Source organism: Girardinichthys multiradiatus, chromosome X (assembly GCF_021462225.1).
Source record: "Girardinichthys multiradiatus isolate DD_20200921_A chromosome X, DD_fGirMul_XY1, whole genome shotgun sequence".
Lineage (NCBI taxonomy): Eukaryota > Metazoa > Chordata > Actinopteri > Cyprinodontiformes > Goodeidae > Girardinichthys > Girardinichthys multiradiatus.
The window spans coordinates 21049742-21189466 of NC_061817.1; the positions used below are offsets into that span (position 1 = coordinate 21049742).

General features: G+C 40.5%; 4 protein-coding genes and 1 long non-coding RNA gene across 10 annotated transcripts; 1 reads left to right on the forward strand and 4 right to left on the reverse strand.

Annotated features, from left to right (window-relative positions):
• Positions 1-2700: 2700 nt before the first annotated feature.
• On the reverse strand, positions 2701-13506 carry gaa (alpha glucosidase). 2 transcript variants are annotated; one of them, XM_047357196.1, is made up of 19 exons: positions 12587-13506; positions 10325-10476; positions 10032-10197; positions 9746-9842; positions 9138-9257; positions 8927-9045; positions 8423-8554; positions 8090-8200; positions 7882-7995; positions 7697-7781; positions 6617-6734; positions 6329-6462; positions 6018-6169; positions 5773-5921; positions 5533-5674; positions 4409-4507; positions 3932-4096; positions 3155-3307; positions 2701-3031 (listed from the first exon to the last, which is right to left on the reverse strand). In XM_047357196.1, the coding sequence occupies exons 1-19, from the start codon at positions 13115-13117 to the stop codon at positions 2966-2968; spliced, it is 2805 nt and encodes a 934-aa protein (XP_047213152.1). In that variant the 5' UTR covers positions 13118-13506; the 3' UTR covers positions 2701-2965. The 2 variants fall into 2 exon arrangements, with proteins under 2 accessions (XP_047213152.1, XP_047213153.1); XM_047357197.1 differs by having other exon boundaries at positions 9746-9797; positions 12587-13499.
• Positions 13507-14815: 1309 nt separating this feature from the next.
• LOC124862975 (sterile alpha motif domain-containing protein 9-like) lies at positions 14816-26367 on the reverse strand. 2 transcript variants are annotated; one of them, XM_047357195.1, is made up of 4 exons: positions 26223-26367; positions 26090-26133; positions 22878-22942; positions 14816-19908 (listed from the first exon to the last, which is right to left on the reverse strand). In XM_047357195.1, exons 3-4 carry the CDS (start codon positions 22879-22881, stop codon positions 15308-15310), a joined length of 4605 nt encoding a protein of 1534 aa, XP_047213151.1. In that variant the 5' UTR covers positions 22882-22942; positions 26090-26133; positions 26223-26367; the 3' UTR covers positions 14816-15307. The 2 variants fall into 2 exon arrangements, with proteins under 2 accessions (XP_047213151.1, XP_047213150.1); XM_047357194.1 differs by having other exon boundaries at positions 14816-19911.
• A 1494-nt stretch (positions 26368-27861) lies between these two features.
• On the reverse strand, positions 27862-51840 carry LOC124862166 (serine/threonine-protein kinase/endoribonuclease IRE1-like). 2 transcript variants are annotated; one of them, XM_047355981.1, is made up of 22 exons: positions 51623-51840; positions 45986-46106; positions 43935-43968; positions 43061-43133; positions 42788-42860; positions 40845-40967; positions 40428-40529; positions 40086-40347; positions 38904-38982; positions 38481-38640; positions 36772-36887; positions 36497-36679; positions 36034-36298; positions 35861-35951; positions 35584-35773; positions 34319-34418; positions 34035-34234; positions 33770-33917; positions 33469-33596; positions 32918-33041; positions 29185-29276; positions 27862-29095 (listed from the first exon to the last, which is right to left on the reverse strand). In XM_047355981.1, exons 1-22 carry the CDS (start codon positions 51698-51700, stop codon positions 28610-28612), a joined length of 3228 nt encoding a protein of 1075 aa, XP_047211937.1. In that variant the 5' UTR covers positions 51701-51840; the 3' UTR covers positions 27862-28609. The 2 variants fall into 2 exon arrangements, with proteins under 2 accessions (XP_047211937.1, XP_047211938.1); XM_047355982.1 differs by having other exon boundaries at positions 29185-29252; positions 51623-51838.
• A 162-nt stretch (positions 51841-52002) lies between these two features.
• LOC124862167 lies at positions 52003-52708 on the forward strand. The gene is made up of 3 exons (XR_007036879.1): positions 52003-52228; positions 52452-52485; positions 52596-52708. It is a non-coding gene; the product is annotated as an uncharacterized LOC124862167 (long non-coding RNA).
• Positions 52709-53642: 934 nt separating this feature from the next.
• Positions 53643-121321, reverse strand: LOC124862164 (testis-expressed protein 2-like). Of its 3 annotated transcripts, XM_047355980.1 has the most exons (16): positions 121173-121321; positions 106555-106656; positions 105283-105793; positions 93493-93575; positions 90314-90510; positions 79922-81674; positions 74439-74639; positions 70673-71036; positions 69772-70061; positions 67436-67579; positions 67203-67302; positions 60551-60671; positions 59783-59905; positions 59279-59488; positions 58189-58309; positions 53643-57670 (listed from the first exon to the last, which is right to left on the reverse strand). In XM_047355980.1, exons 6-16 carry the CDS (start codon positions 81650-81652, stop codon positions 57524-57526), a joined length of 3552 nt encoding a protein of 1183 aa, XP_047211936.1. In that variant the 5' UTR covers positions 81653-81674; positions 90314-90510; positions 93493-93575; positions 105283-105793; positions 106555-106656; positions 121173-121321; the 3' UTR covers positions 53643-57523. The 3 variants fall into 3 exon arrangements, with proteins under 3 accessions (XP_047211936.1, XP_047211934.1, XP_047211935.1); XM_047355978.1 differs by lacking the exons at positions 105283-105793; positions 106555-106656; positions 121173-121321 and adding an exon at positions 95955-96541; XM_047355979.1 differs by lacking the exons at positions 90314-90510; positions 105283-105793; positions 106555-106656; positions 121173-121321 and adding an exon at positions 95955-96540.
• Positions 121322-139725: the final 18404 nt, after the last annotated feature.

A 139725-nucleotide genomic window follows, 5' to 3' on the forward strand; every position in this document is an offset into this window, starting at 1 on the left:
ATGGGAGGCAGAATAAACAGGATACATTGGTTTTAAATATACTGGAAATAAATATCTGAAAAGTGTGGAGTATTTGTATTCATCCACCTTGACTCTCATACCCTTAAATTAAAAAAAACAATTCATTCACACTTCACCTAGTTAGTAAATAGAGTCCCCCTGGGTGTAATTTAATCAGTATAAATCCAGCTGTTCTGTGAAGATCTCATAGGTTTGTTAGAGAGAATTAGTAAACAAACAGTATCAAGAAAACCAAGGAACACATTGACAGAGCTAAACTTATGCAATCCTGAAAGCAGAACCTCATTAGTCTTCAAAGGACATGAGACTGGGGCATGGGTTCACCTTCCAGCAGGAAAATAACCACAAACATGCAGCCAGAACAAGTAAGGAGTAGCTTAGATCCAACACCTATTCATGTGTCATGTTCACATGCTGTCAATACAATCTGACTGAGCCTCAGCTTTTTCTTTACAGAACTGACATAAAATTAAGTCTCTATGTGTGGAAAGTTGGTACAAACATGCCCCCAAACACTTGCAACCATAACAACTTCTACAAAGTATAGACTCAGGAGGAGCCGAACACAAATGCATGCTACACTTATCAGATTTCTGAAAAAAACTTTGAACCCATGTATAATTTTCTTTCCACTGCTCAGCTATGCACCAAGTTGTGTTCTATCATATAAAGTCCCTATAAGATATATTGAAGATGGTGGATGTCACGTGATAAAATCAAAAAAGACTGGAGGGGTGTGAATATTTTTTCAAGATTGATTAATTTATTTGTCATCACCCAAATGTTTATTCATGACAAAAAAATGTGAATTCTAACACAACACAAATTTTTTTAAATAATTAAAAACTCCTCAGATTTGCCCCCCTGTGCATTTATTGGCACTCCAGTGAAATATGTATACAGAGCCCTAAAAAATATATAATAAAAAAAAATATCATTATTTCACACAGAATTTTTTTTTTTAATTCAACCTTTTAATTTGAACACATCCTATGTAAAAAATATTTATGCACAATATTTATTTTTATTACAAAATACAAGTCACACATTACTCAATACTCTCTGGGCTCCCTAACAATTCCTATAAATCATAACTTTCATTTGCTTTATTATATTACACATGTTGGCATGTTTATTTTTTCCCAGGGTCTAAAAATGACATGACCCATTCTCTTTGCTGCTCTTTAAAATGGGAAAAACAATAAAAACATGTTGTTCAAACAAGGTGGGCTAATGCTTTGGGAGAATAGCTACTCACCAGTTGTACCGTCAGAACAACCGGACTGTGAGAAACAAGGTTGGACAAGGAACCAAGTTTATACCAGGAAAAAGCTTTTCCTGTCCTTCCAATACAAACAAAATAGTGTGTGGATTCCTGAATAGTATTGAAACCTTGACTGGAAAAGTGTGCATTGGTCAGAAGAGATTAAGATTGGCAGCACACCGCAGACCGGTCAGTCCTAAAACAAAGGAAGAATATATAAAAAGGCTCCTTTTATCCACAAATACACTGCCTGGCCAAAAAAAAAAGTCGTCACCTGGATTTAACTACGCAAATAGGTACGAGCCTCCGATTGGATAATTACTGCATGGGCAATTTTGTTTCAGCTGGCAACAAGTTATTTAACCCCAACTGGTGCAATGAGTTACTTCTCATTTCTTAAACAACCATGTGGAAAGACACATCCCGTGGTCATGCAAAAGATGTCAGTCTGTTTCAGAAGGGTCAAATCATTGGCATGCATCAAGCAGAGAAAACATCTAAGGAGATTGCAGAAACTACCAAAACTGGGTTACGAAGTGCCCATTGCATTATTGAAAACTGGAAGGATAGTGGGGACCCATCATCTTCGAGGAAGAAATGTGGCCGGAAAAAAATCCTGAATGATCGTGATTGGCGATCACTTAAACGTTTGGTGAAATCAAATCGAAGAAAAAAACAACAGTAGAACTCCGGGCTACAGTATGTTTAATAGTGAAAGTAAGAGCATTTCTGCACTCACAAGGCGAAGGGAACTCAAGGGATTGGGACTGAACAGCTGTAAAGCCTTAAGAAAACCTCTAATCAGTGAGGCTAACTGGAAAAAAAGGCTTCAGTTTGCTAGGGAGCATAAAGATTGGACTCTGGACCAATAGAAGAAGGTCATATGGTCTGATGAGTCCAGATTTACCCTGTTCCAGAGTGATGGAGGCATCAGGGTAAGAAGAGAGGCAGGAGAAGCGATTCACCCATCATGCCTAGTACCTACTGTACAAGCCTGTGGGGGCAGTGCTATGTTCTGGGGTTGCTGCAGGTGGTCAGGTCTGGGTTCAGCAACAGCATGTGTTGAAAGAGCTCAGCTGACTACCTGAATATACTGAATGACCAGGTTATTCCATCAATGGATTTTTTCGTCCCTGATGGCACGGGCATATTCCAAGATGACAATGCCAGGATTCATCGGGCTCGAATTGTGAAAGAGTGGTTCAGGGAGCATGAGACATCATTCTCACACATGGATTGGCCACCACAGAGACCTAAACCCGCTTGAGAATCTTTGGGATGTGCTGGAGAAGGCTTTGTGCAGCGGTCAGACTCATCATCATCAATGCAAGATCTTGGTGAAAAATTAATGCAACACTGGGTGGAAACAAATTTTGTGACATTGTAGAAGCTTATCGAAACAATGCCACAGCAAATGCATGATGTAATCAAAGCTAAAGGCGGTCCAACGAAATATTAGAGCGTGTGACCTTTTTTTTGGTGGCAACTTTTTTTTTGGCCAGGCAGGTATGGTGGAGAATCTGTGATGCTGTGATGCTGTGAGCCTGTTCATGGCATCACAAACTATTTAAAAATACCAAGAGATAAAAAAAAAAATAATCCAGTGGATTCTTCCAAAAAAAGTGAAAATGGGTTTTCATTGGGTAAAGAGGGTAAAGAATATAATATAAATCCAGTGCATCATGGAAACCACTGGACTGTAAATGTGTTTGACATGGGTAACGCCAGACTAGTCACTGTCAGAACCTACAAGAAGAGACACAAAGATAAATTCAGTTCAGTGTGCAACATGATGGACAGGAAGCCATTAATATGTTGCAGTAATTCAAACGCATCAAAGCAAACATTCCTGACTAAGCCCGGACTCACCTTTATGTCAGCCTGATATGTAAAGTCACTGACTTTCTCTCCATTTGCCACGACATAAAGAGGCGGTGAACTCACTCCAAACACCCGAAGGCCTCCCAGCAGCAGACTGGCCAAGGCCCCACTCAGGTTCAGAGGGTCACTAACTATCTGTGACTAAGTCAAAGTAAGGATAATTAAACACATTTGTATTTTATTGGGAATTTTATTGATAAACCAAAGTAGAGCATAATTGAAAAGTGGAAGGAAATGATACATGGTTGTCTTTGTGTTCTCTTAACAAACACAAATCTGAAAAGTGCGGCATACATTTGTATTCAGAAGAAAGCCTTTGCTGAAGGAAAGCCAACAAGTCCTCTTTAGTTTTCTACAAGACGTATAGGGGACACAGCAAAATCTGGTCAGATGAGACCATAACTAAATCTTTTTCCTTTCATGCAAAACCCTGTTTTACCCATCCCTGTGGTAAAACATGGTGGTGGCAGCCTCATGCTGTGGGTATGTTTTCCTTCAGCAGGAACGGGGGAGTTGGCTAGAGTTGATTAGAAGATGAATGGATCAAAAAACAGGACACTGGAAGAAAAACCTGCTAGGTCGCAAAAGACTTGGAACTTTGAATAATCCATGAATCATTTTCCTTCCACATGACCATCACGCACCACTTTGTGTTGGTCTATCACATAAAATCCTACTATAATACACTCAAGGTTGTGGTTGAAATGCGACAAAATGTGGGGAGGTTGAAGCCGTGTGAATACTCTTGCTAAACATCGCACCTACCTGTCCAGCAGTGAAAGTAACATAACAATAATTGCGTGTTTCAAAAGTCCTGAGACCATGCCCGTCATCCCAGAACAAGTCCCCCCAAGCCCTGCCACTGGTGGATAGCGCCACCGTCAGGAAAAAAGGGTTTCCACGTGAAGCTGCAGTGGTCAAAGCAGGCTCCTTCACAGGAAACAAAACAGGATGATGCGGCATTTTAAAACACATTTTTTTACTTGTATTTATGTAGGATGATATGACACAATCAAATACAACATTTGACCAACGACACCATCAAACTAATGAACGTAGCATAAATAATCTCCAACCAAGGAGCTGTACAGCTTATCAAGCAAATCCTGTACAGCAATAATTGGACTACAGTAAACTTAAATATCTTAGTGAACAAATGATCACCTTATCCATGACACAGAGACAAAAACTAAAATAAACCCCAAGATTCATTCTCATAAATTCTGCAGAACCGACACCCACCTGCTGGGGGATGATGTGCCCCGCCCTCACATGAACGTTGATTGTTTCCAGAGGGGCAGGTAGCTGAAAGTACTGACCGTTACTGTGGAATGGCTGACCCTTCAGAAAGCAAAGAGATGTAAATAGAATAGTACGGTTATTATACTCCCTAACGTTTCACATTTTGTCATATTATAACCACAAACATCAGTATAATTGATTTAGATTTTATGTGATTGTAGTACTGCATAATTGTGACGTTTTTACATTTTTTTACAAATAAAAATTTGAAAACTGTGCATTTGTATTCATCCCCGAGTCAATAGTATGTAGAACCACCTTTCATTCTTCTTTCCAAAATAACTCAAGATCAGTCTGATTGGATAGAGAGCATCTGTGAAAAGCATTTTTAGTTAAGTATTATTTATTATGAATTAGGTCTAGACTTTGACTGGACCGTTCTAAGACGTGAATTTACTTTGATCTAACCCATTACATAGTAGCTCTGGTTGAATGTTTAGTCGTCCTGCAGGAGGATGAACTTTCCGTCTAGCCTCAAGATTTTGCAAAGTCCAGCAGGTTTAATGTGGGTCTCATTTTAGCAGAGCACCTTCTTCCATAGGTTTGCTGTGTCCCCTGCATGACTTGGGACAAACTGCAAACAGTGTTTCTCTTTGCTATTTTTCAACAAGTGCTTTCTTTTTACCACTGTTCTATAATGGCCAGATCGGTGGAGGGCACAAATATTAGTTGTTCTTCCAACAAATTATCTGAGTAGATAATCTCTGCAGCTCCTCCAGAGTTACCATAGGCCTCTTGGCTTATACTTTGGTAAATGCTCTCCTTGAGGCCTTTACAGAACAGCTGGATTCATACTGAGATTTAAGACACAAAAGTGTCCTCTGTTTACAAATTAGTGAGTTCGGAACCAAATTGGTTGCACTAGCCTTTATGAAAGGGTTCTAGATTAAGGGAGCCGAGTACAAAATCATGCCACACTTATCAGATTTTCTTATCTGTAAAAAGATTTCTAAAAGAAAATGCATTGAAGTTTGTGGTTGTAATGTCCAAGGGGATTGAACACTTTTGCAGGTGACTGTCTTTGTTGCCGTAGTAGACGGTAATGAACCTGTGTGGCCCCTCACATTATGCAGGTGGTACCAAGTGCCAGCTGGCAGGTAGATTCTCAGTTCTACCGCCGCTTGCTCTAAAACCGGACTGATGAGAAGTGAACTCCCCCACAGGAACTGTTGGTCTAGGGTCAGACAGTTAGGGTCGGTGGGAAACCTGAGAGTTACAAAAACACAGAGAGAAAATAAAAAAATGGTTGAGATATTTTAGTTAAATGTGACATTAAAAGGACAGAAGAAGAAGAAAGTACATACTCCATGAAGAGGGGCCTAGCAACAGTGTCAGCAGATGTGTGCGCATGATGGAAGAGTGTATAGAGGAACGGGAGAAGGGAGTAGCGAAGGTTCAACGCACTCCGCATGGCTGCTTGGGCCTTCTGCCCAAATACATACGGCTCTTGAGGCTGAGGGACGAGGGACAAGGGAAAACAGGGTTACATCTTCTCATGATACGAAACAAATATTCCAGACCCATGATTACAGATGCAACAAAGTCTCACAGCGTTGGGCTTGTCATTGTGGTTCCTCATCAATGGATAAAAGGCACCAAGCTGCATCCATCGCACACACAACTCCTCTGTGGTGTTGCCTTCGAAGCCGCAGATGTCCGCTCCCACCAGGGGCACTCCAAACAGGCTGAACTGCAGCACCGCTGTGTAAAAATAGTACAGAAGCTCTCTGTAAGACTTTAAACTCCTGGATGTTAAGCAATGTTTAGCAAAAGTTTGGATGCCTCAATTAATTGAGACCCTTATTGAAATTTCCACAAAAACGCACCGTTGTGACCTTTTGACACTTGGCATTTACTCACCAGCGATGGAGAACCGAAGCTGTTCCCAGTCACTCCTCACATCTCCTGTCCACACTGCAGAAAAACGCCCAATGCCAGGGAAAGAGGATCGAGACAAAACAAAGGGTCTCCTCCCCTGAATCTTCATGAGAGCACTAAGCAGGAAAATGTAGTAAACAAGATAAACATGCAACAAAAGAAATAACTAAATCTGCATGCAGTATGAAGAGTGACTTTTGTGGTAGTTTTTATCTCCCTATTCTTACATTGGTGTTATAATACCTTATTCACATGGTTGCATGGTCTGACCTGTGCGTTGCATAAGCTTCAGTCAATCCGTACAGATTGTGCAGGTTGTAATGACTGGACAGCTTCTGCTGTGCCGACATACAGATGGTTCCTGAGTTTAACTGGCCGCCAACCACCCCTGTTTGCGTGATATTTAGAGAAAAACACACTAAAGATTTGTAACAGTAGTCTAAGTGATAAAAACGTAGTATTTTATTGGGATTCTGTTAAGGTGGAACATTTTTACTGATAAAAATCTGAAAACCATGGCATGTCTTTGTATTCATCCCCACTTACTCTGATAACACCAAACAAAATCAAATGCAACAAGCTCTCTTTACAAGTCACCTAAATAGCGAACAGAGTCACAGTGTGTTCAATTTCAACTTAGTATTAACGCAGCTATGAAACAGTGAAACATGGTGGTGGCAGCATCATGATGTGGGGATTCTTTCATATCACTTGTTAAAAGAAAGCTCCAAAGGTAAGCTAGGTGGAGGGGCAGAACAAACATGTGGAAGAAGGTACCCTGGTCAGATGAGACCGTAATTGATATTTACATGCAAAAATTTTATGTTTGGCGGAAAATAATACACATGGCGAAACATGGTGGAGGCAACCTCATGATGTGGGGATGCTTTTCTTCAGCAGGGACAAGTAAGATGGTCGGAGTTGAAAAACAAATGGAGCTAAAAACAATTCTAGAAGAAAGCCTGTTGAAAGCAGGACAAGGAAAAAAACTCTTGTAATGGTTGTTTAATGATGCTTTCAATCATGCCCGACTGAGCTTGAACTGTTTTGCAAAAGATGAATGGGCAAAGGACTTGCAGCTGTAATTGCAGCAGAAGGTAACTCTACAAAGCATCGACCCAGAGGGTTTTAAAAACAAACGCGCACCACATTTGTCAGATTTCTTTTATTGAAAGTTATCTTCTCTCTTCCAATTCATAATCATGGATTACTTTGTGTTGGTGTAAAAAAACTAAAATCCCATTAAAATACATTATGTGACAAACTACATATATGTTCAAGGAGTGTTAATACTTTTACATGGGCATTGTAGTTGGAAAATTGCAAACCAGTGATATGTAACACACTTACTGGGCGTGTATGGTGGTTTCTCAAGCTCATTGTCGGGGCAGCCCTCCACTGATCCCTGGACGAAACTGGATGGTTCATTCATATCCTGTCATTATTTTAGAGATTTTAGCCTGCAGGTACACAACTCTGTCTTTTAAATATAAACCAATGGTCTATTTTGTATGCTTCTTTGTTTGTGTACTCACAATCCACACACCATCTACAGGAACTTTGGAATAAAAGATTCTGATGCAGTCCTCCCACCACTGCCTGGCCTCAGGGTTGGTGAAGTCAGGAAATGCTGTCGGGCCGGGCCAAACCTGTGTGCACCGGACAAAACCCCGCTGAAATGAAGATAAATGAAGAGCTAAATAGTATAGTATCTCCAAATAATGACCTAAAGAAGGATCTAACCTTCCCTATCAGAATGTGCCCAGTTGCATTTTTAAGAAATACATCTCGTTTCACACCGTCTTCAAAAGGAGGGTATGTTCCAGGGGGGCTGGTGCTGCTAATGCCTGGGTCCTAAGGCAGAACAAACCAAGATAAAACACTGGAGTTACACTGTAAAAGAGTTTTGCTGCCATCTACTGGATGAGTTGATCAATGACTACTTTTACTCTTATTTAATTGAGCATGCTGTGGGAAAAGAATGTTTCAAGATCTTGCTTTTTGGGTTTCCTTTTTGAGTTCTAATGAAAGGAAATCTCTGATAATTAAACATGTCATATTTCAAAGATATCTTACCAGAATGAGGATGTACTTCATGCCTTTCTTATGAAACTCCTGCACCATCTCTGGAAGGTCACCAAATCGCATCGGGTCAAAGGTAAACACCCTTCGCTTGTCTGCATAGTCTAAGTCATTCCACTGTACATCCTGGTGGTAAATTACATTAAATACTCTTAATAACAAGTGAAATAATTATACTTTAGATCTTTACTCACTCTGATTATGGTAGAACTGATCCTGCTTTTATAAATATGAATATACTTAAATTACTGGGCCTTTTGCAATATTTGCAGACCTTATTTGTAAAGTTCTTTAATAAGTTCCTGTGAAATAAAATCAAAAGATTCCAGATCGCTTCCCTCTGTACACAGTTCACAGTTACTGATGTAATTAAGGATGTAACATATTACTAAACTCAGACATGCGTACTTTTATCAGTTTGTAATCAAATAAAGAATCAAAATGTGCAAAAGACTGAGTATATTTTGCCTTTACACAATTGCTATTGGTTTGATTTACCATGGGAAAGTTTGCACTGTGCATGCGTTGTGCAACCATGCGAGTTGCATTACTAGTCACATAACCCCAGCGACAAAGATGAAAGCCCAGTGACCAATAAGGAGGCATCATGGGATACCCTGGAAATAGAAAATCGTTATTCATGCATGTTTGTACGTCTCTTACTATTTGGATATTTGTTACTGAAGCTCAATAACAGCTAAAGACATACCAATGACCTGGAGGTACTGTCGTATCACACTTTGAGGGTCAGGGCCCAAAAAAATGTACAGATCCAGGATTCCACCAGTGGACACCCAGGTGAGAGCTGGAGTTGGCTGCAGCATCACTTCTACATAGACATTTAAAAAGAGAAATGAGTACATTGTTGTAAATAAGCGCTATATAAAGAAATAAACTGAAACTATCTCTGTAGTTATGATGCCATAGGCAGCATCATTCACTTTTCAGATTTGTATCTGTGAAGAAATTTAAACCAGTTATTCTTTTCCTCTCACTTCAGAATCATGCACAGCTTTATCTTGGGCTATCAATTTAACTTACTGATAAAATAACTTGGAGATGTTGATTGCAACATGAAAAAATGTTAAAACAGTTCAAGGGGTAGCAATGCCTTTTATGCACTGTACAATAACGTGTTTATTATCCAAGAGGGGAATTATATGGAGGGTTTAGCACCAGTCAAATGGGACATTATCAGCACAAAATTGCATATAAGAGGACAAACCATGAAAACAGGTTGAGGCATATGTTTCTGTAAAATAATCCATTGGAGCAAATACTGTTAGAGGCAGTGTGCTTAGGGAAATAAAGTGGTACCGATTGCATTGCTGTTGAGAAGGAAAGCTCCATGTGCAAAGCCGTTCTCTTCCTGCACCATATAAAATGGATGGGAGCCATAGAGGTTAGCGTCAGCCTGCAGTGAAATACAGTTTTATATATATATATATATATATAAAAAAAAAAATATATATATACACACAGCAGGAAGCAGGGTAAGAAGACAGGCATGCATATAAAGAATCCAGTCTCAATGTTGCCGATAACGTTGCTAATATTTGGCAACCTACTTGTCGGGTCGGCGCAGTCACTTCAACAGACTCACATGTGGGGCCATGTCTCTGTTCCAAAGAGTCAGTGATGTCCAGTTCAGGTCCAGGACGAGAGGCGTGTAATGCTCTCCAAGGCCAGACACCAGGGAGGAGGCCAGTGTGGTGGACAGCTGCAGGTACTGGTCAGCAAACAGCAAGGGAGCAACTGTGGTGTTCATCCTAAACTCAAACAAACAAACAACCAATCTTTTTATCAATTTGCACCAAAAAGGGCAGCAGACTAGAAAGGCTGGACAGAGATGACAATGATGACTATAAAGGGATTAAAAAAGACAGAGTTACATACAGGACCCTTCCATTGGACTTGCGTTGCACTACGAAACCGAAGGGATCATGCTGGTATTCTGTGGTGTAGAGGACATCCTGGGTATACGCTTCTGTCTGAGGAGTGCCACCTGGGAGGGGGACTTCATACCGCTGAGAGGAGGGGTCCTTTACCTTCAGAGAAAACTTATGTCACTCAAAACCAAAAACAACCACCAACACATCTAGATGCATGAATGTGAAGGATCAAATGTCCTGAAGAAATACATGTAAGTAGAGTTTGTAAAATATTCTGTCTTGGAAGAGGCATTTATACTCTTGAACATTTTCACTTTTTCATCAAGTAACAACCACAAACTTCACTGTAATGTTTGGTCACTTCATTTGACTCACCATCACAAAGTACAAGGGTTGGACAATGAAACTGAAACACCTGGTTTTAGACCACAATAATTTATTAGTATGATGTAGGGTCTCCTTTTGCAGCCAATACAGCGTCAATTCGTATTGGGAATGACATATACAAGTCCTGCACAGTGGTCAGAGGGATTTTAAGCCATTCTTCTTGCAGGATAGTGGCCAGGTCACTACGTGATACTGGTGGAGGAAAACGTTTCCTGACTCGCTCCTCCAAAACACCCCAAAGTGGCTCAATAATATTTAGATCTGGTGACTGTGCAGGCCATGGGAGATGTTCAACTTCACTTTCATGTTCATTAAACCAATCTTTCACCAGTCTTGCTGTGTGTATTGGTGCATTGTCATCCTGATACACGGCACCACCTTCAGGATACAATGTTTGAACCATTGGATGCACATGGTCCTCAAGAATGGTTCGGTAGTCCTTGGCAGTGACGCGCCCATCTAGCACAAGTATTGGGCCAAGGGAATGCCATGATATGGCAGCCCAAACCATCACTGATCCACCCCCATGCTTCACTCTGGGCATGCAACAGTCTGGATGGTACGCTTCTTTGGGGCTTCTCCACACCGTAACTCTCCTGGATGTGGGGAAAACAGTAAAGGTGGACTCATCAGAGAACAATATATGTTTCACATTGTCCACAGCCCAAGATTTGCGCTCCTTGCACCATTGAAACCGATGTTTGTCATTGGCATGAGTGACCAAAGGTTTGGCTATAGCAGCCCGGTCGTGTATATTGACCCTGTGGAGCTCCCGACGGACAGTTCTGGTGGAAACAGGAGAGTTGAGGTGCACATTTAATTCTGTCATGATTTGGGCAGCCGTGGTTTTATGTTTTTTGGATACAATCCGGGTTATCACCCGAACATCCCTTTCAGACAACTTCCTCTTGCGTCCACAGTTAATCCTGTTGGATGTGGTTCGTCCTTCTTGGTGGTATGCTGACATTACCCTGGATACCGTGGCTCTTGATACATCACAAAGACTTGCTGTCTTGGTCACAGATGCGCCAGCAAGACGTGCGCCAACAATTTGTCCTCTTTTGAACTCTGGTATGTCATCCATAATGTTGTGTGCATTTCTATATTTTGAGCAAAACTGTGCTTTTACCCTGCTAATTGAACCTTCACACTCTGCTCTTACTGGTGCAATGAGCAATCAATGAAGACTGGCTACCAGGCTGGTCCAATTTAGCCATGAAACCTCCCACACTAAAATGACAGGTGTTTCAGTTTCAATGAAATTTGCATGGTTTTCAACATTTTTTATAAATGAAAAATCTGACAAAAGTGGCATGCATTTGTAAATAGACCCGTTAACTCTGACACCCCTAAATAAAACCAGTGCCAGTGTTTTCTGAAATTAAATACTCAACCTGAGTCCATCTGTGTGTAATTTAATCTCTCAAAAAAACACAACAGCTGTTTGGCGAAGGCTGAATATGAAAAATGAACTTAAGTCAAAAAACGTTTACCAGTAATTACGGTAAAAATTGAATCTAAAAATATTTGCTCAGGAAGACTGAAAACAAATGCACGTCAAACTTTAAATATTTTCAACACTATGCACCATTTTCCTCCCACATTGCAATAATGCAGCACATTGTGTTGCTCCATCACATAAAATCTCTGTGAAATACATTGATGTTTGTAGGTGTAATGTGAATGTATGGGCTATTTAATCAAACAACTAAATTCTGTAAATTATATTCCATTACTGGAGAAAAAAATGACATAAACTACTACAAAAGAGTGCAAGAAAGCATAGAAGCAAAGAAATGAGAAAGCTGGTTTGGTGAAGAAATTCTACACAACATTAATTGTTAAGAGTTGCATTCATTTTTTTATTTGAAATACTCACAACAATGTGAAAGCAACTTGAAGACTCCTCTATGACTTCCAGGCTCAGAGTAGAAATATCTTTGGGAAGATAGGATGGGGTGACCCGGGTCAGGGTGGCAATTTGACCCCTCCTACTGGGGGTGAGGGGTCCCATGGTATAGCCTGGGTACAGAGCAGGGTAGAAGCACCAGGGTGGTCCTGCAGATCTGGGCAGAGGAGCATAGCAGCACCCCCTCTCCTCACACTCCTCCTGGCTCAGCAGCCTGTCCCTGCCACAGTCAAACCGACTCTCCGGAGCCGTGGTGCATTCAGTTTGTCTGGAATTCCCAGAACTTTGGAGGCTTTCTGGGTGGATGTCATTCTTTGAAATACTCTTTGGTACGCCAGGATAATAATAACCAGTCTTTTTATGTGCTATAACCTCATTATGATCGTAATGAACTGACCAAACGAGTCTGCCTTCATTGCTGAACAAAAGGTCCCTGTGTAAACACACTAGCAAAGAAAGAGAAAGGAGCACGGTGACAGTTAACTTAGACAAAATACCCATCCTACAAAAACAGACCCATAGAAACTCCTGTTTAGCGAACCCTGTTATGTCGAAGCTATAAATGCTAACTTAGAAAATACGAGTCGTCTCGTCCAGTAAAATGTCGGCGTAAAAGCGAATAAAATGAAACTGGTAACAAAAGCAAACCACTACAGCAAATTAATCTGTACCGACGTTACAGCTAAAAGAAGAAACAGTTGGCGTCAGAAAGGATAAAAATACTAAGGCAAGCGTGATGGGACAAACAAGCTCAAACTCCCAATACTTATTGGTAAAATAGCGAAAACAAGGAGCCCCCCTACCAACCCAAATAAATTAATGATTTTCAACTGTTTCATATAAATACAGAAAAAATAAAGACGGAATTTATCCACCTGTCAGTGGATCAACAGCTTCCTGACGGACCGACAGCAGCAGGTGAGACTGGGGAGCATCTTCTCCCGATCCAGATCAATAAGTACTGGTGCCCCCCAGGGGTGTGTTCTATCCCCACTCCTCTTCTCCCTGTACACAAATGACTGCACCTCATCGGACTCGTCTGTGAAACTCCTTAAGTTTGCAGACGACACCACTGTCATTGGACAGATCCAGGATGGTGATGAGTCTGCATACAGACAGCAGGTGGATCGGCTGGTACGCTGGTGCGGTCAGAACTACCTTGAACTGAACCCACTCAAGACTGTGGAAATGGTGGTGGACTTTTAGAGAACACCACCCCCATACACCCCCCTCACCATCCTCAACAACACTGTATCGGCCGTGGACCACTTCAGGTTCTTAGGAACCACCATCTCTGAGGACCCGAGATGGTCTTCACACATAGACACTGTTCGAAAGAAGGCCCAGCAGAGACTGTACTTCCTGAGGCAACTCAAGAAGTTCAACCTTCCACAGGAGCTGCTGGTCATCTTCTACACTGCCATCATTCAGTCTGTCCTGTCTTCATCCATCTCAGTGTGGTTTGGATCATCCACAAAACAGGACAGGTCCAGACTGCAACAAATAATCAGGACTGCAGAGAGAATAATCAGAGCTGACCTTCCCTCCATCCAGGACTTATACAGGTCTAGGGTCAGGAAAAGAGCTGCTAAAATCTCTGCCGACCCCACACACCCTGCACATAAACTGTTTAGAGTTTTACCTTTAGGCCGCCGCTACACAGCACTGTTTACTAAAACCAGCCGCCACAGAGACAGTTTCTTCCCCCAGTCTGTTTCACACTTATTTACACTGAATCTCAAGAGAGTGATCAGACCCCTGGCTCGGACCCAGTTGAGCAAGGACTCTTGCTGGTTCTTGTTCTTATATACACATAACCTTGTCAATAGAACTATTTGACAAAAGTAGGTTTCACATTCAAAGCTTCACTCTATTGAATAGAAGCTAAGGAATTAGCATCAATCATTAACATTAGAACAAAAATGTTATTCAAATAAGGTTATCCATTATTGAAAGACTGATAAATACTGACAGGAATTCAGACAAGGCTTCATTTGAGCTCAACACATAACACTACAAGAACTTTATAGAAAAGATTAAAGATGAATGTCACTTTATGTCTTTAGCATTACAAGAAAATAGTAAATGTTTTTCTAACATTTTAATGATTGACAAGTCTACCTCACAAACATTAATTCAACTGTGAAATGATTTAATTTGTGTTGAATTTAATAAACTGATGGATTCCAGATGACAAAATTTTAGTTAAAAAGAACATTTTTATTACATGGAAATATATGTTATACATAGGCATTTTAACAACATGGATCTTTACAGCCTCCAATGTTTCCTTGATTAAAAAAAAAAAAAAACACAATTTAATATGAAACTAAGCCAAGGCCCACTAACTGGTTTGCAGATTTCCTTTAGCAAAATTAGGTCTTTCAAAGTTTCTGTAAAGCATATTGGATTTTTTAAATTCTACCATGGAAAGCATTGTTCTTCAGCTCACAAACACATTATTGATATATTAAAATGACAAAACAGCAGACAATAGTTGGTCAACATTTTCTATGAAATTTTATATATTTTAAACACATTGAGAAATAGAAAAAAGAACAAATAGCGCAAAATGTGAATATTAAATAATCTTACCACTTAAACAACAATGCAGTTCTCAATTAATAGCATTATCTGAGGTTGTTTTGTGGGATTAGCTTTTTCTAAAACAATACTTATGTGATTGTCAAACTATTTTTTGACAAGAATGTTGCATGCAACAGGACCTCTAAAGGTGAAACCCAGGTAGAAGGTGATGTTTTCATTCCCATGAGGCACTGAAGGCACAAAAAGTGGCAGGATATTAAACTTCTTTTTCTGGGGACCCTCAAGGTACACCACCCTATCCTCAGTCCATCCAGACACACGTTTCAGCATGCTGGCAATCTCAGGACTTTTCCATGCCTCACCGCTGAACCACTTCAGGCGCTTCTCAGAGACTGAGAACCACTTTGTCGTTTTGTCAAACTTTCTCTTGTGGACAAATTTGTCCAGCCCATTCCCGTTTCCCAGGAAAAAATGGGTGTAGATCCTTCTTTTCCGCTGAGGAATATCTTTCATCTTTGTCCAGTAGTCTTTTTCAAGGTGCTCAACAGCTGACTGCACAATTTCATATTTGCTTTCTCTCTCTTGGTTTGTATCATGATCCTCGGGCCAGAAAAGTATGGTAAGCAAGAACAAGGCACTTGGCAAACATTTCCTTTTATCCGAAGGAAACTGGCGACAAAGAGCCTGTAGCTCTTTCAGAGGATCTGCCTTCTGTGGCTGAGGGGACAGGCAGTTTAAGGAAATATGTGCTGCTATGTAATTTACAATATCCATTTGAGTAAATTTGGCCTTCAATGGGTTGGTAGGGTAGAAAGTGAGGATATGCTCCAAACGGCGTACTGCATCCTTTTGGTCAGATAGTTTGGAGAGTATGGATATTATGTTCCCTCCACCAAGATGATAGATTATCATGCGTTTTTTAAAAGGAGTAAGTTTGTTTTCGAGTGTCTGGCCTTTTTGCAGAAGCACAACAGAATCTGCTTCACTAAAGTACTTTCCATACTCAGCAGATTTCTTTGCCAGCCATGTGAGTGGATGACTTATTTTTTCCTCAGGACTTTCAGATGTCTCCTCTTCGTCTCCAATATCTGTCTGGAAGTAGCTGAGGTCTTCTGAAATCCATTCAAGGGCATCTTGCATGGTCTGGTGAAGGTTCTTCAAACGGTCATGAAACGGCTCCCAGGCACGGTCGAGTTCCTCTGGGATGTAGTCTGTTAGCAGGTACTTCATACATTCTGCGTGGCCGTTGGTTCGGTTTGCAAACACTTGAAGTGAAGAGATTAGTTTGAGAAGGCTGCATCCAACCTCGACCTCAGCAAAAAACCCAGAGCTGTTAACATTTTCCATGTCTGCACTGGCTGCCCTCTCACATTCTTGAAAGCAATCAAGGGCTTTCAGAGCGGTCTCCACAGCATCCATTGTATTTTGGGCAGTCTTCAGTGTGCTCTCATTTTCCATTGCTTTGCATTTTGCTTGAAACCATTTTCTGTACACCTGCCCTTTTGTGTCTAGTATGTACGAGTCATTGGGCCGCTTCTTGGCTGCTGTCTCTGCCCAGTGTTTTGCCTCTTCAAACTTCTCGTAGGTGTAATGAAGACGAGCAAGCTGCTGTGCAAAGAACGGATCTTGATGAAAACGCTCAAATGCTTCCTTTAACAGCTCAATTGCTTCGTTGGGGTTTTCCTCATTGTTACATACATGCTCAATAAGGGGAGAGAAGAAACTGTCATATTTATCACCTTTACTTATTCTGGATCGCCTTAGGAAGAGCTGTCTCAAAAATGACAAATACTCCTCTCTTCCAAATCGGTGCTCAAAAAGCACATTCTCGCAGAGAAAATTCATTGCCAATCTGCTTTGGGTCTGTTTGCCTCCAAGAAGTTGTTGCAGAATTTCCTTTGCCACAAGGGGGTGGATGATCCTGATTGATTCAATGTGTGTCTTTTCGTCTCTAAGGTGCAGGAAGACCAGCTTAGCCTGATCACTGAGTAAACTCTCAAACGCATGCTGGCGGAACCTCTCCAAGTGGACCGTCAAAGCGAGTAAAGCTTCACAATGAGACTGAGAGATAAAAGAGTTTTGAACATACGTGTTCAGCAAAGCAACGTAATGAATCAGGCGAGTCACGATGGATTTTTGGTCAATATCCTGGAGTAAGTGTTTCACAAAGTCTTGAATGTAATCTTGGGAGAATCCTTCACTCATCAAAACAAATGTTAAAATAAACTGAGGTGCAAAGCGTTCCTCGAGAGCTTGCCGTTTTCCAGCGAACTTTCTCTTCTCTTGATCGGACAGCTTGTGGGTTACAGACACGTTCTGTAACGGAGACTCTTTGCATCTCTTCTCTGGATCATGGGAACGTCTGCAGTTTAACAAAATGAAACAAAGGGTTCCGTACTGGATTCGTTTGATGTTTACAGCAACCTCCAGTTCATTCCTCAGATCACCTAGATATTCCTTGTCTGTGTCTTCAAGAAGGAGCAGCACTGGGAGGCACTTCTGGGGATCTTTTTCTTCATATTCTCTTAACTCTACGGCATGTTGAGCAACAAGAGAGGTTGGGTAAGGCTTTACAACTGCACATCTCAGATCCTTCCTGTAGTGCCACAACACCTGTCTTGCCACAGTACTTCCACCACTTCCTGGGTGATGGTAAATGTTTATACAGTTTACTGGAGTCTGATCGATATTGTATTTCAAAGCATCATTAAGAAGTCGGGACGTCTCATGGTATGCATCTCTTTCAATTACCTCTTCGACATATTTGTGCTCAGCGAGCCAGAAATTGAGCCAGGTGACTCTCCCGCCTCGGTAAAACTGTCGTTCAATGTTTTCTTTCTCCTCGTTGATGAATTCTTTGGTGCTTTCATCACAGTGGTTCACGGTGAGAATTTCCAGAGAGTACATTTGTTCTTCTATCTGTGTTTCAAGAAGACATGTCCCTTTCACAAAGACTGGCAGGTGTTTCCTGACATGTGCTTTGACGGGTTGTACGTGCTGCAGGGTTGCATTAATGTGACTCATCTTCATCCCAACAATGCTCGAATTGTTAACAGCTTCTTTTCCACAGGAGCCCTCTGCAAAGCTTTGCCACTTCTGGTAGTTTGTCTCTGATTCACAGATGCAGATTATGTCCTCATGACCTTCCATGTCTGTGAAAAACTCATAAAAGGTGTGCAGGAGTGGCTTCTCTACAGGAGAGGTTAGCAGAAAAATTACTTGAAATGTCCCTTCTGGGAGGATTTGTTTGCAGATCAGAGACACAGATTCCCGCAGGAAAGTCATTTTCATCTTAATCCAGGTCATTTCATCACATGATGTTTCATTCCCTTTGAAATCAGAGCGGCCATTGCAAAATATCCAGCTAGTCTGCTCGAACAGATGCAGGTGGTTTGTGAATTCCTTTATGCTCATACCAGCAGGCAGCCTGTAGCTCTGTAGAAAATGCATGTTTGCAGTATGGTGCTCAAGGTACTTACAGCACAGACCTGATATCTTTGAATCTGGATCAAAGTCAAAGACACAGAACACATTCATGTTGAGTAGCCAGTCGATGTTACTGAGGTCGTTGGATTTGAATTTGTTTGTGACTAGTATGAACCATTTGTCCTTTGCAATGAATTTCTTTCCATTGGTCAGGAGCATTGTGAGCTTTCTTCCAAGATCTTGGCAGATCTCTGGAGCAATGAGGAACTGTTTTTTCTCTGCTTCATCTCTTTGAGCATCACGATCCTTGACTCTCTGGTAGAAATCTCCCACGTCTTTGTCACTAACTGATTCAGTCTTCGAGCCAACTCTTCGTACAATCACTTCTTTCTCAAACTCTAATTTGTTAGTTGCCTCTTTGAAATTTGGCAGACGCACTGCATACACCTTATTCTTTACAATGCTTAATAAAGGCACAATGTCTACCTCCACCACATACCTCTTTTCTGTACTTTCTCGATCCATAACCTCAATGAACCTTGGTGGCCGCACACACTGGAGTACCTGATCCTTGTCAGAGCGGAAGCTTCTTTCACTGAGGTCCAAAGAGTCTACATAAATGTCCTTTTCTTTTACAGGGATCCCAATTATCTCACCATGAACATATCCTTCATTCTCCTTGCTGTCCATCACACCAAAGTGTATTGTGCCATTTGATCTGACATTCATGCAACCGATTGCAAATTTAAAAACTTCCCTGGCGAACTTTGCTTGGAGTCTTGTGCGGTCCAGTGTAGCAGCTAATGCAAAAGACTTATATTCATGGCAAGGAGATGTCAAATTGAAAGCCCCTGATTCAGGTTGGAGCACTCTGTGCTTTACATAGATAAAATCAATCCCTTCTTCATCAAACGGTCTTGGTTTGCAGTCCTCCTTTGAAGACGACCCACATTCTTTCCAAACAGCTTGTCTCTCTTTAGAAGCGTCTTTGTCTCTCACAGTAACTTCAGAACTTTCCTCTGTTGTTTGAAGACCTTTAACTGATTTCTTTTGCTTCAACTCAGAGCTTTTGCCAGTAGTGGGCTGTTTGTTCCTCTGAGAATTAAGCATTGAGTCTCTTTCTTGAATAATCAAATGAGCAGGCCCTGATTTCATGCAAATCTGTGTTTTTAAAAAGTCCTCAGTCAGTGCAAGGAGTGTTCGTCCATCTACTTCCTCTTCATGAAGCTTCTTTATGTACTGCTCCTTCACTCCAATTGAGCTTAGCCAGGCACTTACATCAATCTCAGTCCAGTTTATAGGTGACTTTTCAAGGTGTTCTGCTAAAAAAGAGAGACAAAAAAATTATAAAGTTGGACTTTTTATTGAAATCAGAAAACAAAGTTCATTTTTTGGTAACAGATTTACTTTTGGAAATATTGTCACTAGGTTATTTTATAGATATTTTTTATTTACTTTCTACAAATTCAGAAGTTTGCATAAGATTACTATGCCTTTAAACATTATGCATGTACACACGGAAACACAAAACTTTAGGTTACTTTCGTAACCCCGGTTCTCTGAGTAGCATGAGTGAGTGTCTCACATTGGGAACGAACTCGGCGTGACTTCATCAGAAGCTCATATTACATTACGCCAGACAGGATTAGCTGCAAATAACTCTGTCATAGTCAGAGATGGCAGTGTCCCTCCCTCTATTTATAGGGCTGTCGCTGCACTGACAGTTTATTCAAAAACTTTCACCTCTTCCTTGCAAAATCGGAGCAAGGAGGGTTACTTTGAGGCTTTGAGGTCACTGAGCTTTGAGGGCAGAGGTTTCTGCTGTGCAGTTTGCACTGTTGGTAGTCTTGGGATCCTGAAGGTGGGAGAAAAGCAAGCTGCTGTGTGGACAAATGTCTGGCACTTGGGGTGCGGGGCCGTGGTCCCAGCGACAAACGTACACCTGGGGAGACAGCTTCAAGACTTCATCATCCCTTTTCTTCTCCTCCAACGTTTTTTGCATCGAGGAGACCACTGCTCAGAACAGCCTGAGGTGTGACAGGGGTGTCCAGGAGGACCTCCTTCTTTTTAGTGGAAAGCGCGGTGAATTTTAGTCACCTGGCTCTCTCCTCCAGAACCATGAGTCCCATGGTTCTGCCCAGAGCCTGGATCAATAATTGATGGAGGTGAGGGCAGTAATCAATTATGATGCACACTTCATCCAATAACGAAGCGTCTGCTGAGGTGGTTATCTGCTTCTTGGGTTCTGCCTGATAAGCCATCAGCAGCAAGACGTTCAGACCACGGACTGAGGGCACTGCTGCTCCGTAAGATTTAACCCCCAGGCCAGACTGAAAACGGTCCGCTTTAGACACTGATATGGAGGTCTTCCAGTGTAGGTGCGCTGTGCCCGCCGGCTCAACTGGAGGCATCTGGCGGAGACCGCACTTTTCCATCCCGTCACAATCCAGCACAGAACTGCCAGACACCGAGGGCTTCTCCTTAAAGGGCTTGTTGCGCCAGGAGACAGGCAGTTCTTCCAGTAGCTCCGAGAAAAACGGCATGAGTTGTCTGCCTGTTTTCCGTGATCTGGGCAGCTTCTCTCTGTCGAAATGGGAACAGACTACTTCCGGTTCGACCTCAGGCCACTGGATGTTTAGCTATGCAGCAGTGCGTTTGCACACGTTATGCAGATCGAAATCCAGTTCAGACGAGAATAAGCTTTCATGACTGGATTGGTTCTCACCCAAGGAAGCGGGTTTTCCAACCCGAACCGAGGGCGGAGATGGATCACAATCCTCATCATTATTCGAAAAGGGCAGCTCCAACTCCAAGTCAGAGAGCTTTTCGTCTTCCGACATCAGGAAATCCAGCAGGCTGGTTGTGGGAACGTGCTCGGACATTTCAGGTGGCAGTGGCTCCACGGGGTCAAGGATTTCTCCCCAACTTGGCCTGGCTTCTGCATCTGTCTGTCAAAGAAACCACTTCGTCAGCTGGTTCCTGTACGTATGCTGTAGAAGCCATCACTGGGTCGCAGCTGGACCAGACGAGCGACGGAGCACGTTGAGGGAGCCAGCTTTCATTGAAGACTTGACAGTCTCCATGTTTCTGGGAGATTCGGCTTTGAGGCTACGAAAACAAGCTGGTGACAGCTAAGCTAACCAGGCGTGGCTAGGTTTGGGGCAGCGTTGCAGCTTCCCCGTCAGTAGCTTGTACAGCAGGAGTATTGCTACTCTGAGATGGCCAATGTGCAACCGCAACACGGTAAGATGACCCCTTTGGTGAATGGGTCTTGGGGCCCAAAGCGTCCAGTGACCGAGCTTGTGCACGTATCTATGGACAGTTTAGCTAGGCTTCAAGAGAGAGACAGTACCTATGAGAGAGCTGGTTGGATCTTCTGCTCGTAGCGAGAAGATATTTTTGACAAAATACCTTTGCGGATACACTTTAGTTTGTCTCTGTGTGGACAGGGCCTCAGGAGGCAAAATGTGGCAAATCAACTACAGAACAAAAACTAAAGGCCTTGTATAGATCCTGGCTGAAGCTGGTAAAAGAGTGTTACAATGCACAGGGAAAAAGAGTCCTTTACTGACTATGGGCAGAGCTGAAGAGGCTGAAAGGTCATTAAGAGAGGAAGAAGCCATGTCTCCAAAGACATCCTAAAACGCCAGATTGCAGTTTGCCAATGCACTCAGGGACACAGATTTTAGTTTTTTGACACATATCCTGTGGTCTGATGAAACTAAAATTGAGATGTTTGGTCACAATGATCATTGATGCATTTTAAAGAAAGGAGGAAGCTTGGTGTAATAAAAACACCATCCTAACTGGTACACTATACAAAATAGAATCATGAGGAAAGAACATTTTGTGGAAATATTGAATGAATATCTCAAGATAGCCAGGAGGTCAAAGCTTGGGCACAACAGAGCTTCCAAAAAAAAACAACAACAATAACCTATGCATCACACCAAACTACTTTCAAACATGGCTTAAGGACAACTAAGTCAAAGTTTTGGCGTGGCCATCACAAAGTGCTGCTCTCAGTCCCATAGAAAATGTGTGGGCAGACCTTTGAGGTGTGTGTGTCAGCAAGAAAGCAGACAAACACCTGTTCTATTAGGAGGAATGGGGGAAAAATCTAACATTTTGCAAAAATAAATAATTTTGTTAATGTTGACTGACCTAAAACAGGAGATGTTTAGTCTAATTTAAAGCCAAACAGTGAGAACAAATGGTTATAGGTCTTTTTAAACACTGTATGTATATATTTGGTTTCAGCTGTATATCGTGTGTACATATAACCTACCCATGATTCTGTTTCTCCTTCTTTTACTTCCTCAGTTTTCACATGTATTTCTCATCACCTCCACCCTGCAAAAGAAAACAAAATATTACAGCATAATTTAGCTATTAGCTCTCTGTAGGCTCATTTAAATTGCCAAACTACAAGTTACTTTCGTTCTTATTCTATGAAAGACAAACTAGGAGCAAAGGGTTTCCCAATGCATTGGCCAAAGGTTGATTTACCAATATACGGAAATTCACAAATATAACTTATCATTACGATGGATAGTGAAGTTTACATGATGTGCAAGATACATTCACCGGCCACTTTATTAGGGACACCTGTCCAACTGCTAGTTAATGCAAATTTCTAATCAGCTAATCACATCGCACATATTTCAGAAACTGCTGATCTACTAGGATTTTCACGCACTACCATCTCTAGGGTTTACAGAGAATGTTCCGAAAAAGAGAAAATATCCAGTGAGCGGCAATTCTGTGGGCGCACATGCCTTGTTGATGCCAGAGGAGAATGGCCAGACTGGTTCGAGCTGGTAGAAAGGCAACAGTAACTCAAATAACCACTTGTTACAACCTGTAACTCTGGCATATAAAGAGCAAATGTTTCCAAATTCACAAGAGTTGTCCATGATGAGAGGAATAAACACAGCGAAGGACTTGTTGAAAAAAGAATTTGTTCCCATGTTATAGAGGGGGAACTGATTATTTCAGCTGTTTGAAATATTCTGTTCCCCCCTATAATTCAGGCAAATAAAGAGTAAATGTGTCCACATTAACAAGAATAGTTGTGTATGATGTGAGGAATGACCCACTCAAAATATAAGGTGATTGGTTAATCCCTGTCCCATGGGGCAACAAAACATTACGAGGTGTGAGCGTCAGGCTGGAATACTGTGTTCCTCTATGATGTTCCTATAAATATTTTCCCCTCTTTTTAAAAGAGAGGAAATATGTTCTCATACATGACAGGGACAGTATGTTTAATATAGGAATATGTAAAGTACTTAAATAATACTAGAGCGGATTATTTTAAATAAAACAACATCAGATATACCATTATCAAAGCAGTAAAATGTCTTTTATAAATCCAGTATTTTGTCATATTTTACATTAGAACGCAATTTACCAGAAAAATAAGCTACACTCTCATCTATTCAGGAAGCCAACAGAGTGAGCATCCATTGTTTTATATCAGTAATAAAAAAGTAGAAATAAACACGACATGTTGGAAAACAGTGTTTGGTGCCTGACTGATGACTGTCAGGTTAAAGTGAACATGACACAAGTTGGAAAAGACAAACAACACGAAACTGTGCAAAAACAACCTCACAAGACCAGGTTCATTTTGTATTTATTTATTTTTTCTAGGAGCTGTTGATTAAAAATTAAGTAACAACATTGACATGAATACGTATTCTGTTCGGGGGAACAGAATATTTCAGGGGACCAGAATTTCGCACAACACCGGATTTAATACAATCCAACCTGATTTGCTTTGTCAGAAACTCCAGAAGACTCAGGTGGAGGCCTCAACAATCTCCTGGATCAAAGACTACCTGACATACAGACCACAGTTTGTGAGACTGAAGGGTTGTGAGTCTAACCAGGTAGTCAGCAGCACAGGAGCACCACAGGGGACTGTACTCTCACCATTCCTTTTCACTCTGTACACCTCAGACTTCCAGTACAAGAAAGACTCCTGTCATCTGCAGAAATACTCGGATGATTCTGCAGTCGTGGGGTGGATCAGAGATGGACAAGAAGCTGAGTACAGGAAGGTGGTGGACCTCTCTGTGGCATGGTGTGGAAACAATCATCTTATCTTGAATGTGAATAAAACAAAGGAGATGATTGTAGATTTTAAGAGAAACAGGAATAAGTCAAAAACTATTTCCATCATGGGAGAAAAAGTGGAGGTGGTGGAGGAGTATAAATATCTCGGTGTTCACCTGGACAACAGACTAGAGTGGAGATGCAACTGTGAAGCCATCTACAAGAAGGGACAGAGCAGACTGTACTTCTTGAGGAAGCTTAGTTCCTTTGGTGTTTGAAGCAAGATGCTGCATATCTTCTATAAGTCTGTTGTGGAGAGTGTGATCTCTTCTACCATCATCTGCTGGGGAAGCAGCATCAGAGCCAGGAACTTAAAAAAGCTCAACAAGCTGATAAAAAAGGCTGGCTCTGTTCTGGGGACTCCTCTGGAACCTCTGGAGATCATTGTGGAAAGAAGGATTCTTCATAAAATGAAGAACATTATGGAGAACCCTGAGCATCCTCTTTATGAAACTGTCCTACAACAACAGAGTGTCTTCAGTCAGAGGCTTCTTTAGATCTGCTGTAAGACGGAGCGCTACAGGAGATCCTTCCTGCCCACAGCCATCAGCATCTACAACGGCTCTTTGAGGAAACCTTCATAATATGAGCTATAACAACATTTAATTTCCCTTTGGGATTAATAAAGTATTTTTGAATTGAATTAAATTGAATCTAATAGCCGGGTTTCAGTCACGTGATTTTGATGACGTGCGAAGAGGGCGCGATTTCAGTTAAAAAAAAACTTTTTATAGTTTTTTACATCTTTCACCTTTATGAATGACAACCATTGGCACTCGATAATAATGCTTTTCCTTTCTTCTGCTGGAGCGATTGGAGCAGCCGTAAACGGCACAAAACATGGGCGTGTTTACAGATGGCAAATCTGACTTCACTTCCTGCCCTCCATCTGCATTCCGCGCTCTCGCGGCATAGCTATGTGACGTCACGTGCAATACGTGCTAACCAGACGTCACCGTTATGTTTTTTAATAACAACACTTAGACCGCAGGACTTCAATGTCCCTTTACGAGCTTCATAATTATTAGGTTGAGGAGGGAATTGTTTTATAAACATAGATCCACATGACTTTATTTCCACAAATAAATGAAATCATTATTTTAAAACTGCATTTAGTATTTACACAGGCTATCTATGTCTGATAACACTTGTTTTTGTGAAATATCTGCTGGACAACAAACAAAAAGATGCAATCCCAAAAATAACGAATAATATTTGTTCACAACAATTTTCCTTCTGGAAACCAGGAAACTGAGCACTGAACACAAAGTACTGATTCATGTCGCTGAAAAATATGCTGTCAGTCTAATTATATTATAACCATTACTTCAGACAGATCACAAAATCAGATCAAATTTCTCTAAATTTTGAAGTACTCACTTTAGATTGGCAGCCGTGATGCGCATGAAGTCGCTGGTTTAAGGCTGCAAGACAGACATGGAGGATGATTATAGGAACGGTGAGAGACTCAGAAGGTTAGTTATCGAGAATGAATGGCAAACGAGTTTCTTACATTGGATGAAAACCGAGGAAAAAAAAAAAAGTTTGATTCCTTTCTCTCCATTAGGTGGGACTTATTTTTTCAGCCTGTCTGCGAGCTGCAGGCTGCGGTGAGCAGCGCCCACTGCGCATGATCCGAACCTGCCCCCTTAAGTTTCGCTTCTGTGGAAACTTTTAGGGTTGGACATGTGCTATGATAGGATATTAAACTTCAGTTTATAACAGGGCGAGGGCAAATCTGGAGCAAATACTAAAAGGAAGAAGAAACGAACAATGACCCACTTTTCATATTGGAATGCTGGCAAACGTCATTCGAGTTTTCCTCCCTTCAAAGAGCCCAACATGGTAGTTTCGATAATATATCATTCTTGCACTGTCCATTCACAAAGAGTAAAGTTAGGTACTGTATGGGTTCTATCCTGTCTGTGCATTTCATTCCAAAAGCAACAAGCAGCTCCAAACAATGGTTCTTATTTAGCAATTGTAGGTTAATTCTGAGGGGGAACTGCATTAAGAGTATTTTAGTCTATAATCGTCAAACTGACAGGTTTAAATTCAGATTGATGCATAGGTCCTGGGTATTGTGTGTATTTGGCAGCAGAGAGAACATACCAGGCCTTGCAAAAAGATTCATAACCCATTTCACATTTTACCCCATACCACTCACAAACTTCAATGTTTTTATCATGATTTAATGTCACTGACCAACAAAAAGAAGTGGAAAGAAAATAATCCATGCTCTTTAAACTGCAATAGTAATTGCCATGCAATCCCCCTTCCAGTCGCTTTTACATATTGGGCCCCACACGGGTAGGACCCAGACTTGCCCATATGGGACTGTCCACAGGTTGGATGATAGCCCCATAATAATTGCCTGTATGGGTTAGATGTAGCGAAACACTGGGTAAAAACTGGGACCTATATGGGCACTGTAGCAAGACCAATGTAGGGTTACTAGCTATTTCAACCTAGAAAGACTCAAAGAGAAGACAGGGAGGCAATTAGAAACGTTTATTAGTGAATGTTTATTTCTGTGGCACTCGGACCCCAGTAAAAGACCTGAATGCTGAGAATGACATGCACTTGAATGAACATCATAGGGTTAGATTTAGAGATGTCTTCCGATACGATCCTGGTGGTGGAGTGGAGGCCTGAGGAGATTTGGAAACAGTTTGGAAGCCAAATGGTGGATATGGGGTGGAAGAGGGTCAAAGTTCAGCTGCAGAACGAAGGGATCCATGGATGAAGATCTTTTAAAGCGGAGCCTTAAAGGATGATTTGCCGGGAGAAATGCAGACTTGACGCTGATTGGTGGAGCAGAGCCGCATGGAGGAGTAATGAGACGAAGCTGGAGGTGATGGTGAGTCTTCCATGTTGAATTTTTGTTTAAACTCCATTATTACTAAATAGGTTAATTTAGTTGACACACATGGATCGCAAACAAGAACTGCAGTCTGAGTCCTTTGCAAAACAGCTCAAACTAAATAAAAAAAAGATGGAGATTATCTGTGGACAGCATTTCTCTTTGTAGCTTTGTTATAGTTATTGGCAGAAACCAGACAAACACATTTTTTATGTTTTTGTTATTCCTGTCTATCCGTCTGGTCCACTACGATGTGTGCTTCAGATGCAAAATGAACCAACAAGATAAATACGAGTAGAAAACAATAAAGAATTTAATATGTGCAAGTCATCAACATCACTATGACACTAAAAAAAAAAGTCACACAATAATATTTTCTGGCTTTACTTCTCAACATCAAGATGAGAATTAACTCATTTCCTGGATTCAGATACTTTGGAACAGTCTGAGTCTGCAACACAGATTAGATTCTAGCAGCATTAAGTGGAATCAAGCACATGAAGCATAGTCTGTTTAATGATCTGTACCCACACAGCACAGTGATGGGGTTTTAGACATATAAAAAAGGCACTCGGGCCATATTAAGAGATTTATAACCCAAACTTTCAATCTTTCTGTACAAAATTACACATACAGCATCTGCAGTAAACACACAACATTGCACAATAAAACTACCCAATTGTTCAACAACATTTGCAGACATTCCCCACAACAATGAGCAGAGAGCTTTTGGACACATTTTTTTGCACTGTGTAATAAAGTAAACTTAAAAAGCCATTTACTTTGCTCAGTCCAGCTACAAAATATTCAACAACACATTGTAGACAGCTGGACGTCTGAGCAGAGGCGATAAATGGACCAACCTGAATCCAGAGCAGCAGAAGGCACTTTTGTTTGCGGTCCAGCTGTTGCACTTGGAGGTGATTCCAGGCACTGCAGGCCTGGTCCTCACGGTGGCACAGCAGCAAACCCTTGAATGTTCTTTACTGTTTAAGATAAAGCTCCCATATCTGTTGTGGGTCCACCTCAGCTTCGGCTCAGTCGGCACTGGTTTTGTTGTCCAGGGTAGTGAGTATGTCAGGCCTGAGAGGAACCGTAAGACATTGTGATATGTTTTCACAGAGGAAGTCAGGCGCTGTGGGGAGTCCGACAACTTGTGGGTGATCCGTGTGAATGGAAAAGTCTGAAGGTGCTGGTTGCTCTCTGGATGAGGGCACCAACTGCACAGACTGTGACATTTGTGACACCTCCTGTGGTTGTAAGGTTGGTAGTGATGCAAGATTTGGCAGGGGTTGAATGCATGGCTCAGAGAGTCTCTGCAACCCCTGGGTCTGTGTTTTTTGCAGCTGTTCTGCAGTGGGGTAGTAAGGCAGGAAAGGTCTCTCAGGTGCACAGGTCCTCATGGCCAAATAGGTGTGCATCAGCAGGTGAGGAAAGCGGGACGTGAAGTACGAGACAAAGTCGTCAGGGATGGAGCCGAGGGTCTCCTGCACCTCAGCAGGCAACTCCCGGTAATGATGTTTCTGTTGAGACAAGATCAATCAGGAATCTACAGCAGGGGAGGAGTGCAATTTTCTTTGAAAATTTTAATCATGCAACAACTGACTCTCACCTTGTTTCTCATTGCACGCAGAAGGTCCCGGACTGATCCACCCTTATAGGAGCGAAATTTCCGCAGATCTATCAGAGGGAGAACAATCAAACCCACCGAATATGTGAAAAAATAAATCTATTATGGAAACAGAATTTGTAAAATAAAAAAATTCCAGAAATCATGGAGATGCATATTTTATTATGAGTGAAACTTTTTCATTCATTCATTTCTGGTCTGACACGTAAAATAGCTACAGTGAGTCAGTACTGACTCCATCAACCTAAAGACGTACATCATGGCTGCACAAAATATCATGAAATTACCGTCATCGTATATTAGTGTGTGCAATATTCATATCACAAAGGACTGTTTAGAGTGCAATAATTGTTGGCGAACATATTACAAGTGGTATGAACTTACATTTTTCATACTAATGTAATATTTAGCCAGTTGGACAGAGTCTCAGGGCAGCAGATGCTAACACCAGACACAAAAACATCACCCAGAATGCTAAAGGTCACAGATGAGGACGAGAGGAAAGAAGGTATAAGCCATTTATTGTGACTCTTTATCATATTATTTAGCAATATCATTGCCACAGCAACATTTTCTAATATTGTGCAGCGCTGATGTACATTTAATTTTATAATTTCAGTTAATTACTATGGTTATGGTAAATGCAAAAGATCTAAAAACTTCAGTTAAAATGCCAAGTTTGGGATGTAAAAAAATTTGACCTTTATCAATCTTTTCAAAAGCTTTCCCACCCTTAATTTGACATAACAGTAGTCAACTGAAAAACAAATCTGTTGTGAGGTAAATGTAAAAAATAAAAGTTTGCACTTAAATTAAAGCTTTGTTGAAGCAACTTTTAAATCAATTTCAATAATAAGTTTTCTTGAGTTCACACCTGCGTTCGACTGCAGTAGCTCTAACTAACAAAATAAATAAATAAATAAAGTTTTGCTATCCTAGTAGGATTTTTCTAGACATTTCCTTAATTTGCAACGTTATTTAAAGCTATAGTTTGCAAAAGGAGAACAAAAGATCAAAACTGTACAAAGGTATCAATTAGGGGAAGAAGGGGTACAGAAAATTGCACAGGATTCTTCAACATAAGGACAGTGACATTACTAAAGTTGGATGTTTCCTCAAAATTGATGAAAAGACAAGGAAACTGGTCATCGAGGCTGCAAATCGACAGACTACAAAACAAAATGTCCTGCAGGACTTTTTTCTTTAAAACCAATTAGAGCTGCACAATATATTCAAACGCATTGGTCAGCGGTCATCAAATTATCAGTGTGTTCAATATTGCAGGTGTAAAGTACTGCTTGCAAGCAATATTTGGTAGGAGATAATATAGCTCACATGCCATGCATTTATGCTCTGCATATTGCTAATATATTTGACCACTTTGATAACCTAACGGCCTTTCATGCTCACAGCCAGTGTACATTTTCAATTCAATTCAATTCAAAGATACTTTATTGATCCCCGAGGGGAAATTAGAATTCCAGTACAACCCATCCAAACATACATCATGACACAAGACAAAGGGGGGACGGGTCACCGAGGCTTTGCTGCCCACTCACAGGCGCTGCCCTTGCTAGATGAGAAAAGAGGTCACATTAGGTAAGTAGAGGGGAAAAAAATCATATTTCACACTTTATCCTTAGCAGGATACAGTTTAAGATTGCAAAAAAACCTCAGCACAAAGAAGCAACAAGTTTACAAAACAACATCATGCCGGGAACGGTGAAGGTGGTGTGAGGAGTGCATATGTTTATCTTGAGCATGTGTGTGTGTGCAAGTGAGTGTGTGCAAGTAAGTCCATGAAGCATTGTCACAGAGGCCATTGTCCTTGATGGTTCGTTGGAATGTTCATCAACCGGCCACAAAGTTCTGATCAGGTCCACAGATGTCCTCAGGGAAGGGAGGGGGCAGAGGGAGCAGAGCGTCATGTTTACATAACTTCCAGGAGAAGTTGAAGATAGCCAGCCATCAAGGCCGTGCAGGGGAGCCAGATTCAGAAAAATAATAATTATTTGGGTTAGGCTGACTCTTAATTTTCCGTCAGCCTTGAGAGTCTCGCTGGTGCTTCTCAAAGGCGAATCCAAATAGACAAATTCCTGGTCTTTCTGCCAGATCCGAGCGAACAACTTTCTCCCAAGATTTATCCCATTTCACCCCTGAGTCCAGGAACCGCAACCTGCCTGCGATCCTGTGTAAGGATCACATCCAGTCTGCGATTCAGCTCACGTAACATCTCAGTCTGAGTGCTGATCGCTCTGAAGATCCCATCACACATGCCAGGCAGCCTTACAATGGCCAGAACAGCTGCTGACATTCTCCGAATTTCTCGATATGCCAGGTAACCGCTGACTCCAAAAAGCAGAAATCCGGAGAAAAATGTCCTGTCCGGGCAAGTGGGCTCTCCCGACCCCTGTCTTCTCGTCGAGAAAATTTGATCAATTGCATTGAGAGACCAGCTGACCAAATCCATATTTTGGAAGAATTTGGAAGATGTGCAAAAACAGGCTCCAAAATGACAAGACACAGAGCTGAAGCAGGGCAGATATGGGAGGGGTGCGGGAGACAGAGAAAAAGCGTCCACCTCCACCGAGAGCAGGAAATAAGACATAAGTGGCTGAAATACTGAAGCTCACAGACGGTGGAAAAATGTGGGTTAATCAAAATCGCTCTAGCTGTTGCAATGTTCAACAATAGTAAACCAAAACAATACCATACCAACAACATCAGTTTCTGCATGAAAAATGACCCCAAGCATGCATCCAAATGAGAAGTGTCTGTATATGTATATATATATATATGTATGTGTATGTATATATATATATGTATGTGTATATATATATATATATATATATTATATATATATATATATATATATATAATATATATATATATTTATATATATATAATATATATATATATATATATACACACATACATATATATATATACATACACATATATATATATATATATAAATATATATATAATATATATAAATATATATATATATATAATATATATATATATATATATATATATATATATATATATACACATACATATATATATATACATACACATACATATATATATATATACATATATATATATATATATATATATATATAAATATATATATATATAATATATATAAATATATATATATATAATATATATATATATATATATATATATATATATATACATATACATATATATATGGTATATATTTCTCCCCCAAATGACTCTGCACGGGATCTATGGCACATTAAAAGGTAGAAAAAAGTTTGAAATGAATGATTTAAAACAGTCCAGTTTTTTTCCCGAAAGTTTAGTTTGCTTCTGATATCCTAGGTAAATGATAAACATATAACACAGTCTGGATTGGTTATATTTGGCTCTTTTTATGACCTTAACGTAAAATAATGGTTCCGCAACATTTCTTTTATTCATTATTGAAACTATTATCTAGGTTGTGATCCTCAGCATTTGGCACTGCAGGCAGGAAGCAGCCTACTTTACACAGACATCTTCCTGTGACAGGAAACATTTAGTTCGTTGGTGAGAGCAAATCAAAGGACTAAAACATCTAAAGTGAAACAGTACCACATTTAAGAGAATAAGGTGCCAAACAACACCACAACAAACAAGACAAAGTGTTTAGAAGACGCTAAACTGTGGCACAGCTTGCACCTTTCAGCCAGCCTCATCATACCTGTCTGCAATGGCACTGTGATGTGCTCTCTCCAGTCGCCCTTGACAACGGCCCTCCCTCCTCTCTCCAGCTGCCTCACGATTGGTCCGTCCAGCGGTTCCTTTTCTATTCTGTCACTCACATCCTGCAAAAACAGATCCACATTGCATGATTTCGATCTGCAGCAATAAAAAAAAAAAGCTAAATAAAAGCATTTAATGGGTCTATCTCGGTGTGCAGTGCTCTAATTTAAAACATAATTTCTTTCTAAAGAAATAGCAAAACTGCCCATAACCAATGAATACACGTGCAGACACATCAATAGTTCTACATTAAATAGCATATATAAGTTGTGTTTGCCTTTTACAAAACTTTGAAAAATTCTTTGCCAGCATTAAGCATAAAAATAACAACAAACTACCATGAAAGCAATTCCTTTTACATAAAGCCCATCTAGAACAGTACAGTCAGTCTAGATAGTATTAAAACCTGTTGCTGTCTCTCTGCACAGAGTTTGCAGGTATGCAGAACTCTGGTATTAAAGATGTCCAGCATGTGAAAGGAGCCCAAACCTGGAAGAACTGCAACTCCTTCTCCAGACTCCAGAAGAAAGGATGTTTGAGGACACTTTCAGCTGAAGGTCTTTTCTGGGGATCCATGCTCAACATCTGTTCTATGAGATCTCTGGCAACAAGGTTTCCTGAGAAGGAAAAAAAACAAAAAAAAACACACCCCACAAAGTCTTGAGTAATTTGTGAGAAGAGCAGAAATAGGTCTGCTCTGCACATTTCTTTGTTGCATCCTGTGGCACTGATGAAAGAATGACCAACCATATCAAGCTAAAAACATTCTCTAATCAGGCATAATTCTCACCGTGTTTGTCACTTTGCAGATAGTCAAGGCTGTATCCACCCAGCAGGATGTTGGCTTGCCTCTGTAGAGACTTGCCGAAGGGGTGACTTCCCTGAGACACCACGTAGTAGAAGATACAACCGGCAGAGAAGATATCCACCGCGTAGGTCTACAAGGAACACATTGGAAGAGAGACACCACCATGATTTCAAAAGGAAGTACAAACAGCAACTATTTGAGTAGTACTCCTGCCAAATGAGATAAAGGGCAACTATCCCTGACTTACCGGGTTGTCCTTGAAGTCCTCACTGAGAACCTCTGGAGCAATCCAACCCTCGGTCCCTGGAACCCCAGACCTCCTACTGAAGCTGTGACGTCCCACCGCCAGCTTCTTACACAAACCGAAGTCTGAAATCATTGCCCGGACTCGGCCGTGTGCGTTCGGCATGGACACCAGAATGTTGTGGGGCTTCAGGTCACGGTGGACTAGAGGGACACAGAAAATTATATTTCAACAATAACCGAAGACAAGGAGGCAGTAAAAGCGTTTGATATTTTAGTGATGCGTACCTATTTTGAGAGAGTGCAGATGGGCTAATCCTGACATGGTCTGCTGCAGAAGCACGACTGGCTCAAGTCCATGACGGTGGAAATCCTTTTTCTCTACATACTGGCAAGAGAAAAGTAAACAGTGTTAATAAAATAAAACATTCAGCAGAGCAAACACAATGCCTGGAAGTTCTTTCTTCAGGGTGATAAGATAATATAACAAAAATCGACATGGATTTATAAAAACAAGACTTTGGGGGAAAAGTTTGAAATTATTATTTTTTTTTCTATGATTTATTCGGGTCGGGACACGTGATATTTGGAAAAAATGTCCCTTGGCAAGTTTCAAAGAAGCCACACTTTTGGTTGGTTCCTCTCCCCGGCATGGACTGGGCCACACATTTTCAATATGGTTGAGGTCAGGGTCACTCTAGAAGCTTAACATTAGCCAACTTTGTCCATTGCAAAATATGAATTCTGATGAGTTTTGGGGATAATTGTCCTGTTGGAACACACAGCTGTATGAAGTTTTAAACAATCTGTCCCAAACTATTAAACCATCATATAGAAGGATAATAACAGCAACAGACTGTTTTCAAGAAATGGAAAAACTATGTAAAAACCAGCAAGGATGTAAACACTTATTGAGTTTATTGGGAGCAGTGATGGTTATAAAAGACCAACGGCTGCTGGGAGGAAGGATCTATGATAATGCTCCTTTGTGCACCTAGGATGCAGCCGTCTGTCACTGAAAGGGAAATTGTTTAGAACGTTCAGAAACATCCCAGCAACCATCGAGGCTCAAGTCCATCATAAACTGACAGCTGCTAGAACTGTCCGGAGTGAAGTGAGTTTAACAACAACCATGGACTGGGAGGATGCTGACCTAGAAACAACAATATCTAAGTCAATGTTCCAAATCAAGCTTCATAACAACTTAAGGACTGCTGTGACGGTATCATGCCGTAGGACCATTTTGTTCAGCGTTTGAACACACTATTCATTTCAATGTTCCATAATTTACCAAGATCAAATCTCAAATTATTTTTCCAGACATTTGAGTACAAAAATAACCTAAGTGGGTTTTCTTATTCGTATATTCTACAAATAATGACGCCAGCAGTGACCAGAATTCTGTGGGAAACCTTCAGGTCCAGGAGCTTTGCCGTTGAACACACTTTTGAGGGCCTTTTGGTGTTCAGTTGTTGTTAAAGACAAGTCTTAAACCATTTTCTGAAGAAAAATTTTACTCAAAAAAAAAAGCTTCTTAATAATTGATTAATTACCTCCTGAAGAATGGCAGCACACAGCTCTATGGCGATGTACTGGAACTGACGATCCCGCTCGGTGCAGAAGTAACGGATAACATTTGGATGCTCGTCAGATTCTCGGAGCAGCTGCACTTCTCGGTCTGCAAAGCTGAAGCACTCTGGGAGGATTCTCTTTACCGCCACTGGACGGTTGTCAAACTGCCCCCTTTTGGAGAAAAAGCACAAATGCAAAACTGTGATATGAGAGGATTAGTGAAATTTAAGCAGAGGCTGCCATGACTGATTCACTTACTTGTAAACAATAGTCCCCTCAGCACCATGGCCCAGGACCTGTTTGGGATGGAAGGTTATGTTGCCAACTCTGACCGTTGTGAAGTCTTCCTCTGATAAAAACACATCACACCCAGTGAAAACTAGGCTAAAATAAATCAACCTATGAACGAACACTGAATTTAACAGCCTTACCTCCATCTTCGTGTTCATATGTAGAGCTCCCCACCTCAGACACAGACAAGTTGGAGTGGTTGGAGGCACGGGGGGTGACGTTAGGGCTGCTGTGGTCTGAGCAGTCGAAGCGAGTGCGAATCACCTCCAAGAAATCGCTATCTGAAGCCAAACCTAAGCCCACTTCTGCAGGGGAGAAGGGCTGCTGCCTCTGGAGCAACTCCAGCCTCTCCTCCATCTGTCTCTGGAACTCCTGGTGCTGAAGCTGCTGCTGTTTGTGAACACTCTGTGGTAGGAAAGGAAAAAAAACAAAAACAATGACAAAATATGTTTCTGAACGTTTTTTTAGCATGCCGTTTCCACTTTAAACTCCTAATCTCATGGTTAATGCTGGACAGGGTTTGCAGCTATTAGATGTTGTTATGCTGTAATTGTGCTATATAACTAAATCTGATACATTAAAATAGGTCATAGTATTTCTTACCTTGGGATAGATGATAACAAAAGCCACCCAGCCGGCCAGCAGGAAAGTGGAGAAGATGATGGTGGCCATGTCTTTGAGCATGGAATCCACGGGGGCCTCCGAGCGCACCGTGTGGCTGCTGGTTCCCGGTTCCTGGATGGAGGTTGAAGGTTGCCCATCGTCCATGCCGCTGTCATTGACCTTCTACAGCAAGAAATCAGAGGAGCAAGAAAAATGTTAAAGAGAAAATGTGCACAGAGGGTTAGGATGTTTCCCTCACACGAGACGACACGGACCTCCTCTCCTTTTTTGTCCATAGTAGGTGGGATGACGTTGCCTTGGTTACGAGGGAAGTTTTCCGGGAACGTTTCCAGAATCTTGGTGTGAGCCTCGGGGGGTGTTTCATGATGACCTGAAAAACAGCACAAAAAACGTTTCAAACAAAAGGAATTCAAGTCGAAAGTATCCAAAACACCAACGGTAATATTGTAAAGGAGACATTCTGCCATTTTTCAGATGGTTCTATAAAAACACGGAGACAATAAAACCACTCCTAAAACTGGTTTCTTCATAAAGAAATGCATTGTTATGGTTGAAAAGGAGCTGAGTCAGCACCCCTCTCCGCAGCTCCGTTATACATTAGAAGAATATATGCATTTAGAGTAGCCTTAATGCTCACATAAATGATCTCTTAAGTTCTTGTGTTCCTCGGCTGCAGTTAAAAACCCTATGCTTTGAACGGTCAGCAACATGGATGCAGCCTGTAATATAATATAAAGACAACTTGTAAAACACTAGATGCAGCCAGACGAGGGATGGTTACTGGTATCATGGTATGCCATAGTTCTAACAAGTTCTGGTTTTAAAGTCATTCAAATTCTCCTTCATACCGCTCCTTTGGTTTTAGAATCCTTCTAATAAGATGACAGAGAAAGCCTCAGAGTGATGCTCCTTCAACACATGTTGCTGCACACCGTCAGCCGGCTGGCTGAAAGAAAGCTCCTATACTTTCCCACCTCTTACAAGGACGACAGATTTAACCATGTACAATGCATCCCGTCACGAAAAAACAGGCAGTCTTGTTGAGGCATCTAAAGGAGTCCCATTCATTACTGGCACAAGCATTTCAAAACTGCAGCTGTCAACCTCCGAGCAGCAAGTCTGTGAATCGACCGAATGCAGAATTCACCCAAGCAGACAGCCCAACTAACTGACCAGCTAATATTAGCTTGTTGTACTTAGGTTGCTCTAATAGGAACATTAAAGAAGCACTTGAATAACTTACTTTTCTAGACTTCTACATGTAGCGTTTGTTCAATACTATGTATAAAAAAAACATAAATATAATTTTAACTATGATATTCATATATATATCAGTAGGAAAAACTGCTGCTTTTCTGTTTAAAATAAAAACAATTAGATCTTGGAATACATTTCAGATTTGTGAAATTTTGTGTCAATAAAGTGAAAATGTGGAATTTAATGTGAGGTAATTATATCGGCTCATGCCTAGTTACAATCCAATGTTGATTTCTTCACAGTTAAGCTAAATCTCTTTGGCTTAATTTGCATTTTAGACAGTAAAAAGAGATAAAAATCAAACAAAATTATATATTTTCCTAATAACAGAGCCAAAGCCAAGCAGACATTAGACACTACAATTCTGTGAGTGGATGATAAGTTGGAAGACAGACTTCTTATTTAAAATTTTTTAAATAAATGAAACAGAGCATTGGTAAAGAACGATTACTGCCAAAAACGTTCCGCTTATATTAACCAAAAAAAAAAAAGTCACAAAATATCTGTAATTCCACCAGTCACCCAGTAGATGGCAGGCCACATTTAACTGAAAGCATGGAAACTTCCAGGTTCTCTGGTTACGAGTGCCAACATTAAAACTTATTTAGGAAAGTGCATTTTTTTTAAACCTACTATCTTTCTCACAGCACCCGGATAAATAGTTAAAATAAAGATTCTAATGGTTGTGATTTGTTTTGTGTAGTACCGATGAGAAGCAGATAGTTCCTCATAAAGTTGATCCGGTTTCGCTCTCGGAGGCCAGCGTTGAACTTCACACTTGTGCTGGGTGTGATGACACACTCCTTATCCTCCTCCGTCTCCTGGCTATCGGGGCCCTCCAACAGGGGGAAGGTGCTTCCACGAGGCTAAAGACAACACTCTGTTATCAGACCCCTCATGAGTTTATATAAGGGACTCTCTAGGAACAGCAGGCTATTATTTCAAACAATCAAGTCTTCAAGGTTTATTAACCACAAAAACATATTTAAAAAAAAACTGTGGCAGAGTTAAAACCAATTTAATAAAAACATATAAAGACTGATTAAAAAACCTTGAAACAAGGCTGTGCTGTTCACAAGATTAAATGTTACACTCCGTTTACTATGGTTTATATGCAGATTGTTCTCACCACCACTGTGACTCCATCATGTACCAGAGAGGGCGATGCGTACAGGCTTGTAGAGTATTTGCCCACATATAAAGTGGCCCTGGAAAGAACAGAAACGCTGCAGTCGGTTAAACTCGTTATTTCAACGTGCTTGATGCTAAACTGAGCCGTGACAAAGATAAAATCTCGCCAAGCCAAATAAGGCTAGAACATTCACAGAAGACCAAGTTGTCCTGGCTTTGCTTTTCAGCAGCAGCAGCTGTGGAGCTTTACTTTACATTTACTGTAAATCCCTCATATATCCAGGCAAAACAAGTGCATTACAAAATTCACTTTATCAAGATGTGATTCAAGACAAACTGCAAGTGCTTCTAAATTAGTATATTAAGTTACTATTGTGGATTAACTACATATTGCAAGCTTTTATTTCAGTTCATTTTGAGGATTATGGCTAATAGCTAAAGACAATGAACATAACATTTTTCAGAAAATTTAAACGTGAACATAAGTCAAATAAAAAAAGGAATTTTATTACAGAAATGTCAACCTATATGTCCATGTACTGTAAGGTATCTGAACTCAGTGCTTGATCAGGGCTCTTTTTGCATAGATAGTGAGCACAAGCACCTAAAAAAAACAAAAAACAGGGATTCTTTGCCCCTCCACTCTTCCTCCAAGCTCTGGGAGCTTAATTTCCACAGTAACGTTCCTCCAGCCAAACTCCACATGTTGCTTAACAATCCTCTTAAGGCTGTGGTTATGCCTGTTACTTGTACAAATTTTGACCACACTTCTTCCTTCCACTTAACTTTCCATTAATTTACTTATTACACGGCTCTGAATGGTCAGCTAATTTTGCTGCTTATCCGCCTTGAGTAGGGTTTCACTGACTGTTGGGTACACATCTGTGAAGTCAGCAGTGTGATTGTGTACATCATAACGCAACATTTCTGTATTAAAAATATATTTTTAACCGGTTTAAACATTAATCAGCAATATTAATCAAAACAAACACATGAAATATACCCTCCGTGTGAAAGAGTCCATCTCTAAATATATATTCTCGAAATAAATGAAGTTTCCATGATGATGAGTATTGACATGCACATGTAAACCTACACACACAATGAATAAATATTTTTCCAGTGTTTTAGTGCTTATGGCTACATAAAAAAGGAAAGAAATTGGAGGTAAATTACTTACATGAATTTATTTTTGGGCTTCTTCTCCTTTGGAAACGGATATTTCCACCGAGTTATCCTTCCAACCTCTCCGGACATGAAAGTGAGGTACCGCAGCGTCTCCACGGCCAAGTTAGTGTGGGGAACTTTACGAAGACCCTCGCGCTGCCAGATGTACATCGCCACCACCGGGGAATTGTAGTTCTGCATCCACTGAACGTCTCCCGTCTCGCTGTCCACAGTCACCACGAGGCCATCGCCGTTGGACACAAAATGAGCCATTTCTTTGGAAGGAATAAAGAGATGCAATTAACATGCGCAGCGTGTTGGAAAGTGAAAGGCCGTGCTTGTGTAGGAATCTTACTGTATTTGAGGTCATCGTCAGGGAGGGTGGAGGCATAGTCGGAATAGGTGGCATTCCAGCGCAGCTCTCTGTTCTTGGTGTCGTACATGGTGATGGTATACTCTAACAAGGACAGAAACATGCCTGGTTATTTAAGCAGCACACATGGCAGCGTCTCAGTGTCAGTTTCATTAGATAAGTGCAAAGCTAAATTGTGTTACATTCCCTTTAAAAATAACAATGGCCAACAACATCAAATGTGAGCTTTCAGGAGAAAAACAACCTTAAGGAGCAGATAGTTAGGTAATCGGCTGCAGAAACGACCATCGAATAAAAAAAACCCGTATAAACAGTCTGAGGCGTTTGTTGTTGAACTGGGTTAAATCGTTAGTGAAACTATGCTGGTTAGAAAAACAGCTGAGCTTGTTTTGTTTTTACCCGTGCGTCCCAGATAGAGAAGGGATGAGGACGGACAGAGCATCTCAGCGAACGAGGACGTCAAAGTCTCCTGTTTTTCACCTGTTAGCAAATCCACCACATACCACAGGTCCTGCTTTTTACCTGCAGGAGAGCAAACAGACAAACACACAGAGGAAACTGATTACTTCAGCTGTAAATTTTATGTGGTAGACCAACAAAGTTGCACATAACTGTAATTTTAAATGAAATACAGTTTGGTGAGAGAACATCAGAGAACTAACAGCATCATGAATGCCAAAGAACATAGCAGACAGGTCCTAGAGAAAGCTGTGGAGCAGTTTAAAGCAGGGTTAGATTAGAGAACAATTTCCTGAGAACTGAACACCTCATGGACTGATGTTCAGTCCATCATCTGGAACAATAAACACTACGGTACCACAGCAAAAACACCAAGACATGCACTGAAATGAGTAGACCAAGCAAGGATAGCATTCATCTCAGAAGAAGTGAGGAGGCCCATGGTCCACAGCTCAGGTGGGAGAAACTGAAGACAAGACAACCATTAATCATGTACTCCACAAACCTGGTCTTTATAGAAGATTAGCAAGAAGAAGGTAATGTTAAAAGAAAGCCATAAGATTCTTGCATTTATAGTTTCCCACAAGGCATGTAGGTGAAACAGCAAACAAGGAAAGAAGGTGATTTTTGGCCTACAGGCAAAATGTTATATCTGAAGACCCTTCCCACAGTGAAACATGGTGGCAGCATCATGCTGTGGGATGTTTTTCTTCAGCGGGCATAGGGAAGCTGGTGAAAGTTAATAGTAAGATGGATAGCAGGAAAAAACCTGCTCCTGGCTGCAAAACTGCAAAACACTTCAAACCAATTTTCTGCTTACAGCAAATGAAAAAAACAACATTTAAGATTAGAATATCACATCAGATTGTTGTAAAAAAAAAAAAAAAACACCTTATACAGAAAAGTATGTTTACTACCTGGTTAAAAGTTATTTTCAAAGAGTACTTTAAAATCTGACAAACGGGCCTCATCGGAGCCCATATTCTAATTCACTCTACAGCCAGGGGTACAGAGGAAGGGTTTAGATCACAGCAATGTCATGTGTTAGAATGGCCCAGTCAAAGTCCAATCTTAAAAGAAACCCTGCATCAAGTTTGACCGAGCTCGATATCTTTTGCAAAAAAGAATGGGCAAATATTTCATGATTTCAAGAGACTGTAGAGACAAATCCAAAAGACTTGTTTGTGCAACAGCAGCAAAATGTGTTTCTACATAGTATTGACTCAAGTACAGCATGCCTTGTAAAACCACTGTGTTGGTCCAGTAGCATAAAATCTAAATAAAACACTGGAGTTTGTGGTTCTAACGTTACAAAATGTGAAAATGTTGAAGACGTATAACTACTTGTGCAAAGCCAAGTTTTCAGGTTTCTTCTAATATCAGCAAAGCGGTTAAACTGACTAAATGAGGCACTTTGTACAAGCCCAGTTATGTAAAACAACTTGTTACAGTTTGTCAATGGGTTTTATCACACTATAGTAAAATAACTACTCCTTGACATTTTTGCATCCGTATCTTTTACTGCATTTTGACAAAATGTGAAGTCACACACACAGTATTCAACCAACCAGCAACGGTTTGAATCCGAATAGCAAACAGCCTTAGCTGAGAAAAATAAATGCCCGACTGATGACGACAGTGAGGAGGCCAATGTGACCAGCTTCTGTTCAAACAATGGCAGATCAACGTTCCTGCGCTGGCAGGTATAAAATCAAAAGAGCTGAGGCTACGACAGCAGATTCACTGGAACCAGAAGACAATGTGGTGCATTCTGCTGAAACCAGATAACGCCTTCAGAGAAGGTGATAAACATGGGCAGGATCTACAAATGTGTGTGCATGTTGGAAGCTGTGACCACAATGCATTTGATGAATGAGTCTTACCCATGTAAAGGATTCCATCAGAGCTGCGACATGGTGAGGCCTGGACCAACTCTGGGATGGTGAAAGGTAATTTCTGTTCAAGCAGAAACACTCAGATAAAGCTCATCGTTTTAAGGGACAATAACAAAATATAAGAACATGTAGTACAAACCACCACAGCTGCAAATTCATAATGAGAAAGCATGACTATTTTTCTATAGAACAGGGAACTGAGAGGCGGTTCTCACCAAACATAGAAGATTAAAATGTTTTGATAAACGTATTTCCTCTTACTGTGAGGCCTTCGTTGTTCTTTCCACCCAGAGAGTATAGACTGCCATCGTTGGGGTCCGGCAGAAACGCTGGTCTGGTGACAAAGATAAAGGTGGCAGGTTCGTTCTCCAGACAATAGGTCAAGCTCAACATGTTGTAATTATTATTTGCATATGCTGCCTTTTGTTACACACAGATAAGATACATCAGAATACAGACCCTTGCAAATGTATTTTATGAAACCTTTCCACATTTTTGTAACTTTACGACCTTAAACTTCAATGAATTTTACTGCTGTGACAGACCCACACAAAGTGGAGTGGAAGGAAAACGATTTTGTGTTAAACTCTTAAACATTTAAAAAGGGACTTTGTAGACACATTCTCAAGCTCCGTCAGATTAGACAAAGAGGGTCTGCAAACATCAAGTCCTGCCAGAGATTCACAATTGCATGTTTAGTCTGGGTGTCCTGTTGGAAGGTGAACCCCCACCAAGTTTTTCTCAGCCTTAGAGTTTCTTCAACTGCATTTAGCTCCATCCATCTTCCCTGTCCCTGCTGAAGAAAGCCATCCTCAGATCACCATAAAGCCACCACCATGTTTCACTTTTAAACTCCTGAGGCTTTCACAGAACAACTAGTTTTATGCAAAGTATAAAGAGTGCATCTGTGTGTAATCTAATCTAATCTAATCTAAACAGATTACTTTTAAAGGAATTGATTTTATTTAGGAGATTCAGTAAAGAGGGACGAATAAAGATGTTGGCTAACTTAAAACATTTTATTTTGTATCTTATGTGACAAACTGTGCAAAATGGGATCAAGTTTGAGGGGTGTGGACCCTTTTGCAAAGCTCTGTGTGTGTGCAACAAAAGAAAAAGTAACTCAGATACGTACTCGGCTACATGAGTGGGGACCTGAAGAACTGGATCTGAGGAGACAAAAGGAGACAAAGATGATAGTCAGGACTGACGGGAATATCATCTGGCAGAGGGAAAACATGTCTAGTGGCAGTTGAGTAAGAGAGGGCGACATGAGCACTGGAGACGTTGGGCTGCCGAGGACCCAAAGTCCAAATGAGCATGCATGCCCCAGTGGCAAACATGAAGGGCAAACAGATAAGTCAGTGAACAGCTTTCTGTGAGTAAATCAAACATGACACACCAGCACTGGGAACAAGAATAACAATCATTCAATGTGATCACAATATCAAATATCTATCTAACAGACTCACTGCAGTTGTGCTATATTCCAGTTTAAATGCATTGAATAATATCTGGTTAAAAGTGGGCTAAAAGCAGACTTGCTTTGCAAAAATAAACTGTTTTCTACTGTGTTACTGGATAGAAGTGTTCAGTACATTGTTTTCTATCTTTTAACGGCAAACCAGTCAAACCCTAAACCCGAGGCGTCTGTTGCAAAAAGACAAACGTACAACTCCCACCAGTGTGAACAAACTGGGTGTGGACCAGGTGGAGCTGAGGTGTCAACAACGGCACAGTTAGGTGTGGGATAATCCAAAGATGGTAAATGACAATTTTATTCAGTAAACATTGGTCTTAAGCAAATGTAATTGAATAGGACGTCAAGTAAACAAGCTGGTTTTTATATTTATGGCTGAAACATAAATACATGTTTGCAAACTAAAGGAGGGAGAGAAGCAAACAGCACCATGACAGGTGTGATATTAAATCATGCTGTTCAGTATTGACAAAGGTGGAAGATTTCTGCTCCCTTCTCATTGTGCCCGACTGCAAATGCAACAGGTGTGTGCAAAGCCTGGTAAAATCTATATTCAGTGGCTGTTCCAGGAAGACAGATGATGCGGAGGAGGTAGCCTCTGCCTCACAATCGGAGATTTGGTTATTGACTGGACCCGGGCAAGATTAGCAGGCAAAAATTGAATTTTTATTATCCTGCCTGAAACAAAAAAGAAATCCACAAAAAAATGTTTGTACTCCTTATCTAATGCAATTCCAGAGCATGCAGAGCCTTAACGTGGTAACCATGGTGCAAGGCGTGAGTTCAGGCGACACTACAGTGAAGCTGCTGTCACCGGTCCACTCAGACCTTGATTAAAGGCAGCATTTCCCCCTTTCTCTGTTAATAATTATTCACTTTTCATGGCTAAGACAACCTGAATGAGCACCTTGTTCTAGTGTGGTCTAAAAACAGGGCCTAACTACACAATACAAATATAGTTAATAAATATATGGAAAAAGGCTGGAGAAGTACTTTTTAAGAAAGAAAAATGATTAGACACAAAGACATGTTTGCTTTTAAGATTAGAACACCTTAATCGCACTGACAAGACCATATATATAATCCTGCGTGTGATACCAATTATAATATTTATAGCAGATGGAAAGGTTCAGGTGTGGCCATGCTTTTCTTTTCAGGAAACACTCAGAAAACTTTAGCTGCAAAGCAGACAAGCTAAATGCAATACAACCCAAAGAATCTTGGAGAACTGGCTCGCAGTTTTGTGCGACAAGCATAAACCCTACAATTTACACACTGCTCAAATAGGCTAAAGCTGATTATAGATTTTTTTTTTTTTTTTTGAAAAAGCAGTTTGTGATCTGCAAGATCTTTATTTGTGAAAACAACAAACATAGAAGGGGGATTCTTAATGTTTCCCCCCCCCAAAAAACTTAAAATGTCATCTAGTTTTTGTAAATTGAACATCCTCCATTATCTTGTAATATTAACACATTATTACATTCTAATAATCTTGATATGGTAGAGATGTGACCTCTAATTTACTCAATTTCTCCAAAGTCAAAGCTTCATTGCTTTATTCTAATAAGGCCTGCATATTCCCAGAACCAAACAGGGATCCATGGGGCACTGGGACAACATTAGTATGTCATGTTTGATATACGGTATCAAAAACAAGGAAAACAGCCAACAAACACCTTAACTTGACACCAGTCCTCTCCTCTTACCTTCTTTCAGAGTCCATTTAATGGAGCCGGATTTCTTGCTAACAGCATGCAGGTTTCCATCCAGCGTGGACACAAAGAGCAAGCTTTCAGGAAGGGCGACCGTGCTGGCACGGCAAAACCCCTACGAAAACAAAAACCGTTCAAATAAATATACAATCACGCAATTCAGCAAAAACACACTGACAGCATGTCTGGTTCATAACCAGCGATGTGTTTGTGCATGCATCCTTTTTAAACTCCCAAGTTAGGTTAGAACATGTGCATCAGCATTAAGGCAATGGATGATTAGTCCGTAATCGCTCCGGTATTATTTGGCCACACACACACACACACACACACACACACACACACACACACACACACACACACACACACACACACAAAATGTTGAAATAATCACAAGCAACCTGGCAGAGGATAACAGCTGATCAACTGAATTGTTGCTTGATTTAAAGCGAGAACTATAACAAAGGGTGGGAATGAAGAGGAAAACTGAGCATGAGGCTAAGCCCATTTCATCTCCGTTTAATCTTTGGATCATGGTTCGGTAGAAAATGTGGTAGAACTGAGAAGGCTCAGGACGTAACACAAAAAAACCCTGAGCAAGCACTTATTGCACAGAATATTATACCTTATTACCATTTAACACTAGGTGGTCCACTAGCTGATATTAGCTAGGTGAGGCCTGCATAACAGACAGACCCCTATAGGCTTTTGAACTGTAGTTAGAAACAATGTTACCTTATCTATGAATGGGGCTCCTTTAGTTTTCACAACATGGCTGTGTGTTTTCACCGCTGGAAATATTTAAGCAGCAATATTTGGCAATTCGCAGCAGCAGGTGGGGGAGGGGCAGTGCTCTATACAGAAAACTGCAGTCAGCCCTGCACTTTCTCCATCATCTCATCAAAAGTACTTAAAACTGTAGAAACAGTATGACTGAAAGGTTTTTTTTTGTGGTTTTGGTACTGCATGTTTACCAGGATGCTGATAACTGATCTAGGCCTAAAACTGAAACGTATTTTCTAACACAACAACTCCTCTGCCACAGGAAATCTTAGCAGCAGAAGCTGTGCTCATTTCCCTGGTAAACCACAGCAGTATTGATCAGGGGCATGGAGTAATACCTCATAAAATCCCCCTGGAGATCTGCAAATAGCTTCCACATATGTAGGAGCTTCACCTTTTAAAAAGTATTAACAAACTCCTCAGAGAAATTAGGCAGCCTGAAGAAAATACCCATGGGGTTAAGGAGCTAAAATACTTCCAAGCTTGAAAAAAAAAATAATAGAGGAGCAAGGTTTCTAACACTCTGCGTCTGCAGCTTTACTGTTCATGCATACTAGTATGATATAGATGGCGGGTAGGTACCTGAAGAGTAAGAGCTACATTCCTGCCATCTAGTATATCTTGTAAAGTTGGTTTTGCCTTTTGAAATTAATCTAGCCAAGGACAATGTGAGAGGAGCTCCTCAACTTTAGCACACACAGCTGAATAGTGGGCCGGCAGCCCATATGGGCATTCCTCTGTCCAATCTACGCCTACTCAGATACAGGGGACACAGGAGCTCACGAGGCACCACGGAGAAGGCCTGGTCATTAACCAGTCGTTTGGTTTAGGGGCGTAGGAGCAGGGATGCGTCCCTGTTATTTCGTCAGGCTATCTGCTCAGGTAGCCTGCAGACACTCTGCTCTTAGCTTGCCAACTGTAGTTTTAAAATGTAATGTAATAAAAGTGATGAGTGGAGGGCCTTTAGTTTTCACACCATGACCACATGTCTTTCTCTCAACCAGAAACATTTCCAAGTCACAGAGTTTGTCTTTCTTGTAGGCCAGGGCAAAGTGTAGGAGCCTTTTCTTAGACAGCTGATTAGCAGTGTGCAGCAACAGCTGGGAGAAGGCCAGAACAGTGTTACCACGCAGCTGGAGAAAACTCTGGTCACTCCAACAATTTATCCTGCATCTCATTAAAAACAGCTTTAAAATATAAGAACCGTTTTAAAGCCTCTGTAGCAGATGGCTACTCCAGTCAACGGTTCGGTTCGAGAAATATGACTCCTCACCAACCCCCTAGCATTCAACAAGCTCCATCAGCCTTTTTCATGTTCAAAGACGTTCTTTTTTTTAATCCTTGATTTAGCTACATCAGCCCTTTATGCACGTGGGATGAAGAACACGTGGAACCACCAGCGCAGTATATATCTCAGCGTGTCCACCCACCGTGAAACAGCCCGCCCCTCCACTGTAAACAGCGTCCGTGACCAGTCGCAGACACCCCGCAAAGTTTTTCACCGCACTCTTCTGAAACTTCTCACACCCAAATGAACAGAAACCAAGGCAAAACATCAACTGAGAGTTTCTCATCATCTGCAGAGAGAAATGATATCCTTCCACACTGGCTCAAGGATCTCTCTCTGTGCTCTCACAAATCCTTTTATCAGCATGCGTGTCAACATTGCACCTGCAACTGTTCCCACTGCTGCTTCAGACTCAAGCTTGTTGGCAAAAAAAAATGTATCGTAACTAATCTGTTTTAACCCCCAACAGCTCTCTTGGTTTCACAAACAAATACCTCCCCAACCATCTGCTGGCCCGTCTAGTTTTGCATGGATGCCGACATTTAACAGCGGATGAATATGTTAAAGTGTTGCGCTTCAGGGACATCTGTTTCACAGTTTCGCTGCTCAGAATGGATGTGATTTACAAAAGCTTAATTAAAGCAACGGTTGAAATAATGCACACCCTTCCATTTCCTCATTCTGTGCGTTTCACAGAAAAAGCATTGCATAATAAGGGTTGCAAAAGACTGCAGAACTGGGTACCACCAAACTCTTTTTCCTGGATCTAATTTTTCTTTGGTTTTTCTTACCCTTTTGGCACCGGGGGCAGCTTAAAAGGGACTTCAATGCTGGTGCAGCGGTCAGTAATGGGTCACTGTGCCTCAGAGCCTGCTGCACGGCAAACCAAGCTGCTTAGAACTGGCGGCTTTCTCTTCAGGTTTCAGCAAACACTTTAAAAGAGTCCGGGGTGTACACAAAAAAAAAAAAAGCCATGTGGTTCCACGTATGGACCGGCACTAACAAAAACACGAGGTTAAAAAGTGTAGAAACAAAGCAATCACCTTGTTTGCTGCATTCAGCAATTTCTGCAGCTTGTCTGGGTGCAGAAAAACCCAACACAGGAACCAAGAAAAAGAACATTATCACACATTTGTCTGAATCTACATGCAAGATATTTTTTCCCCTCAGGGCTGCGCAACAATTAAAACGGAGTGAGGATGTGACATTGCTTCTAAAGTGATAATGCACTCAAGGTTGCATGGATCAACTGCAGGGTTTTGCTACAGAGAGAGGAGTGCCACGTGTTGGCAGGCTCAGTTAAAGCATAGCCGGTCCATTGTTGTGATAAGGTACAAATGTGACTGCTTTTTCTTTCGAAATAAAGTTAAAAAAAAGATGTAAAATTGACCACTGCATAGTTTCAAGAAATGGCATAAACAGACTGAGTTTATGATGGCCATCAGCTGCTAAAGGAAGTTTGTGCAAGCATAAAGGAGGACATAAAATGTGTTAATAATAGCGATCACTGCTAACAGACATTTAGTCACAGACGTGTCATTCTTTTAAAGCAAAACTGTCTGCTCTTAGAAATGTGTCAGCTGTGAACAGGCGTGAACATACAGATGTAAAGAGCTTTTCATCTGTAGACATCCCATGCCTTTTCTCCCACTTACATCCCTTTAAACTCTATCGCTGGCCTATCATTTGTTGCCCCCATTACACCTGCAAACTCTAATAGGCTAAGAGAGGAACCTGAGACATGACAAGGGATTATAAAGCCACTTTAAGCTGCGTCTTAGTTAAGGTGGTGTTGTGTAGCAGTGAAGGGCCTTGGTCTCCAGGCTTTTAAGGTTTTGGCTCAGTTTGAACACATTTATTGCTTTTGATCAAGATTAAATCCAAGACACCCAATTCAAGCCACCCAAAACTAAGTTGTTACTGTACTTCACAGAATGTATACCCAATAAGATATTATTTTGATTTGCATGGACTTATGGATGTTTTTGTAACAACTGGACACGGGTCTGTTGCAAGTTATGGATACAGTCCTTGTAAAATGAATGTATAAACTCCATCAAGGTTTAAAAGTATAAATGACCTGGCCCTAAATGATTTAGATCTGACCAAGTGTAGTGTAGTGTAGAGAAATACACAAGACATATTCCACCAAGTCATTGTTTACTAAACACTCTCCTAAATGTACAAGTTATGTATAGGTCAAAAAATATATACGTTTAAAAAGATATGGAAAACCCTACGATTTAAGTGTGTTCTCAAGGTCTCATCCTTAGAAAATGTGCTTTAAAACCCTAACATAATTAGAACCTTTTGAAATTACAAAAACTTCAAAGATATGTATTTAGACCTTAAACTTGAGATGCACCGATTAGGCTTTTCTTGGCCAATACCGATTTTCCATTAACTTTGAGATCTAATCTGCTGATTTTATTTTTTCCAAAGGATATAAAAGATAAATTATTTGCTGTTGTTATTAGACAGAGGCAGAAGATTTGAATCCAAGAAAAAAAAATTAAGAACTTTGGTATCTTTAACTCTACCCCGACATAGACAGCAAAATTAATTAAAATAATCTCACTTTTGGCTGCAATAGCATCATATATGTGTCTTCTTTGTAACAAGTATCCCTCAAAAACAGTGAAACATCCCTCAGGTAAATTGCTGTTATTTCTGCACACATGTGACAAGTTAGCGAATTCAATTGTCGATTTAATGTTGAACTAATCAAGCCATTGAAACATTACATAGGATTCACTACATGAAGAATGACATTTTGGGAATTAAAATGACCTAACTGTAACTGTATCCAAGTCTAGGGGTCAGCTTTTGATATCCGCTGTTTGTATTAGTTGAGGGCCATCGCATCCAGTGATATTGAAACTATAGTCAAAAATCTGTAAACAAAACCTTGTCTCTGTTATCAGAAGAAACCTCAAACGTTTTGACCTTGACTGTCTATTTCCACTATAAATTGACATGATGCTTAGCTATCTAAGCTGAACTGGGTTTGTTTTTTGAGTCACTGCTATCTGATAGGGTAGACATTAAGGGTGATGGTGGAAAATAAACATTGAGACAGCGAGAATAATGTGGGTAGATCACAACACTCAGTCACATCACAGCTACATATCTTGCTAACATCATGCACCCTTAGTAACAGCTACATTATTATTGTTATTGAAAGGTAAACGTCTGAAATTTCAACAGTTAACCAACAGTGCCAGATATCTAAAAGTTTACATATAGTTTCTTGTCATTTCCTGAAACTAGACTCATAAAAAAACAAATGTATCTACGCAGGTTTTAAAAGTGTCAAATAAATGGATTTTAGCCCCTAAAACTGATAAAAAAGGATACTTCAGCGAGATAGCTAACGTTCGTGTTTCGATAACCGCACTAATGTCAACACGCAGCATATGGACAGAATTTCAGCGTCATGTAAGGACAAATAATGCTATTAAAACGCCTCAAAGTAATAAAATAAGCCCACCAGAACCGTGTGTTCTGCGTGTTCTGTACCAGATAATCATAACACAATGATATCCAGTTAGCTCGCTTACCTTTAGCTGGGGACCAGCGCAGGAAAGCAAGGCTAAAATGCAGCACAGTAGAGCCTGTTTGCTCCCTGGCCAGTCCATGTTAGACTCGGGTCTCAGACCTCGACAGACTAGCTGGGTGGTCCGGGCGGGCTGATCGCTACATAGAAAACTCGGTTCGGGCTGCCACAGCGAGAGGTGGTTCAAATGTTTTAATCGAGCCAGCGGCAGCCGCAGCGGTACAGACGTTTCTTCCTGAAATTAACACTGCGGAGGTTGGACTTTTGGATTCATATCCTCAGGAGTGAAGGAGGGAGGGACGCACGGAGGCCTCTGGGCCAATGAAAACACGCCTCCACACACGGATGTGCTATAAAACAGCACCATTTACATCCGGATCCATTTTACTCCAAGAGAGCGCACGCTCTTACTGCCACCTACTCTATCAATTTAAGCGTAAAGTCTGTAAAAACTAGGATTAAACATGCCAGTTGAGGGGTTTGCATTCATATTGGATATTAAAACTGATATAACCTGAGTGCAAGCTTGAACAAATTACATGTGCGCACTTTGAAAATGGGTTCGAGCAGCTCACGTGGCAGCAGCGTGGGTAGGCCGTGAAAAATGAAGGTAAGGATTTTCTAGGTGATATCAACATGCTTTACCAGAAACAGACTGGTTGATTGTATATAACTGGGGGAAAACTATTGTTAAGATCATGAGTGATGAGATTTCTGCGTGTTAGACTTCTGATATGTTAATGAAGTCAACTTTAACATCTGACGTGACTACTACTGAAAAACTGTATTGTTAAAATAATTTGAACCACTCAAGGTAATCTGTTCTCTTGCAGGAGCTGCACCCACATGGATTTCAAGAATAACATGGTAAATGATGCATATATAACTCGTGAATCATAACTAATCTGTGGTTTGACTGTAGATCTGATATGATGATTTGACTTTGTTTTGTCCCTAACTTTTTATTTTTCTTATAGGTTGTGGTTCTTCAAAAGGAGGAGGGTGACTGGCCTTGAATTGAAACAAGTTTTCATTGTTGCTTATTAATTCATCATGTGTGTTCATTATAAAATAAACATTCCTACAGCTACATTTGTGTGAATTTGATTTCATTCAACCTATTTTTGCACTTTTTGAACTGGAATGGCCCCTCTCTTAGCCAGTTCCACAGCTCAAAATAAGTGCTAGATTAAAGAAAGTCTTGTCATAACTGGAGTTTCTTGGCTATTTTTATACTAAGATGCTCTTTTAAAGCAAGACACAATGTAAATGTTGGAATAGTCTGTACAAGTTGGATAGAAACTTGATTGGCCTGATTGGGTTGGCGAAGTAAATCGGAGTTTTAGATAAGCACTCTATTTTATGAACAATCAGGAGTCTTAATTGCCAGGAAAGATTGCTAGTAAATGAGGCTTATTGGCAGAAATTAAAATTTTATTTCCACTCACCAAGGAGCAAGCCTCAAAGCTTTTACTTTTGATAAGCTTAAAATAAGATTTATCTTTTTTTATATATATATTTACCCCAGTTTGCAGACTTCAAGTCTAAACCTGCAGCAGTAAACAAGTTATCTGTAGTGGATGTGAGACTGTACAGCAGCAGTCAAAGTTTATATCAACACATTGAGCTATAGAGTAATTTGGGGTTTTATATAGTTTAAACGGTTTTTCCTTGGTGTAGTAATGCAGTAAATAACTACAATGGTTTTTAAAAAGCAGTTGTAGCACAGGTTTGACTTTGTTGCGGTGTTTTTCTCTAAACCACAGTCAAAATTATACTTGCAGACTTGAGTATATCAATGAATGTCCCCAATAAATAAAATGCCCTCATGCATTTTCAATGTACAAGCTTTTGGCATAATTGTGGCAACTATTCACATAGTTGCGCTGCTCAACCAAAACACACATTTGATCTTATGCTAAGTTTTTAAAGAGAACTGATTTAAATATATTTACTCACCTTGTCAAACCTCACTTTGTGTCCACATGAATCTTTCTTTGCCAAAACCAAGAAGTTGTACACAGTTTTCAAGTAAATAGTTTTTTATTGATCCACAATAAACAGAACAGTAACATTTTTGAAATATCACCGAACAGAATAGCCTGATATCTTCATCACTGTGCGAATGAACAGCAAAGAAAAGTGGAAAAAAAAAACAGGCATGTCTTTAATAGACAACGATGGCACAAGAACAGTTCAATAACCGATGCGGGAAACGAGGTGGCTCATTATGAAGGAGGAATGTTTGATTATCTCAAAGGCACTTTCTGCCTCATACGCTAGCCAACGCACACCTATCTGAACATAAAAAAATACACAAAGTCACCTCTGAAGCAGTCAGGAAAAGTTCCCGTGGTTTCTAGGTTATTGGTGGCGCTGGTCTTTAACACGAACAACAGAACAGCAAATAAATAATTGAACAAAACTGCATTCTTCAGCTGTATGACCGCAGACAACATTAAATAATATGGCTAATATCCAGGATGTTGCTTATTTAAATAAAACTAGATTTTTTTTTAAACCTACAAAGTCCAGGTCTGGGTGTTATTGAGTTTGAGGTTTCCTGCTGCACAGAAAGAGTCTGATTCATCCTCATTTCCAGCTGCAGTTGTTAAAACACAGGCTCTGCGTCACTTCAATGAGAGCAGAAAGGTTTCAACAGATTGCTTTAATTGTCACCTATATTCCCTTTGGCAGTACAAAAAGGAAATTATTACTTTGAGTCAACTCTGGGTGTAGCTTGAAACATGTTCAGAAACATGTTTTCAATGAATGAACATTTCCTGGGAGAGCCAAGGAGCTCCTGTTATTTATACATTCAGGATACCAACAGAGGTTGAGCCACTTCATTTCATACAGCCAGTCTGTATACCTCACGGTACAAAGCACACATGTATGACAGCATGGTGGCCATGATGGATGTTAATGGGCTGCTATGAAACCATTTATGAACCATTGGTTAGTTTGCATATATGCACCAGGCAGCAATGTGATTGGGCGACAAAAGGTGATGTAGGGAAAGTGCACTGGATCTAAAAATTATACACATCCCTGTTGTTTGTGATGTAAACAAATGATAAATATTTTTCAAGCTTTTTCCACCTTTAATGTGACGTTTATCATATGCTATACCAAAAACAAATTGATAAGTAAAAAAGTACAATAACCTGGTTGCATAGGTGTGCACACCCTGAAACTAATACTACGTTGATGCAGCTTTTGATTTAACTGTAGCATTCAGTCTCATTTATGGGAGGCATTCAACACAACACATCCTCAATTGGTAACATTTGCTATCTCTACCTTGCAAAAGTTCTCAAAATGCATCAGATTGTGAGGACACATCTAGTCCACAGCCATTTTCAGGTGAGCCCACAGAATTCCTGTCAGATTTACACTCTGGCTTCCCCAAAACCTATATTTACATCTGGTGAAGTCATTGCTTTGTTGTTTTGGATGTATATTTTGCACTCACTATGATGCTGAAAAATAAAATCCCACCTTCAGCTTTCTAGCAGACTTGAGGTTTTGGGTCAAGAATGACTGGTCTGTGAAACGTTTAATGATTTCATCCCACAACAAAGGTGACAACAAAAGCAATTTAATCTGAAGAAGAGTAACTCCAGACTATAATGCTGCCACCACCATGCATCACTGTGGGCATGCAGTTAATTTGTTTATGTGGTGTTTTTTTTTGCCAACACACGCCTTTTGGAATCGAGGCCCAAAATTTAATTTGGGTTTCATCAGACCACAACACATGCTCCTAAAAGGATTTTGGTGTTTTTAGTCAAGGCTGGTTATTGTTGGAAGAAACTCCTTCCATTCCTTCATCTTAGTTCATATGGAGGATGCAACCAGTACTGGGCAGGAACTCCTGCTGCTGCTTTAATCATATTAATTATAATAAACCTTAGATGCGTACTAAAGAAGACTAAACGCTGTATTTAAATCATAATGTGCCACAACAAAGTATTATGTTAAGAGTTACACACTTTTGCAATCAGGTTGTTGCACCTTTTTTATTTTTTACATTTTGCCTCTCAGAAAATGTGACGGCTTTTCAGTTGAATTGTGCAGGATTAATGTTACATAAAAGGTGACATATTTTTTATATGACAAACTTTTTTTTGTGCACTTTCGAGATCGACTGGATGCTTGATAGGTGATGGGCTTTTAGCACATGGATCACCAAACTGGGATTTGGTTGTTTTTTTTAACCCTCGGTCTCCATCAATGGCCACAGTTCTAACTAATCCTCATAACAGCAACAATAAGACACTTTCAGCAACTTCACAGACAAAGCTAACACTTTCCAACTATCATGTCAGGCACAGCAACACATCACAGGTATTATGGTTCCTCTTGCTGACTCAGCATGGCTGTTTGTTGAGTTACAGTGCCCTCCAGACGTAGTGGTAAGGATGTAAAAAGCCATTTAATAATTTTATGTTTTATTGCATTATCACAATATCACTCTAAAGTAAAAAGCTGCAGTTAATTTAAGCACATTTGTGGTGTGGTGTGGGGCAAAATAAGTGTCTCTAGGTAAACTAATGTCCAGCTCTGCTGTTAATAAAGTGCACAACCTATTTTAGCCTATAGGACATGACTTGGTCTTCACCTAAAGCTTTTAACAAGTTTAGAGCATAGCTAAAGAAGGGTCTTTGAAGTTTCATTTTGAAAAATCTCTTTAGATTGTTGGAGTCCTAGGTCCACTCTTATGTTCTCTTGCCCTCGGCTCCACCTCAGGCCTCCAGTAGGACTTAGGTCTGGGATCATTATCTTGCTGAAAGACCCAATGAAAGGCTCAGTAACAACCGATTATCAGTTTTCTGGGAGATATACCAGAGTTTTATAGAAAATCTATTTCCAGTTTCAAGGACCTTTGGAAGAGAAACTGGCCCACAGCATTACTTTTCCTCCCCCTTGCTTAACGGTGGATATGAGGTGCCTTACCAGATTTGTTTCCTTTGTTTATGCCAAACCCACCTGGAGTGAAAAAGAAAAGCATTCTTCAGACATCTAAATGGCGTCTCATGGCTGTTACAGAGCCTTGGTGACCCCAACATGCCACTATTTGTTGCAGTTTTCTAACAACTTTAGAGATTTTTTTTTACCTCTCCCACAATCCTGCTTACGGTGGTCAAGATCTTATTGCTATTTTCTTGTAGCCAGTTATGAAGATCAACACATACCTGTCCTACATAAAAGTCGTGTTTTCTTGTCTTTCCCATTTTGAAAAGTGGTTAAAATACATAGACCTCTTTTGTGTCATATTTATATCACAGGAAAACCAGAACTCTTGGAGTCTTCACTAAATGTTTGTAAATACTTATCAACTTAAATAATTATAATATAACACAAAACATTTTTAACTTGCTTTTTTTAAAGGAAGTGTCATTAACTGAAGCACCAGTGATTCTGTGGGATTTTTTCAGCCACACCAAATAAATGCACTCAAATTAAGGGTTGGATTTTTCTGAATGTTTTTATTGTAAGATTATATAACTGTAGTAATGATTAAATTTATTTTAATGCTTTTTGCTCAGTTTACGAGATTCCTTTACGCCAGTAATTGTGGAGGTTGCTGTATTTTATCTTGACCCATGTCCCGCGTTTCATCAGAATGAACCAATATAGGATGTCAGATAAATATAAGAAAAAGTAAAATCTGAGTCACATTTCTCTTTCATCCTTCTGCTTTGATTGACTTATAAAAAAGAGAGAGTTTACCACCTTGCTTGTATGTTCCAGATTTTTGGATGCTACTGACACAATGGAACAGAAATACAGAGAAAATGACCATAGACCTGGCTGGGGCTGCGGCTGCAGATGTTTTGGGCGTCTTCTTGTATTGCCGTGTCATAAAATGCCCTCCGTCGCACATTTTCAACAGCACCTCTCACACATCGGAGCCCTCGGACTCTTCCGGCCATGAATCCTTCAAGGCATCATTTGTCACAGTCAAGTTGGCATTTGAGCGCATATCCATGGCAGAGTGCATTATGGGTAGCCATATGTCATCCATGTTTGGCATTACAAATATTTTCTGCAGGAGAAAAAAAATAGTTTGCAAAATTGTTCGTAATAAAATATATTTTTGAACATGAATCAGATAAAAACGAACAGAAACATTAATCTGTTCCCAATCTTCTTTTTTTGCATTTAAAACGCAATACGTACTAAAAGTTTGTTTTAGTTGAAAACCAAATGTATACACTCATATGCAACTGACAGCCATGTACAGCACAGTGCTACTATATTTTGCTAGAGCCCTGATTGAAGGGAATAGTATATAATAACAGCCCTGGAGGGGTAAATGTAGGCATGTGGTGGATCTATAAGAGACCCTTTGCAGTTTGCATTCACACATCAGGCATATCATTAATTTGCTTACGACTACTAGTAAAGACAGACACACACAGAGCTTTTAATGCTTTTATATATGCATAGCCACAAATTAATCCTCACCTAAATCCTTATCATGTACATCTCAGGTGTCACTCTCTTTGTCCATGTGAAGTAAAAATCTGGCCTCTTAGGTTTGGAAAAATGAGTTTTGATTACCTGGAACTCCTGATTCAACTTCTTCTCGATCCACTCTGTTACATGAACTAGAGTGACCTCCCTCTCACCCAGTTTGGGTCGTGCTTTCAGCTCCAGATGGGGAGGACTCCGGAAACCGTACCTAAAGATCAAGAGGACATATTTTTCTTGCCACAAGCCGTTAACAAAACATTTAGGTTGTGAGACCTCTGGCTGCTAACACAAGATGTAGTTTTCAACATTACAAAGAGATATACAAATGAGATTTTCCATTCAATGTTTAGCCTCTTATAAGCAAACTGAATCGCAGTGCTTCATAAAAGTATTCATATCCATTTCACTTTGTCACACTTTTTTACAGTGAAATGAAAAGCATTTCAAAACTGCTATAGGGAAGAACCTCTGCTCCAGCCTCTTACAGGTTTTCTTCCAATACAGTCCAGTATTTGGCTCCACTTATCTTCTTATCAACTCTTACCAGTCTTCCTGTACCTACTGAAGTAATAGATGCCCACAGGATGATGCAGCCACCACCATGTTTCATTGTGGGGATGGTGTGTACAGGGAGTTGTGCACAGATTTGTGGATAGATTGTCCCAACTAAGCTGCTTCTGTGATTAATGATCATTGATAATGGCCTATCACAAAAAATCCACTTAAGTTTATCACAATAATGTGACTAAATGTGCAAAGGCTCAAGGGGTATGAATCATTTTACAAGCCAATTTTGTACAACAAAAAACATAACAGAAAGACTGAAGAAAAACAGAACATGAAGGAGTGATTGTTATAACATATTATGATCTTATTAGGCAATAGAATCACAAGTCCCATAGATACAGTTGTTTTTTTATTCAGGTTTTTCTTACAATGCTTTTGCTGCACATTTTACAAAAGTAATAGCATGAGTAGCACACTGTTTGGATTTAAATGAACAAAGCATGCTTTTCTCTTTAATTTCTTATATAAGTTTATTAAATGAGATTTATATTTTGTGAATGTATGCCTGTCTACAGGTGTCCAGCAGAGGGCGCAGTATTACGTTGTTAAGCACGTACTCCTGTCTATTTATGCTCACAAAACCTGTTTTTTGGTGTGCTCCTGAACATACCATATCCTGTCCGTAGGGGGAGGTGGTATGTTGACAGCCAGCGTCCCCTTGCACTCCTGCACCTCCACGGTGAGCAGGATGGGCGTGTTAGACACCTCCTCCATCTTCTTTTTGATAAACTCTGTCTCGGTTGCCTTTTGGAAGTACTTGGACTTGGCGATCTTGTCCACAAAGCGCATGATCTTGCTGGGTCTGTGGCCTCCTACGTAGCTACAAGAGCAGAGGATGGAAACGGAGAACGGGGGTGGGGGGGGGGGGGGGGGGGGGGGGGGGGGGGAGGAGTGAGTCAGGTTCATCATTTATTCATAACAGCATCTCCTGCTACTCAGCACCCACAATGGTAATAGGAAGGGGAGTGGGTGATACACTAAATCAGCAGTCAGCCTTCAAACTTGTGGGGCTGAGTGGGTGGATGGACCTGGAGTGCTTTAAAACATCACCATTTATTTGAATTTGACAAGTTTTGCTTCAAATTAGTGTGCATGCAAAAAGACGCTCACTCACCCCTCTGATGCAGGCAGATTAGGTTTGTCACTGAGCAGTTCAGGGGGATCCTCCTCATCTGATGAGCCAGCACTGGATGACTCCTCATCACTGTCGGCCAGACAGTACGTCCGTGGCCTGGGCCTGTCGCAGGAACACAAACATACAGTGACTGTTTGAAGGTCAGGCCATGATAGCTTGGCACAGAACACTTTTCTGTTTAATGAACTGCACCTAAAATGAATCCCAGGAGCTAAAACTCCACCGATCTAATATAAAATCCAAAATGTCAAGTGCCAAAAAAAAAAAAAAAAAAAAAAAACATATTCTTTGGTTGACAGAGAGGCAGTTGTAGGCATCCATTCCCAAACTCACCATTTATTGGACAAATCCATAGGTGTAGGCATCCAAAAGAGGGGATTAGTGTAAAAAGAGAGAAGGAGGAGGAGGAGGAGGAGGAGGAGGAGGAGGAGGAAGAGTCAACACAAAAAGGGTAGGAATGGTGAAAAACACACAACAGCTAATATGACCCTACGAGCAGATCTACAGAGTTAGCATCCAGTTCACAGATAGTTTAAATGTTTTATTTTTGGCCTCATCACTGATCATGGGTTATGCAACAGTAAAACAAAAACATGAACACTGTGTCTTGTGAAAGTATGCATCACTACTGTAATGTATTTTTTGTGACGCAAAAGAACAAGGATGCGTGGTTTAAAAAAGTGTGGTATGCATTAAAAAAAACAACAACAAACAAACAAATGTACTAAATGCAAGTAAAACTCTCACCATTCTTTCCCATGCTCTCCCAGACCTTCGCCTTCTTTTCCCAGGCGGACCAGGTTCAACTTGGTTTCTAGTGTCATAAGGAAGGAGCCTGTATAGGAGACTTCCAGATCAAACCAAAGACCTGGAAAGAGAGCAAGGGAAGATACGGAAACTATTTAGTCTTTGTCATTTGCAGAAAGCTTTACTGTTGTTGCTTATTAACATAAAAGAGACTCTTCTATTAGATGTGTAAATGGTGTGAGGCCCCTAATAGATGTAGCAGGAGGATGGCCTATCTTCTTGCAAACACTGAAAAGGCCAGCACCATGGCATTATGTCATCACAATTATCATTAGGTGGGGGGATAATGATTTATGTTTCAATACCCCTGCTGCTTGCTCAATAAGTCCTAATTTCTGCAGCGGATAATTAATTTATTTTCCTTAGCTCATCTTACAGTTTTTTGTTTTTTCTCAGTTTGGTACTAAATACTGTTTTTGTGTGAGTGATAATGGAGACTAAACAGAGGAAAGGTTTTATAACCAGGGTTAAATTGAATTTTCATGAGATCCCTCTTGCAATCGGCATTGTAAATATTGTAATTAGTGTGGAAATTAGGCTAAAATGCAAGCAAGTCGCCTAATTCCATCAGGGATTACATTGTCAGCACTTATGTAGCTTTTCTTTAACTGAGCTCAACAAAGCCTGAATAATTTTAACATGCGGACAAACCTTTACTAATAATGCTGTGTGCACTGATACTTCAAACTCCATTTATTACTTATCTCTGTGGCTAAGGGTGGCAGGAGGAGTCAGCATTTCAGTAAAGGATCATGGGGATCCAAGATGTGTAGTTTAAGTATTGTGGCTGTATAGTGCACAGCACACAAACAGCCAGGACTGCAGAGGAGGCAGGATGTCTTAATTCAGTGAGATGAAAAGTAATCAAAAGAACAATCCTAAAAGTTGAGAAAAACACAGCATATCTACACTGCTTTGTAAAAGTATTCATACTACCTAAACTTTTCCACATTTTGTCACGTTACAATCACACATTTCAATGTGTTTTATGTGGCAGACCAACACAAAGGAGTGCACAATTAAAAATCTGAAACTTGTGGAATGAGGATGTTTTTAGCCCCGTTTACTCTGATTCCTCTGAATATAACCTAGAGGAACCAATTGAACTCAGATTAGTTAATAAAGGATAACTCAGCGTAAATCAAGCTGTTCTGTGACGGCTCCAAGGTTTGTTAGATAATGTTAGCAAACAAACAGCATCATAATGTTGGGACCCAGCCATGGATTTCAACATTAAACTCCGGTATGAACTCTTCTGGAACTTTCAAAATAAAGTGCATTAACCTTCTTCACACAGCCAGGAAACGGGATTACTGCGGACTTCCTGTGACATCACTGGCCAAATAAAAGCACCCCCTTTTCAATGGTCCGCCCTCTTCCACTGTTCCTCTTTGCGGGACCGGGATCGGAGAGGCAGCGCGCTAATGTCTCTTTGCTGGTAAAAAGACATAACTCTTCAACTGGATCCAAGAGTGTCATAAGATCACGTGATCATATGCACCAGTTAAGTACGAGTGAATAACTGTTTGTGTACCCAGTATTCATTCATAAAAAGGGGAAATTAAGGTATAAGCATTGCTTGACTTTCTCTCTGAAGCCTGCAGAAGCAAACAGTGTTCCAGAGAAGCCCCTGCAGAGACGCGGTCTCCCAGTCTGGAAGGAAGACAGCAGAGACCGCATCACCTTCATCATGTTAAGGGTTTCACTTTTTCTTTTTTTCTTTTTGTAAGTGAAAAAAAAAAAGGTTTAATAACAAAAACTCACACTCAGCAGGAGGCAGGAACAAAACAAACGGGCAGGCAAGACAGGCATGGCATGATAAAAAAAAAACAAGACTTGGTTAGAGAACTAGACATGAGAGCTAGACATGAGCATGAGAGTGAAAGATGTTTCCGTGAAGACAAACGGAGCAGGTGTGTATATATGGAGTGAAAACCAGGTGGAGCAAGGGGACAGATTAACTTGGACAGGTGAGCCGAATAAACTTAATTGACAGACAGAACAAAACGTGGCTGCGGCAAAAACAGAGACTGTAATAAACAAACTAGAAAAACATGAAGCTAAAGCATAACCAGATCCGAAAACCAAACTTGACAAAACATGAACAAGACGGCAAAACTAAAGCATGACCAGGAAAATAACAGAAGCATGATTCAAAATCTAAGAAGAATAATAACAAAAGAACGAGTCAAAACCTTAACTGTGAAAAACATAAGAAGAAACCAAAAACCAAATAACCATACATCATGACATAAGAGTAGTGTCTAATCACTAGTTCTCCCAAAGAAAGGTGAAAAAGTAATGCTAAAATCACAAATATTCCTAAAGAACGGAGTAGGATTGTAACACTTAGAGCATAGTGTTATCATAAGTCACAGGTTGAATGATCGACTGGTGCACCCATTTTACAATCAAATGTTTCCAATATATGTATAGTCAAATATACATATATAGCTGGACATACATTTGTTGGATGTTGTTGCTTTTAGCAACATTCTCATAACTTTGTTGTTGTTTCGTAGTGTCTGCCAGAATGATGGAATTAAACTCCATTATGAATTCAGCAAATGTGGAGATGCAAAAGGTTGTTGTCGCTGATCTTATCCGTTTGTCTCCAGATGAGCGGGATGCTTTAAATCAGTTTGACCTTGCTGCATGTGATAAACAGATTCAAGAATTACTTGACCTAATTGAAAATCCAACTAGAGATGCTCTGATTTCAGATGTTGTTGGTAGGCTTACCTTGTTGTATCAGCAGAAATCACAACTGGAAGCTAAAAGATATTTTCAGTTACAGACTGACCATCAGATGACTCTTCAAAGGGAGAATGCTGCAAAGCTTGAGCTCTCAAAAGCTGAGGAGAGGATGGAGAAAGCTGAAGCAAAGTTAGTGGACCTGAAGGCAGATGAGCTCAAGAAAGCTTCATCCCAAAGGGAGGAACAGGCCCCCACCTTTCAGGTACCTGATTTTCATTTTCACTCACAGCAGCCACAGCAGGGGACAGACTCAGACAGCAGGCATCCAGCACCTAGGTCAGAGTCTCCCCTTCCTAAATTTAGTCCAAGTGTTCAACTTACTTCCAAAAGACTTTAACAGAAGTGTTGGAAGTCAGATGGTCTCCGGTGGTGTCCTGCCAAATCCCATTGCAGTGAACAACCACCAAGATGACCAAGTGCCGGACTCAGCGTGCACAAGTGGTCCAATTCGGTGTGAGGAGCACCCTTCTGGCCTGATCGGCACCCCTCTCCCTTCTGACTCTGTGTCGACCCCAGGGGCCAGGAGAGACACACATGGTTCTCAGGTGACTCAATCCAACTTGACCCACCACTTGCACAAGTCCATTCATTAGAAAGCTCTCATTTAAATCATGAGAAAACTCGTTTTCTTCCCCAGAGGTTAGATCATGATCTTCCACCATTTCATGAACCTAACCAGCTTGAGTTCTCAGATGGACGTGGACGTGGTCCATCTTGGGAGCATGGTGTCCGTTTCAAACAGCTTGAATCCCTTGCTAAGGACATAGAAGTTTTTGATTCAGGTAGCCAGGAGTCAAATATTGATGCTTACCTGCTTGAGGTTGAACATTGTCTTCTTGACTTGCGTTTTCCTTCTGATCATGAGAAACTGAGACTTATTTGGAAAACAACAGCTAAGAGTGTTCATGTGTTCATAAAAACTCTTCCTCCAGAAATTAGTGACAGCTATCCAGCTCTCTGCCAGGCTCTTAGAGAGGAGTACTATGTTAACAGAGATGAAGCCGCTGCCGCTATGAATGCTTTGGCAGTTTTGCAAAACGACGATGAACCTCCAAGAGAATATTTCCACCGTTTGAAGACAGCTTATTTTCAGGGATGTTATGCTCCAGGTCTTGAAGAAGACCATACTTTTAAGTCTTTGTTTCTTCACAACCTCCACGTTAGCGTGCAGTATGATGTGACCATGCATTGCATAACAGAGAATCTCTCCATGCAGGAGATTCGTAGATATGCTCAGCTTGGGTGGGAAACACGTGTTCGTTCAGACAGAGCAGGAAAAGACAAAGTTAGAGTGTTAAACATTCAAACTGAGAACAGGCCTAAGAAGAAGTGTAAAGTAACTCCCCAAGTGATGCAACAGAACCAGGGGGGTGGTAGCTAGCGTCAGCCAAAAGACAAGCAGCCAGTTAAAAGACAAACACTTTTTCACAGTGCAACATCAAACTGTAAGGTTGGTGGTAAAGAGTAGAGCCACTCACAAAGATGTCATCACAAAGGAGGAGTTTGAGATGATCTGCAGGTGTGTTATAACTGAGGTAACGGCGTTCCTAAAAGACATGGCAAGCCGTTGCAGTCCAGAATCAACCCTTTAAAATCTATCAAACAAGATATGAAGATGGTAAATAATTTCCAACACCGTAACTTTTTTTTTCTTTTTTCTCCTCTTTAAAACATTTTATTAGTGCTAGTCTCTGCCCAAGCCTGCTTCACTCCTGTCCAAACATTAACCTCTGAACCAAAATGAACTGTTGAACTCTACCTACCTACAGGACCCCAGTGACTCTTTTCACATGGCTGAGGACGGATTGTTAGCCCCAACGACTGTGGACTTCATCCCATTCTTCGGAACTAAAAGGGGGGATGTTGGGACCAAGCCATGGATTTCAACATTAAACTCCAGTACGAACTCTTCTGGAACTTTTCAAAATAAAGTGCATTAACCTTCTTCACACAGCCAGGAAACCGGATAACTGCGGACTTCCTGTGACATCACCGGCCAAATAAAAGCACCCCCTTTTCAATGGTCCGCCCTCTTCCATTGTTCCTCTTTGCGGGACCGGGATCGGAGAGGCAGCGCGCTAATGTCTCTTTGCTGGCAAAAAGACATAACTCTTCAATTGGATCCAAGAGTGTCATAAGATCACGTGATCATATGCACCAGTTAAGTACGAGTGAATAACTGTTTGTGTACCCAGTATTCATTCATAAAAAGGGGAAATTAAGGTATAAGCATTGCCTGACTTTCTCTCTGAGGCCTGCAGAAGCAAACGGCGTTCCAGAGAAGCCCCTGCAGAGATGCGGTCTCCCAGTCTGGAAGGAAGACAGCACAGACCGCATCACCGTGTTAATGTGCAGTGTGGTTGGCGGACACAACGAGCCATCTTTCATCCACAGCTACGGAGGTTAGCTGGAAGCTAACCCTTTGTTCACACAGTGGCCGCACCTTCAACCCCCCCCCGCCCCCGTACCTAAAGATCAAGAGGACATATTTTTCTTGCCACAAGCCATTAATAAAACATTTAGGTTGTGAGACCTCTGGCTGCTAACACAAGATGTAGTTTTCAACATTACAAAGAGATATACAAATGAGATTTTCCATTCAATGTTTAGCCTCTTATAAGCAAACTGGGCTGGTATTCACAGGACAACCCTTAACAGACCGAAATATTATTTGATAAAATATTAAAATATTAATATTAAATATTAAATATTATTCTCAGATTCATAATTCCAACAATAACAACCAAGGAACTCATAAAAGAGGTCAGGGAAGTTGGGAGGAGTCTAAAATTGAGTTAGGTTATAAAACAATATCCCAAGCTTTGAACATCTTACAGAGCTCTGTCACATTCATCATCTGAAAAGAATATGGCATAACTGCAAACCTACCAAAACTCAGCCATACACCTACACTGTCGGGCCTGGCAAGGAGAGCATTAATCAAATAGGCAACCAAGAGACCCATGGGAACTCTGGAAAAGCTGCAGTCTTTTAGCATAGGTGATATGATCTGCTGACAGCACAGCTACTGGCCATACACTCCACTAATCTGGCCTTTATTAAAGAGCGGCAAGAAGTAAGCAATAGTTGAAAGATGTAGGAAGTCCCATTTGCAGTTTTCCACCGGGCCATGCAGGGGACACAGCAAAAAAGAGAAACATGGCATTTTAGTCACTTGAGACCAAAAATTGTTTTTGGCTGACATGGAAAAGGAAACCTAACATTGTAAATCACCTTTAACACATGGTGAAACATGGTAGTGGAGGCCTCATATTGTGGGATGCTTCTCTTTATCTGTGGCAGGAAACAAGTCACAGTTGACGTGAAGATGGTTGGAAATAAATATAGTGCAATTTTGGAAAAACAACTGTTAGGGGCTTCCAAACATTTAAAGTTGGGGAGGAGGATCGCCTTCCAGCAGAACAATAACCCAAAATATGCAGCAAGCGCTACAATGAAATAGTTATAGTTTAGATCAAAGTGTATTCCTGTGTTAATATGGCCCAGTCAAAGTCTAGACCTAAAACCAACTGAAAACATTTTCCACCTCTTAAGTTTTTAGATGTGTAAAGCTGGTAGAAACACTCATCAACAGAGTTGTAGCTTTAATTATGTCACAATGTGGAAAGTATTATCTCAGTACATAAATGATTTTAAAATCCACATGTCCTGCTTCTTTTTCTTCACAATTATGCACTGCTTAGTGTTGGTCTGTCAAATAAAATCCAAATAAAATGTATTAAAGTTTGTAATTGTAAGAAGAAAAAAATGTAAAAACGTTCAAGGGTATAAATACTTTAGCAAGGCATTGCATCTGTCGTATTTTCTTCCTTACCTTGGTGGTCCACTGAGGGTTTGGAGGCATGGAGGATCTTAGGAACCGAGAATCCCATATCCAGCTCCGTCAAAGTCAGCTCATTCATTACATATGGCAGCTGAAACACGGATGTCAGTTAGGAGATTAAGAGATGAAAAACAGACAATTTACAGTCACAAAATATTTGAGTGTATCATATGAATTGCTTCTGCTTGTTAGGTTTATTTATGCAGACTGATGGCACTACTCACCCTGATTTTACTGAGCTTCATTTGGATCTTTTTGGAGACAACACTGGCCCAGTACTTCTCGCGCAAGAAATCCCAGAATATCCTTCCTAGAAAGGCATTGACCCAGGCCTCCGGCTCTGCAGCTTCCTCTGAACTCCTGGGTAACTGAAGGACATGCACACATCAGCCTTTGTCTTGTTAATACTAATCTGTCACACATCATTATTTCTCCTCTGTGGAGACAACAGCCATCTCAACTGCCTGGCTACCTCTGCAGCTTTTACATGTAAACGCAGCTCCACTGTATCAAACTCCATCTGATCACATCTTTGTTAATTGTTGCTTCTTTGCTGGAGATCCTCTTGTCTCAGGCGTTCTATGTTTGTATGTGAAAGAGCAGGTAGGTCCCAAATAAAGCCATACTGCTGCATCTAAAAGGTTTAAGCATGTATATATAACAAACAGCATAGGGCATCGAGTAAAACCTCATGATGTACGAACGCTCAAAATAAAAAAAATTGATTACCGGCACTTTATTGTTTCGTCTCTCTTTAATGTAAGGAAGCAGGACATGTTCAGCTAAATGCCAGCAACACTCAAAGAACAACAATATACACACCACCTCTAGAAATACGAAGCCATACAAAATAGTCACAAAATTGGGGAAAGCATACAATTCAGAGAAAAAAGTTTAACACCAATTTTTCATTCAAACCCTTGGGTTTACTCTTTTTAAGAGTGAATCCAGAAAGCTTCTCTTTGCAAGAGTCTGTTTCTGTCATCCCCTCTTTTAGGAGGAGACACCTTTTAAATACCTTGAGAACAAATATTATGGCCAACTGTGTTAAAGCTTCTACCCACAGGGGATCTCTTTATTCTGAATGTTACTTTTGTATTCAGAAATCCTGATTTTTGCCAATGTATACCAAGCCGCACGGGTATTTGATTACGGTAAATATATCACATAAGTAATCCTGTTCTTGATGAAGAAGTTTTTACCTGTAGAAAAACATTACCTTTAATCATAGCACTACACTACATTTTTGCATAAATCTTTAGCTTGTTTGTCAAAATCTTACTCAGTTTGTCAAAAGTCTCCTCAGTACTGCAGATTCCTCTGATTCTCCACAACAGGCTGTGAGGGAGGCCTTTTTTCAAGCTAAAAGGATAATAACTGCTGTAATGTCTAAATGTGTTCCTATCAGTGGGTTTTCTAAAAACCCTGGTGTTATGAAAACCACATTGTTTTTCTCAAGACGTCAAGGAATTAAACCGATACTTTGCTCCATTCTAAGGAAAATGTAAGAGTAAGCATTTAGGAGGAACTAACACTGCACATCACTATAGGTCAGTGGCTGTTCTTGCACTGCAGCTAAGTTTCTCCATGTGTTTTACAACTCCAAATGGTGTTTTGAAGAATCTGCGATCAGTGTAGAATACTTAAGTCCAGGTTTAACATGTCTATATGTTGCGATTTTCAAACCTTTCTACTCCTAAGCTTGTCTTGATGTCAAAACTGCATGGAAAATTATTTTGTGTTTTCACAAAAAGAATAAAGATTTCCTGCATCTCTAACCGATTTTTAAATTGTCCTTTAATTTGAATCAGTGTCAAACTTCCACATCAATAGCCAGGTGTGATTTACAGTCATATTCTCTTGCAATGTTTACTCTGTGCACAACACAGAAGAAAGTCCCCTTTGACTGTTACACATACCAGGAAGCAAATAGCACATGTGTACAAGGTGCAACTCATATTTTATTTTTTGAGGGCCCATATCAGAAACCGCTACTGCCCTAAGGACACCTTCCCACAGTGAAACATGGTAGTGGCAGCATCATTCTGGGAGGATGTTTTTCATCAGCAGAAACAGGAAAGGCTGGTCAGTGCTGATGGGAAGACAGATGGAGTTGAATTCAGGATAATCTTAGAGGAAAACATGTTGGAGGCTACAAAGGAGCTGAAACTTATTGTCCAGCAGGACAATACGACTAAAATACATCCAGAACTACATTTGCATGCATAAGTATGGCCTAGTGAAAGTCCATACCTAAATTAAGTTTTAGAATCTATGGGAAGACTTTGCCAATTGTCATTTATAGTTGCTCTCCATCACCAAGCTGTCTGAGGTTGAGCAAAAAAAAATAAGGGCAAAAACATCCGTCACTACATGTGCAGAAAATGTGGAATGGTTTTGAAAAGCTCTCTGTGTCATGATTAGGACACTGTAGCTTGTTAGAACCAAATGCCAAATCAGCTCTCTCAGATACCCATTGCTCTACATTAGAGCAGGCCCTCTCCAGACTCTTTGGGACCCCAATGTGTTTCATCTTTACATATATCCATCAGTCTCATACCTTTTTGGTAGTTTTGGGGCTGCTATCAGGACTGTGCCCTGGGCTGTCCGCAGCGGACGGGCTTCCGGGCGGGGCCTGGGGGTTAACGTATTGGGCCATGTAGACATTATAGTCCAACAGCATCTTCTGCTTAATTCCTCCAGCTGAGCCACTAGAGAGAGAGGCGGGGGTCTCTTTGTGCCGAGGCTGAAACAGCTCCTCCTGGCTTCCCCTGCTGCTGCCCCTGCTGTCAGCCTCTGGACCTCCGCCCGACTGGATGCTGCCACTGCGGCTGTGAGTAGACAAGAAGGCTGGAAGAGGAAGTAGGAAATGTAGAATGTAATGGCAAAATAGGGAGAAGGAAATTGAGATACAAATCACGTATGAGAGAGATTCATTCCTTTATATATTTAACATGATACTGCTTGAATATTGTGAGAAGCCCTAAATCATTAGCATCTCTTCTGTATTCCTTATTCACATTGCACTGCAGCACAGAATTTGCATAATCTATTTATATTACCTCAGAAACAGCCTATATTTAAATGATATTCAACAGTAATTCAACCCAACTTGTACTGAATATATATCTCTGGACCCCCACATTGCTAGAGCTCTTTTTTGCATGAGGTCTTATCCTTACAGGCTTATATCCCACTGAGGAATCCAATATTATAATATGCTACTCCCCAGTGCATGTAATCCTGCTGACCCATTCGCACTCTGCTGTTCGCTCAGTTCAGGGGATTGGTAGTCCCTAAGCTGAGGCTTACACACAGATCTGATTGCAGTGCAGTTACATGCTCATAATAATGGTGATTCTGACTGTGGGGAGTGCTTTGAAGAAAGATGGTTAATCCAAAATGCTCCACAGTAGGTGTCATGCATGCATTCAAGAGGTTGGAAAGGGAAATCGTCTCACCACTCTTGCAGATGCCAGACAGGCTGCTGCCTCTCCCCTCTGACTTATTCTGGGATGCCTGAAGAAATCTCCGAAACCATTCCTCCTTTTCTCGACCGGTCCTCCCAAACAAGTAGATTGTCAGATCTCCTCCTCCAGTGGCCGGTCTTCTCTGCTCCTCCACAGATGTGTAACCTTCGGCTCTTTCAGCTTTGTCCATTCGTTCAAACTTCTCACCCAGCCCAGTAGTCCTCTCCTCCCCGGTATCAGATCTTTCCCCCTCCGCCTTAGACATGAAGTCCTCCTGCTTGGCCAGTTCAATGCAAATGGGGTACTTCTTGTTCCAAACTCTCTTCCTAGCCAAGCTTTGGGGCATCAGGTAGATCTGTTGGGTTGGGTGTAAAATGATTTGAACATACAGGTTAAAGTTTTTTTTAACAGATGAATGTCCATTCTTCTTTACAGACTTAAAGTTTGCATACAGGTGGTTTTCTACAGATGAACTGGGTCTTCTCTGTTCTACTCTGACATTTATGCTGTATTAAAGTTTCTGCATGATTACCTGGGCCATTGTATTGACCAATGACACACTTTGTCTTTAGCTCACAACATTTCTCTTTTGAATAAAGTAATATATTTAAAAATCTAGCTCATTCAATGATGGAGAGTAGTTCTGGGAAAGATGTAGAAAAAGAGGCCCAAACCTTGATATGACCACTACCATGATTTAGAAATACATCCTTCATCAAACCATTGCCAAACAACTGGCAATAATGTTTTTTATAGCTGGGTTTCTACTGGCAATCCTGCCATTAATCAAACAAATATTGTTTTTCAGTTTGACAATTTCAGCCATGCATGCATCTTCATCGTTTTTTTATTAACCGCAACTGGCATTTCTGGGTTTACAGGTCTTGGATTGAAAGACAGACATCTCTCTTTCCAGCAACATTCTCTGACTCATTTTGGGGGATCCCAAGGTGATCCCAGGACAGAAGGGATATAAAGTCTCTCCAACAGATTGAGGGTCTGCTGCTGGATATTCTCCCATTGCAAAGTGTCCTGGAACTTCCAAAGGGTGTTGCCCTGGAGGCCTCAGGTTCAGATGTTTTAACCAACTGAGTAGCCTCTTTAAAGTAGAACAAACTCCATGTAAAATAATAACTCTGCCCCCACACAAATTTTAGTGCAGTGCCAAGTGGGAGGATGAGCGGAAGGGTTAAGTGGGGGTGTCGTCAGGAAAGTGGCAGCTAGCTTAATTTGACATATTGAAACATGGAGAGTGAGCGGGGTGACTCTGGTAGTTTCACCACGGATAGATCTTTTGAGGAGGAGGATTTTTCACCCTCTTCGACAACAGAGGTTGAGGGAGGCTTTACGGAGTGCAGTGGGCCTTAGCCTTATCAGTCCGAGATGCTGACTTAAGGTGCTGTCTCAGCAATGTCCTGACCCGGTGCTGCCAAGGGAGTGGAGGACATAATGGGTCCAGTTTCTGAGTGGTAAAGTGATGTTAGCAACATCATTGGTAACATTGCTACAGGTCAAAGCAATGGTAATCTTTCAGAAAGTTTACAATTACATGTAGATTTATATTATGTCAAATAAAGCAAATGATCGAAGGTTTAAAGCATAAAACACTATGATCAATGCTCGCAATTCCAACTCCTGACTCGCTACGTGGGCGTGTCTAAATGTTGTAGACATGTAACAAGCTGTACCGTTTGAACCAATAGGAAAATTCAAATGCTGTAGCCACCATTCAACCCAAAGAGGGCAGCACTAGGACAGTTTTAAGACAAATGTTGCAGAATTAAAGAGCTTTACATGAAATTTTAAAAATAGCACCAAAACATAAACAAAGCACACTAAAGGCCCAGTTTATACAGTTTTCTGCAAAAAAAGTTGATCTGGGGTTTAGTTCAGTTTTAAGATATAAAAGAGCAGTGCCTCTACACCAAGCTCTTCCCTTATCTCTAAGGCTGAGTTCAGCCACTGCTTATATCTGTGATCTTGTTTTTTCAGACGTGATCTATAGATGAGGGTTGTAAATTAGATGGAACAGTAAATTGAGAGGTTTGCTTTTTGCCTCAGCTCCTTCATTACCATGATGGACAAGACCAAAGGCCACATTATGCAGACCAGGCCCAAATCCATTTATTCATCTCCTGCTTTATCTTATCATTATTTATGCACAGGACACTTAGATTAGGCAGTCATGTGAGTTTGTTTATCATATTTGAATGTGTTTTATGAATCTGTTTAGGGCTTAATAATGGTTCCTCTGAGGCATTTTGTGGGTAGGTGGGGGTGTACAGGATGTCCGGGATGCTTTTAAGAGCTTTTCAGTCCAGTATCTCAAAGCAAGAACTATGTCTGCATTCTCAGCAGAAAGTTTATGCAGATCCTGTAGGTGGTGTTCATTAACAGGTTCTACCAATTGAGTCAAGAAGAGGGCCTTACCACCAAGTGGATCAGTCTCTGCCTTAACTGGACAAGTATATGCACCTTGGTGACTTGTTTGTGAGTGATAGTCGGTTGACAACTTATAAGCATCAAAAAGAGATTTTCAGCCAATCAAAATCTTGTGGTCCAAATGCATTTTAGATTAGTTCTGTCAGTCTAAACTCTATAAAAATTGTTGTGGAGCTAGAACATTATGAAGAACAGTTTTTCAGGTCCACAAAGACATGCACGCTTTAAATTTACCATTAAGCCTAGCATCACATTACACAGGGTAAAATAATCATTGAACGTGTGAAAGTTTTTCTCAGTAAGTATGTTTTTAATATTTCTTTTGACATGAAATTCACAGATGTCAGTAACATACCAAGTAACCCACACATACAAATAAATCTAAGTAAATTAGTACACAAATACATTTATAGGCATTTTCAGATTCTTACCAAGAAGGTCTTGGTACATTTTTCCATTTATCATTCCTTTAGGTAAACAAAGTCTGCCAATACTGTCTTGTGTAGGACAGCTAACACTGTGATGTTCCCACAAGCAAACATCCCTTTTAAGTGTTCGTAACGCATATTTAAATCTAGTTGTTTTTTTGTTTTGTTTTACTCAACGTTCCTCTTAAACCTTTAAATGTTAGTTGTTTTTCTGGTTTTGTTTGTTTTTCCCAGAATACAGATTGATCCTGGCAATGAAAATCACATCTCTTCAGTAATAGCTTATACACTTCGACTTGCCATTACAACTGATTTTAAAATCCATCATCGCATTTAAACCCGTTAATGACTTAGCCTCGTCTCATTGTTCCCAAATATTCCACTAGAAGTCTTAGCTCCCAGTTTGCAGATCTTAAATGAGATCCAAGGCTTCTAGTCAGTGAGCATGTCTGGGTGTTCAGTCCAGGAAACCTCTCAGTGTGCGAGGCTTTAAGTAAAATTTTAATTGCATTTTATTTTTAACTAACATCTACTCTTTGCCTTGGTTTGTAATCTTTGTTTTTGTTCTGCCTTTGCTGTCTCAAACAATATGGGCTGAACCAAAGTTGTGTTTCATTAATAAAAAATAATTTTATTTTATGATTTGTCTTTAACAATGAGTAGATTTATCATTGATTTTGGACAGTTAGTAACCATACAATCAGGTGAAAGGAAATACGAGGTGACATGTGCTTAATGTCACAATCTGTTATGCTTATCATCAAACATAAAAACACACTGGGAAGTAAGCATATTTCATGTCTTCTTTGATGAGGTTTCAATCATTAAAAAAATGAAAACCTCTTTTTTAATTAATAGCACACACCATGCCTCCATAAGCACCTCACCCTGCTGTCGGTCAGATCGTAAATCTTCTGGCTGATGTAAGTGACGTCAGGTTTAGGCTCGTTGTGTGCGGCACGGCGGGAGATGTTCCTATTGGGCTTGGACAGACGCAGGACAGAGCCCTCTAAGCGAACGTAAACAGAGTGGGTCAGGGTGGCGTGGTACATCTCTGGGTCGTAGCTGTGGATCTCATTCATCCAGCCCTGAACGATTGAGAACAAAAAAAGGTTTCTTTAATAACACTGCTAAAGGCGTTTCTACATCTCAGTTGCATATAAGCAGGCAGATAGATAGGCAGATGGATGGATGGATGGATGGATGGATGGATGGATGGATGGATGGATGGATGGATGGATGGATGGACAGACAACACATCCACAGAGCTCCTGACTGAACTAAACATTTCTCTACTTACTCTCTGCAAAGTTTGATTGGTCTGACTGAGAATATAAAACAAATGTGGTGATGCTCTAATCAACATTTGAAGTGCTTTGTTAGGAATATATGGAACAATCAGATATCTGATGTATGATGGAGCTAGATCATTAAGGGCTTTATATGTGAAAAGGAAAATTTTAAATTCTATTCTGGATTTAACAGGGAGCCAATGAAGGGAAGCTAAAATAGGAGAAATATGATCTCTCTTTTTAATTTTAATCAGAACTCTTGCTGCAGCATTTTTTAAACAGCTGAATGCTTTTAGCTGCATTTGTGTACATCCTGATAGTAAAGAATTACAATAGTCCAGCCTTGAAGTAACAAATGCATGGACTAGTTTTTTAGGGTCACTCTTGGATAGGATATTTCTAATTTTGCCAATGTTCCGAAGGTGAAAGAGGGAAATCCTGGAAACCTGTTTAATATGGGATTTAAATGACATGTCCTGGTCAAAAAAACACCAAGGTTTTTTACTTTATTACCGGAGGTCAATTTAATGCCTTCCACATTAATTGATTGACTAAGCAGTTTCTACAGGTCCTTCTCAAAATATTAGCATATTGTGATAAAGTTAATTATTTTCCATAATGTAATGATGAAAATTTAACATTCATATATTTTATATTCATTGCACACTAACTGAAATATTTCAGGTCTTTTATTGTCTTAATATGGATGATTTTGGCATACAGCTCATGAAAACCCAAAATTCCTATCTCACAAAATTAGCATATCATTAAAAGGGTCTCTAAACGAGCTATGAACCTAATCATCTGAATCAACGAGTTAACTCTAAACACCTGCAAAAGATTCCTGAGGCCTTTAAAACTCCCAGCCTGGTTCATCACTCAAAACCCCAATCATGGGTAAGACTGCCAACCTGACTGCTGTCCAGAAGGCCACTATTGACACCCTCAAGCAAGAGGGTAAGACACAGAAAGAAATTTCTGAATGAATAGGCTGTTCCCAGAGTGCTGTATCAAGGCACCTCAGTGGGAAGTCTGTGGGAAGGAAAAGGTATGGCAGAAAACGCTGCACAACGAGAAGAGGTGACCGGACCCTGAGGAAGATTGTGGAGAAGGGCCGATTCCAGACTTTGGGGGACCTGCGGAAGCAGTGGACTGAGTCTGGAGTAGAAACATCCAGAGCCACCGTGCACAGGCGTGTGCAGGAAATGGGCTACAGGTGCCGCATTCCCCAGGTCAAGCCACTTTTGAACCAGAAACAGCGGCAGAAGCGCCTGACCTGGGCTACAGAGAAGCAGCACTGGACTGTTGCTCAGTGGTCCAAAGTACTTTTTCAGATGAAAGCAAATTCTGCATGTCATTCGGAAATCAAGGTGCCAGAGTCTGGAGGAAGACTGGGGAGAAGGAAATGCCAAAATGCCAGAAGTCCAGTGTCAAGTACCCACAGTCAGTGATGGTCTGGGGTGCCGTGTCAGCTGCTGGTGTTGGTCCACTGTGTTTTATCAAGGGCAGGGTCAATGCAGCTAGCTATCAGGAGATTTTGGAGCACTTCATGCTTCCATCTGCTGAAAAGCTTTATGGAGATGAAGATTTCATTTTTCAGCACGACCTGGCACCTGCTCACAGTGCCAAAACCACTGGTAAATGGTTTACTGACCATGGTATCACTGTGCTCAATTGGCCTGCCAACTCTCCTGACCTGAACCCCATAGAGAATCTGTGGGATATTGTGAAGAGAACGTTGAGAGACTCAAGACCCAACACTCTGGATGAGCTAAAGGTCGCTATCGAAGCATCCTCCATAAGACCTCAGCAGTGCAACAGGCTGATTGTCTCCATGCCACGCCGCATTGAAGCAGTCATTTCTGCCAAAGGATTCCCGACCAAGTATTGAGTGCATAACTGTACATGATTATTTGAAGGTTGACGTTTTTTGTATTAAAAACACTTTTCTTTTATTGGTCGGATGAAATATGCAAATTTTGTGAGATAGGAATTTTGGGTTTTCATGAGCTGTATGCCACAATCATCCGTATTAAGACAATAAAAGACCTGAAATATTTCAGTTAATGTGCAATGAATATAAAATATATGAATGTTAAATTTTCATCATAACATTATGGAAAATAATTAACTTTATCACAATATGCTAATATTTTGAGAAGGACCTGTATTTCAACAACTCCGGTCCAAAGACCACAACTTCTTTCTTGTCTGAATTTAGAAGCAGAAAATCTAAAGTGATCCAAGTGTTTATGTCTTCAAGACATGTCTGTAGGCTATCTAACTGGTTGTATTCACCAGGATTTATGGATAAATACAGCTGAGTATCATCAGCATAACAGTGGAAATGCATCCCATGCTGCCTGATAATTTTATCTATTGGAAGCACAGAGAACTGGCCCAAGCACTGAACCCTGTGGTACTCCACAATTAACCCTGGAGTTTGAAGATGATTTATCATTTACATGAATGAACTGGAATCACTCAGACAAATAAGATTTAAACCAGCCTAATGCTGTTTCCCTGATCCCTACAGCATGTTGCAGCCTTTCTAACAGAATATTGTGATCAACAGTGTCCAATGCAGCACTGAGATCTAACAGGACAAGCTCAAACACAAGTCCATTATCTGAGGCTAGGAAAATATCATGATTGACTTTCACTATCGCTGTTTCTGTAATATGATGAGCTCTGAAACCATGACTGAAACTCTTCACATTGCTGTCTAAATGCTAACACACTTGATTAGCAACTATTTTCTCAAGAATTTTAGATAAGAATGGAAGACTGGATATAGGTCTGTAATTTAGTAAGCCATTTTGGTCAAGCGAAGGTAAAGGTTTAATTACAGCTACTTAAAAGTCTGTGGTACATATCCATTCACTAAGGATAGATTATCCATATCGAAAATGGGGATGATAATCAAAGGAAACACTTCCTTAAATAATTTGTTTAGGATTGGGTCTAACATACAAGTTGAAGGCTTAGATGAAGCTAATACTTTTGATAACTCAGGAAGCTCCACAGGATCAAAACAGTCCAAACACAGATCAGGTTCTACAGTTATTTCCAATGTTGTCTCACTTGCTGAGGATGAAGTAATCATCTTCGGGAGTATGCCAATAATTTTATTTTTAACAGAATCAATTTTATTTAAAAAGAATCCCATAAAGTCATGGCTGCTGAGAGCTAAGGGAATGGATGGCTCAACAGAGCTATGACACTGTGTAGCAACTGTACTAAAGAGAAACCAAGGATTATTCTTGTCCTCTTCTATTAATGATGATACATAAGCTGTTCTAGCTTGGCGAAGTGTTTTTTTTATACAACAGTAGACTGTTTTTCCAGATTAAGTAGGAGTCCTGTAGGTGTGTAGAGCATGTTCTCTCTAATTTTCTAACATTGTGCTTTAAAGTACGCAGCTCTGAATTAAACCAGGGAGCCAGTCTCCTGTAAATAATTACCTTCTTTTTCAAGGGGGCTGCATTGTCTAATGCACCACACAGTGAGGAGGTAACACTGTGAACAAGAGAATCAATTTCTGAAGGGGAAGAAACAAAATTATTGCCCTCATCTGTGTTTTTCTGTGATAATGGGGAAATTAAAAATGAAACAGATTCTTTAAAGGTTGTCACAGCGTCGTCTGATAATGATCTACTATAATGAAATTTTCTTTAAGGTGTTGAGTGCACAGTTAAATGAAACTCAAAGGTTATTAAAAATGATCAGACAGGACAGGGTTATGAGCAAGTATTGTTATTTCTTTACACTCAATGCCAGCAAACCTACCCACCTTTGTTTTCATTTTCTGGACCTTGTGCTGACATACAAGGTCCAGAGAATGAAGACAACGGTGGGTAGGTTTGTTAATGTTTTGAGCAAAGCCAATTGAGTCTAAGACAACATTAAAGGCTATATTTAGGCTATCACTTTCAGTGTCAGCATGAATGTTAAAATCCCCCACTATAATAACCTTATCTGTATTTAACACTAAATCAGATAAAGAGTCTGAGTGCACGTTAAGTGCAGCAACAGAAAATATGTGTTTTAGCAGCAACAGAAAATATGTGTTTTAACATGTTTATGTGTAGAGATGCCACAGCAAATTGAAATCAGATCAAATTGAAAGTGCCATCACACACGAAACAATGCAGCGAATGCAACAGTGAAAACAGGAAGTACGGCATACCATCTCATACGCCTTCACAAGGCTTTTTACATTGGCTTTAGCATTTATAAGATTGGATACAATTTGATTCATGTATTACACCTTCAAACGCAAAGAAAATCATAGCGCAAAGCTTATCTATTTAAGTGGAAAATGTAGTGCTTTTTAAGACAAAGTGAAGTTACAGTGAAGGGAGGAAATGTGTGAAAATGCAAAATATGAACTTCGGAGGAACAGCAGTTCATCCTGCTATCTTTGGAATAGGCCCCGCAAACGCCCAGAAAGTGTAAATCTACAAACAACTATCCCAAGTTATGAGAAAACAGTGGAAGGATGAAGTAAAATGTGCTGCACTGATGGGGTCTTTGAAAGCTTTTGGGGCAGTTCTCTTCCTAAACAGTAGGAGCTGCTACTGCTGCCCTTACAATGCACTTGCTTTGTACACGGGTGCCACTGAATAACTTCACTTCCTTGGTAGTTACACTCAAGTAAAACTACGACAAACCCTATATAAAACAAAATCATTGATTTTGAAGCTTTAGTTCAACCCTTATTCAAATATTTGAAAGTTATAACATTACCTTGTTTAGTTTTTATCATTTTCTATATTTATTATTTATTCACAATGCCTTAAGTAAGGTCACAACAGAAAACGTTCATCAATCATGGCAGCCAGCAGAAAATGAAATGGCATGAAATGAAACAGAACAACCATATTTACCAGAAGATTTGCCATTGAAAGGCAGTTTTGCTAAAGGAAAAACTTCTTCCCCTGAAGCTAGGTGCTCCCGTACCTTTATAAAAGCAAGATTGTCTCTTGAATTGATTTCTTGAATTTCCATCCAATGGCCCTGTGAATGTTTTATTGTCCCTATCTGAGTATCAGTGTGGTGCTTTGTCTGACCCTCACCTTGAATATTCCTGGTTCTTTGACATCCAGCTGGGGAACATTTCGCTGGTCTTTTCTCCATCTCCCTGTTCTGGTCCCTGATGAGGAGCATCGAGGAGCAGACAGCCAAAGGACCAGCAGGGCCAGCATGAACCCAACTATTATCCCATGCAACACAGAACATAAACATGGAGGCACTGGAAGAACTAAGTACCAATACAACAACTGTGTTAAGAAGATGAGGCCAGTCACAGGCACATTGTCCACTTCTTCCTCCAGTCTCTCATCCTCTGCATCCAGTTCACTGCCCAAACCAGTGCTACCAGTATAGGGCTGCTGGGACATGGATCGTTCCCCATCTGGTGTCTCTGTATCCATACACAACTCGAAGTCCTCTGTGTACAGTTCACAGAAGTCCTCATCTTCCTGTCGAGCAACGAGGGCTGACATGGAGCAGCGTCCCAGAGTGAGAGAAGGAGACCTGTGGAGAGTAGATGACGAGGCCTGAGTAAGACCTGCCGCGAGTGATAGTGATGGGAAAAAGGAAAAAGATGAGTCGGGGCCCTTTTCCGTAGGAGTCTCCTCCTCTTCTTCCCCTTCAGCTCCTTCTTCTTTGATGCTATAGTTGTTAGTTTCTGTGTGTCCATTTACCGCAGTTACTCCACTGAGCTCCGATGCACTGGAGGAGAGGGATTTAGGCCGATGAGCTGCACTCCCAGCAGCTCCTACAACAGACTCATCCCCAATAATCTTACTAAACAGCTGCAAGGGATCTGACATCACTTCTGACAACCGCCTCTTGGTGTCCTCAATCCTGGCTTCCACCTCCTGGACCTTAAAGAAGGATCTCCCATCTGGGGACATAATAGGAGAAGAGGGGGCTGTTTTGGAGTCTCCACCTGTTTGAGTGACTGCAACAGGGCAGGAAGACAAACGAGGCTGGGAAAACTGCTTGAACAGCTGCATGTTGCGAGGTGGAGTGCGGTGGGTTGGCTGTATTTGCTGGTGCTGGGGATGGTGCTGAACAGGCCCTTCGTGATGTTCGCCCTTTGAAGTGTCCGTGGAGAGAGACTTAACAAAAGATTTCATTAAGTGTCTGTGTCGGGCGTGTGGGGGTGTGACAGTGGCAATTACAGGAGCAGTTTCTCGAGAGTCGACATCGTTTGACAAAGATCTAACAAGGCTGAGAAAAGGCTTGGAAGAGGAAAGGGCTGCAGACCTACAAGGGGAAGAAGAACTGGAACTAATTAAAGGGGGTTGGGCTGGTCGATCAGATGGCCAGGAGGAGCTGACGGGAGGAGTGGAGCTCAGGTGGGAGTGGGCTAAAACAGGGTTAACAGTCATTGCAAGGGAGGATGTGTGTGGATGTGAGCCCAACAGCTGTGATGGCAGGATAGTGGATGAAACAGGCAGTGGAGCTCCTCTAGAGGAGATCTCCACATGGACAGATTCCAACCCTAGCTCCTCTTTTGCTTCCAAGTCTTTAGCAACACATTGGTCATCGGTGATTTGGCTTTCAGGTCCTGCAGCACCATCAAGAACAGACTTAGCAGCAGGACATCCAACAGATAACCCATAGAGCTCTTCTTCTTCATCCTCCTCCTCTTTTCCCAGAGCAGAGAAGTGAATGGTGATAGTGTCGCGAGAGTGGGAACGCTGCACCTGCAGCCTGGGCCCTGGTGCAGGACGGAGAGGAGGAGTGTCAGCATGCTGGCCACTTCCCTTTTTGCTGCTGCCCTGACTGCTCATCATCACCTTGCACAGGGCTCACAGCCTGCAAATGACAAGAGGGACACAGCAGCAAAGCACTGTTAATGAAAACACTAAAAACAGTTCAACACATAAACAAAAGTAAGGGGCATTGAGATATAATGGTGGATGTGGTGAGATCCCTACAGGAAAGTCCTTCAGCTCTATTCATCCTAATGTGAGTGGACTGGACAAGTATGTCCGGGTTCCTGACCCATTAGCCCTCATTATGTAAAGACGATGCTGGCAGGCTCTCTCTCTCTTCCTTTTCTGCACCAAAGTCAATCACTCACCACACTATGTCAACATGACAAATGGGTTACTTCAGAACAGACAGGCTTTAAGGAGAGTGTTCATCAGCATGTTAGAGGTAGTTTACTCCACCCACAAAAAGGTGTCTTATGAAGTAATGAAACAGAAAGAAGGCTGCTACCATGACTATATGAAATGTTTTGATTAGAGCTTCAAATGTTTAATCTTTGCAAACTTCCTTGGAGATGCTATGGCTACACATTATGATATCTGGCATCTTTGATTAAATCAAGTCATGAGGTTGGGCCTTAATTTAGCTGACCTGTTTGTCCAACACATCCCAACATTGCATGGTTGGACTAAAATTAAAACAATTCTGAGGCCAAATAAAAAATGCAAACTTATATTTTCATGAAACTGCAGAGACCTGCAAGGTTGTTGTCCATGTACACCACCTTGAGGGGTTACTCCTGGGGCTTGGTGGTGGTGCTGAATCAGACACGGCCTGTCATTAATTTAGGTCAACCTTCAATGGGGAAATATCCTTTCTCCACTGTTTGCAGAACCAATGTGCCACTGACACAGCAAGGCAACCAGGCCAAACCTACCAGAAGCCAAGCTGGCTGGATAAGACAATAAAAACTTAAGAGAGAATTAGAAAAGTGGGCAAACATTCAATAAAAAACTAACTAGGACACATTTGATTTTGGTTAAATCTCAGTAAAAGGAGTGCCCATTAAAGTAATTGATGGATTGCTTGAAGTTGTGAAAAGACAACGTCAAGCAAGACTAAGCATATGTAGGACATAATGTTAAAACAAAGTGGCAGTTCAACTCCAAAAGACAGATAAATAAAGTATCTGTTGCATATTCTCAACACACTAGGAGCAAGGTCATTTATCATGCAATGAATTTGCAGAATGAAGCAGTCTTTTTATACGATATCATTGCCTGTTTATTCTACCATGTCATATAGACTCCATCATCCATGGTTAACATTACACACATGGGCTCAGGGAAATACACACTCTGCAAATAGCCTGTGGCTTTCAGGCTGCTGGATTAAAGGCAGAAATTGTTAGGCTGAGTGCAGCGTAGGACCCCAGAATGCAGACGAGCAGGCTGCATGATGGTAAGTGCAAAAGATTTAATCTTTAGAAAAAAACAAAAACTCACTCGAAAGGGGACGCAGGAACAAAACAATAAACAGGCAGGCGAGACAGCATGGCATGATCTGAACACAGGGAGGCATGATCCAAAAAACAAGACATGAACAGAGATGGTGACATGATCTGAAATGTTTCCGCGATGTGTAACTGAACAGGTATGTATTTATGGAGCGTGAACCAGGTGGAGCAAGGAGACAGATTAGCTTGGAGCAGGTGAACCAAATAAAGTTAATTAACAGACAGGAGAGAACAAAACGTGAATGGAGAAAAACAGAGACTCTTGAATACAAACTAGCAGAAACCAGAAAAACATGAAACTTAAGCATAACCAGATCCAAAAACCAAACTTGACAAAACATGAACTAGAAGACAAAAATTAAAGCATTACCAGGAAAATAATAAACAGAAGCATGATTCAAAAACTGTGAGAAACATATAAGAAAAAAACAGAAACCAAACAACCCCAAAATCATAACAGAAATGGTCCGTAATGGAAGAAGGGGGAGGGATGGAGGGAAACATTGCAGTTAGCTTGTGTGATTGCCTGCATTTCGGAGAAAGCCTCAGCTCCCCTTGGGGGTTCTCTGGTTGGCACTGCACCTCCAGAGATTGTATTTAGCCTGGGTGAAATCATAAAGCATTTGACTTTCCTAGTCAACCTTTCTACTTGACTGTGGCACAATGGGGCTTTCTGTATATGTGTGTGTGTTTATTCTGCTATGGCTTTGCTCGGGGCAGATCAGACCGAATGAAAACAAGGGAAGAAAAGATTGTACAAACAAAGCAACTGAAAGGAAGAAAAAGGCCAAAGGGTTTTGAGGAGCCATTAGAAAACCTTTCATGGACAAACTTTTGAAGAAAAATCCTCTTAAAAACAAGAGAAACGGCAATGACTGAGATAGAGAAACAGGAAGGGAGGCAAAGATGTGTGCAAATAAAGGACAGGGGAATAGAAGGAGGAGACAAATGGGCTGGAAGACAGGGCCACTGAGATGGAGGTGGCTGTTGCTATGCCCGATGCCTGGAGGACGATTTGAAACATGGAGAAGGTTGACAGCTTGAGCAGAGAATGACGGTTCCAAGCTTTCCTGGAATCAAGTTCAGCAGGATGCAGTGAAAAGACAAATGAGACAGAGCTTTGCACACTTAATCAATGCAAATAAGGGGTTCTGATGAATAAGTATCCATATTATGAGGGTGGATGAACAATGTATAGCATGCACCTCAATATTTTTTGCTCAGTTTCTTTTCTACACTAAATATTTTTTGTAATTGTTTAAGCTGAATAAAATATCTGATTTCTGCCGCACCTTATGCATTGGGGATTACAAAATCTTCTATTAAGGCCGAAATCACCATTAGAAGGCTATCTTTTTATGTTTGCTGGCACACCCGCAGTTTTAGTTAGTCCCTGTCTTCAAAGCACCACTTTCATTAAAAGCTTTGTGTTTGTTTTAGCTGCTTGTGGACAAGAAGAGGCGAGGAGGCAGGAGGAGAGCAGCTGAGGAAAGAAGAAGAGACTGGCAGTGAGACAAGGCTCATCCAATTAATCAAAGCAAGCAGGGCCACTCTAATCAGCTTAAGCCAGAACCCGGGAGACGAGAGAGAAAGGAAGTGAGGTTAAAAGCAGCAAGGTAAAAGAATGATATACGAGACTGAAGGGCTGTATAAAAGGAAGGTGAATATATGAGACAATTGGGTTCAAGAAAAAAAACTAAAAGAGTTGGAGATAAAACTTTGTAATGACAACTTTACAAAGTAATCTAGAAAATGTTTGCACATTTCAAATTATTTCCCATAATATTCATACCACCACCATAGCTAAAAATAAACATTCAATTACAATTAACACATCTTTCCAAGTTCCCACTGGTGAAGAGGAGAGGCTTACTGAAGCAGAAATAAAAATGTATGTTCCACAGTTTGCTCAGAATGAGTGTAGTCAATTTTTCAAAGAGCTCCTGACTGATTTAACTTGCAGAGTCTTTGCTGGAGTTTCCTTTTATGTGTTACTGCTAAACAAACCAAACCGGATTCACTGAACCTGAGAAATGCAGCAATATTTGTGGTTTTATATGGGCCTGATCTCTATCTCTGTATATGTGATGGAGCTATCTCTACATGTATTAAAAATGTATTGTCCTTTTATACAAAATTGCTTTAGTTTGTTCAGGTTTGCAGGTGTTTATTTAAGCTGAACTGTCTTGATGCCCAACCTCTGCATTTCAATCAATCAGTTGAGGTTCGGACTTTGACTGGGCCATTACGTCAATTCTCTACATTTTCAGACAATCTGTTGCAGATGCGTTGCTGGGTTTGGGATCATTCTCCTTCTGATGGTCGAATTTCAGCCAAGCTTCATCTGTTAGACGTATGGCCTCATAGTTGACTCCAGAATCATCTGACAAATAGAGACAATGGTGAACTCAAGGAATGTAAGGTGCCAAGCTGCCGAACAAACAATAATAACTCCTCCACCATTTGTGGCATTTGGTATTAGGACTTTATGTTGAAAAACATGTTTCTTCTTTGCACTAAACAAAAACATTGTAACTCCAAATATGTAACTTTTCAAGAATTTAAAAAGAACACATCTAAATTTTAGATGGAAACTCATGCTGTTTGGTTGAAGTCACATGCTGTTTTTCATACTTTTCAATAAATCTGTATTATTTAAACCACGGACAGATTTGAAGAGTGATCAATAAAATTGATTTTCAAAAGAAAGCAAAAATAAACTATTTTCCCAGTCTTGAAGAAGTGTATGCGCTTTCTGTCAGCAAAAAAGGCATTTAGGGAATCTTATGGGATTCAGTCATTGAACTGTTACCTAGACTTTCCAATCAACATAACTAAAGGTTGTAACATGTTGAAGAACGCATTCATCTATTTTCTACCACTTATCTGAGATCGGGTCTTGGGGTACCAGGAGGGGAAATCCAGACATTCTCCTCCCAAGCAACCCTCTCCAATTTATTCAGGGAGATCTCAAGGTGTTACCAAGCAAGACAGGAGGGTCTTCCTGGGGGTTCTACGCTCCATGGGAAGTGTAACCCTAAACCACTAAAGGGGGGCGTCCAGGAGTCATTCTGATAAGATGCCCAAGCCACCTCAACATGACTCCTTTTGAAGCAGAGGAGCATCTGCACTACTCAGAACTTTCCCAGGATGATGCAGCTCCTCACTCTTTCTCTACATACTCTGCAAAAACACAGAAATGGTTCTTACCTGAAGGAACAAGGCAGGCAAGACATTTTAGACTTCACAAGAACTAAAGTGCAGAACTCCCAGGAAGTCTTTATAGGTCTCTCCCACTTCAGCCCACACACTTCATATTTCTCAGTCACAACGCAAGAAAAAAGTTCAAGAACTTTCAAACCAGGGCTGCAAGAACAGGATTATGTAATTTTTTCTTGCTAAGTTCCCTGTTCTTGCAGAGTATGTAATGGTCTTAAGACTCTAAGACCCTGTCCATCTATCGCTCAGGAACAAGGCATCAAGATAGTTCCAAGCAAGTGAGCAAATTTTATACAAATATAACCTTTCTGAAAAAGTTTAAGCATAACAACAAAAATCACCAAAGGCTGAACAAATCCTGACCAAATAAAAAAGAAAACAGGCTGGGAAAAAACCTGACAAATAGAAAGTAAGAATGACAGAACGTTCAATGCATCTGCACAAAAAACGGTAATGAGAAAAGGGTGAAATAATCAAGAGAATAACGGCAAAGGGAACATGGCTACCACAGGAGGTGAAAAAGGAGAAGACAACCAAAGCTTTTCATAATCCTGCCCATCTGTACAAACTCTGCAGGGTTTATAAATAACTCTGAGGGGATGTGCTGAACCCTTGACACCATGCTCACATAAAGGACTCATCAAAGCAGACAAAATGCAAGTGGAAAACGTTTTTCATTGCTGAGTGATGGAAAAATTATTGAGAAAGCAAATTAACTCTAATCACAATCTGATCAATACCAAAAAAATCACTGAACATCAAACTACCAAAAAGGCTACAAATATTTATAGTTCCTGTAAATATGTTCTCAAAGATTTTTACTACAATATCCCCAGACCCCTGCACTCAGAAAATACTATTAAAAATACAATTCTATTAAGATATTACCCCATAAAGCTGTTGTTCTTCTTGAAAGGGAATCTCAACATTTTTTACAGTAAACACACAGACAGCCTCAGACTCAGCATTAGTGTCAATATTCTGGTTAAACTGGTAAATTTGGGTAGCAGCAACATGAATAGTGTTTGGCAAGCCCACTTTGTTTTATTACAACCCCAAACTTCAAGGAATTTTATTTAGATTTTACATTTTAGGCCAATGCAAGGTAGCAAAGGTACAATTAAGTGCACAGAATATGACACATGTTTTTTCAATCATAAATTTTCAAGTCTTGACACAGACTCTCAATTGGATTCAGGCCAGGACTTTGACTAGGCCATTCTAACACATGACTGTCCTTTGAGTTGAACCATGCAATAATAGCTCTGACTCTAAGCTTAGGAATGTTGACCTGGTGAACCTCTACCCAGTTGCGTTTTTTTTAGCTCCATCCATCTTTCAATCAACTGTGACCAGTTTCCCTGTCCCTGCTCAGGAAGAGCCTCCTGACAGCATTATGCAGCCACCGCCATGTTTAATAGGATGTAGGTAAATTTTGGTCTAATCTGACCAGAACCCCTTCTTCCACATGTTTGACGTGTCTCCTACATGATTTGTGATAAACTTCAAATAGGACCTAATATGGACCTAACATGATTTTGTTCATGCCACTCCTCCATAAAGCCAAGATTTGTGGAGTTGGCATTAGTTGCTGTGATCCTTCATCTTCATGATGCTGTCTGTAAACTTATGTTCTCTAACAAACTACTGAGGCCTTTACAGAACAGTCAGTTTACTGGTTGGCTGACATGGGAAAACATTTGGTTCCCTGGATTTTATTAGGGAGTTTTATTTGTTAAAAGACACTGTAAGCTGTGTATCCCTTTCACATAAGGGGAAATGAAGGAACACGACACAGTCTTGAATCCGGATTTGGTATAATCTAAGGAGCACTTTGATGGTGAGTGTCCATGCTCTGAGTCATGAACCTCCAGGAGGGCAACAATAATACAAACAACAATTAAACCAACAGAGATGGAGAGCTCTAACAGTACGCTGCTGGATCAAACCGGTTTTCCTTCATCTCTAACCTAGAAACTACCATCATCATCACCAAACCTCTAACATCACGATGCACATGATCGGGTGGTTGCCATGCCAACATTGAAGCTTTTCATCCGCGTTTGCACTTATCTCTCTGTCCTCCTTTTATTCAGTTCTCTTCACTTTATAAAAGGAGCATTAGCAGAAGATCTGCAGTGAATGATTCACAGTGTGAGTGTTTTTGAAATATGTTTGGATTGCAAAAAGAATCCTCAATTCCAGATGGGGGGTATAAAAAGAGAAATGTGTTTATATCATTTCAGTGAATTTGGGATACACTTTCTCCCAACAACTTCCGCTCTTCTCTGTAATCTTCCTTGTAAACACTGAGATAAAAAGGTGCTGATTTTCATCATTAGGAGGAGATTATTTGCTCAAGAGGCGCCAAGCCTATTTCACGCCAAGTGAAGGATTTACATTGGATATCGACATCTCGTGCCACATAACCTAATTTGACAGCTTAGAGATCAAAACACACAAGCATTCGAAATTCATAATCTGTGTAACTGCTGCTGATGAAACCCAAACAGCTTCAGGGCTTTGGTTGTAGTTATTATCCATCCAACTACATAATACACAGAGGAACGAAGAAGGAAAAAGACAACATAAAAAACATCAAACGTGTGGATTTACAGAATGATTTTAATAGTTAAGTATGTTTTTCTCTTTAGTCCACAAACAAATCTCGATGATACTTAAATTGAGGCTTTGAAGCACAGAAAACAAGATGGAGTATCTAAGATTTGTGTTAAAATGAGGACAAGCAGTTTTAGTAGTAGTCTAATAAATATTTCTGTGATGACATATTTCTTATTTATATATTAGTCAAATAAAACACCAATATGTGGGATTCTAACAGTTATATTTAATGTGCAAATATGATCCCACTGACATTTCTATCTTTCTGGAGTCTGGGAGGCTGAAATGTTTTATTTAGGAGCAGAAAAGCTCATTTTCACACTGCTGAAGCAACAAGCCAGTCTTTTTAGCTAAATCAACCAACCCCACTTTAGATACAGTTCTGTTTTTCACTTGTACAGTCATATATAATACATTTAAATATGTGTTTCAATAAAGGTTGTTTGTCAAAATGACTGATGTAATATTCTATTCTAAAATGTTATGTTTTCATTAGTTGTAAGAGGAAAACCATCATAATTAACAGAAATATAGACTTGAAAACATCAGTCTGTGTGTAATTAATCTATATAATGTGTTAGTGAACTGAGTTACTGAAATAAATGAAAATTTCAATAATATTACATTTATTGAATGGGTCTGTATACCAACATACCATTGTCCGTTTTTCTATTTTTGTTATACATTAATCACAATAAAATCTAAGCCACCAAAAACAAGAGTCGCAAGGCTCAAGGCTCGCATATGTCTCTAATGACATCACAAAAGGGCATACGGCTATTTTAACATAACAATTTGTGTTTTTCTTGCAATTTTGACTATATTCATATATTTTTATTCAAATTCCTTCTTTAAAGGTGTTTGTATTCTGTATGGCTGCAGCAAAATATTTGACGTGAGAACTCTGCATGGATTTCAGAAAAATATGTAAACAATAAAACAAAGTTGGGAGATCAGAATGTATGTACTGCCAAGTACCTGCTAACCACTGAACTATTCTGACACAAACAGAATATACCTTTTGGTAATTTTTCAGAGTGGTAAATATCCACAAAAACAAACTGGGTAGAGAAACCCAATCAGGTATACAAACAGATTTGCATAAGTTAAATTTCTGAAGATTATCAATCTCAGCATCACTTTCACCAAACATCATGACGCTTGTTTGTTGTCATAATCAACCCAAAAGACACACAAAGGAAAATTAACTTTGTGCACTTTTTGAAATCCTGCAGTGGAAAGCCAGGCTTTATTGCACTTTTGTCATTTTATTGTCAAAGTACATTTGTTGGTGACAAAACATAAACTTTAGGCAAATAGTATGTTAAAGCAGGACATCAACAAAATAATAAACAAATCCTGTCAGAGTTGACCTCTCACAAACCTCAGAATTGTCTTTCATGTATTATTGTCTGTGATATTCCATTTATGGTCAAAGGAGGAGTCCCAAACATCCCTCTGCCCATTCACACTCTCCAGCTCCTCCTGGGGGACCCTGAGGTATTCCTAGGCCAGAATAAATGGGTAGTCCCCCCAGTGAGCTGTGGGTCTGCCTCTGGGTCTCCTCCAAGTGAAATGTACCTGAAAAAGACATCATCGAATATTTCAACAACCACCTCATCTGATTCCCTTTAATATGAAGAACTGGAAGCTTTATAACAAGATCCCCAGGCATGGGAGATTCCCATCCTTTCTCTAAGGCTGAGTCTATCTACTCTAAATAGCAAGCAAATTTTATCCCAATGAATCTGGGATCCCTTTCTTTCTGTTTCATGGCAATATCTTAAAGATGGAGTGTAGACAGGCTAGAGCAGCACCCTCACCTCTAAAAATGAAACAGCTGTCAACAAGACACCATTATAAGTGAGCATTCCACTTTTTTTCCAGTTAGGAAGCATGATCCCTTGGGATGTTGTGCAGTGTAGCAGTAGAGCGGACGCTCCATTTACAGAAGCTGTAGTCCTCGACGCAGCCATCCTGGGTTTGACCCCTAACTTTGAGACATTTGCTGAATGTCTTCCTCCGTTTCTCTCTGCTCATTTACTGTTTTACTCTCTCCCAAGAGCCACCCCTGTGTATAATAAAGGTCAAGGCTTAAAGTTACCTACAGAATTGCATCATCTGCATAAGCAAAGATGCAACAGTATTATCTCTAAGACTTCACCTGTAAAATAGCTTTCTAGAGGGAAATCCAACCCCCACTGGAAATGAATTCAGCTTTATGCAGACAATTTGGAGACAGCTCAACAATGAACCTAGAACATCTTTTATATTGCATGTAAAAAATTAATTTACAAAAAGAAACATAAGAAATTCTAAAGTACAGAAAATCTGGAATGTCACAAAAAGTTTGTCTTTATTTTAAGGCTGCTTGAGTTAAACTGAGCAGCCCAAATCTATTCGGGTTCATTATAAATAATCAAAAAATGACAACAAGGAAGCCCAACCTGTTACTAAAAATAAAACTGTGTAACAAGAATGGTGAAATAATTAATGGTAAAATGGCGGTCTATTTTCCGTTACAAAATGCTGACAATGTTGATAAAGAGAAGATGACACAGCACAGTTGTAATGATATCATCATCAAAACTTTCCAAAGTTCCTAGGCTTAATCAGTTTTCTGAAAGGAAACTAGAAAAGAACTGAGGGTGTGCATCTACTCGAGCAAGTTCTAGTGAACATTATTGTTCAATTGTGTATTTTGAGTGTAGGTCAAACATCTGTGTATGATCAGGCTAACTTCCTCATTTCTTTCTAATGGTGGAACTTCCTGTTTGCTGCAATAGTCGCAATAGGAGGGAAGTTCCTGCCCCAACTGCTTCCTTTTATATTTCCCATAAACAGCAATCTTATGCACAACAGCGATGTAAAGATCCCCTGAAACTAGAAGTGAATTAAATATGCTATGGTTCAGTTTGATTTAGTTCACGCCCTGGTAAAGAGCAGTCCTCTGCTGTATACTTGTACTAAAACCAAACCAGCAGCTGTAGTGGCTTCATTAGAGCAAATAAGTTGTGGTACTTGTGGTTGCATGTCACTGTAGCAAGCGCTGATAGACAAAACCCACAAGCCGCTTCATTTTGACAGCGAGAGTGCTATAAGCTGCATGCTCCATGTAGGCCTCTACACATCCATTCATCCGTGGCAAAACAGTGTTGCATGACAGCTTCTTTTCATACAGATTAAAAAAAAAGGAAACCAGACTGTCTGCTGTGTTTAACATCAGGGTGCAGATATATGTGTCACAGAGGGGACATCTGATATATAGCAGCTGCAGAACCAAAGTCCCAATGTAGTTGCATTCTGACAGGCTGCATGATTTGCAATGAATGTTAGGAGTCATCCAAAATCTGTTGCAAAGGCCTGGGCTCAATGTTCCCTTATGGAGGGACCTTTGGTCTCAGCTCAGACCATGACAAGTACCCTTAACTTTGTGCCCCTAAATAAAATTCAGTTGAGTTGAGACCTAATTATTATTGGCACAAGTCCAAACCTACAAAGATAAGGCCAGTCTAATCTGAAAGGCAAGAACAGCTTTAATGAGACAAGCAGCCAAAAGATCTGAACAGCTGAAGAAGGTTCAACAATTACTAAGCTTTAATATACCCTAGAAAACCCTGTATACTAAACTGAAGATTGTGGCTATAATGTAGCAAAATATGTAAAGGTCTAAGGATTATGAATACATTTCCAAAGCACTGTACATTTTACCAGCTTCTAGGTAAAAAAGGAGTCTTAAACGGTTATCATTAGAGGACTGATTGCAAGAATAACATCCAAATCATATCCTGTCTTTGTCCACAATGCGCTAAAGTCAAATGGTAGATAGAAACCTACACCAGTAGACTTTTTTTCTAAGAGAACAGTATTTCCCAATCTAAATCTGCTAAAAACTAAAGCCTCCTTCAACCTTCCTTTCTCTCATCACCGTTTGTACTCAAGCTCAAATTCAACATTACAGCAGCAAATATGAAATATTCCAGCTCTGACACGTGGCTTTAATGATGAGGTGGATGAAGCATAGACTTGACTGTTGAGACAGCTTGCAAAATACACTGCAGATAAATTTAACAGCATATGAGCTGCGGTTAAAGATGAAACACTCTCATAGCCTGCATCACACAAGCATGTAAACATAGACACAGTATAAACACAGGCATGTCCAATCAGCTTCACAGTACCCTGCGCGGCCCAACCTGCTTTTATACATGGATTAACCGGACACATTTCCCAGAATCTCCTATGTTTCAGAGGCCACAATCTGCCATCATCAAAGCCCTTTATTCAGATGGTCCAGCTGCCTTTGTTTGTTTCTACCCTCACAGTAGTTTATCTCATTAAATACAGGAAATGCTCTTCCCTGTTGACTTGCTCTTGCCCCAGAAACACATGGTGTGGAAACACAGAGTGAGGACGGAGAAGTTGAGATGACGAGGATTAAAGTGAGGAACAGTAAGGCAGGGAGCAGCTGCTCAAGGCCGTGGATCAGTTCCAACACCACCATTCAAAAACACATACACACAAGGTCAAAGAAGGAAAGCACAAAGCCTATCTTGTCTATACCTTGATGTTTTAGAGGCATTCACCCTCCTCTTGAGTTGCAATCTGCACTGACAGCATGGCCATGGATCGGGTTGGGAACGAGCCTGCAAATACAGATGAAAAAAACATAATCTGCTAAATTTGCTGCTTGAGGGCAGGAAATTACATAATTAAAATGTATTAGTGACACTGTTATCCATCTGTCTGAGATAACTGTAATTACTCTCAATCCTCATTTGCTTTCAAATGGATTAAAAAGATGCTTGGATCTGAAACAATGAGTTCTGTCTAACCATAGGTGTCATCATACACACTCCATCAGGACACTTGCTCAGGGGTGTATATTCTGCTGCCCCAAAAGTCCCGATTATATTTCCACAGAACGTTAAATCAACAACATTCGTTATCAAATGTCCATGCAGTCAGCAAAAATGTACATGCATTCTATGATTTTGTCCCATATTACTTAATGTTTATCCATTTGGTCTCAAGCTAATGTTACAACTCTAAACCCTCTACAATCATTTTATAATCAAACTATAAAATTTCTGGATAAGATAACAAACATACGCTTTACTCAGTTGGTAAAACATGGTCACATATTCAAACCTATGTCTTACCTATAAAATCTAAAGAAAATCAAGGAATCTAATAAGAGTTGTCAAACAGTAGTTTATAACTGGACCTGCTCTTGCTGCCGCCTGCTATCATCTTGTCTTCTGTATGTCTTTATCTTTGTTTGATGTTTTTTTTGTTGTTGAGAGTTGGTCTGTGTGGTTTAGCTTTTATAATACTTTTACTAAATGTATTGTAATTGTTATATTGTTAATGTGAATATGTAGTTTTATTCTTATTCTTTTAGGGTGACTTTTACCATCTGTCCTGGGACTGCATGTGAAAATTAGCCTTCTAGCTAATCCTGGCATATTGACAGAAATGTTACTAATATGCACTGTCCACGTAATAAACAAACAAATAAATATATAAAAAAACAAAATAAAAAAAACAAAGTGCCTAAAAATCCACTTTTAAAGATTGCAAGAAAGTCTAGCTGCTTGGAAGGAAGATATACAGGAAAGAGTGAAGAATTATACCTATACTCTAATGGGAATATTGTTTTACAAAAATGTTATGTTGTACTGAAGAAGACTTAAAGACAGTCATGTAGACCGTGGCTTCATTAGGAAACCAGGTACATATTTTTTATTAGCATGAATAGCCAGTGAGGTCATGCCACAGCATCTGAATTAGATTTAAGCCCAGACTTTGACTAGGCCACATCAGATCCTTTATTTTTATTGTTTGGAGCCAATCACTGAGGACTTGCTGTTGTGGAAATAAAGATTTAACTTCTAACTTGATATGAGTTAGAAACACATTGGGCAACATACAAAACAAGGATGGCTCTTCAACTTGTGAGGAACAATTACCTATGTTCTATCAAAAATGCATTAATTAAATTTGATTCAATTCCGTTTATTTGTGCAATGCCAATTCACAATGCCAACCATGATTTCAAGTGGTATTTCAAAAATGTTTCACATGAAAAAAATCATTGTTCCAGTCCCAAGGAAAATCAGCAATTAATTCTAACTCATACAGGAAGACTGCATTCTTTGGTGGAGAGAAGATGTGGTAGCATCTTAAAGAGATGCCTATCTTTCGCAGGACTGGGAAATTGGTCAGAGTTAATGGGAAGACTGATGGAGGTAACTACACGGCAGTACTGAAATTTGAGATAGATAGATAGATAGATAGATAGATAGATAGATAGATAGATAGATAGATAGATAGATAGATAGATAGATAGATAGATAGATAGATAGATAGATAGATAGATAGATAGATAGATAGATAGATAGATAGATAGATAGATAGATAGATAGATAGATAGATAGATAGATAGATAGATAGATAGATAGATAGGCTGTATGTCTACCAACAGCCCTTTCTCTAACATTTATGTTTTTGCTGTGATAACACTTGTAGAAAGTCCTTTTGGAACCCATCTTCAAGAGGACAACTCTCTCCAGGCCTGTAGGGTTAACACAACAGCAATCAGTCCTGTGTGGCTGTGATTCTGTGGCTTGCTGCTCAGAGGGGAACCCAGAAGAGGAGAGAGGACTGAGCATCAGCAGCCCTTATCGACCTGTGCAGCTCACAGTGGGTTGCATGGATAATGAGCAGCTCCCTGGGTTCATCAGTGCCAGTTCCTAGAAATAAACCCATTCCCTATGGCGGCCGGAGATTATTTAGTCCCAAACCACAAAGCTCGAAGACAATCCATACACTGTGCAGGGACAGAAGTATGTCATGATGCTGGACAGCACTGTACCATCCAGACGCAGCGGGGCTGGTGCAAAAGAAGGGCAACATCCCTTTTGACTTCTGTCTTTCTATTATCCTGATTTAGTTAAAGGTCATCTCGCTCCATCCGCCCATTTTTCCTCCTATGTTTTGGCTTTGGGTGTGATCATTCTTACCTTACACTTATCGCATGCCCATTCCCAGACCGTTGGTTTGCTCTGCATTGAGGTTCCGAATCTGCGTAATGCGATTAGATTCCCCGCTTGGAGCGCATTCTTCTCCCCCTGCAGCCTGCAGAAGAGAGGAGACGCAGGGCGCTGGGCTGCTGAAGGCTGGCCGATCACACCTGGGTTCTGGTTCCGACTTCACAAAACGCTCCAAATGAACGGGCCATGGGCGTGTGCTGTTTTGGTAAACGGGTGCGTTAGTATGCGCCACACCCCCTCCTCACCTTCCTGAATGATTCTCACAGAGCGGTCCGACCGTCGGCTCACTGGCGATTCATATTTTATTGTGTTGCAGCAGCGGAGCGTGGATTGCGTCACGGCTTCGCTGCGTACCAGTAAAACGCGGATTTCCCCCTTCAAATAGCTAAAATGTGGACAGTTAAATTCAAAAAAGCAAAAAAGCAATACATTTTATATTCGTTTCGCTCTGGTACAAAAAACCCAGAATGGAATAAAAACAAGACGGAAAACAAGCTCTCATTTTTCTCCGATCAGTTGACAGAATTACTAGGAGACAGACAGGAGCTGTTTCCAAGTTTGGGTTCGTTTAATCTGTTTAGATTTGCTTGAAAAGGGCGCCACCTGCCGGGCCACGTTCTGAAATGAAGGACGTGAGCTCTGATTTCTCTTTAGCCACCCCTTTTTTCCAGCATAACCTAAAAAACAGAAATAACAGAGTTTACTGATAATGTGGGCACCGTCTTAATCTAAATCAGATGGATGCATCAATAGCCTGTTTTTAGCATCATCACCAGAGCAGTTTAGACTAATGCAGGGATGGTGTAGGGAGACACCTAGTGGCCACGCTTGAGAATTGTTCTCTTTCTTTCTTTCTTAAACATCCCTAAAAATTACACACCCTGAAGCACAACAATAAATTGTATTCAAAGGCATTTACTCAAAAGACAACAGATTTAACATGACTTCAGTGTTTATTATAGATACTAAACCATGAAGTAATTCTAAACTGATCTAAACTAAAAAATGAGTCTAATCTAAATCTGGGGTCTTTCTGCAAGGAGTTTGCATGTTCTCCCCGTGCATGCGTGGGTTCTCACCGGGTACTCCGGCTTCCTCCCACAGTCCAAAGACATGCCTGTTAGGTTAATTGGTCTCTCTAAATTGCCCTTAGGAGTATGAATGAGTGTGTGCCTGGTTGTATGTGTGTTGCCCTGCGATGGACTGGCGATCTGTCCAGGGTGTACCCTGCCTCTTGCCCATAGACTGCTGGAGATAGGCACCAGCTCCCCCACGACCCACTATGGAATAAGCAGTAGAAAATGAATGAATGACTGACTGACTATTTTAATAAGCTGTTCCTATCCATCCATCCATCCATCCATTGCTGCACTTCCTGTTCTATACATCCTCTTCAAAAACTTTAAAAGGTGTCAAAGCTTTCTTAACAGCGTCGTAATTTAAAGCGAACATGAAATATTTGCAAATGGATCAGTTAGTATTAGCCTTTTTTCTGTGGATGCCACATCAAGATGATAAACAAATAAACAAATTATAATAAGAAGAAGCACTGACACTATAAATGGGTTTTAGTGGTGTTATTGTGGGTTTACCGGCAGGTACCCCACATTAAGTTAAATTTAGTGCCTCAGATCCCCTGGAACCAGCTCTGCGGAGCCATACACAGTTTTTGTTTTTGGCCTAATCTTAATCTTTCTACTTTTTAGATACACATACAGCTAAAATATTAAAACAATTAGTGCTGCATCACTGGAGTAGAAGGTATTAAAAATGGAGTCTATTATCAGTAATACAACAGGTGCTTGGCCTTTTGTGAGGTTCCAGGAGCTGCTTCTAGCTCTCAGAGATTATTTAACAGTTTGTTACACATCAAAGCACTCAGGACCTCCTGCTGTTGAACTCAAAGGCCACATGGCCAATCTCCTCTCAGCTGCTCTAATAACCATCCTTTTATGAAGTACATAAAACCCACTCCTCCAGCAGCACAGTTGCAAGACGGTGGGCCAGGCTAACAGCTGGAAAAGCAGCGCAGACCTCAACCCTGCTTCAGCTCTTTGAGCAGAACCGAATGTCCACTGAAAGGAGGGGGTGTTTATGTGCGTTTTAAAATGTATACAGTGAGTATGAAGTGTGTCTGGGCATGTAGTTTATCCCACCACAATAAAGAAGATACTTAATGGCCATCTGAAGTGAGAAGTGGGAATTGCATTCGGCTCAAACTGTACGAGAGACAGTCAACAGCAGTCAACAGGACACTTAATTTTTTGCATGAACACTTTCTTGCATCTTAGGCTGACTGACAAGTCAGTAGTCTTGACAGTGCAAAAGTAGATATTGGTGTGTGCAATGTGCTTTCTCTTCCCCACACAGACCTTCCTTTGTTGTGTGTAACCTTTTGATCAAAATGTGGAAAAAAAAGACTTAGATAGGCCAAAGAGTTTCAGATGTAGAGGGAACGAGTTGCCACCTTTTCATGTTAGCGCTCCTCCCGTTCGGCTTTATAATGTCAGCAATAAAAACAAAGCCTCATTTGCATATCATAATCCCCCATCTCTCAATCTTCTGATCAGGTGTACTTAGAAGCATGGCTGTGTTCTCCCAAAAAGAGGCAGCGATAGGGATGGTGGGGGGTTGGAGAAAAAACGCAGCTCACTTTGAAGGCTGTTTGAAGTTTGCTGCCAAAGTTCAAATAGCAGTAAAACATGTGCATGACATTGAGTGGCTGATTTGTATAAAAAAGAAGAAAGGCAGAGGGATGAAGGAATGAAAGGAGGTCAGGGAGGGGAGACTGAGGGAACTTCTGGGAGCTAGAAAGGCCACAATCCTTTGGATCTTGTGTCACTACACATGTAGAGCAGAGGGCACTTTTATATTCAACCTTTGAACTTCCCCTATATCAGGAAGACACATTGCCTTCCAAAAGTGTTGATGCCTCTTGAACTTGCTCACATTTTGCACTGTTACAACCACAGACTTCAATGTACTTTATTGGGATTTAATGGGACAGATCAACTCAAATGTTGTGTAATTTTGAAGCCATTATGAAAGAATGGCAACAAGAAACATTTTATTAAAAGAAAAATGCAAAATCAGGTTTACATATTGCTACAAGACCTATACGGGACACAGCAAACATGTGGAAGAATGGTCACAGAAGGCCCAGGTTTTTATTTTTGCCGGTCATGCAAATCGCAACCTTTGGCTGAAAACTAACTTTGCACATTAACACTCCATCCCCACTGTGAAACATGGTAGTGGCAGCTTAATGCTTTGGGAATGTGTTTTTCAGCAGGGACATGGTAGCTGTTAAAGGCTGCAAAAGACATGAGACTGGGGTAGATGTCCTTAAACAAAGACCTTAAACGTACTGCCAAAAGGTACTAAGAAGCGCATTAAACCGGGCCATTCATGTATTTGAATGGCCCGGTTTAAATCCAGCCCTAAATCTAATTGTGTGAATCTGTGGCAAGATTTGAAATATAATGCTCACAGATTCTCTCCATCCAATCTGACATAACTTGAGCTTATTTGCAAAGACTGCCTCTAAATAGTCTCTAAATGTTCAAAGCTGATGGAGGCATTCCCCAATACACTGCACTGCAGCTGTAATTGTAATTGTTCACCAAGTCTTATCTGACAGTGGGTGGAATATGTATGTATGCTGCACTTTCCTTATAAAAAGCATTAACATGTGTGGTTGTAGTGTGGCAATACATTGTGTGCATATTTTTTCAAGGACCTGTACTCTGTTGTACTCATATGTAATGAACTGCTGCTCCTCAAATTTAACTTTTGTTAACTTGGAAGCAATAAAGAACATTTTCCAATTCTGGGGATAAGAAAAGCTTCTTCTGCGCTTTTTTTCATCTCAGGCTTCCCTCAGAAACACCTCTGCTAGACTTCAGTGGTGCTGGCACTGGATGATGGAGGAGTGAGACAAAGCAGCTTGAATTCATGGTAACTCTCTCTGTAGAGGTCAGCGTATTTGTCTGAGTGTGGGACTGAATGTTATTAGTGACTCTGCATGTCATGGCAACAGATCCAAAGGTCATGGACCACCCGGCTGTGTGTTCACACGTTTCATCATCTATATCACACTGATCAACACTGGCTCAACTGTTCACGCGGGGCCAAATGTTGGCAATTAAAACACAACTTTGTGCCCTCTCGCTGTCAGATATCCATATTTGGCAGTTCACTGTAGCCTTTTGGTTTCTGAATCCTAGTTGTAAAGACCAGACATCCTTTCCCATGTGTGGAGAAGGCCTCCAGCAGAGCTGCTGCTACTCTTCACCGTTCTCATAGTACTCGGTTTGGCCAGAATTGTAAAGCCAGGCCCTGTGAGTCGCTCGTCTCCGATCTGATCCACTCAGCTCAGCTCTGCAGTCGTCACAGTCGCCACTCAAGCTCCTTTATCCCAGTTACCTCACAACCAGGGCAGGCAAAGCCAGACTGACGGTCCCCCGCTGGTTTCTGAGCCCTTGTTTCATTTCCCTGCACAGCCGCCCACCGACGGCTTTTTCAATCTTCGAAGCAATTAGAAGGAGATCCCTTTCCTTTGTTGTCTATCCGTGGAAAGAGAGAAAGCAAAAGAATGAGGAAAAAAGAAGAAGGAGGGCCAAGTTGTTGTTGGTGGTGGAGCTCAGGCCTAGCCAGGAGCCACTTGTGAAGCCCTGGGTATTAGGACTCACATGGTTTGTTTGGAAAGGCTTCTCCAGGGGCCAAACTTGGATTATGTTGCAGATTGCGAGTTCCCATGGAAGAGGCCTGGACCAGCGAGGGGGTTTCAGGTTGGGGGCCATAGAAGACGTCTTTATGAGTTCGGGGTCTGTCTGAAAGGAGAGGGCCAACTCCCAGCATGCTAGCGCTCCATATTAGATGGACATAGAGAGGTTTCCCAGACATCCCCCTTTATGTCTCTCTTTTTCTCTGCCCCTCTTTCTCTCTCTCTACTCTTGAAGCCTATGCTGTTTGTGAGGCAAGAGAGGAGTTAAAAGATTGTTCTGTGAGGTGAAATAATTCACATGTACATTTTTGTGATTGAAATACAGTCTGTGAGTTTGTTAGAGTCCTCAGTGATGTTTTTACCACACTGACAGGCATTAAAATTGGGCTTCCAGCTAACACTTAGTTATTTTTGTTGAATTTATCAAAATCCTCTTGAAATTAGCTTTTTAAAGGTTTTTGCATGACAACTACCTAGGGGAAAATGTGAAAAATAATAGAATAGTGATTTTAATTGAAAAAAAAAGGAACAAAAGATTTAAAATCCACCAGAGAATATAATTTCTGTTTGGGAACTTTCAGTGCATTATTTTTCATATTCTAACTTTATTTCTAAAAAAAAACATACAAGAAACTGCCTGAAAACAAGAAAGTAAATAAGTAGATTTGCATACATATAAACATACTAGAGAATTAAAGATCTTTGTCTCTAAGGTAGCTTTGCAGTTTGACAGAAATTCTTGGAATTTATTCAGAATTGCAAGTATTTGTGAAGGAAATTTAATATCTTGTGAAACTTAAAAATGTTGCTTTTAGGGCTGCTCCAAGAGATAAAGTCAAATTAAATGCATGGCTGAATGGTGACACAAAACATGCATGTTAGGATAATTGAGTGGCTAACCTGTAATTCTGTGCCTGATGGAGATAGACACCAGCCCCCATGTCACCTTGCAAGGACTAATCGGGTAAAGAAAGTGGAAGAATACAATCTTTGATCCCAGGTCAACAAAAACAAGTGTAGCTGCTAAAACAGCTGTCTCCAGTAGATAGCTCTGCTCAAAATAGCGTGTTTCAGTCTGGTCATTACCTCTAATCAATACATGCAGCAGGACTTTCTGTGTGGCACATCCCAGACAGGAATGTTTTCAGCCAACTTATGTGGACAACAGATGTGACATGGGTAATGTTTGCAGCCCCATGCTATTTGGATGTGTCCCTGTTTCGGCACACAAGAATCAAATAATTGCACTCATTCCTTTAAATCAGGTGTGTGGTAACAGGGATGTTTCCACATGTAAGGCATGCAGGACAGTAGTCTGAGGAGCTGGGCTGGGCACCACTGAACTACATCTAGCTGGTTCCAAACTATTTTGTTTATACTATAAGGGCAAAAGATCTCATGTAAAGTAAACCCACCATCACAGGATTAAATGACAACAGGCCTGTCATCCTGACTTCTGTGGTCATGAAATCCTTTGAGCAACTGGTGTTAAACACCTGAAGGACATCCCAGGCCCCCTGCTGGACCCCCGGCAATTTGCTTATGGGGCAGTCAGCTTGTGACTACACTTCATCCTGCAACACCTCGACCACCCAGTGATGTATGCCAGGATCCTGTTTGTTAACTTTCAGGTTGGCCGTCAACACTATGAACCCAGACATCCTCCACCAGAAGTGCACTTCATCTCTGGCAATCCCACCTAGACTGTAAACCCCTCCATCACAGTGGAGAAAAAGCTTAATAACGCATCCACTTCTTGAGACTGCTAAAGAGACATGGATTTAATAAACAGCTTCTGATGCATGACGGCACTATAGTATGGTGCCTCCTCTGCAGAGAGTATAAGCACGGCACAGAAAATCATAGGTTGTTCTCTTCCATCCCTGAAACAGGCCCCCCAACAGCCTGTACCTCAGCAGAGTCTCTGCCATCATCAGTGACAGCATTCATCCAGGTCGCAGGCTGTTCAACCTGCTGTGCTTCAGTAGGTGTTGTAGATCCTTTAAAACTCAGACCAATTGACCCAGGCACAGTTTATTTCCTGCAGCAAGACGTGAATTGAACGGACTATAAATGACTTATGTGCAGTTTTTTTGGAATGGGCTATTCATTCCTAATCAGTTGCACCATTATTTTTAGGTAATTGGGCGGTAAATTTAAGTTGATTGTTCTGCAAATTTTTAATTAGTCGTCCTTTTAGTTTTCAAAGCATCTTACATAGAGTAGCATTTCTTTGTGTATTTTTTGTGTACAATGACAATAAAGGGTAATTTAATGTAATCAAAGGGTAAAGTAATATTCATCTACATGCAAAAGTACATCATTTTGGTTGCATATTTATGAGGTCAGCAGGAACATTTCAACAATACTGTGCAAACATTTTGAACCAAACATCCTATTTTCTCTCTGCGTGAAAGAAACAGCTACAGGCTTTGAAATATAGTCATATTCAATAAATTAAAATACTACTGAAAAGTTCATTGATTTCAAGTAAAACACCTTATATAGACCATTTATGCAGAGACTGGTGTTTTAAAGCAAGTATATCTGATTTATTGCATATAGCTATTTAAAACAAGACATTAGAAAATTACATTAGACCAATAAAATCATTTTCAATGCAGAAATGTGGGCTTAATGAAAAGTGTGTTTAATACATGCTTAAAGGTACTTTTAATCTGACAAACTAGTAAACATATTATAATTTATTGAATATGACTGTATTTGACAAAGATTAGATACAAAGATACTTTTTTATTGTTAGGTGGCACTAACAAATCCTCTGTCGTTGTTTACTTATTTTGCAAAATAAACACCAGGTTGCGCTTCTAACGGTATTTGTTTGACGCCATGAGTTGCTGTTTCAACCACATCTGTTTATTTGTTTGAAATTTTCGGATCATTATATGTCTGGTAGTCCTCATGACGACCCTTTTTCAGTTTACTGGCAGAGGCCATCAGATCTCCTGGTATTTCCTTTTTTTTGACGAGATGCCCACAGCATCACAGATCCTCCACCATGCTAAACAATGGGCTGGAGGTGCTTTTCCGCATTGATTCCTTGTTTTGCACTGGACCTACCTGAAGTGTTTGTTGCTGAAATGTTCAGTCTTTGTTTTATCAAACTAAAGTTCACAGTTTCACTTAAGCCTCAGTAGCATTTACCAAATTCTACACATTTTCATTCATTATGACAAAACCAAAATGTTTTTCTTTTTTTTGGCATTCATTTCAAACAACTGGTTGGCATGAAAACAGTTTCTGATGATTGTTCTGGAGACTTAGACCCTAAGATCCAACAATCTGTTGCAGTTTTTTCCTCCCTTAGGATCTTGTGCCCTGGCCTTGTCCAGCCTAATTTTTCACAGTTCCAGCTGTTTTAAACCAAGGCTCTGCAAACTGTGCTGCAGGTGGCTCCTAAAGGCCTCCTCAGTTGCTTCTAATAACGTTGTTTAAACATGATAAAAAAAACTGCTGTGATTATGAATATGAATATACTATTTAAAATTAATACTTTAATATTTTATTAAATAACATTTCAGTCTGTTAAGGGTTGTCCTGTGAGTACCAGCCCAATGAAGCGGTGCTATTAGGACAACATTGAAATGGATGAGACAAGCTATGGCATTACTGAACAGCAAAACTCTGCACACACACAGAACGAATTCACACAATTTCTTAAAATGCAAGAATTCATTAACAAAAATAAGTCAACTCAAATTCAAACATATTTTAATCAACAAACTCTTTACTATGCTAAAACAACCCAACTAAACTACCAAGCAGAATTAACGAATAAGGAAGGCTATTTACAAAATAAACAAGTGAATCAGAGATGGTTGAAAATCATGACCGAAAGAGTGATGCAACATTACCATGCAATGTTATTTATGTTTGAGAACCAAGGATTATCTTGAAGAATCTGGAAATGAAGTTAAGTTAATCTTGGGACCAACTTAGGCAATAATTGGCATACCTTTAGACAACCATTCACAATGCAAGATCAGATAAAATATTATTTTAATAAAATAACATTTTAAAGAACGATCTGCTGAATAAAACCAACCTTCTCGATAACTAATTCTCAGCGGTGTTTAAAAGCTGCTTTTATTTAGTACAATAATATTTAAAGAAATATTATTAAGGAAATATTAAAATAATATTTAAGGAAATATTATTTTGAATAAGAACCAAACCTTTTGGATAAATGGCTCTTAATGGTGTTTAATTACCTATCACGTTTAGTACAATAATATTTGAGTAAATATTATTTTGAATGAGGACCAACAACCTTCCTGGGTAACTGATCTGTAGCTGGCTCATAAAGTGGGCACATGTTCTTAGCCGTCAGTGGTTGGAGCTAACAAAAGAAGCTTATAGTTGTTACCAGAATGAAACATGTACCTTAAAATATCACTAATACGGCGCATTATGGTGGATCTGTGTTTAAAAAAGCCACCCTTTAAATAAAGTTTGTATTAACTTTAAGAAAAACACAGTACATCATTAGCTGAGTTTGTCAAGACAAACAAAAACAAACGTCAATAAACGAACATTATTTAGATTATTTACCTCTAATCTTCTCTGCCCAAACACTACCTTTTATGTAAACCGTGCTGAGGAGCAGTTGACCTGGGCGTAGACGGACACATCCACATGTGGGTAAACAAAGGGTTAGCTTGCAGCAAACCTCCGTAGCTGTGGGGAAGAGCTTATAGCTGGCCCAGCCAAACCGCTCGACAAAGGCACGTTCGGCTCCTTGAGTTGACGCGATGTGGCGGGGTAGCTCTTGCTACCTGGACGTGCACGCAGGAAGGCGAGCGATGCGGTCCCGGCCTTCTTTTCTAGGCTGTGGGTGAAATCCGCTTCGATTAGGGCTGCTTCTGGAGGCCTCAGAAGAAAAGTCAAGTCTTGTCTCGTTACACCCTTTATATAAATGAATGCCGGATACTTGTACAGCAAATCCTTACTTAACTTGGTTGCATGTGATCGTAGTTACTTTTGGATCCAAGTTGAAGAGTCATGTCTGCTTGCCAACAAGGAGGCATACGCGCGTTTGGTGTCTCTCCTGTCCGGTTCCCGTCTGGAAAACGCATGGAAAGAGATCTGTTTGTTGGAACGCAGGGTTTTTATTCAAACATTGACATCTGCTCTCCTTCTGTTCCAGGGCTGAGTTAGGAGTAGGTTACTGTGATTTATTTAGAAAATTCCAGAAAAGTTCTTACTGGCCTTTAATATTGTAACCCATGGCTGGGGTCCCAACAGAACTAAACAATGTTTTAAAAAAATAAAGCTAATGAAAAGTGCAATATTCTGTTATTTTATTCAATCCATGCAATTAAACTAGTGGTGCATCCATTTATTCTATGTGTTCTTTAAATTTAGCCACAAAATTTGCTTTTTTAGTTTATTTTCCATGAGTATAGATGTAAAGAAATGCATTTATTGTTTTTTTTTTAAAGGTAATATGCTGCAATTTATGTGCTGCAATTTATTCATACCCCAGGAAGCAAGAAGTAATGGACACCAAATAAAGGGTCAAAACAATTTAAAAAAAATACTTCAGTTACATATAATGTAATGGGGATTGTTACTGGTGCCATGAATTGTGGCCATGGTGATTCTGCAGAACAAAAAACAAACAAAAAAACTAATTCTTAATTCAGTTTTCACAGAGTAAATAACGAATAATAAGTAGTGATAATAAACAATAAGTGCTAATAAGTAAAGAGGTTGCAGTATGTATATGCTATAAAATTTAGTAGCTCATTAACTACAACCTTGAACCATTTAAAGTCCCAACCAGCTTGAAGCACTAGCTTATGAATCAGCATCATCACTTACCAGATGTCTCACACCCCTGACCCAATTCGTCCTCTTGTCCTTCAATCTCTCCTGGCACCTTTGAGCTGTCTCTTAACCCCTCAGCGGCCCATCAGTCACCATCTGCAGACCAAGCAACAATGTTCCCTCACGCCTTTGAGCTGTGCCACAGCAATGCATAAATACATAAATCTGGCATCACTGTCTGTCTGTGTGTGGACGGGTTGGTTGGGGTAGGGGGTGGGTGCTTTCAACAACATGCTGTTAATGGACCAACACCGCCACAGTTGTTTCCTTTCATGTGTCCCTGGACCACAGACGCTTAGTGTTAGCACACTCGACCCATCCAGACTCTTTAACCCGTGCTCACACTCGAACTTCATCCCACTCAGAATCTGTCACCCTTGCTGGGGGGAGGCTTGGGGACAAAAAAGCTGAGAGCCCGACCTGGAGGTTGTGGTGCCAGACTGGCTCTTTGAACTGGCCAGCTGCCACTGAGCTGGTGTGAGATATGACCAAAGGGCAGAAGTCAAAGAGGCTGGAAAGAAAAGTCAGCTGACCTTGTCTCATTTGCTGCCTGTCTTGACCAGTCACAGGTTTGATTAATTGTTTTGTGATTCCGGCAATAATACCTCAACAGTAGAATGAAAAAACAACAAAAGAAAGAAAAAAACTTTAAACGATCGCTTGATTAGAAACAATTTAATTTAATTTATGTCAGGGTATGGATTTAAAAAAGTTACAGTTTGGCTATCCATCAACAATGAAACAATGAAGAAGTCTCCACCATCTCTGAACTGTTTGTATATTGCTTACTATGTATGAAAGATATGTATCATTCGTGAGCCCTGAGAATACTACACCTAGCTAACCATTAGGCAAGGCAAGTTTATATGTATTAAACCATTCATCCACAAGGTTATTCAAAGTGCCTCACATGGAAACAGTGGAACAGAGATAAGACAGAAGAAAAACACCAAATAGATCAGAAATACAAAAGACACATTAAAAACATCCCGCATCACATAAAAAGAAATAAATATTAAAATGCAAATCTAAGCAAATAAAAAGCTAAAACATAATGCTGATTAAATGATAAATCAAATCTTTGACCTTTGTCAAACCCGGATTTAAAGGCGCAAACTGTTTCTTCGCATCTTAGATTTTTAGTTAGTTTGTTCATTATCTGAAGAGCATAGCTACTAAATGCTGCCTCACTTTAGTTCTCCTCTCAACAGGTCTCTGATGACCTGAGGGCTCTACATGGTTCATACCTGACAAACAGCTCTGAAATGTAGACCACTCAAGGACTTATAGACCAACAAGATTTAAGAACTGGTGTCTTGATAAATTTTTCTGGTGTTGATCAGGACTCTTGCACCAGTGTTTTTTAATGAGTTGCAGTTGACTGATTAATTTCTTACCTGTAAAAATGCCATTCCAGTAACCTACCTAAAATAAAGACAGCCCTACTTTTCTGTGCCCTATCTTGACAGGAATTCTGGCAATGTTTTAAATGTGATAGCAGACTGATAAAGATACAGTTAAAGTTAAGAGTCAATGATGACATCTAGGTTTTTTGCTTGCTTGGAGGTTTTTTGCTCCATTAAGTCTAGTTGAGTTTTGATTTCCATCCTTGCATTTTTGGGATCAAAATTGCCTCTCTCTTCTTTAAAATTAAGGTGGAGGAAATCCTGATCCATACTACCATGGATATTCTGGACAAACTGATTCAATGACTGTAGTGCACTATGGTCAGGTGATGACAGAGAAATATAAAGTTGTACGTCATCAACACAGATATTGTACGGAGATGTACTACTACTCCAAAATCTGAAATAAAAGTGGCCTAAGAATGCAGCCTTGAGATACCCCACATGTGATCATTGTTTGCTGAGATTTAAAATTACAAATTACACAGTATCTGTCAATAATATCTAAACCATTTAAGCACCGTACTAGACAATAATGTTTTCAAATCTGTTCGTCAGAATGTTATAATCAACTGGATTGAATGAATGTTTAGATTTCAGGTCATAAATAGTTTCTGTGATTGATTGGTTTCAAATTATCTAGATGCCCTAATTGTCTGGAGGCACGTGTGAGGTAACCAAGCTAGCAGTGGAACTAAATATTGTTTGTATCATTTTCTAAATTTAGTCACTAAAAAAGCTGCAAAGTTATTGCAGGGCTTGTTGAATTAAAGTTCAGGAGGGGAAAGTGGGATTAACCAGCCTATAAACAACAGTAAACAAGGGTCAGGCAATATTGTTGTTTTTGTTGATGATGTCACTCCAAAAGGTTAAAACATTACTTTTAGTCAGAAGAAACATCAGAATCAACTTTATTGGCCAAGATTGTGGGCACAGACAAGGAATTTGACTTTGGGTTCAAGCGCTCACAGCGTAGAGGCACTTCCTGGAAATATATAAACTGTAGAGGAAATAAAAATGAGGGAAAAGGAGCCAAATGTACATGTAGGTGTATGTGCAGCCATTTTTATGTAAATAACAAGAAAAAAAAGAAAGGCAAGGTGTTATAGCGCAAATAAGATTATTTGTGTGTCCATCAGAGAGACAGTCTGGGGGAAGAAACGGTCTCTCTCGGTAATTGGATTTTGCAAATAGCGTCCTGTAGTGCCTTCCTGAAGGTAAAAGTCTACACAGTTTGTGTCCAGGATGTGAGGGGTCTGTTGAGATGTTTGCTGTCCTTTTCTTGACCATAAAATTGTACAAGTCCTGGATGAAGGGAAGGTCAGCCATGATGATCATCTCGGTTTGTGCGGACCTGTCCTGTTTTGGTAATAAGCCAAACCAAACCATGATGGAGGTGCACAGGACAGGCTAAATAAAGGCAGTGTAAAAGATGATCAACAACTCCTGTGGAAGGTTGTACCTTTTGAGTTGTACGGTCTCTACTGGGCCTTCTTCTGATCAGTGTCTATGTGTGAGGACCATCTCAGGTCCCGAGAAAGGGTTGTTCCTAGGAACCAGAAGTGATCCACAGTCAACACAGTGTTGTTGAGGATGGTGATGGGAGACTGTGGTGGGAGCTTTCTGGAAGGCAACTGTCATCTCCACGGTCTTGAGCGGGACTAGCCATCCTCCTCCTTTCTGTATGAAGACTCATTACTGTCCTGGATCAGACCAATGACAGTGGTGTCATCTGCTAAATTCAAGAAGTTCACTGAGGTGTAGTCATGTTGCTAAAATAAAATAAATACCTTAAACTGGCCAGAATAGTTTTGGACTTGACTGTGTGTGGGCCCCATATGTAAATGTTTGCTGGGTCTTTGCAGTGTTTCATGCAATATGGAGTTTTATTTCTTAAGTCATTCCTTCATAAAAATGTATCATTACACCAACGTTGAAACAAAATGTCACTGTAAGCGATGATTAAGGGCCAAGAAAAGAAAAGCACAATCGTGATGACTTGTATTCTGACAAACACTGTTTTACATGAAAGATGTGTCTATCAGTGAAGATTGAAGTGATAAATGAGACAACGCAAAGAAGAGATTAAAGAAATGTCAGATCAAAACTGTGACACACGATAACGTCTCAGCAGAATCCTTTTCGTGGTTTATAAAACATCCGAATCCGACACAAGATTTTGCCATAACAACCATAAATCGCTCTTTTCCTTCCTGAGATGCAGAAAAAGTTAGAGGAGACGAGATGAAGAGGAAACAGGAAAAACAACAAAGCCAAAGAAAGCATTTTTATCCTGCTGTGTTAAATTGGTGTGACTGAACGAAGCCCTGAGAAGGATGAGAGAACACACCCACGCCCGTGCACGCCCGCACACTAGCCACACGCCCTCATGCAACAAAAACAAATTAACATCTAAAATGCTCCGACTCGTTTCAACCGTCACTTCAAACCGTCATCAGGCCTCTAATGGGGGCCAAGTTCAAAGCTCCACTAGACTCCTGCTGCTTTGCTGAGATGGAGGAACAACACTTTTGTCTCCCTCTCCCTCCCCGTGTTTGTTTATAATTTGCTTTGCTCTCTTTCAACATTTCCTTTTCTGCTCCAGTCTCTTTTTTTCTTCTTCACTGCTTCTCTCCTTTTATTTTCAACCTTGTCTTATTTTTGGAGCAAACCCCTCACACTCCTTTTCCTTCATTTTACCCCTATTTCTTTTTCGATATTTGATGTAGATGTGCATTGCCTTGCAATGCAATGTTATTAGTACCTCTTCAACTTGTCTACATTTTGTCATTTCACAACAAATTTCAATGTGTTTATTGGGATTAAATGAGTTAGATAAAGTATGTATGATTGTATAATTAAAGAAGAAGCATAGATGGTTATAAAGGGTTTTACTAATAAAAATCTAAAAGGTGTGGAGTGTATTTGTATTCCCCCAAGTCGATGCTTAGTAGAACAACCTTGCAACCACAGCTGCCAGTCTTTTCGGGTAGCTTTGGACATCTAAGAGCTGACATTTTGGTCCATTATTTACAAAATGGCTCAAGCTCTTTCAGTTTCCAAATCTGGACTTTGACTGGGCCATTCTAGGTATGAATAAGCTGTAATCTAAATCATTCCACTGAAGTTTTGGCTGTATGTTTAAGGTCTGTATCCTGTAGAAAGGTGAATCTTCACCCCAGTTTCAAATCCTTTACAGTCTCTAACAGGTGTTTTTCAGGATTGTCTTGCATTTAGCTCCATCCATTTTCTCATCAGCTCTGACCAGGTTTTGTCCTTGCTGAAGAAAAACATCCCCACAGCATGATGCTGCCACCAGTGGCAGTTTCTAATTTAGGGTCATTCTCCAGATGAGCATGGCATTTGGGGTGCCACGGGTCCCTGACACAGCTTTTTGTCACCTGTATGCCTAACCAGGTTTTCTTTCATTGCCTTCTTTGGATGACTAATCAATGGGGAGTAAGTGTCACATTGTGAGAAAGTATTGACTGAAGATGCTGAAGCTGGTATCTAGTTTACAGCTTACTGATCAGGGCAAATTTAAACGGCTGTCTGTGTCTTTAGGGAGTCTGGAATGGATTTAATTATCTCTAGTTAAACATCCTAAATACTTAGACTGGTCAAATCTGACCTGTTTTATCCACGCTAAACAGAAATTCTTTGAAAGACAACTTAGGATTCATGGAACCTTTATTTTAGTTGTAAGAGCATTTTCTTTGGCTGTGTTTGGTTAGTTTTCCAGTGTTTTCCTGTGTCATTTTCCCTTATCTGCTCCAGCCATGCTCCGCTTCCAGAGCTGCATCCAATCAGACTCACCTGTTCCTTGCTCCACCAAACTGTACTCCTCAATTTTTTAATGCTAAGTCCTATATTCTCTCCTCCCTGGTTTATGTCCATGGTCTACCAAACATGACATCTGTTTTAAGGATGATGTGCAGAGTTTGTTTTCTGTCACACTTAGTAGAGTTTTCCCTAATGGCCAAAATGTTCAGTTTTGGTGTCATCTAACAAGAGCACCTTCCATCACATGCATGCTGTCTCCTATGTGGCTTATGGAGACTTTGAATTTGATTTCAAGATAAAAGGGGTAAATTCAAATGAGTGGCACACTTTTCAGATTTGCAAGAAATTTGAAAACCATGTATAATGTTTCATCCAGTTCACAATCTTGCAATACTGTATGTTGGTCCATCACATAAAATCTCAGTAAAGTACATTAAAACCTTTGCAAGGGACTGAGTTTCATATATTAGTGATGTACTGTATATTTGTCTGAACACTTCTCGTTCAAATCTAAATCTGGTCTATGCTGACTTTCCAAAGAGGCCAATATGGCCAAAAAAAGGCTACTGGTCTCAGACAGCTGCTCAGTACTGCCTTACATTCATCTGCCATGATCACAAACCTTCCTGTCTCTATCTTCTTCTCCTTCGAAGACAGTGGTCCCACACATCTTGAAACTCCAACAATCTGCTCATTAAGAGGTCCTTGTCGCTTTCCCCCTGGTGTTAAAGCAGTGTTTGAATTTGTAACCATCCTTTATTGTTCTGCTACTGCTGCACTCAGCATAACTTCCCCCACAGATTTTCTGATATTCAACTGAAAGAAGCTAACAACCTGCTTTCTGAGATTTGAGAGGATGAGCGAGAAAGGTCTTTATCAGGTCTTTTGGAGGGAGAGGGGTGCTTTTTGGGCTAGAGGTTTGTTTATATATGCTGACAAACAAAGCGAGAATACATAGAAATCCACTTCAACGACAAAGCACATAAGATGAAAAGAGCAGTGAGAAAAGCTCGGTAGAGCTGGATAAGGCTGCGTTTGAAGATTAAAGTTGTGTTGCAATTGCAGGATGGCTTATTTCCATGAAAGGCCCTTAACTGGTCCAGATATTTGTTTGTCTATAGGCAACTTCAGTGGGAGTCGATTTTAATACTCCCCTCGCAAACTTAAAAGCTTCTGAAACTGTGAAAAAATGTACCCACATCATGAATTAAAAATGTATACATGACCTGTAAGCATATTTAGCTAAAAATCCTCTGCGGGTTGAGATGAGCCCAACTGTCACTCCATCACAACACCAAAAAGAAGAAGAAATGTGTTAGATCCTTCAGGCAGACGAACATACCTTTACATCTGGATTTCATCACAGGAAAGACGTTTTTGAAATCTAATACATAAACATTATTCCCCATCTCTCTAGTTTTCTTCTCCCTTCACCAGCGGAATAGCGTGTATTTCTTCTGAGCCACTTTAGGGAACTTTTTCCAAACACCCTCAACACCCTGCTCCCGCAGTAGGTTCAGTAAGAGGGCTGACTGGGATTTGGCTTCTGCCATGTTTCATCAAACATGCTGTCTTCAGCCATCACAGCCTGACTGTCTGCCAAACATCTCCTCATAAATAATATTTAGGTACCTGCTACCACTTTCAGATATACAGCTATTAAGTCAGCTTTTTACAGTTGACAAGATGTACTGTTTTATATGGTTCTTGTGGGACTGCTCTATATTGTATTTCACCCCCAAAATTTTTATAATGTCCTGCATTTTGATTGGTTGGGGAATAGCAGAAGGAGGGGCTTGGCCAGGATGCTAGAACTGCAAGAACCACCACTGTACAGCTGCAATCAAGAATGTTACAATTTTGGTGCTGGGGTTGTTGAAAGATGGTTTGAAGAGGTTGATCCAGATGGATACCTTCTATAAAATGAAATAAAACACAATCATAAATATAGAGCTAAATATACAGCTTTTAGAGAATGAACAATACAGGTTTTTTGTCTTCAAATAACCCTGTTTATTTATTTAGTTTGGTACTAGAAACCTTTATCAGTTTATGGAGGATAAACATTTATAAAACTTGGCTAAATTTAACCAACAACCATCATTTGGCAACATTTCTGTCAGCAAAATGCCTAAAATTCTGCCTTGTTCCTAGAATAAACTGTAGTCCGGTTTTGAAAAGGCTTTACTCTAGAAATTTTGCCAAATGGATGTTTTGGTGAAACAATAATTATTTTACTTTGGTTCTCAAGGTAGTGACTAAAAGAGGATTAGAAGCCATTTTAACCTTTAGTTATCATATTTACTGTACCTTCAAAAGAAGACTTCTTTTAAAACTAACTTTAATCAGATCCAAACATGGGTAACAAAAAGCACCACCTGTAAATGCTGATGCTCTTTTAGTTTATCTTTAGGCTGGTAAAAACTAGCGATTAGTTATGCATTTATTTGCATGTGTGTCGTGCCCATTCAGGAACATTGACTCCAACCTAATCCCTTCCTGATGGCTTTTTCTTTAGACACAGATGGAGACTGGAGGTCCTTGACCTCTGACCTGTATCACTAAATCACATCAGTCGTTGGTAGTGATGGCCGCAGGGCCCCATGACTCCAGCAGGCAGATGGGCTGCTGTCGACACACGTACAATTATCTGACACTCACACAACCAGACAGAGACATAAACACCACTGAACAATACTCTTCTAGGGCTCTGAGTGTTCTCTGTGATTTTAGCTCTTTTACTCAACCCACATCAGTCACAGTCTGCAGCTCTGGTCTACACACAGAAATTACATAGAGAGTTATCCTGCAAAGAAAATTCTGAATTGTCCAGATTTATTAGTGTGTTCTGGTTAGACTAACCTAAAACTCAAATCACAGATTGTATATGTAATGTCAGTATGGTTGGGCATCGAGTCTCGAGAATCGATTGGAACCGGGGCTAACATTTGGATTTTCATGGAAGCGTTCACATTTTTGTGTTCTGCTTACTTTCTCTACACTGCCATATTCTTCACTTTTATTTCAGTTGTTTCATGTTTATTAGATTCTGGTGTTTAGGTATTTGTTACTTTCCTGGATTCCAAGGTTAGATGTTTTAGTTTGTATTTTCTTGAAGATCTGTTTTCTCCCTGCTCATGTTATTTTGGTATTCTCATTGTTTACTTATTTTTGTTCACTTAGATGTTTTCTGTTACCTCCCTGCACCCCATGTTCATCTGTGTTAATTAGTCATTCTCCCTCAGTTCTCTTTTGTCCCTCGTCCACCAGCTGCTTCTCATTCCCTTCTGATTAACTCCCTGTGTTCATTGGTCCATTTTCCACCCTGCCTCAGTATTTATACTCCCTGGTTTCTTTATTATCCACTGGTTCCTTCTGTTAACGACTCCCTTTTATCCTGTGTGTAATTCCTACTCAAGTTATCTTACCTGCCTGTGTTCACCATCCTGATCCTTGTAGGTTTAATATCGTTTTTAAAAATCATTTCAACATCTCATGAGGCTCTTTGGCTCAACTCTGAATGTGGGTCCAACACAACCTCAACACTTCCTAACAGTAGAAGTAACAAAGTATAGAGTATATGTAAAAGTATGTGTAATGTATATTTATACATATGGTATTTTAATAGAATTTTTTAAACATCATACATAAGCTTGGATCTCTTGAAGGACATAACACTGACCTCAATGACTGCTACTTTAATGTTTATTTAGGGGTTGCAACAAATTCTGTGACAATGACAAAGATAATCCTTTACCCGATCTGTGCAGGTTTTGAGCTATACCTAATTTTTTTGTCCCTCGAGAGAACCAGACCCTTTAAATGTTGGGATTTGTTGATCAGTCATGGTGACAGTTTAAATAATTTCATCATATTTATTTGACTAATTTATTTGTTGAACGGTTGCACATTTGACCTTTGCTGCTTTGCAACCCAAAAACAGTTATGACAGTAATGACCTGATGTTTTTGTGCAGTTTCAAACCTGTTATCATGTATTATCTTGCAACCTCAAACAAAAGCAGCTAGCCAATCTTTTTAACTCTGCTTAGAACACATTGTTTACATGAGAAGCAGCTGAGCAGAGCTAAAATGTGTGCTTAGTTTCCTCACGCCGACATGCTGCTTGCCCACACTGCTCTCCTATGGAGGTCCGCACTTTGTTGTCCTCTCAGCAGGTACCTGCATGCTTTGCATAGCTGTCTCAAAAGTTTTGAGAGCAGCTTACCATCTCTCTCTGTCTGTTGGTCTCCGTCTCTCTGTGTGTCTCCCTGTGCGCTCGTACCGCCGTTGCCTCATTGCCAAGAGATGAAAAGGACCGAGAACTGGGAAGATGGAGCAAGAAGAAGAGGCTGCCTTACAAGAGGAGGATGAAAGAGGACTGAGATCAGAGGGCAGGACAGCCCAGCATGGGGGCAATGAAATTTGTTTGGCATACTTTGGATTTTTACAGCTATTGTGTGATGCCAATATCCTCTTTGTTTATAGCCTCTCAGTTTAAAGAAAAGTACTAAATCCTGCATAAAAAGAAAATCCCTTAAGTAGCTGGTAATTACTTGTCTTGTCATTTGATTAATGCTGTTGATTACAACAAAATAATCAATAAGTATGTATTTTCTTAAAAAAAACAGTTATTTTATTAATAAAACAAGAGAGAAAATTGGATAATTAAGTCAGGATATGAATCTTTGACCAGTTTTTCATCTGCACTCAACCGAAAGCTTTAGAGCGGATTACATGACGCAGACAGAAAACTGCTGCAGCCAATAAAGTCTCTTTTTCACTGTGAACATCATTATAGACAGTGAAAAACACTTTGTTAAGAAAATGACCGATTTGGTAGATCAGAAAACTGATTTGTATGGTATATTATATAGCTTTGCAAGCCATGCACATGAAAACAGATCAATGTTTTTTTTCTTTTTAATTGCTGGGCAACCCACTGGGAGTTACAGCTAACATAAAATTACAGACAGCACATCAACAACAGGTATTGGGAGTTTGCACTAACACTAATATTTTGCAAAATGAAGATGATTTTTGCTATTTGCCAAATGAGAAAAAGAGAATGAAGCATCGAGATGAAGAAGAAAGGCCACAACAGAGTGGTTGTCAGAAAAATCAATAGACTCAAAGAAAGTTGGCTTAACAGTTCCCGATGACGAGAAGCAGTAGTCTGAGTCAGGGACAAAGACGGCTGAGAGGGGGCATAAAAGTCACCAAGAGAATAATAGTCAAACCCTCCATTTCTGCTACCTGTATGACCCCTTCTCTTTTCCAATGGTTATAATTAGTCTGACAGAGAGTAGTATCCCAATCCTTGCGGTTTTTAGTATAAAAATGACCATCAGTGGGACCCTTTGTGAGGTGCCTTGTGACGACATTGTTGTAAATAATTGCCGTTTAACTAAATAATCTGAACTGAAACTATCTGTGTAGTTATGCTGCTATAGGCCTAGCCTGCTGGAGGACATAATGACCACTTTCACCCTCTTCGCTACATTCTCACACTACTATCTAATTCTGCATTATTTGCTGTTATTTCAGTTTTTAACTTAATGTTCTCCCTCTTTTCTCTTCCTAGAAGCTACACCTGGCCTGACTCTGTGTCTACCTGTGACACCTTTCTGGAGAAGGGCATCGTCCAAGCTTCTGCTGGCAACAACTTAATGCTCACCTTCTACCGATGATCCACATGGCCCTGTCTTTCAGTGTTTAACCCTTTCTCTCTCCTAGATATAGCAATTGACTGAGCTTAACTGTAACTAACTCTATGGGCTCTTTTTCAGAGTCTAACCTTGAAAACTGGCTCAGAGTTTATCTGTTCTTTCTTTCTAGGTGAAACGACTAAAGGAGCTACGTCCATTAACATTTACTTCTCCTTCCCATAGAAAGTACTCCTGGATCAGTGCTTCTTTGTTCTCTTTGTGTCTCTGCTCTGTTCTCTCAAACCCCCAGTCGGTCGTGGCAGATGGCCGCTCACACTGAGCCTGGTTCTGCTGGAGGTTTCTTCCTGTTAAAAGGGAGTTTTTCCTCTCCACTGTCGCTACATGCATGCTCAGTATGAGGGATTGCTGCAAAGTCAACGCCAGTGACTGTCCACTGTCTCTACATGCTCATCCGGGAGGAGGGAATGCTGCAAGTCACTGACTGGATGCAATCTGCTGGGTTTCCTTAGACAGAAAAACTTTTTATCCAATTTGAATAAATAACTAACTCTAACTGCACTGTTCAATTGTTAGGATTAATTGGAATGTATGTACCTGACTGTTGTGAAGTGCCTTGAGACAACATATGTTGTGAATTGGCGCTATATAAATAAACTGAATTTAATTGAATCAAAGCAGTGGGCCAGAAAGATGAGTCGTGGTGGGACAGCCTGGAGATCCTGAGAGAGAACATGCTGGACAACATGGCAAATATTTCAGGCCAACTGGTCCTTTCCACCTACCCTGAGAGCATTTGCCTGCCCCTGGTGTACTGTCTTCTACACTGGGTGGTGTGCCCCTCAGCAGAGACCCAGGACCCCTTCCCTACCCTGGGCGCCCATAGTGCTTTGTCACCTCAGAGACTGGTTCTGAAGACGTTAAGCAAACTAAGCATTCAAGATAACAATGTGGACCAAATCTTGGCCACTCGGAGAAGATGTACGGGAACCAGGTGCGGTTAATCAGAGACAGAAAGGTTGCGGCCTCCAGGGAGATGGCTGTCATCCTAACTGGCCAACCTGTCCCAGAGTGACAGTCTTGCAACCCGGGCAAGCGCTGTCCAGAAGGGCAGTGTGAGCAACTTGCTCGGCTTCCTGGTGGACTCTTTTGCTGCCGCCCAGCTACAACAAAGCCAGAGCTCTCTGCTGCACATACAAGGGATGCCCTTCGAGCCCACCAGCCCAGACATGATGCGACGAGCTGCTTGGGCTCTGCACGCCTTACCCAAGGTGGAGGAGATCCACTCGGAGTTTACGCTACAAGAGTTGCATCTCCTTGACATTTCTGTGTCTCCCCAAATGAACTCGCTGGTTTCTCATGTTATCTGTGATGTACTCTTCTTGATCGGCCAGTCATGACAGCTTTAGAGGGCTCTAGAGTGGCTTAGTTCTTTGAGGGGTTTCTTCTCTGGGCAAACCATAAAAGGAGAGTTCATGTGAGTGGCTTTAATGTATAAAACGTTTTTTTTTAAATCCTCCAGATTCCATTCAGTGTGCCCTCCACAGCCCAACCCTCCTTAAGAGAGGGTCTCACGGAGCTGCTGTGGACTGTGAACCATAGGTGCCGACAAGGGGCACTCTACTCACATTCTGAATGCCAAATATATGACACAGAGCCGAGAGCGCCATTGTTAGGAGACTGTTCTGCCCTTGGGCAGGGGGTGTGCGCGAGAATGCTTTTTAATAAACATAAAATAAATGATTAATTGAATAAATAAATGTTGTTGTCTTGCTTACAGTGAGTTTGGGAGATGCAGTGTGCCCTAGCCCCTCCTTCGAGGGCTCAGTGAGTCTGTAGCCGAGTTGAAACAGACTGATAAGTGACCTATTGGTTTTAGTTGCTGTAGTTGGATCCTCACCAGTCAGCCCGACAGTAGACTGTGCTGTCACTAAACACCTGTGCAGTGTACAGTAGATTGTAGGACATTTTCTATGCTGTAGTAAACACAAGAATTAATCATGAACCTAAACTACAATGAATTAACTAAAATAACAGCAACTGAAGGTCATAAACAACAGGGAGGAAATCTAACAAAATATAAATGTACATAGAGTAATAACAAGAAAAAACTGCAAAGAAATTACAGGAGAATGAGGAAACTAAATCTCCAAACACAGGCTGATTATGACAAAACCCATCTGTCATTTTGAAGAGTCTGTGATCAGTGTAAAATAATTCAGTCCATGGTCAGACCAATCTGTACATCAGAGTGCTAAGAGAGATTTGAGTTTGTTCAACAATACCTCATGACTGATGCAGTATGTAGTAATATACCACAGAATGACCAGAACCTTTGCTTTTTCTGCTATTTTCCTTCCAGACTGCAGAATGTGAGGCATGATGTGGAACATATACTGTCTCCCTGGAAGAGAACATTTGTCAAACGCTGTCATTTTGAGACCAAATCCATAACAAATCACTACAACTATGTTCCATGTGTGTGTTACAAAACACACACACACACACACACAGATTTATACGGAATCTTAACATTTCCACTTCCGTGTTACTCTTTCTGCTGCCATTGTGTCTTATTTATCTTTCCCTCCTATCCCAAACATGGGAAAACTCCCCATGATGCTTTCATTTGATGCACAAAAGGACCCCCATGAGCCAAAGTCTTCTCTCCATTCTTCTGTTTTGCTTTCTATTTCTCCGAAACCTGAAAGTTCTCCTGTTTCTTTTGTTTTGGATCTCCTTCTTCTTCTGTTCTGACACATACTTTTGGGACGTAAATGGATTTAGTTAAACATCCTTTGTCCTCACGTCAGTGGTTCTACGTCACAGGAATGGAGGTTTTGCATTGGAGCAAAGAGCTACACTCGAAGATGCATTTGTTGGCTTTTTGTGTGCAGCTGAAGATATTCCCAACAAGCTTCTTATTTAAGCAGTGATGTCACTCCTGCAGTTTTATCTGAGGCAGAGTGGTGCTCAAAAGGGAAAGATCAATTAAACAGAGGTTAAATTTGTGTCCAAAATATAAAAACAGTAGGCTGGAGCATAAACTTCCAGTTCAGATTTCTTTCTAATTAAGTACACAAATAAAGACAAAGCTATGCTATCCTTTCAATAATACCCCACTTCGCCTGATGAGGTCATTGCTAATGCAAAAGATAAAAGCAAAGCAGCATGTGCTGCCCTGACTGGAGCACTTTTAAGTAAATCCCCAGAGCAATGTGGAGCAGGCACTGTAGACCCTGATAAAGAGCCGTCTGTATCAGCGGCGTGCCCACCCTGAATAAAGCCTCCATTGTTTCCTTCAGGTGTGTGTTTGTGCGTTTCAGGGGCAGTTGGCAGAAAGGCACGGAACAAAGCGAGGAGGGAAAGTGAACACCTCGAGTCAGCATTTGCAGGGAAGGGGTCAGGACGACAGGTATGTAGGAAGCAGGTGGAGACAATGGGGTGAGATATTGAAATGCATTTTACAGATATACAAAGGTGGGTAGGATTTAACAATTAATGAGGTATGTAGATGATATGAAGTCAGCGAAGCTAGACAGGAAATATATACTTTTAGCATGTTTCCCTGCTGGTAAAATCTGTTGAAGCCTTTGGGATTTTGTGCTTTTAATTAAGTAGACATTTAAAACAGGTTGTACCACAGATAATGGTTCACAGATGGCCCCTAAACCTCATGAACTGTAAGACAATAAACTGGAACAACCCTTGTTTTATTTGCCAAGTCTCTTTCTTATGGTGGACACATGAACACTGACCTTAACTGAGGCAGGTGAGGCCTGCAGTTCTTCAGATGTTGTTGTCTGGTCTTTTGTGACCTCTTGGATGAGTTGTTGCTGCGCTCCTGGGGTAATTTTGGTTGGTCAGCCACTCCTGGGAAGGTTCAGCACTGTTCCATGATTTCACCATTTGTGGATGATGGCTCCCATAGTGGTTCACTGGCATCCCAAAACTTTAGAAATGACTTTTTTACCTTTTCCAGAATGATAGATCTCATTTACTTTCTTTCTCATTTGTTCCTGAATTTCTTAGGCTTTGTCAGGCAGTGATTTCTTGATTAAGATCAGGTGTGACAGTAATCAGGCCTGGGTATGGCTAGATAAAGTGAACTCAGGTGTGATAAAATACAGTTATGTTTTAATGGGGGGAGCAATCACTTTTTCACACAGGTCCTTGTAGGTTTGGATTTTGTTCTCCCTTCATAATAAAAGCCTTAATTTAAAAACTACATTTTGCGTTTACTTGTTTTGTCTTTTACTAATATTTAAATTACTAATTATTTAAAAAAAAATCAGGAAGGGGGTAAACACTTTTTCACACCATTATATCATGACTTTATTATCTACTTCTATCTTCTACTCATTTTCTCTTAAAAAGCCCCTCAGTTAAGGAAATTAATTATTAAAAGCTCAAATTGTGTACAACCACATTCTCTTTCATCTTAGTCACCTCCACTCAGTCTCAATGTGCCAATGAGAAAACAAATATTAACATGTTGGGACATCCAAATCTTCTGACAAAGTTGTTTCTGTTGATGCCTGTTGCAAACCTGTTTTGGTGTATCTTACATCTAGTGTTGTAAAAAGATATTTGTTTGCATTAGTCAAACTATAATTTCTCACATCATGAAATTAATGTTTTTAGCAGACAAAGATAATAATAATCTGAGTGGATGCAAATTGCAGTTTTCAAATGATAATATATACTAGGTAATACGCTCATCGGCCACCTTATTAGGTACACCTTGCTAGTACCGTGTTGGACCCCCTTTTGCCCTCAGAACTGTCTTAATCCTTCGTGGCATAGATTCAACAAGGTACTGGAAACATTCCTCAGAGAGTTTGGTCCATATTGACATGATAGCATCACACAGATGCTGCAGATTTGTCGGCTGCACATCCATGATGCAAATCTCCCGTTCCACCACATCCCAAAGGTGATGTATTGAGATCTGGTGACTGTGGAGGCCATTTGAGTCCAGTGAACTCATTGTCATGTTCAAGAAACCAGTCTGAGATTATTCATGCTTTATGACATGGCACGTTATCCTGCTGGAAGTAACCATCAGAAGATGGGTACACTGTGGTCATTAAGGGATGGACATGGTCAGCAACAATACTCCGGTAGGCTGTGGCGTTGACACGATGCTGAATTGGTACTAAGGGGCCCAAAGTATGCCAAGAAAATACCCCCCACACCATTACACCACCACCAGCCTGAACCGTTGATACAAGGCAGGATGGATCCATGCTTTCACGTTGTTGACGCCAACTTCTGACCCTACCATCCGAATGTCGTAGCAGAAATTGAGATTCATTAGACCAGGAAACGTTTTTCCAATCTTCTACTGTCCAATTTTGGTGAGCTTGTGCGAATCGTAGCCTCAGTTTCCTGTTCTTAGCTGACAGGAGTGGCACCTGGTGTGGTCTTCTGCTGCTTTAGCCCATCTGCCTCAAGGTTCGATGTGTTGTGCATTCAGAGATGCTCTTCTGCATGCCTTGGTTGTAATGAGTGGGTATTTGAGTTACTGTTGCCTTTCTATCAGCTCGAACCAGTCTGGCCATTCTCCTCTGACATCAAGAAGACATTTGCGCCCACAGAACTGCCGCTCACTGGATATTTTCTCTTTTTCGGACCATTCTCTGTAAACCCTAGAGATGGTAGTGCGTGAAAATCCCAGTAGATCAGCAGTTTCTGAAATACTCAGACCAGCCCATCTGGCACCAACAACCATGCCACGTTCAAAGTCACTTAAATCACCTTTCTTCCCCATTCCATTACTCGGTTTGAACTGCAGCAGATCGTCTTGACCATGTCTACATGCATTGAGTTGGTGCCATGTGATTGGCTGATTAGAAATTTGCATTAATGAGCAGTTGGACAGGTGTACCTAATAAAATGGTCGGTGAGTGTATATTACCTAGTAATCAACTGTGCCACTCTTGGCAGGAGTAGCCGTCAAGAGTCTTTGATCACCAGCAATGAGGCTTTTCTTCCATCAGTGTGGAAGAGTTTTGCCTCCCTCGTCTTTGCAGGATTGTTTTGACCCACATTGGACAGTTTGAGCTCAAACAGGCTGTTTAAGGTCATGTCACAGCATTTTATCGGGATGTAGGTCTGGACTTTGACTAGGCCACTTCAAAAGTTTGCTTTTATCTTTAGCCTGTCAGGATGGCTTGCTGTGTGCTTTGGATCATTGTACAGTGACCCAATTCAATTCAATTCAATTCAAAAATACTTTATTAATCCCAAAGGGAAATTAAATATTGTTATAGCTCATATTATTTAGGTTTCTTCAAAGAGCCGTTGTAGATGCTGATGACTGTGGGCAGGAAGGATCTCCTGTAGCGCTCCGTCTTACAGCAGATCTGAAGAAGCCTCTGACTGAAGACACTCTGTTGCTGTAGGACAGTCTCATGAAGAGGATGCTCAGAGTTCTCCATAATGTTCTTCATTTTATGAAGAATCCGTCTTTCCACAATGATCTCCAGAGGTTCCAGAGGAGTCCCCAGAACAGAGCCAGCCTTTTTTATCAGTTTGTTGAGCTTTTTTAAGTCCCTGGCTCTGATGCTGCTTCCCCAGCAGATGATGGTAGAAGAGATCACACTTTCCACAACAGACTTATAGAAGATATGCAGCATCTTGCTGCAAACACCAAAGGACCTAAGCTTCCTCAAGAAGTACAGTCTGCTCTGTCCCTTCTTGTAGATGGCTTCACAGTTGCATCTCCACTCTAGTCTGTTGTCCAGGTGAACACCGAGGTATTTATACTCCTCCACCACCTCCACTTCTTCTCCCATGATAGAAATAGTGTTTGACTTATTCCTGTTTCTCTTAAAATCTACAATCATCTCCTTTGTTTTAGTCACGTTCAACATGAGATGATTGTTTCCACACCATGCCACAAAGCGGTCCACCACCATCCTGTACTCAGCTTCTTGTCCATCTCTGATCCACCCCACGACTGCAGAATCATCCGAGTATTTCTGCAGATGACAGGAGTCTGTCTTGTACTGGAAGTCTGAGGTGTACAGAGTGAAAAGGAATGGTGAGAGTACAGTCCCCTGTGGTGCTCCTGTGCTGCTGACTACCTGGTTAGACTCAACCCTTCAGTCTCACAAACTGTGGTCTGTTTGTCAGGTAGTCTTTAATCCAGGAGATTGTTGAGGCCTCCACCTGAGTCTTCTGGAGTTTCTGACAAAGCAAATCAGGTTGGATTGTATTAAATGCACTGGAGAAATCAAAGAACATGATCCTCACAGTGCTGCTGGCTTTGTCCAGATGACAGTGGATTTGTTGAAGCAGGTGTATGATGGCATCTTCAACTCCAACTCCATAGCGATAAGCAAACTGAAGGGGTTCCTGATGGTTTACTGTTTACTTACTCAGGTGGGCCAACAGGAGTCTCTCTAAGACCTTCATGATATGAGATGTCAGGGCAACAGGTTGAGGACTGATGGGTGAGTTTTCTTTGGTACCAGAACAAGACAGGAGGTCTTCCACAACACCGGAACCTTCTTCTGGGCCAGGCTAAGGTTGAAGAGGTGCTGCAGAATCCCACAGAGCTGCTCTGCACAGGCCTTCAGGACTCTAGGGCTGACATGATCTGGACCTGCAGCCTTATTCCTATTCAGTCTCTCCAGTTGTCTCTTCACCTGACTTCTTGAGACACACAGGTGGAAGGGGGAAGCAAAGGAAGCATCAGCATCTTCTGATATGGTTGATGGCAAACATGTAGAAGGGTCTAGGGCTGAGGTGGAAGATAAAAAATGTGAGGTGTTACTGGACAGCTGTGGGTCCTGTGGGTCAAAGGAGGGTGGGATGTCTGTTTGGCTGTGAGCAGGAGAGGAGGATGCTGAGCTTCTTTCTGAACTGAACCTATTGAAGAATATGTTCAGTTCATTGGCTCTGTCCAGACGTCCATCGGTCTGATCATCCTTCTGCCTGAAGCCTGTGATCTTCTTCATCCCTGTCCACACATCTCTGATATTGTTTTGCTGGAGCTTGCTCTCCAGCTTCTTCTTGTACACCTCCTTGCTGTCTCTTATCTTGACTTTAAGTTGCTTCTGTATAGTCCTCAATAATTCTCTGTCTCCCTCTCTGAAGGCTCTTTTTTTCTTGTTAAGCAGGTCCTTCAGGTCACTGGTGATCCAAGGTTTGTTATTGGGGAAGCATCTCACGGTTCTGGTGGGGATGATGTTATCCACACAGAAGTTTATATAGTCAGTTACACACTCAGTCATGGCATTGATGTCCTCTCCATGTGGCTGGCACAGTGCGTCCCAGTCTGTAGCCTCAAAGCAACCTTGCAGAGCTTCTTCAGCTTCCTGTGACCATTTTTTCACAGTCCTCTTTATTACAGGTTGCCTCTGAAGAAGGGGCTTATATTTCGAGCAGAGAAAAACAAGATTGTGATCTGATTTGCCTAGCGGAGGTCTTGCTGTAGAGATGTATGAGTCCTTAACATTTGCATAAAACAAATCCAATGTTTTGTTTTCTCTGGTAGAGCAGCTGACAAACTGTTGAAACATTGGAAGTGTAGCAGAGAGTGAAGCATGGTTAAAATCACCAGAAATTGCCACAAAAGCATTGGGGTTTTGTGTCTGTAGCTTAGCAACAACTGAGCTGATGGCATCACATGCAGTGTCAGCAACAGCGGAAGGTGGAACGTAAACTGTTGCCAAAATAACACTGGTGAACTCTCTGGGTAAATAATATGGACGAAAATGTACTACCAACAGTTCAATATCTGGACTGCAGAGTTGTTACTTCACAGTAACATGTCCTGGATGACACCATCTGTTGTTCACAAATACTGCCAGTCCACCTCCTTTACATTTGCCACTCCTCTTTAAGTCTCTGTCTGCTCGTATGGTTAAAAAGCCCGGCAGAGAGACGCTGGAGTCGGGGATATGATCCTGTAGCCATGTCTCAGTAAAACACATGATACTGCATGCCCGGTACTCTGGCTGGGTCCTTTGTAGGGCTTGGAGTTCATCCAACTTGTTTCCCAACGATCTCACATTGCCCATCATAATCGATGGAAGAGATGGTTTGAACTTCCTCCTTCTCTCTCTTCTCTTAGCTCCTGCTCTGCATCCACGGCGTCTCCTTTTCAACTCATCAGGGATTTGGGGTTGTAGTTGAAGTATTATTTGAGCTTTTGAGATATTAATCAGCTGCTCTCAGTTGTAAGAAACAACCCCGTTGCCATGGCAATGCATCATAACAAATGTCCAAAAATAGAAAGTATCAAGAAAAATCCTCCAAGCTGCACAGCATCCGACACCGGAGTGGACAGTAGTCCAAAAAAAAATCAACTGTATCCACCACAAGAGGAATAGTTCCCAAAAAAGAATAAATCAGAATCAAAAGTAACAGAGCTACTCCAACCTGCTGCCACCTTGAGTGGCGCAATTCTAGAATTGAGCTTCAACTTAAAGTCACAAACTGATGGTTGGACACTCTGCTTCAGGATGTTACTCTAGAGAAAATAATTGATGCTTCCATCAATTAGCAAGATGTCCAGGCCCTGAAGCAACAAAGCAGCCCCATCAAGCTACCACAACTGTTTTTTTATTGTTGGTAGGATGTTAAGTTTGGGAAATGCTGTGATAGTTTTACATAAAAAATATTGGTAGATACAGCTTCAAGAAAGTTCCAGTGTGTCATTATATTTGCAATAGATCTGACCCACATACAGAGAATACTCCGGAGAATAGAATGAGCAAAAGGTTGTTTATTTGGAAGATGATAATCAGGAACGTGATGGTCGAAAATCTCACTGTATGGAGAGAGGGGAAGAGGTTGTGTGAATACAGGTAATGAAAAGTAAACAAAACTAAGAATAAAATATAATTATGAGTTCGGCTTACTAGGTAGCTGTGGTCAGATCGCCAGGGGTAGAGAGATTCAGGATCCAGGTTTAACGAAGGAGAGTCCGTAGAAGGTTTCTTGGGTGCTGTTCAGTGTGAGCTCGGAGCAGACAGGAGTGAGTCCGGTTTTCAGATGCTTAAGTTGGAGGGTGGACAGGTTACGCTTACGGCTTGGTCCAGGAGATGACGGAAGCAGGAAACTGCCAGCTTAATGCGAATCCAAACGAAGACAGGAGATAGGATATGGAATCCACAGGCTTGATCATTCAGAGTAACTTCCAGAGACATAGTCAGTACACAGTGACATAGATCCAAAGCTTAGGCTTTCTAAATCTGCAAAAGGAGCAAAGACAAAGTTACACGAGGTCGAAGAACAAAGCATAAACTTAGCGTTTGGCTCGAGCTTGTACCACTGGTGGCAAAACACTCTGGCATCAAAGTGCTGGCAGCCTCCTGCTTAAGTACTCCTCAGAGTAATCAGTGGAAATAAGTTGAACCTGTCACCCAGCACACCTGGGAGCTCCAGCACCATCTGAAAATGAGCACATGTAGCAAGCACAAAAACACAAACACAACCCAGATCCTGACACAGTGAGAGCAATCACCTACAAATGGAGAAACATGGAACACTGGTGAACCTTCTCAGGAGGGGCCAGTCTACAAAAATTACTTTTGAGAAATGTTAGAAGGAAAGTTTTAATCATTTTTCGCATACCATTTTCAAAGTTAACACCAGTTTATAACCCAAGACCAATGGCTAACTTTGGACTAAACACCAACACCAGATCTATAACAGAGGATTCCTGTTGTAACACAATATTCTGTGCTTTAGAATTAAAAGTCTGTCTTGAATTACACCTCTGATTTCTTTTTCTTAACAGGAAAAATTATAAAGTCTCCAAAGTTTTACATCCAATTATGTTTTTTTTGCTGCTTAAATTTATTCTTCTTTTTTAAGCAAAAAAAGCACAATAATCAGTAATTGTCAGATCTTTTTGCAGCACTTTGAATTTTAAGAGATTTATGTTGGCTTCTCCACTGAAAAATTAATAAGATGTATTTAGGATGGGTCAGTCAGCTTTCTTCACCACTGATGCATACAGAAATATAATGTAAAAATGTAGCAAATATGAAGTACAAAAATAAAAATACACTTTTTTATAGCAGTTGGTGAAGCAAGCACTTCTGGATTCCCAACACTGGCTGCAGCAAACAAATAAGATTAAAAAAAGACGAAAAAGATATGTTTACAATTCCGGAGAGAAAATGAGGACCAAATATGTCTGTGTAACCTACACCGAAATGTGTTGAAAGATGGGTTGCTGAAACTTGGTAAGGGCTGGCTCATAATAGGAGGTGGTAGAAGGAAAAGAGGAGGACTAATTTGAGATAGTTCTCCTACCTGGTCAAACAGGTCCTGCACACATGCGGGTGCTCAGATAAACTGACATGATACAGTGCACCTACAGCTTGTTGTAGCGTTTAATTGCAGAGTAAAGTTAATTTGGCAACTCAGAGACAGATAAAAACATGTCTACATGTTCATCTGGCGTTCATCTGACTGACAGGTTTGCTGGCTTTTCTTCTGCAAACATCAATTTGACCTCTAACGCCCATCTTCAAAATAAAGTGCAGTGTCTCCTCAAAGGATTGGTAGATTAAAGAAAAATGGAAGTTGTGCCAAGCTCCAGAAACAGGCCCTAGAGCTGGTGGGTTCTCACATTTCAGCTAGCAGGAATGGGCAAAGGTGAGACAAGAGGTAGATTCACTACAAAGAGTTGTGTGTGTGCGTCTGTTCATTTAGTAATATAAGCCTTCCTTTCCACATAGCTCCAGGGAAAAGGACATTCTCTGTTGTTGTTTCCATTCCCCTGTATTTCTGCCTCCTCTTGACGTGTGGCTCCAGAGTAGGTGCAGCAGGAGACGAAGGGAGGAAGAGATGTGATGAATTGCTCTGTCCAGACTGAGTACCTTACTGCTCCCTTCCAGAAACTATTCCCATTCACACAGCCAGACACCTGCTGTCATATGCAGTATCCATAGCCATTGAGCTCTTTTACATTTTGTAATGTAACAGCCACAAGCTTCAATGTTTCTTAGTGGGATTTTATGTGATAGACAAACACAAAGTTGTGAACTAGAAGGAAAATAAAACATGGTTTTCAAAATTGCTTAAAAATAATAATTTAAAAAAGTGCTGCATGGTTGTATATTGACCCCCTTTGAATCAATACTTTTTTAAAGCACTTTTCACTGTGATTATACCTGCAAGAATTACTTCAACCTCTTTGCCAGCAACCATTCCACTGCAGCTCTGGCTGTATGTTTAGGGTCATTGTCCTGCTGAAAGTTGAACCTCTGCCTCAGTCTTATATATTATTTATATAATATTTAGCTCCATCCATGTTTCCATCACCTCTGACTCGCTTCTCTTTCACTGCTAAAAAAAACCCATCCATACAGCAGGATGCTGCCACCACTGTTTTACTGGGTAGAGGGCAATATCCAGTGCTAAGTTTCCATGCACACAAAGCACTTTGCTTGTGGCAAACTTTAGATGGATTTCATTTCACAACTAAAGGGCTGATTTATAGATTTTATGACTATGGACATTTTACACCAACATTTCAGAGTTAATTTTAAGGGATACTCTGCTTTGTTTAGGCAGGTATGATGACCCTGTTGTGTCACAATATCTCCCTCCCTATTTTTTTTTTTTTTTGGTTCTGCTGCATTCAGGAAATTTCAACAGAGCAACATGCCTCGCCTGCCGCTCATACTGCGTAGCTTCTTGTGATAGCACCCTAAACAAGCAGCTGTCCTAAAGAAGGTGTGACATTTTTGGGAATTCTCCACCCCTGAACCATCTTGGTATAAAATAACCCTGTTCTCTCACCAGAGCTGTGGATCTTAGCAGCTCCTCCAGAGTTACCATAGTCCTCTTGGCTGCTATTCTGATTAATTCTCTTTTTGCCCAACCTAGGTAAACAAATTCAGCATACAAGATTGGGCCAAAATTCATCCACTGTGATCTAAAAGATTCATTGCAGTTGTTGCTGCGAAGGCAAGGAAACTGGTAATACTTTTTTATATAACTATAATGGCATTTGACAAAGTTAGAATGAAAGTTTTTATAATTTTTTTTCATCACATTTCAAAGGTAATACCAGCTTATAAACCAAGACCAATGGCTATGTCAGGGGTAGTGTAGCGGAGGACCCCGGAATGCCAACGGACAGGCAGCATGATGGTAGGTGAATAAACTGATTTAATAAATGAAACTTACTTCAGCAGGTGGTGGCAAAAACAGACATGGACAGGCAGGCAAGACAGGCTTGGCATAAACTTGACATGAGTCGAAACAACAACAGAGTGAAGTGATCCATAATGTTTCCGCGAGGAATGAACAGAACAGAGGTGTATATATAGAACAAGAACCAGGTGAAACGAGGAGGCTGAATGCTAGGTGCAGGTGAACCGAATAAAGTTGATTGACAGACATGAGAGAACAAAACGTGGCTGAAGCTAAACAGAGACTCTTAAATACAAACTTAAACACAACTAGTAAACCATGAAACTAAAGCATAACCAGATCCAAAAACCTAACTTGACAAAACATGAACTAGAAGACAAAAACTAAAGCATGACCAGGAAAATAACAGAAGCATGATTCAAAACCAATCAAGAATAATAACAATAATAATAATAATAATAATAATAATAATAATAATAATAATAAGAAGAAGAAGAAGAAGAAGAACCCCAAAAACACCCACAAATCATGACAGGCTAATGTTTGACCAAACACCATCTCCAGATTTACACCAGGGGACCCCTGTTGTGACACAGTATTCTGTGCTTTAAAATTGTAAGTCCATCTTAAATGACACCTCCGATTTCTTTGTCTTAACAGGAAAAATTACTAAAGTCTCTAAAGTATTAAATCCTATTATGTTTTTTCTGCTGCTTTAAGTAAAAAAAGCACAACCATCAGTAATTGTCAGATCTTTGTGCAGCACTTTACATTTTAGGACACCTAGTTGGTCTTTTTATTTTTCAGTTGTGTCATACTCCATTTTCAGATATTTGGACTGAACAGTGCTTTAAACCTCTCCACAACCTTCTCACATGGCCTTCACAGAACAGCTTTATTTACACCTAGATGCTAAAATTTTTACTAATTATGTGATTTCTGAAGGCAATAGATTACCCTGGATTTTAGTTTAAGTAGAACAGAGGGGGTTGAATTAAAGAGCACAACACACTGTTTTGTTTTCTATTTGTACAAAATTGTTAAAACCTCTTAGAGTTTTCCTTCATCTCATAATTCTGCACTGTTTTGTGTTGGTGTACCACAGAAAATCCCAGTAAAATATATTGATGATAGAGGTTGGACTACTTCTACAAATCATTGTAAAGCTGCATGTTGGTCTGAGCTGTCTGTCCCCTTCCAGCTGCGCAGTTCTGCCGTCAGGACGGAAAGCAAATGAGACCTGCCCCAGAAGCAAGAACAGCTCCTCTGTACACTGTATGGTGAAGAGGCTTTACAGTAGCCTTCAGCCAAGTGTTCAGGGTTGGAGAAGCTAAAAATATCCAAAATGAAGTCAAATGTCACACAATGCTCAGGTGTTGTGAGTTAAGCCTTCTGGTGTGTGCAACAGATTCAGAAGTTTTAACTGAGCTCCTGAGGGAGGCTCTACATCAGCCCACATGAACTGAATAACAAGTTCAGTCACTGAATGTAAGTAGATACACTAAATGAAACTGCAAATATATTCAAGTCACATTATATGCAGGGAGCATGTGCGAACACTTTTCTAAAAAAAGTAAAGTCCGCTATGATTTGTGAGTCAGTTAAACTGCATTTTAAAAACAACACATGCAACAGCTTTTCTGGTCATTTTCATGCTTCATAGCAGCACATTTGAAGAAAAAATACTGGAACATGGGGATGTTTACAACCGAGTTGCATCATATTCTTTCTTTTCATTTTTCTTACAACACACTCCGTTAAAAAACACCGTGGAGACCAGAGGTTACGCTGTTGAACGTGAAATGTTTCCCCTTATTTCTTGATTGCACTCCAAATGTTTTTAGAGGATGGCACCTCAGTCTCTTTTACCTCAGAGCAATGTTGTTGGGTCATGTCAGCATGCATGTGTGTTTGATGATAGCTGGCATTACATATCCATTTTCAGTGTTATACAGCCTGTGCTTTCATGCACAGGCTGTATAACAATGTGAGATAAATGACCCAACGCTCAGGCTAATCGGACACAGCCCAAAGAAACATCTTGTAATGGAAAAAGTTTCCTAAAAGACTAATCTTGGGAGGAATGGGTGCTTTCAGGGTATCCGAAAATTAACAAAATTTTCCTCAAACAAGACAAATGTGTTTAAATTGTTCAGCTTCACAATAAACTATAGGATTAGCTTTGGCAGTTTGCCAAGGACTATTCTGTATCAGACTCCATTTCTGACCAGCTTCCCTGCCCTTACTTTTTCTTTAAAAATGTGTTTTCTGCTTTACGCTCCTTACTAAAGGCCAGATTTGTGCAGTGCACAACTATTATTTGTCCAGTCTACAAATTTTCCCACATGAGCTTTGGCTCTCTGCAGCCCCTCCAGAGTTCCCACGAACCTCTGGGCTACTCCGATTAATGCTCTCATTACTCTGTCTGTCAGTTTATATGGATGGCCATATCTTGGTAGGTTTGTAGTTATGCCATGTGCTTTCCATGTTCTGATGACGGATCAAACAGTGCTCTGTGAGAAGTCCAAAGCTTGGGATATTGTTATATGTTACTGTCTTGTTATATGTTTGTCGTTGTATTAATTGTAACATGAAAAAATATGAAATTTGCCAGACTTTGATCGATATGCCTTCCACATTATTCTAACATCAGCAAGTTACCCAAAAACACTGAATATTTCATAGCTATTTGGTTTTGATTATAAATATTCATGAGCCAACAGTCCAAAATGAATATTTTCAGACCAAAATGAAACATTTCCCTGCAGTATTATTTGTTCTACATGACACAAACACGCAACATCGGCTCTTCTTTTACCAGTTTAGACAGTAACTTCAATAAGGCCAGAAGCTCCCAGGAACACACACTAAAGCGTGACCACTTCCACTGAGCATTTAATCACATACATCAGGCAGCTTTGGAGCTCTGATGGCCACATTAAGTCTTTCAAGGAGTGAGTGGATGTGATTTGTGCACTTTTTAGCTTGCTTGTTGTGTGTTTGTGTGTCTGGACTGTTGATTAATTAAAGGAGGACATGTTGGACCTTAGTGAGGCATCCCTGACATGATTAATTGTGACTGTCAGGGCCCTCAGCTGGGTGTCTCCCTGCGTCAGGACCCGGACAAAGGATTACACAGACCTTCTGTAACCTCGGTCTGCGTCTTTTTGTGCCCGGGTCTCACATCAAAGCCCCAACAGGAGACATTAGCATTTTTAATGAGTGGGCCGCTCCTCATGCTGGCACAGCAGTTTGGATTGCTTTCATTTGGACAACAATGGAGAATGGAGGGGAGGCACCAATGGAGATGAGAGAAACATACAGACACATCAAACAAAATACAACATTGCAGAAAAATCTTTACATTTGTCCACTAGAAGCAACAGAGACACGTTCAGTCTATTCCAAAAATTATTGGCTTTGCTCTCATAGAACCAGAACATTCTACAAAACACACTTTCTTCAGACAAATAAATGGCCTTTCAAATAACAATTAATGCAAAACATTCAATCATAAATGCACAAAACACAAAACTACGTGGCCAGTCACAAACTGGTCTTCTATAAACTGGACAAACGTAAGCTTCTTGGTGACATCCACTATCTGCTTGTTCAAGCAGAGTCCTTGCACAACCTATGAAGACTTTCCAAAGATACAGAAAAAAAAAATAGTTAATACAATCCTGTGTTATGATTTGGGTTTGTTTGGTTTCGGGTTTTTTCTTTATGTTTTTCACAGTTAAGGTTTTGAATCGTTCTTCTGTTTATTAATATTATTATTGTTAGATTTTTGAATCATGTTTCTGATTGTTTTTTCTGGTCATGCTTTAGTTTTGTCGTCTCGTTCAGGTTTTGTCAAGTTTGGTTTTTGGATCTGGTTATGCTTTTGTTTCATGTTTTTCTAGTTTCTGTTAGTTTTGCTCCTCTGTTTTGCTCCAGCCACGTTTTGTTCTTCTGTCAATTAAGTTTATTTGGATCACCTACACCTATTAATTTGTCTTCTTGTTTCACCTGGTCACGCTCCATAAATACACACCTGTTCAGTTATTTATCGCGGAATCATTTTCAAATCATGCTCATGTCTAGTTCTCAGATCATGCTCATTTCTTGTTTTTTGGATCATGCCATGCCTGTTTTGCTTGCTCGTTTATTGTTTTGTTCCTCCCTCTTCTTATAAGAGAGTTTTTTGTTAATTAAATCTTTTTTATTTACTTACTGTCATGCTGCCTACTAGTCTGTTTTCTGGGGTCCTCTATCTCGCAAACCATGGCCTAATGACCAAGGCCCTCTTACATATAATGACCTAATGACTGTCTCCTCTTACTTATAGTTCCAGAAACCCAAAGGGGAAAAGATTGACAGCTCCAATAAGTTTGAGGTAAATCCTCTGAACATTAATCAAACTATCACACTCAGAAACCCTTTTGTCTGAAGCAATGTATATAACATGGAATACCCCTACAAAACCAACTACATTAACCAAACCAGGAATCCAAACACTTCATAAAAAAACTGAGCAAACCACATATGTTACGAAAACCGCTTAGTTTAGTGATTTAGGTTTAAAATTCACGATTTCCAGAACTCTCCGAAACCACAAAGTATGACATCCCAAAATTCTAGTGATCCACATCTGTGTAGCCTGTTATCCAGCAGAGTCTGTAGATAAGCTGAAAGGTCTCTCAAAAGCCTGTTTTTTCTGCACCAAATTGATTTCTGTGCTGGGTCTTCTTCAGTCCATATAATACAACTTTGCATTAAGTGTCAGAGTCTGAGTGTGTGTGTGTGTGTGTTTGGTGTACTTGTCTTCATAATCTTTCAGTGTTTCAGTTGGTGCTGGAGTTCTCAGGTGCGCTGGATGACAGGTGTTTTCCATCTGCTGATTGCTTGGAGGAGTAATTAAACCGGAGGCTGCCAGCACTTCGTTGCCAGAGTGTTTGCCTTAGTGGTAACAAGCTCAGCCACTAGTGATTTTGTGCTTCGTTTTTGAAACCCAAGTAACTTTGCATTTTGTTCCCACGCAGGTTTTTACCTGAGGCTTTGTTCCAGAGTTTCTCTGAGCTTCTGGATTTTCAACTACTGAATTAAGGAAGTACCTTCTTGTGGATTTCTCTCACCTCCGCCTGAACTTTTCGGACGCGGACCAAGCTGGCGGCTTCCCGTTCCTTTCGACTCCAGGACCCAGGCATCAGTACACCCTGATCCTTCCTCCATCTCAAACATCGGCACCTGAGCTCGATTAGGCTGACACCAAGCTCACAACGGAGAAGACGACTGAATGATCTTCCTTTGCAAGTTAAGACTCTGAATCTCTCTACCCCTGGTGGTTCTAGCTTCGACAATTTAGAAAGCCATTTCTCAGATCTAAGTAATCAGTTGTCTTCATATCATTTGTTTGTTCACCAGTCCATTCTTCTTCCTTCCCATAGAGTTGGTGTTTCCAGTCCTTGTTCCAGAATTACTTTGCTGACAATAAAACCTGTAAAACTTTCCCTTCTGAGTGTTCTCAGTATGTGGGTCAAATATATACCAGAAATGACATTAAGAACAGCACATAAGCTGATCAGCTACAACATCCTCTTCAGAGTTGCTAATATCTCTGAACACATCAGCTGGCAGTGATGTGCGGTGAGATCAGAAGTCAGGTAGGCAGACAAGAAGTCACTGAGTATTTCTACTGAAGCACCCAATAAAACAGTCATTGAATCATATTTTGAGCCTACAGCACATACTGAACCTTTAATAATATGTATGCATACATCAATTTCAACTATGGTCATAATGGCATCAAACAATATCAACTAACACATCTCTGAATACTGTGTTAGAAAAAGAGGGAGAAAATGCGGAGAGCGGGACGGATGAGAACATATGGCCAACAGATTTGCGGTGCTTTCCCACCAATATTTACACATGTTTTTTCCTTATGTCATCTGTTTTGTGAAGTACACCAGCCCTTTCTGCAGCAACACACCCACAAAGCATGATCTTGCCATGTCTGTACTTCACAGTTGGGATGGTGTTCTCACCAAATGTAAAAACAGTCTTCACAACCAAAACCTTTACCTTTACTTTCACCAGACCAATGGGTCAAAAATGAAGGTTATATCCCTGAGTGCATTTGCAAATGTTTTATGTTGCTTTCAGAGTAACATTATTATAATGCTTCCATTTGGTTTAGGGAACTCCTCAGACATTTAAGCAACTTCCTGGATATTCATAACAGAAAAACAGAAGGTTATTGTTTGATCGGTGTGTGCTCTATTCTTTTTTTTTAATCGGTGAAGGCATCTCAAACAAACACAAGCACCTCTGTTCCTCTGCAGCAGGTTGTTTGAATGAGGTTAGTGTTTAGAAAAAGATGAAAATGGACATTACTTCAGCTTTGCAACCTTCAGGAGAGCTTAAAGCAGCAATAAACATATGCTGCCTATGTCATCTGACATACATTATATGTTCATTACAGGAAAAACTGGCTTTGTTGGCTGTGTTTGAACCCAATAACAGAAGTCTGAGGAGAAAAAAACTGAACAGGGAAAACAAAGTTGGAAATATTTATATAAATAAATGGCAGCAGCTTAAAAATGGATGAGATGAATCCAGTAGGAGCCATCGTCAGTTTTAGAGTTAAATGTTACCATTTTGCTTTCTGTGGTTCACATCAGAGAATCCTTGACTGCATGATTTCAACCCAAAACTACTATTTTAATGTCTGTGATGCAGATTCCCACCAATAGACAGGATGCTAGTAAAATATCTGTCTTCCGAGGCTTAATAACCCTTTAGAAGTCCATTATCTTTGCCAGGCAGTTTACCAGCACCCTCCACATCTGCCACTTTTGAACCTTATGGACAGCTGAGTCCAGTAGAACAAAGACACTGTTTATGTGGATCTTTGTGAGCTCGCTCTTCTTCTCTTTGCTCAGTTTGTATCTGTCAAACACACACGCACACACACATACACACACACACTCACACACACGCACACACACACACACACACACACTCACACACACGTGCCAATGCCTCCCCCAGTTTTGCCTTTGTGGATGACGCTCAGATATGAACTTGTTTTGATGTGACCCATCAAAGCAGAGATCGGGGTGTGACAGGAGCATCCCTTGACGTTTCCTGTGCTCTCCCGCTGTCCGGCAAGCGGACGCACGGTCAGGAGCCGGGGCTGAGCTGCTAGAAGCCTTTTACTCTACCACCTGATGGGTGCATGCGAGACCCTTCAAATAAGAATCAGGGAAATAGGAAAAAAATCTTCAGTTTGCTTCACGTGCAAAACGACAAGTGTGTGTCAAATGTTTGTGTGTAGCATGTGCACTGGACCACTCTCTCTTCATAACAGATGAAAATGTTGACTCTCTTGGAGCAGGTCTCTCATTATTCACTCTTGGGGCTACAGACTCTTCCCCATTATCTGCAGCTTGTATAGACATCTTTTCCGATGTCTAACTTACTCAGGTACATAAGACACAGGAGACATTTTCTATCGTTGAACTGGTAACCACACTGCCCTGCTCTGGCTCGAACACGTACTGAATGTCGAACACAGGGAGGCTCCGCCTTTATTACCTTTTATAATAGTGCGTAACCTTCCACTCTACAAAGTAGTGCCAACCCAAAAATACAAGTGGCATACATTGTACTCAACAGAAAAGCGACCAGGAGAAGCAAAGCAGCTCTCATCTCTCAGCCAGTGCGCTCCAACTGGTGGCGGTTCTGGAATGAGTGGCGCTCCTCTCCTTCTGCAGGTCTCCAACCAATCAAAATGCAGAAAATCATCTAAAACTTGTTTAAGCTGCAAATGACAGATACATTCGGGGAATTAGGGAATGGCACAAGTGCCCCAGCTGTCAGAGGTCAGACTATTTTACGGATTTTATGAATGCTAATTTTTAAATCTCAGCTAAAACCACATTTAGACCCAGCAGCTTTGCTTGGTGTAAATCAAGATGAAATACACTGCATAGATCAGGATTAGGTGTACATCAGGATTAGGTGTAGACTTGGTATTCACCCCAGTCTAAATGAGGTCTTCATGTAGTTGAGTTTGATTTGTGTTGATCTTAAGTCACACAATAATCAACATATAATTAGCATATTTGTAAGCTATGATTAATGGGTAATAGTTTGCAACTTGTAGTAGTTGGGTAACATCAATATGGTGGCCAATCAGATATCAGTAGGTGTCATTGTCCCTTGTATCCATCTCTGGATCTATAGGAACATGTATCTGTGTACATTCGAGATCTAAGCACCACTGATCCAATATAGGAAAAAACACAGTTATTTTGTTTTAGGGTGATCTGTATCTGTAAGATGTCTTCTGGTATTGTGGAAGATTTTGAATTTGATCCCTTATCCAAACTGCTTTCCTCTCCATATATGAAGCACTGTCATTGCTGTGGCCTGATGAGATCTGATCAGCCTCCATGGACCTTATGTAACCAATGTGCAAATGTTCTGCCTCCGTCCACCTGTTTATCCTCACACTGTTCAAAATTTTTCTTTTGCAGTTTATCTGATTTGCAGTCAGCAACAGAAATGTGTCACTGGTAAACAACTTACAAAGCTGGTTTTGGCTTTGCTCACTCTACCTTTTTCCTCTCAGACTCTGTAATGAGGAAGATGATGAGAAATGGTAGACTTTGCAAACGTATCTTGTTGCAAACAGTCATCAGATTTTTTTTAGATCAAAAAGAGGAGGAGCCCAAACAGATCCCACACGTTTAAAGACAGGAGAACAGTTGCTGCAGTTTCTCCATTGTTCAGGTTCTGGATCGCCCAATGAAGTCTGTGTTTAACAATCTAGACCAAGTTGATCCCTTGTTTAACCGAAAAAGCACTCAGTTGATAAGTGTGCTGTTGCAAAAAAGTATATTAAAATTTGTTTGCTGAAGATTTTCAACACATCCATAATAATAAAATAATCAAAACAAAGTCTATCAACACAAATTGCTTAACTGAAAATGATAATAGTTTTTTTGTGTCCTGAATATGATGCAGTACAGCCAAAGATCGGTAAAAAACTCCTTCAAGTTGATCTTCAGGACCAATCAACAGCTGCCAGAAAACTGACAATATTCATGCCTTAATATGAAAAATATCAGTTGTTCACAAACATATCCAGTTATTCTGCTTGACGACAAGAGGATTTACCATCAGTCTGTTGGA

What these genes read in the sequence shown, in the direction of transcription:
- LOC124862164 (XM_047355980.1), bottom strand. Translation starts at nt 81,652, where the DNA reads ATGATGAGCAGTCAGGGCAGCAGCAAAAAGGGAAGTGGCCAGCATGCT. An exon ending in GCCCCAAAACTACCAAAAAG is followed by an intron (nt 67,580 to 69,771) that starts GTATGAGACTGA and finishes CATGTCCTTCAG; the next exon opens with TTACCCAGGAGTTCAGAGGA. An exon ending in ACCCTCAGTGGACCACCAAG is followed by an intron (nt 60,672 to 67,202) that starts GTAAGGAAGAAA and finishes CTCTCTTTCCAG; the next exon opens with GTCTTTGGTTTGATCTGGAA.
- LOC124862166 (XM_047355981.1), bottom strand. Translation starts at nt 51,700, where the DNA reads ATGGACTGGCCAGGGAGCAAACAGGCTCTACTGTGCTGCATTTTAGCC. An exon ending in TCTGCAAAGTGACAAACACG is followed by an intron (nt 33,597 to 33,769) that starts GTGAGAATTATG and finishes TTTCCTTCTCAG; the next exon opens with GAAACCTTGTTGCCAGAGAT. An exon ending in CACAGTGCCATTGCAGACAG is followed by an intron (nt 29,277 to 32,917) that starts GTATGATGAGGC and finishes CATATTCGGTGG; the next exon opens with GTTTGATTGTTCTCCCTCTG.
- gaa (XM_047357196.1), bottom strand. Translation starts at nt 13,117, where the DNA reads ATGGGTATTTTGTCTAAGTTAACTGTCACCGTGCTCCTTTCTCTTTCT. An exon ending in GAAGCTTATGCAACGCACAG is followed by an intron (nt 6,463 to 6,616) that starts GTCAGACCATGC and finishes TTTCCTGCTTAG; the next exon opens with TGCTCTCATGAAGATTCAGG. An exon ending in GCTTCGGTTCTCCATCGCTG is followed by an intron (nt 6,170 to 6,328) that starts GTGAGTAAATGC and finishes ATTTTTACACAG; the next exon opens with CGGTGCTGCAGTTCAGCCTG.